The sequence below is a fragment of the Tachypleus tridentatus genome, chromosome 3, assembly GCF_004210375.1.
Source record: "Tachypleus tridentatus isolate NWPU-2018 chromosome 3, ASM421037v1, whole genome shotgun sequence".
Classification (NCBI taxonomy): domain Eukaryota; kingdom Metazoa; phylum Arthropoda; class Merostomata; order Xiphosura; family Limulidae; genus Tachypleus; species Tachypleus tridentatus.
In genome coordinates, this window is record NC_134827.1 from 10,595,018 (window position 1) to 10,716,913 (window position 121,896).

The 121,896-nt window shown below is 32.3% G+C and overlaps 3 protein-coding genes and 1 long non-coding RNA gene across 7 annotated transcripts; 3 read left to right on the top strand and 1 right to left on the bottom strand.

Annotated features, from left to right (window-relative positions):
* Positions 1–19,420: 19,420 nt before the first annotated feature.
* LOC143246345 (uncharacterized) lies at positions 19,421–91,765 on the bottom strand. Its single transcript, XR_013025920.1, has 3 exons — positions 89,468–91,765; positions 76,735–76,852; positions 19,421–19,709 (listed from the first exon to the last, which is right to left on the bottom strand). It is a non-coding gene; the product is annotated as an uncharacterized LOC143246345 (long non-coding RNA).
* Positions 21,350–45,067, top strand: LOC143246343 (nostrin-like). 4 transcript variants are annotated; one of them, XM_076492903.1, is made up of 10 exons: positions 21,350–21,431; positions 23,050–23,224; positions 24,372–24,596; positions 26,935–27,054; positions 32,083–32,191; positions 34,967–35,055; positions 38,173–38,301; positions 39,756–39,897; positions 41,884–42,021; positions 42,433–45,067. In XM_076492903.1, exons 2-10 carry the CDS (start codon positions 23,108–23,110, stop codon positions 42,534–42,536), a joined length of 1,173 nt encoding a protein of 390 aa, XP_076349018.1. In that variant the 5' UTR covers positions 21,350–21,431; positions 23,050–23,107; the 3' UTR covers positions 42,537–45,067. The 4 variants fall into 4 exon arrangements, with proteins under 4 accessions (XP_076349018.1, XP_076349020.1, XP_076349019.1 ...); XM_076492905.1 differs by lacking the exon at positions 38,173–38,301; XM_076492904.1 differs by lacking the exon at positions 26,935–27,054.
* On the top strand, positions 86,529–107,479 carry LOC143246342 (growth/differentiation factor 8-like). The gene is made up of 4 exons (XM_076492902.1): positions 86,529–87,276; positions 95,800–95,990; positions 98,850–99,035; positions 103,849–107,479. The coding sequence occupies exons 1-4, from the start codon at positions 86,724–86,726 to the stop codon at positions 104,233–104,235; spliced, it is 1,317 nt and encodes a 438-aa protein (XP_076349017.1). The 5' UTR covers positions 86,529–86,723; the 3' UTR covers positions 104,236–107,479.
* Positions 107,480–112,992: 5,513 nt separating this feature from the next.
* LOC143246340 ((3R)-3-hydroxyacyl-CoA dehydrogenase-like) lies at positions 112,993–120,859 on the top strand. Its single transcript, XM_076492899.1, has 2 exons — positions 112,993–113,339; positions 119,526–120,859. Exons 1-2 carry the CDS (start codon positions 113,174–113,176, stop codon positions 120,122–120,124), a joined length of 765 nt encoding a protein of 254 aa, XP_076349014.1. The 5' UTR covers positions 112,993–113,173; the 3' UTR covers positions 120,125–120,859.
* The last annotated feature ends 1,037 nt before the right edge of the window (positions 120,860–121,896 follow it).

Sequence of the window (121,896 nt, forward strand, 5' to 3'; positions counted from 1 at the left end):
ATACTAATTAATAATCTAACATCCAACTGCTACGCCCCATACAATCCCATACCAGTTTATACTCTCGTTCCTAAGTCATGTGTCTGGCAATGGTCAGTTGCAAACTCTCTTTGATAACCTGAAGATGTCCTAGGAAGGTCTAAACGTTGTTCTCTGCTTATCAATAAAAGTCTTAATACCCATACCAGCCGTTCTGATATACATTTAAAAGTGACTATCAATTCTGCTATACATTAATAAAGAGTAGTTCAAGAGTCGACGGTTGGTGGTGTTGACTATCTAACCTCCCTGTAGTTTATCACTTTAAAATTATTCAGGGATAGCGCAGATAGCCCTCGAATAATTTTGTACGAAGTTAAACAAACAAACAGAGAATGTAGAATTAGCTACCATATGCCTAGCAGAAAAATTAGTTTCGAAGGAAATATGTTCATATTAACCTAAATGTGGTCTTGTATATTGTTTATAATAAGAATTTCATTGAAAGTCAATCTTTGAATTAATAACTTGATTTTTTTGTAGATTTTGCTCCATTTATTAGAGAAATATATAATTATCACGTAATTTTGTAATAAACTGATTTGCTGCTAATGTGTGCTTTTCGGAATTTTTGTCTGATATAATTAACTTACAGAGTTTATGGATATTTTGTTTCACTTTCCGAGCTATCAAAACTTATGCCTTTTTCTCGAAGATTATATACATTTCCCCGTGCATTTTATTTAAAACACTAGTAAGAAAGCCTGTCAAAAATGTCGGGAAACCATTGTTGATTGATTAACCAAAATTATGGAATTTAAATAAAACGAATTTGCTTCTACCTCCAAAATAAACCTATTCCTTACTTATTTCATCAGTCTCGAATTAATTTTTCAGCACCCCATTTTTATAAAAACTATTCAGAAAAATGAAATGTTATTGTGAACGAAAGTACATTTAAGCTCTGAAAGAGGCTTAAATCTTATCACTGTATTTGAGGTCAGGAAGTAGAAAGCACAGTGTGGAAATTTTGATGCAAACTTTCAAGTCCTTTGACTGTGCAAAATACAAAACATATTTGGTAATAATAATAATTTATTTTTTCTTATGTTTTAAAACTAAGTAGCTAATCTATGTGTTAAAATACCAAAATAATATTTGATAAAACTGTTTAAACGCTAATTTTATATCATTCATCGTACCCCGCTGGTACAGTGGTAAGTCTCATGACTTACAGTACTAAAATGTGGGGTTCGATTCCTCTTGGTGAAGTTAGCAGATAGCTTGATCTGGCGTTGCTATCAGAAACACCCCTACACAATATCACGATTTATAATGTAAAGTAAAAATATACTTAACAAATTACAGTATTTTAACTAATTTGCATAAGGTTTGAAGGGAAAAGAGGAATTTCAAAAGCATTCTTCTACGTATGAATGTATCAACATTTTGAAATATGGAATACAGTGGCACGTAAATGCACATACAGTGGCTACTATGTCTTTTGGATTTAATAGTAAGAATATAGATCAATTTGATGGGTTTGTTGATTCGCTGCTGACGAACAACATGTATTATCGTACAGAAACATTGATACAGTAAACTTTGTAAAATGCTACTTTTTTACTCTTTTAATAAATCTGCTGTTATGCAATCATGTTTCACATCCTATTTATTTTTTATCATTCAAACTGGATATAACCAAAAATTTCAAAGTATTTGCCAGAGCACTGGATCACCATTTGTAATGGAACTTTTGTCAATAATGCGCATACATGCGAGATAAGCGAAATATCCACCCGCTTTCTCGTAAGTTACGTGTGTTAAGCATTATATTTAAGTACGGTTTAACCCTTAAACGGCGGCCATCATCAACTGATGGCTCTACTTACAATATTTCCGCTGTTTAACAGTTAAATGTCGACGTTTGGCATTTAAGTAATAACTTTTTAAGGCATTATTTTACGTATATAAATTGAGTTTTATACGATATTTTGACTTTCATCGTACAGTCTATTTAAGTGCTGATGAGTTCTAGTATTGAACGAAAGTACTTTTAGACAGCGACTTGTGAGAGACAAAAACAGTTTCGTTCAAAAACTGGAGAATTGAGTTTGTCCATTCCTGACATCGCTTGCAATTTTGTTTTCTCAGTTACAACTTTACTTGTAATTTAAATTCAGAAATTAATTAAATATCGAGGTGTCAAATTTGTGATGTTTGCCAAGAAGGTTGACACACAGCTTTCTTTCTTAACACAAATATATTTTAATATACAAACAATAATATAATTTGTATTAATAATTAGTACAAATAGTTATTAAGAATAGTGATTTATATAAAAAAGTTTTACAAACTTACAAACAGTATTGAGCCTTCTATCTGATCCAGAACTTGATATCCTGTCGAATGTTCACGATTAGTGAATTAATTTCGAGTTGATATCAATATAATACTTAACGGGAGCTAGTTAGCTTTTTACTTATCACAAGTTAGTAATTTTGTAGCTGAAGTTATATAATGTATTCGTAAAAATACTAAAGTCCGATATTTATCCAATAAAGTTAAACAGTTTGCAATGTTCGAAACCTATAAACATTCTTGGTCAAATATCTGAAGCTCTCGATTAATCACAACTATAGCGTTAATCACAACTATAGCTTCCGAGATTTATAGTATACCAACTGTAGCAAATAACAATATATATTGTTTCTTTGCGCATTGCATTGGCTATCTTTTATAGGCGTGAGGCAAATTTCTAGAAATTTCAGCTTGCACAACAATACGCTAATACTTTCGTACAACATATACTGCTAATTCTTACACTCGAGAATTTTCTACAGTTTTAGTGAATGAGCGGAAATTTCGCAATACACATTCAACAACATCAGTTACAACCATTTCTAAATATATATTTTGCTGAAACAAAGAAGGTATTAATATATAATAGTAAATTCGTCACAATATATTTATCTATCTATCTATTAGGCTTCTTTTTCTTAGCTGTTTATAATAAAAGTTAAAACATTGCAAAAGTGCACGGACAGTTAAACATTGTTTATTCAGCTAAGCAAAACCTAAACACGTTTTAACTTTATTATATGATCCTGATTTTACTTTATTCCTATTTCTGCTTCATATGTGCCAGTAGTAACTTTAAGGACTAACAATGCGAAATTTCACGAGGTGCACAGAACGCGTAAATTCCATTATGTAGTTTTTAGTTAAAGCAAACAAATGAACGAATTCATATCGCTTTGATTTGAACAACAAACTGATTGACGTTATACCAACCAATGAGTACTTTAATTTTTTTCAAGCTGAACGAAACCAATCAGGTAAGTAGATACTTGGAATAAGAGTCGTTTCATGACCGCTACTTTAGCAAATTTGCTTAATCTGCCTAGTAACAATAAATTGGCAGTGGCTTGGGCAAATATTTGAGAAAGAATTTGGTATTATCTTTTATCTGGAGACATGCACTGTCTGAAGACCTGTAAGCTCAACCACCATTGTATATATCATAAACCAACCTGCCAAACGAGCCCTGGTATAATGAGAAATGAGCTGCCGGCATTATTATAGCAGATATTTTGTGGTTAACATATTATATATTTTGTTCTTTACTTTCACACATAATTTCTCACAATTTGCTTATAACTGTCACATAAACTTCACATCACCGAATAGCTGATCAAGAAACTTAAAAGTGTGTGTTTTTCTTATAGCAAAGCCACACTGGGTTATCTGCTGAGCCTACCGATGGGAATTGAACCCCTGATTTTAGCGTTGTAAATCCGAAAACTTACTGCTGTACCAACGGGGTACAGCCAAAAAGTAAACGATCCAATAATACTACTTTTTTTAAAACAATTATTAGTTTTTAGAGAGGTTTCTTATTTACAATATAATTTAAGTATAATTATAGATTTAATGTTCTATTTGTGTACTTTCTGTGGTTTGTCAAAAACTTCTTTGTCTTAGTTTGTTCTTTTATTGAGCATTTTACAAATATTAGAACACTTCTATTATTCATAGTTTAGTAACAAGTGACTGAATTAAGGTAATTTAATGTTCGTGTGACTGGAAATGAAACATGGGGAAGGTTGGGCTTATTTTCTGACTAAAATGTAGCACCCTTTATCTGATATGTTATTTATTACACATCTCTGAAGCATAATGGATAAATTAAGATGATTGTGGAAAACAAAAAATACATCTACAGTTAACCAGTTTTTATAACAGGATATTTAGGTAATATTACTGCAATTTTTTTGTTTTTAATTGCTTAGTATTAATTGTTTCATTTAGTGAAGTTAATTTTGTTTGTATGCTTGATTTCATTAAAAAAAAACACTATCGTTTATATCAGTTTTAATCCAATCTTTCATTTTCAACTGTCACGCTATTGTCAGTTGCAAGTTAGTGTTTTGAATTTGACATATGAATCATGTGATCGAAGATAGCTCAAAGACGGTTTCTTACTGCATCTGAGAATTTTTTTTACTAGGTTCGACGGAAAAGCTCGAGCGATGTTTCAGTAATACAAGCCTTGTTTCCAGTTCGCTGAGGTATTATTCAATAAGCACTGAACTTTATACAGAGTTAACCTGAATAATTCGATCGTTATACTCCGCCTTTCTCCGACAAGCCAAAAAGCATACACTGTGGAAAACCGCTTATCAACACATTAGATATAAGTGCTGAAAACGAGTCAAACCGGAATAAGTAGTCTTAATGTTTTGTAGGGAAAATCGCGGGAAGTCGTACCTAGATTTGTCTTTCCATTTCTTGTTGGTAAGACTGTGAAAGTATCTTTGTATAATATAGATGTGACTACCACTGTAAGCTTATTTTAGAAGTTAAACTAATATTTTCTATCTATCTCACTCTCTCTCTCTATACATATATATATTGTTGTTTTTGCTTAACCGAACATTGACAACAGATTTTGTAATTGTGTAAACTCTTGTTTTGTGTTTTTCATTGATCACCTATCAATGATAAGATAATAAAGCGATTTTTCATTAATAAATTATTTTCTTTTTTAAAATGTGTAATGTTTAAGCTCTTGCAAAATGATTATAATAAGATTGAGGGCACCCAGTTATTCGAATTAACGTAGTATACATCTCGTATAAACCTGTTGTAGTGTTAATCACCTATGTATACAAAATTGAAATATTTGTTTTATTGTCGTACTAATAAGTGTATGTTTTGAAAACTATGCTCACTTTTACTGTTATATTTAATTCCTCTTCATGTTACTATTTATATTTGTGTAAACTGATTTTAAGATATTGATACGAAACCGGAAATACGGGAGTTTAAGTTTCTAAACTATAATATATGTACAAGGTGAATCAATATTGTGAGCTTACTCTGTTGTGGAAGCAGGATAGACTTGACGTTAATTAGTTCTTACGATAAGTAAGTACTTTTTATATTTCAGTTTCACCAAGTTTCACTTGGTTTCCTTTGTCAACTATTATTGTTAATGTTAACGAAAAGAATCTACGATGTTGTATTAAGTATGTAATACTAATATTAGTAATAGTACAGATTAATAAAAAATATTACTTATTGATTTCGTTGAAATTTAACCCGTGAGTTTTAACTGAGGTTTATTGTACAATATAGTTTACGGGTTTTGTGGTATTGTATCTTACCGATTAGTCTGAACTGCTACAACTGTACAATATAGCATAATTAATATCATATTATTGGTAACTAGTGTTGCAATTTGGCTGGATCTTCAAATAATCTCATACTTGAATTTTGGATTTAGAGGCTACAGTCCCACAAAAATCCATGACATGGAACTGAAAGTTTGGCTTTGAGACTGGACTGACTGAGCTGCTTAGTGCAACTGTAAATTAGACCTATTTAGAAAGCTTATTATCATGGAATCTTTCAAAGACACATTTTGGGTGAGTGACATAAATTGAAACCAATAATGATGTAAATGCTATTATTTTACTTTCAGTTTGATTTCTTCAGGCACTATGCCATATGCCTAGCATTTCAATGTTCATTCACACTGTTGACCACTGTACAACTTCTTCAAACTTTTAAGATATTGGCAAATTAATGGAACAATCACAATAAAATGTTTATTATATATGACTTGAATTATTTTAAAATAGAAATATAAGTAGATTTTCAATTAACTGTAACAGAGGAAGTACATCAGTACATGTGTCTAATTTACAAAGGAGTTAGGAGTGTCTTATTATCATATATAATTGGTTTCTAAGCTACTTTTTAGTATTTATATCTATATATCTTTTTATTGTTCCTATTTTTGAAGGTCTTATTGACTGTGAGAGATTTTAATCCTTGTACAAATTGGTAGAACAGATTGAACTTCTTTTTGCTGTAATGTTTGGGCATAGGAGTGATTGCTTTAGACTTTGTGCTGATAGAGCATCAACTTCAAAACACTGGTGTAGGCTGGAATCTCTTCACTTAAGGTTTTGTGCATGAACAGCAGTAGCAGAAAGTCTTCATATTTGCATTGTTAAAATCAGAGGTTCAATTCTCCTCTGTGAACACAGTTGATAATTCAATGTGGCTTTGCTATATGAAAAACATAGCAGACTTGTTAACAAAGTGAATTACAGGTGATGTTTTATGCTAAATCAAACTTTTTGTATACCTGCTTGTCTTGGTGACTGACCTTGTTCCTGCATATGTGAATGTGTTGTCACTTGAAAAATACTTGGATGGTGTTTTCTTGATGGACCAAACATTGCATGTATTGTTTGAGTGTGGGAATTATTATAATGGTAATGATAGGAAGTGATCTGTTTGGGACATGTGCCAGTGTTATTCAGATGATGGAGTGTTGTTTTCAAATCACTATTGTAAGCTAAGAATCCTTTGTACACATTCCAGTCATGGCAGATTTCTGAAGATTCTCTTTTTTTTTTTTTTGTGAAGCTACAGTGCTTTTTGAAAAATATCACTATATTTGTATTTAATGTATCTTTTACAAGTTTTGAACTTACATCTACACATTCTTCTGTCCTCAGAATACAGTTCAAAGAATCTAGCTTTTTTATTCTGTCAATCACTAAATAATATTGTAAACTTCAATATTTTTGTTTATAGCACTAATGACAACAGAGCTAGAATTTTTGTGTAGTGTAGATCACTCAAATACTGGTGATTCTAGGATTAGTGCCTCTGTTTTATCTTAAAATCAGATGTAAAGTGTAAAATTGTCTTACCTTTGATTGTAAAATGATTTTAGAAAAATATTAGAAATTGTGAAAATGGTTGCAAGGCTGATATAAAAGCAAATTTTACTGAAGTTTGATAAATTCTTACAGGTTCAACCAAATCATTTAGAAAATGCATTCCTTACAGAAACTTTTGTCCAATCAAAAGCACACATTTTGAAAGCAATTATTAGTTAAAATTCTTGAAAATTTTTGTATTTATTAGTGAATAAAGTTATTGTCATGTTTCAAAGAAATATTATCAAAGTGTCTTTGTATAAAATATCAGATTTGAATTGAAGGTGTTTAACCAAAGCAGTATGCTTGCAAATATTTTGAAGAAGAAAATTATTAATGATATTGGTTGGACTTTTAGCATTTCATACAGATAACAGGTGGCTCTTTGGTCTTTTGGTGCTTTCCTTGCACACCCATCCTGGAGAAAATAAATATTTAACAGCTTTCAGATCTAAGAAGAATCTTTATTTAACTGAGTATCCCTGTTCATCATAATTGTTTCCTGTCTGATCTCAGAATTAGTCTTCCCAAAATTTGGAGCGAAAATATTATTATTTTTTTCATTCTCAAGCCTTAACTGTACAATGGTCATTTGTTCCTATGTGCTTCCACTTCTTTGGCTATATCCATACTGAATATAAATCTGTACATATTTAATATAAATCTAGGTGTTTCCATAGTGGTTTCCCTACATTTAATGGAAAAAACTATCTTGAAAGTAACCAAGAACCTTTAACCCTTGTTATTTGGTGCTAAAGTATCACAGTAAGTATGCCTAGAAATAAAATCCTCCATGGCAAAACTTCATTAGATGCTACCTGTTTGATCTCATTACAGATTCTATCATTAAGTTTATAAATCTGACCATGTGTATGGTCTGTGAACAGTACCTATTGAAAGTTTTTGCCATTATATCCACTAATAGACCAATACTGATTCAATACCATTGTTATCCTCTTTAATATCCTTCATTTGAACAGGTAGTTCATGCCTCTCATATAAAACCACACATCCTCCTGTTTTTTAATACTCTTTTAAAGACCTATAACTTTCCATTTCAAATAAATCTAATTACATCTTTTGAAGTTCTTATTCCAGGCTGTCAGAATTCAGTGTTCCTTATTCATTACATTTTTACCCAAAGCAGTTAGGGCTACTCACGTTTTTATTCATTCCCATTAGAACATAGGTTACACTGAAACTTCTAGATATTGCTCCAGTGACCACTGAAGGACTTTGCTATCACACCATTTTTCAACATGCAGTATCTTCCCTGGATGGAAGTTATTAACCATTTGAGAAAAATAAATGAACAAAGGTGAATAGAACAACTTTGGTGTGAATATTTTTTCTCAACCATGTATTATGTGAAACTTAGACGTGTGTAGAATAAATGATAAGTTCAAACTAAATATTGTAATATTACAAGAAGACAAAACTACATGGTATATCCCATACCACACACGTATAGATGGGAATCCCGTCTTCAGTGTGATTGAAGAAAACTATTTTTCATAGTGGTAATCTACTATACACTCCAAATAAAAGTCTGGAGATACAGCTTTTGAGTGAATTATTTATATTTTGTTTAATTTTATCACAACGTTTTGACCACTCATATGACCATTATTAGGTAGTTGTCCCTCTCACAAGGTTAATAGAACTGCTCAATTTAATATATGTAATTTATTGCCTATGAACAGTGATTGCATCAATTAATGACATGTAATCAATTGATAGTATGATTTAAATTAATCAATAAGAAATATTGTTTTTGATTATTTCTGTTTTCAGTTATTTCAGCAATTGATTAACCAAAGTTATGATTTCTGATTACTTCTATTTTCAGTTACTCCAATAATTCAAATAATCAAAACATTGCAGTTATGTTTGTTGTCGTTAAGAATAAAGCTATATAATAGGCAATTTGTGTTTTGCTTAACTTTAGCCAAACAATTTTTTTCTTCAAGTTTGTTCAGCTTTGGTAATTTGAGAGCCTCGGGTTTAGTTCCTATTACCACCAAATTTACTTGCTACTGGTACTAATTGTGTGCAGCTGACTAGAGGGTAGGCAACTGTCTGGTAGCATCTACAGCCAACATTTTTTTACTTCAATGGCTGCATATAGAGAGAGCAACTTTTATTTTTGCTTGTTTGAGAAACATTGTACTAATCAATTAATGAGGTTATAAGTTAATTATTTAGTAAATAAAGGGCCATAAGAAGAGGTAAGGTAAGTCAGGACATGGCCTGATCACTTATCTCATGACTACAACTTGTATAATAAAACTTGCTTCATGCAATTCAGTACATTATGTTGTGTGTATGCAATATTAAATTTTGAAAGCTTTCTGGATGGATATTCCTCCAGGTTATTTCTAGAAATGGTATGCTTTGCATGCCAGTAGTATGTTTTTCACTGAAAAATTGCTTTCTACTGCAATGAAATACTACTATCTTTCTGACTGCAAAGGCTATTCATTTCAACCCATTCAGTAGTAAATGAAATCTGAATGTTTCCATAAACAAGTTAGCAAAAGCTGTTCAAATACACCTGTCACACTACAGTACATGTAATTTCTACCAAAATTACTAATCATTTTGTGGGCAGATTAAATGTGGATAATCATTCACTTTTTAACTTTTACATATGAAGGAAAGTTAAAATATTTGAAAATGGATGACAAAAAGACAGATTTGGTGACAATTCTACAAGCTGTGTTATTGAAATTAAATTTTATGACATAGTAAGACACCTTTGTATTTAAATGCAGATCAGTCGGTCTGTTCATTAAATTTTCTAAACTAAAAAGAAACCTGAAAAACAATTTTTACATCTTACTTATCTAATTCCTTCCCTGCTATTATGTGATCATGTCTCTTTTATCCAAATCAACAACACAATGCATACAAATTCCAGCATGCATCAATTTGTTATAGAATTAAAAAAGGAAAAATTCTTGTAATATAGGACAGGTAGAGGTTTGTGTATGAACGTACAAAATATTCCATATCTGTCTTTTACCAGACTCAGTTTTTATATCAGAGTTTAGTAATTTGCTTTGGTGGAAGCAAATTTGTATGAGTTTTGCATCAGTATTTCATGAAATGGCCAGCAGTCTGTACTTAACTAGATGTCCTGATCATTGCAATTGTAAACAATTATGTAGCATCTATCTAAATATGTCATAAAATGATCAATTTGTACATTAACTGATCTGTAATTGTAATAATTGCAACATGAATTACGGTGGTAAAAGTTCAATGTTTAATGATCATACTAATTGCAAATAATATGAATATTTAGTGCCCCCAAAATGGTCTAGAATCAGAAGGCATATAAAAAGGTTTCATGTAGCTCACATTTTATAACTGGCATGCATATTGGAAATTGTGCCATATGTATATTTGCATGCATAGTTCTAGATTTAGCATATCATAATATATTAGGATGCTAAGAGATTTGGCCTGACTGTGTTCCTGTGCCTAGGATTCTTGGATAACACAGTTTTTTGAGATTATGCTCTTTGCCAGTGAAATTGAAAACCCAAGAAGGTAACTTTCATTCTCAATGCACAGTATATATTTATACACACATACTTACTACATTAAGCACTTAGAATATATTATCATACAGACTGTAATAGCATAATACAGATGTGATAGACTCCGATATTTTTGGCTTTTATTAATATTGAATATTATTGAGCTTGCAGATAATGAGTAAAGTGTAAATGAATTTTTAGACCCCATTTTTTAGATGTGCAACAACTAAATTTCTGTGAATAGCTTTTCAAGAAGATTAACGTTGTTGTAATGTGATGAGATTTAACATAATAAATAACCACTAAAAATTTTAAATATCTTTGGATAACAGACTACTGTGAATTTTTATTCAGTGTATAAGTTGTACATTTGCAAAGAAACTATGTTTCAGTAATAATTTTAATTGATTTAAAAGTCAAGATATTAACTAGTTTGGGCAGAAAACTTAAGAAGTGTTAAAATAACAGAATGAGAAAAAATTATTGCAAGTTTAATAATGTTTAGGAGTTTAATAAGAAATACATTGATTTCTAGGGACCGAATGGATTTGACGAATTGAGGAAGTTGATGAAACAAGGAGAAGATTTTTGTAAAGAGATTGCATCTGTTATAAATGAAAGGTGATTTTTTTATAGAAGTAGGAAAAATGAATTAAATGTAACTATTAAAATACATATAATAAATGTATATGTAATGTTATAAACATATTTGTATGATACGAGATTCTGAGTAATTTTAAGTCCCATATGTGATATATAAACAGTATGAATCCAGAGTTTTGTAAGTTGCCAAAAATTTATTAATACACTATCATAAAGTTAGGATAAAACAGAAACATAGGTATAGAATGTTGATCTCAAATAATACAGATGTAGATATGATATCTTCTGCAAATTAACAGTTCTATATCTTCCTGGAAGTTGGATCTGTTATTACATGTTGTTAATCACTCATCTTTCAAGAGGACAGAAAAATTCAAGTGTATCTACCAGTTAACATAGGAAATAAAAGAAAAACAGATTATTGTAAGGCTAGTATGTGTATCAAAGTTTAGATCTGAAGCAATATATAGTTTATTTTATAGAAACTCAAACATATTAGTTGATATTAGAATTACATTATTTCAGAAGAGGATAGTAGGCGATACAGTTAATGTAGATGTTATTGTTGTGGTATTCTCAACTAAATCACTATACCAACCTGATAAATGATCTTTAGAATTCAGTAGTTTAAATAAAAACAAGTTGAATGTTTGTATGTATGTATGTATGTATGTATACGTGTGTGTGTATTATCTAGTGAACTTTTTTTCTGTTGTGTTTATGTAAGTTTTTGCATTGCACTAGGTACTTTTATTTTATACCTAGTGCTTTTTTAGGTTTTTTAGTCAAACAGTTTTGAATTACAAAACAGTACACAAAATAACTTAAATATTTCATTTTTTTGACTTTACCTGAAGGGTCCTAACATTCACATTGTAAGACTAGTTTTAACCTTACTGTACATTTAGCTGTCATTAGCTTTAATAACTGCTTGATAATCCAAGAAGAAGAACCTTTAAAATAATAAAAAAAAAAGAATCAAAACATACTTTTGATTTCATAACAGCCTTCAAAATCACTGTAATTTTATAGAGTCAGTTTTTGGACCTGGATAGCTAGCTTTCATCCTTTTGAAACATGTTTGAATCTTCATGGTTCACATCCAACAATGATTGATAAACAAAACCATTATAATACAAGTTTTTTTTTTTTACTAATTATGAAATTTGAAGTGCTGGGTTAATTAGTAACTTTTTCTTCATAGTAAATACATGTTGTATCTTTTTTAAACTAGTAAGGAAGGAAGCAATACATTTATATGTCCATTAGTATCCTATGACCTGACTCTTGTCTTACAAGAGCAGTAACTAAATATATGTGCATTTATACATAAATATTTGCAAGAGTTTCCTGGGAAAACCCCACAGATTCCTGACTGATTTTTTGTGTTCAAATTAACTTTTAAAACTTCCTTAAAATAGGTAGTTTGTGTTAACCCTTAAGCTAAGTAGATATGTTAACATTATAAAACAACAGTTATTGCTTTTCCAGGTAAAGTGCTCATGTTGCATTCATAATATATGTTATATGACACTAAAACCTTCAAGTCAATCAAAAATTGTCAAGTGATTAGTCACTCTATTTACTCTTTATTATTTTTACAGAGAAACTATTGTTGCTTAGATAATTATTATTTATGAACTTCTAATTGACATTGTATTGTTTTAACTGTCTTCTCAATATTATGAGCAAAAGCAAATAATTATTAAAAAACAAAAAGTTAGACATGTATGTCTTGTAAATGAGGTGCATATTTATGTGTGAGGTTATATGTATATATGTGTATAAATACGTGGTATGTAGATGTAAATGTCATGTTTGCATTTAAAATATGACTTTTAAGATTATTTCATTATCTTCATATTTTCTCTCTCTCATTATCAGTTTCATAAAGTGATATAATTACTTTGTTTCTCTTTGTGAAATGCACAATGAAACTATTACTGTGAAATAATTAGATTTTAGTTGCTTACTTTTATTTTTGTAATTAAAAAATAAATTACTTTTATTGTGATTCAAGTTAATACCTAAATTGAAGTTTAGAGTGCACTAGGACTATTGGTTTGTATAATTCTATAAAAAGGTGAAAAATTAACAGAATTCTAGATGTATAGAAAATACCTACGAGGTGATAAAATTACTGTAAAATTCATGAATGTGAGATGTGATCTAAGAATGTTTATCCTGCTAATACTTATATAAAATAGTGTTTATCATAGATAAACTGAACTCCAATTTATATGAAAAAATAAACTCCAACCATAAAACTATAGATACTTTCCAGTTTTGCTCTGGATATACCATACTTAATTACTTTTGAAAACAAATATGCATAGTACTGTATGTATTCTAGCTTATTCCAGCTTTCTGAATGTAAACAGTATTGCAGTACTTGTATAGGTAGCTTTGCATGTATATAGGACATTGGCTGGTTGGCATTACTTTGAGTTAAACTTGTGAGTTGTTAGCTTGATGTGATGCGTGCAATAACAATGAGGAAAGTTAACTGTTTTTGTTTTATTTTTTGTTATAATACCCAGGAAATATAGCCTTGAGAAATGGAGCAACAGTTTTCCTTAAATACTTGTTCAACAACTTTTACTTTACAGTCAAAATAAGTTCTTGTGTCCTAATTAACTTCTCAGATACTTAATAATTATTATATACAGTTTTGATGATTAAGTCCATTTTATCTTGGTAGTATTTAGAGAAGTTGTAACATAAATAGCATGATTGTATGATACTGCTTATGTTTTAGATCACTTAATAGTTGTATCATCATATTTTAACTCTTTGGCTAAATTGTACACTATCTTTGTGTTTTTAGATGCTTTAATTAAACTTCTAAGCACGCACACAACTACCAATACTATGCTGTTGTTGTAACCTGTTAAACAATATTAGTGCATGAGACAACATGCAGAAATCTTAAGTGTATGATGCTTTATATTAATGATGATAGAAATTAGGATTGTATATTACTGTTTTTTGTGTGGTTGTGGTAATAATAAAACAAATAATTAACAACATTTTTATTGTTCTTTATATAGGTTAACATAACCTAGAAACTTTCAAAACAGAAAATTTTGTAAAAAACTTCAACGTTATTTGTTGAACAATCTTGAATTAAATGGTGGAAGACACAATTCATTTTAGTTTCTGTAGCTGTGTTTTAAACAGGTTTGAGAACAAATTATTAAACTGTGAAACATAAGGTTGTTATCCTACATATAGAACCTGTTCTTAGACTGAATAAGTGATGCAGATAGTTATCTGTATACATGAGACACGTACCAGCAGCAAGAGTGCACAGAGTTGAACCTAACTTATAAATGTTTTTTTTTCAAACATTTGTTTAGGCAGTATGATTAATTGGCAGACATAAACATTTAATTACATACACGTGTGTGTGTGTGTGTGTGTCTGTGTCTTTGTGTTATTTTACTATATGTTATTAGTAGTGTCATGAGAGGTAAGTTTTTGTGAGTGCAAATTACTTGTAGGATATCATTAAATCTACAAGTTAGAAGCTTTGCATGTTCATGCTTCTATAACAAATGTGCATGTTTATTCCTAGTAAAGTCATTTATGGGTGAACTCACTGGAACATTTTGTTAAATTACCTTCATTTTTGTAGTTTACTTTCATACAAAAAAACTTTAATGTTCTGAAACTTGCACATGTGTAATGTATTTCATCTTTTGAGAAACTGGTAATTCCGACACACAGATTGTTTAAAAAGATTAACTAATCTGAATTATATATTGCTACAACAAATAAGAATGCAGACATGCATAAGACATACTCTTCTCCATAAATAAGAGCATTATGTTGTGCTTTTTGATATCCAAGTAGTATGGTAAATAGTAAGTACAGTGAAGTAATTAATAAAACTCAATCCTTTCAGGTTGTGTGACTTCAAGAATATACTTTTATTTATTACTGTACATGAAATTTTCACCAATAAATCACATAGCAGATAAATGTACAATAAAAATAGTGCACAATGCACTGTTATTGCAAGCACTTTATTTTGTATATAATAGTTGATTATGTATGTGTGTGTGTGTGTGTGTGTGTGTGTGTGTGTGAGTGTATGCATATATATGAGAAAACATCATTTAGGGTGTTGCACTACTCACTCATAGCTTAACTTTAAAGTTCATTACATATAACTTCTAAAATATCACATTTATAGGGTATCACTGATTAATCTTACCATTAATTGTATAGAAAAAAAATATCAAGCCCAAATGCTTAGAACACTGTTTTCTTGCATCCACAATAAAATTTCATTGAAATAAGAAGAAACATTTGTTTTCTGAACAGTATAATTTTTGACTATTGACTGAATATTGGATAAATTTTTATTTCATAACTAAATTAAGTTAAAACTAATTAAAGGGCTTGTACTGCAAACAATAATTTAAAAACCCACAATATTTGCCAAAATGTTAGCTTGTACATAATGTTTACACACTTTTCAAATAATGGTAATTCTTGAGAGTTAATTATGTAAAGTTTTGTGTTATTTGAAGGAAGGGATGATCGAACTTACTATTAGATGCATTTAAGAAAGTAATTGTAAAACACATAGTAAAATATCCAAAAACTTGAAACAGTAATGCTTGTTTAGATATTATTTCTTAAGCATACAATATAATGTATGATAACAGTATACATATTATAACTTTTCTTCCTTCCAAGTAAATCTTACACATTATTATAACTGAGGGAATTAAGCATTATGGGTGTGTATGGCTTTCAAGAAAACAAAAGGCTCTTAATTGGGTGTGGAAGCCCTGAATTTAACACTTTAGATAATTATTTATTCAAAAACATCAGAAATTAAATTTTCTTTAACATGTTGGGTCCCAAACCTATTTTACCATTACTTTCCAGGTTCCCACTTGTCATTTTACAATTACTTTTTTAGGAAGGGTGTATATGTAGCTGTTGTATCTCAACCGATGAGTGGCCCTTTAAAAAAAAAGAGAAAAAGAACATGACTCACCAGTGGGTTGTGTGGGAGCGCATGTGTTAAATTAAACCATTTTAATTTTTCCATCAATTTTTTTATTACCAAAATTCTAGTTCTGTAAGTTTGTCTGTAAAAAAACCCATCTAGTCCCAGAGGCCAGTGGTGTATTTTTAATCTGTCATGCAGGAATTGTATTAATAAAAAATGTCAATATATTTTTGATAACACAAATGCTGGTAAAAGTATTCTTAGGTTTGAATTATATGTACTATAATTAAATTCTTAATTCAGGAAGTCTAAAACAGCTGTATGCAGTTAAATTTATAAACCATTTTTGCATTTTACTGAACTGTTATATAACAAATCTTGTGGAGTGATGGAGGAAGTGCATTATATTTAATCAAAACTGTATTAAGTTTATGCTTGACTGTCCATGTTATCAACATCACTGGTGTACTTTTGATATTTGTAATCTAATGATTGGACAAGAGAAATTAAAATCCCAGTTTTGATTTTGAATACCAACTGAGAATGTGTCCAATTTCTATGTCTTCATGTTTTTTTATAGGATTGCTATATTGCTACAAACTGTTTGAGCAAATGTATGTGCATGTGAATTCATGTCTTTTTAAAATGATCATTATTTTATTACATATAATACCAATTTTTTTTGGAAGTTATCTGCTGGTAACCTAAGGGTGAAAATACTTGCTTTAATGTTATAGGTTGTTTTTTGTTTTTTGTTTACTTCTGTACGTTTCTTTGGAAGTTTAATCACTAAAATACCACTTTGTGCTCAAGAAAGAGAAGGAGAATTCACTTGTTCTCTGTATGAGTATTGTATGTTAAATAAATGTTTGTTGATTACAGGCTGAACGTGGCAGAATTGTTGAGTTGCAAAAGCAAGTTTTCTCTCAATGTGCCATCGCTGGTGAGATTGGGCATAGTAAAACTGCTGTTGCAAATTTCTTAAAAGACCCTGAGGGATACGGAACAAGAATTTCAAGTGGTCAACCCAAGAAATTTTTTGCCAGTATTGAGCAGGAGGATTCGATGGGTTGTTCGGCAAGACGCCAGCCAATCATCAAACCAGATTAAAGTCATTACGGACGCAGAATGCAGCTCAATAACAATAAGACGGCATCTACGAGAGAAAGGCTTTAAAAACCGTAAACGTCTTCAAAGGCCACGCCTCCTTCCACACCACGAAACTAGTCGGTTAAACTTTGCTGAAAAGCACCAAACATGGGACGTAAAAAGTGGACAAAGGTTTTGTTCTCTAATGAGAAAAATTTAACCTGGATTGTCCAGATGACTCCCACGTTACTAGCACAATAAGGATATCCCACTGGAGACATTTTCTACACGACACAGTGGAGGAGGTTCCATCATGATCTGGGGTGCTTTCTCCTTCCATGGAACAATGGATCTTCAGGTTATACATGGGCATCAAACAGCAGCTGGCTACATTGGCATGTTGGAGAGAGCATCCTTATTGATTGAAGGCCCTTGCTTGTGTGGAAATGACTGGATCTTTCAGCAGGACAATGCTGCAATCCACAATGCCAGCAGGACAAAGGACTTTTTCATGGTGAATAACATGATTCTTTTGGACCATCTATCGTGTTTGCACGAACTGAACCCCATTGAAAATGTTTATGGGTGGATGGCAAGGGAAGTCAATAGAAATGGACGTCAGTTCCAAACAGTGCATGACCTTCGTGAAGCCATCTTCACCACATGGAATATCATTCTAGCCATCCTTCTGCAAACGCTTATATCGTCCATGCCAAAGCGAATATTTGCAATTATTCACAATGACGGCCATGCAACTCACTACTGAGACCTGTTGTTGGGCATTTTTACCCTGTTTAGGACTTCTTTTTCGTATGGTCTTAAACTTTTGACCAGCTAGTATTTAGACTAATTTTATAGTGTTCACCTTTTCCCTACTAAATGCTATAACATTTTTTTATTTTTATTTTCCGTTTTCTTATTTTCATCTTTCGAAACTCTACTCAAATAATTGGTTGAGCCTAACAACACAAAATGCATATTTTTTCTTTATGTTCATTGGCCTTAAGATTTTGGCCAGCAATGTATATTGAACAAAACTGTTTGGAATGGGTAGATTCCATTCTTTATCAGAAATAAATAGTCAATTGTACTCTGTCTTCTATAAAATTAATGTCTGAGTAATATGTTTTAGAAGAGTAAAAAAATCAACTTATGCAGATATGGGCGTGAAATGTTACTTGATTTAAATATGCATTTTTGCTTTGTAGAAAATAAATACAAAATAATTTGTTTTAAGATTTATAATAGCTGTTAACAATAAAACCACAAACTGTTAAACAGTTCTTTTCTGTTTTACTTTTGTAGGTGTGAATTAGAGTACCAGTATGCTAAAAATCTAGGAAAACTTGCTAGCAAGGTTGCTAAAGCTTCGAAAGAAGCATTTGGGTAGGTTTGCTCTATTTAAAGAATTGGTTATGCATGTGAATAATTAGTTAGTAATATACGTTTAAATCAGAAACAAATCCTCTTTTTTATCAGTATTTACTATTTCATTACGCCTCCCATTTCATTCACTTGAGGAAAGATTGAAATGAATTGTTGATTGACTCCATTTGATAGCCACCTATGGTTTTGATTAGTTTTTTATTTTTGTAAATGTCTATTGACAAACCATAAATTAAAGCCGAGCAGTATCTTTGTATTCAATTCTAATTGGTTTCTGCTATTACACTAAAACTCAAAATGTAGTTACTTAATCATTAATTGATAAGTTAAACTGAAAAACAGCTTAGATACACTTATTTACTTTAAGTGTAATTTCATTGTTTTGGTGAAAAATTCCGTAACAATAATAAAAGATTAAAGCATGTGATAAAAAACTTGTTTAAAAACTGAGTTTCTAGAAAAGAAAATTGTGTCCAAAATGCTTCTGTATAGGCACACATTTCAATAAAATATCCCTAGTTTTTTATGTTTATTTTTACTTTTTATTGAAATATACATGAAAATTACCTTAGTAAATTTCTTTTTAATTTTCTTTAACTGTGCAGTTTCACACACACATGGTGCTGAAATATAACATAACATAAAATTTATGGACAACAAAGAGTCTCTTGGTCTACCTAGACCATCCATTGCATTCACTAAAATAAACCTTGAAATAGATATAAAACATTCAAAACCAGCTTTTATCATTAAAATGTTTATCAAGCCTTCCTTTTAGTTCTTTTAAACCTACTGGAACCCCTTTCAAAGGCCAGTCATCTTGTTAGAAAAATAAAACTTAGGTGAAGACGAGTCCTGTCCTGCCAGAATTTTTCGCTCTTTGTCCTGTCATTCTTGCTATTAAGTATTATAAACATTTATGCATTAAAACTATCAAATTCGTTAATAATCTTAAACACCTTAATCAAATATCCTTTACTTCTTTTTTTTCCTAATTAGAAAATAATTTCAGATATCTTAAATTGTCTTTTATATGACAATCTGTTCACCCTTGATTCATTCTAGCAGCATTCTTCACAGTTCTTTCTATTTATTCATTTACACCATAATGGGAATAGTAATTTGGACTTGCTCATTATTTATTTTTTTATTATTTAACAGTTGCAAACACTATGGATTAAGAATAGTTTAATAATTACTAATAAAGAACATTAAGACAAAAAAGTATGTCTTTTAAGTGTAATTCTTAAAAATGGTGAATAGTTAATTATTTCTTTCAATATTATATTACATTATTAACTATTAAACAGAACTTCAAATCTGGCTTCTTATTTTTGTTTTACAAATAGTCTATAGCAATATTAGACATTGAACAACTGTTATCAGAATGTTTTTTTTGATCATATGGACTCAAGTTATTGAACATTTTTTTTCCATGTAGTGGACAGAATTTATATTGCACTGAACAATGAATCAAGAAATGCAAAAGCTGTAAATAAATGCAACCTCTAAAATCCATCATTCAGTTCATTAAATTTCTTTATCTGTATTGCAGTATTTTGTTCTTATTAACTTACTGGATTATTCAGTTAATGAATTATGTCAGTATAATGTACTATTATTAAAAGGCTGTCTGAAGATGAGTAAAATAGATTACAATTTATTTGATTTGTGTACATAGTTTGTTTTTCTATGGTTTAGTCAGTTATATGCATGAATTTTATAGGACAATGGCACGAGCATGGCAAGGAGTTGCTGTGGCCATGGAGCATGAAGCAGAACTCCACAAGTATGCTTTTTTGTTGTTAATAATATTCCTATTCTTTTATTTTCAAAAAGTTATTGCACATTGCTGCTTTTTACTTCAATGTTTATTAAGAAATTTATAAGCTATCCTAATTACAATAATTTTGTAATTGGTATTCTCAAAAATACTGACTTGTATATGTATGGAATTTGCAATAAAGAATTTTTCTTTAAACTTTTCAGTGAGTTTCTATAGTTTTATATTGGCAACTATATTCTTTTGAATACTATTATATGCTTTTTTGTGCTACAGTTTTTTTTCTCATGCATAATTATGATAACACTGTTTTTATAATTTAATATCCTTGGGACAATGTTTTTACAATAACTTGAACATAAGAGGACAACTTTATATACAGTAATGAAAACAAAGACTAAATTAGGATGAAAACTTAGCTCATCACACTATAACATTGTATGTAATGCAGTTTCTAATGATGTAATAAATCTTAGTGTGAGTTATCAGTACAGTCCAATAATACTCCTTTCATACACCTAGACAAGAAGTATTATTAAAAATTATCTAAATACCATTGTTTTCTCTTATTAATAATTATTAGGCTCTTCTAAAATGTGCAAAATATAAATATTTGTCTGTTATTCTGTCACAGTTTAAATTTGACAAAAATTCTTAATTTTTTTATACAAAAAACTTCATCCTTGTAAAATGGATATTGTTCATAGTTCTAAAGTTTCTATAAACCAAATTTTACATTAGTTTTTGTTTTAAGGAATGTATCATCTGGGTTGCAAGAAGATGTTGTTAAACCATTGAAAGCTTCAATTGAAGGTGAACATAAAACAAGAAAGCAGGTAAAAATATTCTTATATTATCACTCAACTTCATACACACATTAGCTATTTTTCTCTTAAAATCATGTTTTCTGCCTGAGAAATATGCATGTCACCAACCTTGTGGAAATATCTAAAATTCATGTTTATTGTTTAAATATAGTTTGTTCCTTATTAACACTTAACTCAAATCCTATGATATTTTGACTTTATTATTCCTTAAATTGGCCACATACAGTATATCATATGGATCTAATTCATTTCTCCTTCACTTATACCACATAGACTGTAAGGTTTAGCTGTAGTTACCTACTCTTTAGCATGTGCAATAGTGTTGTGTCTCATCTTAGTTAATCACTCTTTCACATGTACAATTAAAAGTTGAGGATTGGTTGTACTTACTAGTTTCTTACTATGTAAACATAGACATTAATGTTTCATTACATTTAGTTGCTTTTTAGCATTTCATTCTGCTTGATTAGTCCTTAGCATGTATAGAAGATTATTGACTTTTTCACTTGCACACGTGAAACATGATGCTTAATTTTGATTAATTATTCCTTGCTCTGTACATACCCATGTTACTGTGTAGTTTTAATTTTTACTTTTTAACATGTGCACATAGAAAATAATGTTTTGATTACAATTCAGTACTCCTTCACATGTAACTCATTAAAGATAATGTTCAGACATAGTTAATCACTGCTTAACATGTACACATAGAAGATTGTTATACATAGTTAACAACTCCTTATCATGTCCCTCTCAGAATATCATGTTTGGTCATGGTTCCTTTCTATATTCACATAACAGTTGATGTCTAGAAATAGTTACTCATTTTTTAACATGCATATTTGGATGTTAATGTTTAGGTTTCTTTTATTACTCTTTAACATATAAGACCCAGTATATGTTGTGTTTAATATTTTCTTACTTCTTATGTTGCTTAAGAAGTAAAGTTTCATTGTAATTAATTACTTGTTAACATTTACATGGTAGATAATGCTTTGATTTAGTTCCTTCCTTCTTCGCATGTATATTTAAATGCTCATGTTTAGTTCTATTTCATTACTCATTAACATGTATACATAAGAAATAATATTTTGATATTGTTTCTTCCTTAACTTCCAACACTTTAATTATGATGTAAACTTTATTTACTATTTCTTAAAGTGTCCACTTAATGAATAATGCTTTTGTAATAATTCTGTTTATTTACTCTATTTGTTCATATGGAAGATAATATTAGTTCCCCTCCCCTACTGATTGACATGTCACACGTGGATAATCATAATATATTTCATTATTTCTTAACATGTACACACTGTAGATAGTTTTGTCCTGTTTTATTACTCCTTTCCATGTCCACTTAGGCTATAAGGATTAGATCTGGTTCATTATTACTTCATGTACCATTAGAAGATAAGGTTTGTACACAATCATTTACTTCATACCATGCCACTAATAGTCAGTGTTTAGTTACGGCTGTTTAATTTGCTACATTCACTCGTAGTAGTTATTGTTTCGTCCTTTTTCTATTTCATTTAAATTATGTGTATTGATTTGTTTGAATGCAAGAGTGAAAAATAAATTGTGGTTTTTATACTTAACTTGTGTTTTAAAACAAATTATTCCATAGGCTGAATTGACTGTGGATCGAACATCAAAAACTCTTGCTGATTTTACGTATTGAAGAAATGAAGTCTCAAAAGCTGTCTTTTATTTGTACGAAAGAAACTGAGCGAATGAAGGATCAGAACTTAGAAAGTAGGAGTAGCAAAGGAAAAATTATCACAGATAAAGACATGAGTAAGGTGATAACCTTAAAATTAACAATAAAAAAAAAATGTAAATTCTAGTTCATAAAAGAAGTCTAGTAAAATTAGTTGAATATTCTTAACAAAAAAAGAAATTATTAAAAATTAACCATAATTGTATGTCATTGAAATATTTAAAAAATGTAAAATGTATGAAATAATAAGTAGTTATTGTATTAAATTGAGGTTGGAAATTTGGATAAACATTAGTATGTTGAAAAAAATATACACAAGAAATTATAAAATTAAATAAAAAATACTTAAGTTCTGTGATAGGAAACATAAAAAAGTTCAAAGGTTTCATATACCAGTGTGTAAATTTTTTCATTTAATCATATAAAGGTATTCAAAGTAAGAATTACCATTACTTAATTTTAGGGAATAAATTATACTTTTGGAAATTTTTACAAGATTTATAAAGCTTCAAATCTTCTTAATGAAGAAATAAACAAAATATACTATTTCCAGTCATTAGTTTATGTATGATGAGCTTTATCTTTGCTTTACAATTTTTATTCAATTAAAAATTTTATTGAAAAAATTAATTGGGATTGAAACAAAATTATGAATGTATTTATTGGAAAATTAGCGTGGCTTGATAAACAGGTACATTATGCTTATGCTTACAGACAAAGATTATCTGCTGTCATAATTTGAAACTGTTAACTAGAGAGAGAAGGCAACTGGCACCTGCCATCAACTTTTTTATTTACTTTTATTCTTCACGAACTGCTTACCAATGGAGGGAAGGCAACTGGTTTGTTGCATCCACTTTCAACTTTGTTTTCTGCTCTTATGTACCATGGATTGAGGAACACTTGCTCATTAGTCAAATTTGATTAATTAATGGAGTCATCAATTAGCAAATACCACTGTTTCCCAGCTTTACTTAAAAGGGAGGAAAAGGAACACAAAAATAACTACAGTGTTTTTTATGTTTCCTTTATTCAACCTCAGTTTCTTGTGTAAGTGGGTAAGACACTGGAGTTTTTTTCATTAGCATTACGGAAAATGGAATAAAAATGAGAGGTGTGTGCATGCATACATATATGAATATTTGGTATAGTGTCTTAACTGACTCGCTCTTCAAGAGGTCATGGCAATAACTGAACAAGCTTTCTTGTATTGCCATTTTTCATTGCAGTTGGAAGCTAAACGTAGAAAAGCAGAGGAAGCCATGGTAAAAGCTGATTATGACTACTACAATAACTGTATAAAAGCTGAGAGGGTACGACAGGAATGGGAATCGGCTGTTTTTCAAGCATGCACCCAGTTTCAAGAGATGGAAGAAAAGAAACTTGTCCATTTGCAGGAATTTGTTCAAAAGTATGCCAACCACCTCAGTGTGCTTGGACCTAAGATGGTTCAGGTATGTTACTTTAACATTTTGGAAGATTTTTTCTTAAGAATAAAGTATTTTTCTTATTGTCTTTAAAGTAGATTATGCATTGTTATGATTTAAATAAAAAAGTATTAAAAAAAAGTTTTCTGTCTGTAATGAGAGTGGATCTTTGTATTTTTTTTTGTAGTGAAATACCTCTGTTAAATAAACAAAGAAATATTTACAGTTTGAGAAAAAATTTTAAGAATTGTATATTATTTTTTGTTTTTATAAATACTTTTCCCATTGTTTTGTGGAAAGTTTCTAAACTTGAGAAATAAATCCATTTAGTTGTTCATATGCTGAGAAACATTTTTATACTAACAAACTTTGATTAATTTGTGTAGATGATGATCTGTTATACTTAATTAATTATATGCAGAATATGCACAGTGTATCTTTTATTATCTGGTAGTCATAGTTTAATAAAACCAAAATATTTAAATTTTTTTCATGATGAAAGACACCTATTATATTATCAGATGTGTGGTATAACAGCTTTGATAACAGTAGAACTAGAAATAAATTAATTAATGAAATGAAATGTTCTTAATAGTTCACTTTTTTTTCATTTAGTTCTTGTAATCATTAAACAATTCAAAATATCAACAAAGGCAAAAACAACATTACTGTTGCCAGACAAAAAACCCAACAAAAAGTGTTATTTTCTCATCAGAATTTCCTCTTACTTTTGGTTGTCATTTTACTTTGGTACTTTTATGTTTTTTAAAACCAAAGTCATCTGTTTGGATAATATTTCAACTTCCACATTTTGACATGGTCATATGTACTAATTTGTTAATAATACTTTGGATAAAAAAAATTTGATTATACCATCACATTTTTGCTACAAAAGTGAATGTAGACAATGTAGTTTTTTGCTAAAAATCTTAAAAAATACATTTCAGTTTTGATTTTCATACACTTGTTTATTAAGATAATAGTGGATCAATTAGTTTAAGTGATTTGTACAGCTTTCATATTAATATATCATATAGAATTATTTCTTTAGTGTTTACTTGAAACTTGGCTTGCCACGTTCTTACAGAAAAGGAACACTTTTGTGATGTGCCAGACAAAATATAATATAAAACTCTTGGCTAGCAACACTGTTTACAGCAAAAACAACTTTTCACTCATGCCAGATATGATATTGTTCTGCATTGTTTGTAGCAAAAAAAAAAAACTTTATGATGTCATACATGTATACATATCTGTCTACCAACCAACAAACCAGAAAAGAGATTTCTTAATTTAAACATTAATATCACTGTGAAGTGAAATGAAAAGTAAACAGTATGTACTGTCATGTGGTATATCACTTGAATTTGTTGCCAATTTTTTGTTGTACAAACATGCTTGTAATTCATTTACAACAAAATTAATGATCTTTCTATTCTTGAAATGTGTTTTGTAATCATTGTGCATTTTATTATGTAACTGGCTAAATATAAAATTCAAAATCTTGTTTGTTTCTTCATACTGTCAAAGCTAGACAGGTTTTTGTGGCATTTTCATTATGTTGAAATACATGTTGATGACTATTACAGGTTTAAGTCAAGAAATAAGCTATGTCATTTTATTTTGATGTCTAACAAAATAAGTAATTTTGTGTTAGCTATTTGTTTTAATAAACACTAAAATAATTAAATTTTATGACTTTGAATTTCTTCCTAGTCATGTAATAGTTCCATTTCTCAGATATGAATAATATATTTTATATATAGTATTACTGTCCAGTGGTTTATTTCCCAGTGGTAAGTCTGAAAGCTTATAAAGTTAAAAACTGTATTTAAATACCCATGGTTTGCACAACACAAATAGTTCATTGTGTAGCTTTGTGCTTAACAAGGAACAAACAAATGACTGTTTTATGTTCTGTGTCTCGGTCGCTATTTGCTGAAAGTTTCAGTTGTGCAAAATATTTTGGGGGACTGAATTTTGATTGGTTTATTTTTCAAACTTCTAGCCTTCTTTGGAAAAATTATTGGTAGATTGGGTGCGAGTAGATATCTTGGCAATAGACACAAGTTCTCTCACCAATCAGGTATTGACTTTCTTAAAGATAATGTTACTTGAAAATGGTTTTATTGCTTGGAGAAATACTTAATAACATATTAGGATCACTTATTTTTTATGCTTTTGAATAAAATCATCTGTTTTTGCAATGTCAGGTTAGAAATAAGTCATTCATGACAAAATATCTAGAAATTACCAGTTATAAAACATATAATGTGTTTTAGTTTATACTTTTCACTGTATTTTCAATTTAAAATTTTTCTGGCTTGAATAACATTGCATATTTTATGTATTTTGTACTTTATAGGATTATGACAAATTAAGCGAAGTTGTGTCTAAGCTTGATGTAGAAGGAGATATTCAGTGTGAAATAAAATCTAGACAAACAGGGCCTAACTGTCCTGAGCAACGTCTTCCAGATTTTTATGTGAGTATTTTTCATTTGAAATGGGTCTCATTTTTTCAAATTTAAATGTTGTGTAACAAATGATATGTAGAATAAAGCACTGATTTCAGTAAATAGAATATGATTGATATGTGAGAATAATAAAGCACTTTAGAATGTGTAATATAGGAGTTAGTGTTTTTAAATATATAACATGAATATTTTATAATCATTAGTTTACCTTGATATTTTAGTAGCTCTTGGTTTAATGCATGATTCTGCAGAACTTGAGTATAAAACTTTTCATTGGAGATTTAGAAGGAAATTACTTTATTTCATCCAATAGAATACATTAGAGGAAACAATTATATATTTCAGAAATTTTGCCTAATTACTAAGATCAAATAGTACAGTTTAAAATTGTAACAGTAATAACAGATATGATTATCAGAATCATTCGTATGTGGGGTTTTAAGAAAAAAATAAGATTTTCTTTTAAAACATTTGAACTTCCTAGGATGTACTGAAGTGGTACAAAACATTGTCAATATGATTTGTTGAAAGGTCTGAGATATATTTATTGTTATAGTAACTGCACCACAACTGTTATTGCTTAAGTGTTGTAAAGGGCACAGTGAATTGCGCTAAACCTTTTTGTTCATTACATTTGGCACTTAAATGACAATAGCTCTTACAGTTAATTTTATGGTAAATAACAAATTTAATTTTAACACAAACAAATGTTTTTATATACATTTTTACAAGAACAAAGGTTATAAGATGAGAATTTTGCTAAAAATAGCGGGTAAAAACTGTTTACTATGGAAGTAGTTTCACTTCTGATGAAAGTACAATAAGATACATCTGTAGAAGTAAACATTTTTCCACACCTTTATATTTTTATTGTATGTGTATGGAATCCCACATAGGAATTCTTCTGCAGTTTTGTTCTTTTTAATGTGAATGACCATCTTTAAGTAACTTCAGTCTTCATAATGTTATTTATCATTTTGAGATGTGATAAATATTAAAAAGTGATATTGTTTAGAGATGTTGCTGGCTATTTTGTCATAAAATCTAATATTTGTGTTAAGGTTTTATGATTCACCTTCACCCTTCTATTTTGTGATGTAGATCTACAACAAGAAAAAGGAAGTCGTTAAACTAATTTTTAACTTATTTTATATATCCTTCATGTTAATCTGTTTAAAGTGTGCTTTACACAGTAGAGCAAACTGAATGGTTATGCATTAGAAATTGTTATTAGACAAATTGAGACACTTTTCTAGTTATGTTACTGATTATGTTTTGTTACAATATTGCTTACTAAATGGTTTTATATATGACTCACACTGAAGTAATGTTAATGAAATATCATTCATTCATGGCAAATGAATACAGTTATGTTGTATATCATGCCAAATGTTGCTATAGAAGGAGAAGGAACTTATCAGGTCCATGTACTAGTGAACTAAAAAAAGCAAGAAGAATTCCTTCTCTTTGTACCTATTACCATAAATAGTACTATTCTCAGAGTTTGTATGAATTTTGGAAATTCTAAGAACTTATGAGTGAAAGAAAAAAAGTTATATAAAAATATGTCAATCTCGCATATCCAATGCCAACAAACAATAGGTCCTTATGCTCTATACCGTCAGGGCTCTCATCAGGTCAGCTGGAATGCAACAGACATAGTAGTGGTTGAGATGCTACTTGTCAGATTTAATGGACAACAACTGCTATGATATGAACTTTATTAAGGTGGTAAAGTGTAATTTTTACCAATTACAAATCAGATTTATAGCATAGGTAAATAACACAAAATCATTTATTCTTCTAACATTAGTAATTTATTATTATTATCATTTAATTTTGCTTCAATTACATTTACTCATTATTCAAAAGAACTGAGAGTGTAGCAGCCTGATTCACACCAGTAACAGTTAGACTAGCTTGTGAGTTTGCCAATATATATATATATATATATAATACCAAGAACTTACAAGTGAGAGTAAAAAACAAAGTATAATAACATATCAACTGAACTATATCTACAATATCAAATGCTAACTTTGCTAATGTCAGACTGGCTAGAATATGATATGCACAGTTGAGATGCTATTTGTTTCAATATTCACAATAACACAATAAACTCATGAAATTTAATGTTACAAGCTTTTTAAATTCCATTCTATAAATTTGTTTTTTTAATTCTGTAAACTTAATGTTGTTTTAAGACCGAAATAAGTTGCATATTAAAGCAGTATGACTAAGTAGATTACATGTAGTGTGCATGCTAGGCATAAGCTGCCTAAACACTGCAGCGAACAAATGTAGTTTGTAATTGATGTAGCTCTCATATTTTGCCCATATACAAAGTTGTAAGATTTTGGCCCCCCTCCCAAAAGTCATAAGTTTAAACAATATCTCAAATTGCACATGCAATTGAAACAAGTTCTTATAGTTTACGCTTAAAGTTGTAGTGATAGAAATACCATGAACTAATATGTGCATAATGCCAAGTGTTTGCACGTCTCTCATGTTACTGCACCAGATGCATTTAAGTGGTGTATACTGTTTTCATTTATGAAAAAAAACAATACTCGATTATATACAACACATGGCAATTAGCTCAGTAGGCAGTCCATTTATCCATCAATTGAAGACTATGAAGCATATAATGTAGGGTACTGGTGCATAGGAAAGTCTATTGATGAAAAAAATATAATTCTTTTAGTACCAGTACATTCAACTGGCTGAAGAGACTTTTAAGTTGAGAAAATATCTATGAATAATAATATAGAAAGAAAATAAAAAAAACAATTCTCTAAAATATAGGTGTGTAAATGATTGAATATTGGCAAATAAATCTGAAAACTATTTTGTATTAAATTTAACATGTTTAAATTTACTTAACCTGACTAGCATCAATTAGAATTCACCTCTAAGGTTATGTAATAGATGGCAGACATAATCATCTTGGATTGACTTTACATAAGTTACAAATAAATGTTTATCCGCAGATTTTGCAGTCGTGGGTTGAGCACACGAACAATCATCTCAGGGATTTTATGTTTGGAATAAAGATGTTCATTTGGAGACAGATTATCATATTATAAAACAAATTTAATTGGGTATATTAAAATACTTGATTGAGACTATTTTGAAATAACTCTACACCAAAATTACTAATTTTTTCATTCTGGATAACTAACTGCTCATTAACACTATGAAACAAAATTTTTACTTTTTCTTGTTCCTAGGCAGAAAATGTTATTTCCCAATTGCTTGTGCCTAAAGTAAATGGAAAAGACCTATTTTTCTCTTCAAACTTTGCTTTTGTGACCTGAGAGCATATAATGAACACATGATGGGAGACTATATTTGGGGGCTGATACATCAAAGTGATTAATATTACAGTCGCAAATCTCGAAAAACTACTCACTTCTAAACATTTTTGTTCATTTTTGTATAACTTTAGTATAAATACATGTAAATCTTGATTCATATGTTGTTTTATTCAGATCTTATGTAAATGAAAATGTGAAAATTTGCCTGTCTTCACATAGAAAATAGGTTAATTTCTAAATTTCATTATCCAGGACACAGAAGCAAAATTTAAAGGGAATAATGGCCATTTTCTGTACTTTTACAACATAAGCAATTAAGAAATAACGCATACTATCTAGGAACAAAATTTGTGTTACATAGTGTAATCAAAACTTCTGTAAGATTCATCAACATTGAAACTACAGTAATTAAATTATCAGCTAGGTCAATATGAAATATTTTTTTAGATACAATTATACTTTTGCAGTTCTGTTAATATCTGCTTCAGGACTCAAATCATGCCATTTTGTACTATTTAATTAGGATAATTGCAATTTAGCATGAAATTCATATTGCTCAATTCTGCACATGATTCTTTTGACCAGATTTATATTTTTGGGGTCTTTTATCAAACCATTACTGCTTGTTGCCTTGGTTGTACGAAACAAATTCCTGCCACTTATTCATCAATATGGGCATAGATATGCAAATTACAAACTCCAAATGTATGACTACAAACTGATTAACTTCAGTCCTTTTACGTATATTTTTTTCCTTTGTTGATTCGCATCAGGGTTCCGTTACTCTTTTTTTTTTTTTTCAAAAAAACGTTACTTTTCCTAACTCTGGTGCTCAGTATCATAAACATTCATTATCTTCTGTAATGAAATTGCATCATTTTTAGAGGTAGTAAGAACTGCTAACTTCTATTTCTTATATTATGGTCTGGAATGTATTTCCAAGTAACTTGTGCACTTTACTCTGCATAATGTATAATATCTATTATACATTCACTGTTATGTTGTTTTTCATTCTTGACACACACTTACATCCACAGGTATACATGAAAATTCCATTTCCAAAACTTTCTAGCATTCCTAACTTAGCGAATGCTTTGTTTATCTGTTGCCATTTCTAATTTTAAACTACTGCCACTGTAGGACAGGCAATGAGCCTGTAGTATCCACTGTCAATTCTTTGGCAACTTTTTCTAATTATTAATAAAATTGATTGTCACATTATAACTGAAAGGGTGCATACCTGGCACCAAACCTATTTAATATCATACCTTACTTTGTATGTGGGATACAAAGTTCAGTTGGTTTATATCTGTTTTAGAATGTTACATTACTTCATGTTTAAATAAATTATTTTCCATGATTTTATTGTAAAATTCCTTTAAATTAAAAAAATATCTAGGTAAAAGAAAATAGTTGTATTTTTGGGCACATATTTTTACAACACACACACACACACACACACACACACACACACACACACACACACACACATCTGAAAAGCTGAAATAATGTATTAAATGTATGACTAAAATATACCAAATTTCCAAAAAGCAATCTTGCTTAACAATCAACTAATCTTTTTGTTGTAGTCTTATGGTAGTTCAGCAAGTCAGAGGATGATAATGCTAAAAGTTTCATTTTAATACCTGCAGTGGCCAGAATACAAATAGCTCATTATGCAGCTTTGTGCTTAACAACAGAGAATTAATTTATTCTGCAGGCAGAAGACATGAGCAACCTCATGAATAAAGACAGAAGAAAAGAGTCTTTACAAAAATTCTTTAATATGCTGAAGCGTGATACAGAGTTAGAAAGAAAAGGAAAAGAAGGTAAGGAAAAGATGTATTACAGCTGAACATTTATTTAATACTGGAAACAAAAACCAAGTTAGTTGAAGTATTCATTTCAAATCCCTCAACTTATAGTTTAATATATTTTTACAATTAAGTTCCTTCCAAACTCAGTGCTCAAAATCATTAACCCTCCATTTAAGCCCTTTGCCCTTGCTCTTTGTTTCACCTATCCCTTAAGGATCATTTCCTTCTGCTCTAGGTCTGTGGGCAGTGTCAGCCAGATCTATTCATTATCAATATTATACACACAGCACTACCAAACCTTCTCCTTTATTTGGATTATTTCTTCCTTCTCAAGACCTTGGTGGCATGTGAGGGTAACTCCTCCTTTTTGCCCAGTTCCCTTCCCTCTATTTCTGATTCCTACTTTTGTCCTGATCTGGGTAGACTTCTGTGCTTGATGCATGCATTTCATTGTTATATTGCCTCCAGGGGTTCCTGTTCCCATCTCTTTATCTCGTGGCAACCCTCTTCCTTTACCCTTACCAATTAGGTTTGTTGTTTAATCCAGTTAGCTTATTCCTCTTTGCCCACTTCCCAACATCCTGTGTTCCACGTTAACTCCCATCAGATCTGACACCTCACCATTATTCTTGCTTCTGGTCTTTGTCAGCCTTTAGAGGAGATTCTGCAGTCTAGCATGTGGACCACCACTGAGATGTTCATCTCCCATTACTTACATCATGTTGAGGTTTCTGCTTCCTCAGGGTATCATTTGCCACCTCTGGCTATACTTCAGACTTTGGTCAGGCTATGACACTGGCTTAGACTTTATTAATGCTTTCTTTTCTTTCAGGAGCCCTTGCTTCAAATTTCATCTCTTGGATCCCATGTGGCAATTAGTGCCTGACCGGGTATTCTTTACATACACAAACAAATGTGCACTATACATCATGTTAATTTGTGTCCTTTTTATGTGGTTCTTCACACTCACCTTTGCCATGGGGTGTTTTCTTAGGATCACTGGATGGTCAATAACCTTATATTTGCTTCATAAGTAAGCCTGTCTTGGACTGTACTACCCATTGACAGCATGGGTAAGGTTGACAGGGATAGATTCCCATTCCTGCCATGCCTGGTATGGTCTGCTTTTCAGAATAGGATTTTGTGATCACCTATTGTACTTTCTTGGGTGTAGCCATTCCTCTGGAGTCTCCCATACTCATTTTCCCCTTTTATTCCAGCAAAGTATGGGAGTCCTTACCACTTACCAGTTGTTGGGGCAATTGACAATGGAGGGATCCTACTAGATGGGCTCGACATAGATGGCTATAACCATTCATTTCAGAATAGATCAATGGTATTCTGGTGTGGTCGAAGATGTACCATCTTCTGGATTAAGTGACAAAAACCATGGAATGAGAAGTCTTTATGCACTTCACTCATTTTATTATGTGCCCTTATCCTACTCTTGCATGGATGTTAGTACCCTGTGGGTTGGTTTTGGATATCTTATGAATCAATCATTAAATAAGTCCTCACATAGGTTTGGGATTGTCCATCTTTCTCCCTCAATTCTTCTTTCAGGGTTGTGTGTTATGGATATTTCCATGTGGGATGTTTCTGTTCTGGGCACTCCCTCATTCTCTCTTGCAATGGAGCTATTATTAACCTTTGGACTTTTCAGGCCAATTTTAATGGTTATGGGAGTTAATTGCATGTGATAGATTTCCCTCAGATACCAGATAACACATTCCCATCTTTTTGGCTCAATGCTAATCCTGTTTAATGTCCTGGAGGCAGTGTTTTTCTCACATCTATGATTTTATGGTTTGAGATGAAGCTGGTATGATCTTCATCCTGCTATCTTATGAATGTTGATACCCAGCAAGGTGGTTTTGCATGTAGTTGACTTATCAAGTATTGTCTGCCACTCCTTACCCATCCTACACCCATGGTTCCAAGATGGTCATGGCAAAAAGATACCAGGTTCAGAAGTGGTGCAGTGTGCCTTCTCCAATCATCTGATTTGTTTCTCTCCTCTAAAGAAGTATCTTTAGATGCTTTTGGAGTCCCCACTCCTTTTCAGTGTGGGATTATAGGTAATCTTGTGAGTGTACAGAAGTACCATATTATAAGTTATAATTTTCCTATTCTGAAAATGTATTTCTGATGAGTACTTCCCTCTACTTGCATTTCCCACCCTTCTCCCAACAGTCTTCCAGTACTTCCAACTTTTGCTAAACTTCAGAGTAATGGTTCATTAGTGACACATAGAGGGAGACACGTGCATCATGTGATAATGGTATTCTTCTATTAGTGGAGAGATTATGCATGATAAATTGTATGAGAGACATATTGGAAACTGTGATTCCAGTATGGGGCATGGAAGGCTTGTGGCATGTGTTATAAAGAAAGTTCACATATAGAGGGCAGCACAAAATGGGAAAAGCTAATCTTGTGAGAAGAGGGAAGTAACTATCAGAAATACATTTTCAGTATAGGAAAATTAAAACTAACTAATGTAACAATAAGCGATAGACTGGTAAATGTTAAAACACTGGTGAACAAGAATAGAAACTCGAGCTGTAAGCATAAAGCATGTAAATAATTTATATAATCTAGCTTTAGCAGTGTTGAAAATAATTTTTGAAATTTTAAGTTCTTAATGTCAAGTTTTTTTCCACATGAGTAAAGCAATATGTAAAAAATCTTTAATCACAAAGTTTTGATCCAACTGAAAAAAAAAGGCCTTAAACCTTCATTTAGTGTAGTCATATTTTCTGTTAATATAATAAATTATCCTCACAGGAGTTGAACATCTAGCAAGAGTGTTTCATGAGACACCAAATTTTGGTAATGCAGATGCTCAACAAGAAGTGACTGAGAAATTGTATCATGTAAGTAATGTTTATCTTTGCGATTAATTTATTTTAGCTTGAAGAATTTTTTGTACAGGTTGATGGGAAAATTTATCTCACTTGGACTAAACTTTGGTAAGGAATGTAAAAAGCACAGCCTGTTATTTCATTTCATACACAATAAGACTTCATTTATCAAAGTTTAACTTTGATCAATAAAATATAAATGACTTAAGGAAATTGTGTGTTTCTGCATGTATATAAAACAAATTTAAGGCTAAAACGTATTGCTTTAACTCTGTTGTGACTGATGATTATCATTAAATGTACACCTGCTTATCACATTTTAAAATTTTAAAATAAAAAGTATTACAAACCCCATTTCAACAGTATTAATTCAAAAATAATTTAAAATTGATATTTTATCACTTTGTAACATGTATTCAGTGTAATTTGTATTAAACGTGAAACAACTGTTCAAAGTTGTGCTTGGTTAGTCATTGTTTTCAGATCACGTGTTGGCATCATAAGAGAGTGGAAATAGAGCTATAATAATAATAAAACCAGTTACATTCTCAGCATATGAGAATTTTAGATTTTTTTGCACATCCTACAGCATACTTTTGTATTTTCTAAAACAAAACTATAAAGTGCATGTTTTATGAGTAAGACTTTTTGGAGCAATGCAAGAACTAACAATATTGTGTGGTTGAGTGGCAGGAATTAGCTTCTGCAAAATGAACAGTAGAATTTAGTGATATATTTACAAATCATGGAAACAAATCACAAATCTGGGAATTAGTTTATAGTTTATATTGACGTTCTTAGTTTGTTAAAATGTTTTTGTACTAAGTTAAGTCTGTTTGAAAGTTATGAAAATTTTCTTCTATGAAAGAAGTTGGAGAATGACAAAGTATTATAATGACTCGTATCATTATTTATTTAATATTGTAAAATTGAAGTATCTACAATAAGTTGTTTTGGTTGAATATCAATCTTTGTCATGTTTAATAGCCTAAACAATCACCAGCATCTAATTATTAATTAGTGATGTTTTTAATTATAAGATACTAAATACTAATTAGTTTTTATCATGCATTTCAGGTGATATTCTGCTACTGTCTTCAGAAAAGTCCAGAGAGGGACTGTTGTCTGTGTTGGTTGAGGCTAACATTTGATCGTGGTTTTTCTGAAAGCCTGTTTGTTTTATCTACTTGACTGGGGTAGGAGTCTCCCTCATTATAAACTGAATTAACTAACTGTTTGAATGTTTTTCAACAAGGATATCCATGTTTTACTGACATCTGTACTAGAGAATTTCAAACCCTAATGGAGGAGATTCCAATCGAGTGGGTAATGCACCAGACTTCCATTGAGAAGACTTGGGATTGAATATTGGCCTCTATCAGTAAAGAAAATAGTCCTTTGTAAGACTTTCCTGAAGAATGCAAAAGATTAGCAGCCAAAAATAGGATTAAAACTAGTAACTAATTAGTGCCTGGTAATTTGAAAATGTCACCAATTAATAATCACAGTTAGATAATTGTACTGGCTACAACAGATGCCATTTGCTAAATTGTTTATGTTTAAATAATGCACTTAAATAAAAGGTTTTATTAAAAAAAGAAACTGTGTTACATATAAATTGTTTTGAAACAAAAACATTGTTACCTAGCCTGATGAAGACACTTATGACACCATTTTGAAAAGTCAAGTCCTTAGATCATAGATTTATATTTGTCAGGTTTTTAACCATATTTTTGTTATTCATACTCAAAAATAGTAACTTCTAAGTAACAAGTACTAAAATATGTAATTGGTAATTAATATAATATTTTTACATAATCATTTGCAATTTTCAGTATAAAATATAATTGGTAGGATCATAAAAACAATTATTAATTTTGCATTTTCAAGGACATTTCTTACAGGTTTTACACAAATAGTACTTTGTTTATTCTTTTCCAGAACTTATGTATTCTGTAAACAATTTTGAACATTATTTATATTTCTTTTACAACTTACATAAGCCTAGAGATAAGTACCTTTTCTTCCTTTATTTATCTTTAAAAATTTTCCAGTTCCATAAATATATAACAATTGCAATACACTTTGATATCATATTGTATCTACAGATACTGATATAGTGTTTAACCTTTTTTATTCTAAGCCATTAGTATTTACAGATACCCTCCAGGTCTTATAACTTTAATGGTTATCAACATTTAACATTCCAAAGAATCATCTTTATCGTTAGTTGAAAGAAGAAAAAAATTACTAAGGAAAAGAGTTGTAATACTACTTTATATGACTAGACCTTAACAATAAAGTGCAATAATGTGGCTTTTTAATCATGGCATAGCAGCTCGCACAATGGCTTCACTTTTTGATGTAGAAACTTTTAGCTAATACCTCCATCATCTCTTGACTGGTTTAAGATCTAATTACACTTTTGGATTCGGGAGGTCAAACCCTTTTCGACTGATATATTTGACCGTTCTCCTCAAAGTCTTGTGGATTAATTTATTCTTATCTTACCCAAAATAATTTTAATTTGGGGACGAAGAGTCTGATGATTAACGAAATCAAATCTGATACATGTGTTCTCTACATTTGGTTATTGCTAGTGCATAAAAATGTAGCTAATAAAAATGAAAAGAAGGTCTTGTAGATTAATTTACTCTAATCCTACTCTAAAGAATTTCAAATGCTGCAGCTACTGAGTATTCCCTTTTGTTTTTCAATGGCATTAAACAGTTTGGTAACACAGCTTTAGACCTTAAATTTAGTAATCAGAAATTCTCATTTTTCATTGATATGTTTTTAATTTTTTCCAAAATGCTGTATAGTTTTCACCCTACAGGCTGTACCCTGTCATACTTAAAATGTTATTAGGAAGAACTAATAATTACAATAAAACTGTATTACAGTATCCTATTATTCATAGTAAGTTTTTGTTTCGTTAAATTATAAAATGCATTTACTTATTTTTGCAAATTTGCTGTAATAATATTAGATTTACTTATTATCATAATAGTTAATAGAGAAGACATTTTATTATTGCTAAATGGTTACTGAAGGGTCTGCTCAACTGCCCATTGCAGGTCTTTTGTATAATAATTTAATTCTCAAGTTATTGTTTTATTCATTGTGCAGCTTCGTGCAATGTTGGCTTTCTTTGAAGCTTCTCTCCATAAAGTGGAATGTGCCCTTACTAACCTGGATGAGAACAGTAAACCAACTCACCCATTAACTGCACATATAGACCAGTACAGAGACAAACAGGTTTTTTGTTTTTTATATATCTACAATAAATGTTTTGTATGTTAATAACAGATACATTAGTGTTAAAATCTGGTTACCAATAACTGACTAAACATTAAGAATAATCTATTTTAGAAGTTGGCTAAAGATATTTTTTTTAAATATCTTTTCCTAACAAATTTCAAATCCTTCTGGAAGAAACAACAACAATATAATACAATGATAAGACACAGAAATAGACCTTCTAAAAACATCAACTAATAAATAAATCTATGGCATTTAATTAGAGTAAGAGAAAAAAAACTTTATGAATTTTAATCCCATAACAACTGTTTGTTTCTACAATAGATGATATACTTATCAAATTCTTATGATATCAATTAAAGATGGTGTTTTTTTTATTTAAAAAACTGTTGAATTAACACTAACAAATTAAGGCCTGATATTTTACATTTGTATGTTTTCTTCACCACTTAATTTCTACTAAAGCAGAATACTTTTATAAATCAGGATTTCATGAGAAAACTAATGGAGAGAGAAAATGGAAAACAAGAGGCTCACAAATATTTTGTTTTTGTACAAGTTAACCAAAAACAATGTATTTAGCAGGAAACAGGTATAACTATTATATGCAAAAACGGCTTGTTTGGGTTGAGAAAATATTTTACGGAGAAGAGCGAACAACATTTTGACCTTCTTCGGTCATCGTCAGGTTCACAAAGAAAGAAAGAGGTGACTGTGTGAACCTGACGATGACCGAAGAAGGTCGAAACGTTGTTCGCTCTTCTACGTAAAATATTTTCTCAACCCAAACAAGCCGTTTTTGCATATATATTTCTCTACAAGTGGGTTTTCTCGACATCACTTATGTTCGCTCTTCTACGTAAAATATTTTCTCAACCCAAACAAGCCGTTTTTGCATATATATTTCTCTACAAGTGGGTTTTCTCGACATCACTGAGGTATAACTATTGTTACTTTCTGCAGTGGCAAGGTTTCTTCCAGTGCATCAGGTGTATATTTTACTCACTAAAAGTATGTGAAGTAAAACAATATGGGTGTTTTTTATAATTGTTTTAATGTTAGGTTAGAAAACTGTTTGAAATTTGTCAATTTTATTGGCTGCAATAATAATGTTTTGGAAGAATTGTATTTTTTTGTGGCTCCTTGTGGAAGTAAACTTATCAGAAGATTACAAAATAAAATTGTCACAGTATTATAAAAAAGCTGTGTACGTACAGTTGACTTTGACAGTTTTTTCAGGCTCACAGCTTTATATAACTTTTTCCATTGAACAATATAAACAGAAAAGAAAGTTTTATTTTGAATTACTAGATTATTAAATCTCATCTGTTAGACTGATGGATCTCACTGTAAAATAACTATTAATATAACAAATGCTAAAAAACTTGGTCTAATAACTTGCAAATGCATATGGGGCTATGAATTATTTTGTTTCTTTTTTATTATCACAGGGTATAATTCATTCAGTGTTAAAGCTACCAGATGTAGGAAGAACTCAGCTTTTTAGTAATGACTGGTCTGAAAATGATGATTTAGCAGAAACAGACAGAGGTTCAGGTGATGGGATATCTTTACCACAAAGTGATTGTGATGGTAAGTGTAACATTTTCACAAGTGTCATAGTTCTGAGTCTACAATATTTGTATTTGCATATTTTTTATGCTTTCTATTCTTTCACCATTGCTCATCAGATGTGATGAAAAATTGCTTCTGATTTAGTCCTACCAAAGAAGACTTAGCATTAAAGTAAACAATAAACCAATTGCCACAGAACAGAAGCTTATTAAAAGAAACTGTTAAACTATGAAACTGTCAATAAAAGCTGTGATTAGTACCATAGTGAGATAATAATGGTAGTATTTCAAATCTTGTTTTTGTAAAGAAGCTAGTATAAAAAGTACAAGTTTTAAACCCAGCTGTGTAATAATGCATAAATCTATTTTGAAAATATGAACCTCATTGTACATGTATATTTTAAGACTGAATTGTTGTCACTTCATAAACATTTACTGGACACAGACTGATGTATGTTACCTAACCATCAAGATTTCCTTAAATAACTTCTCATGCATATCAAATTCAGTGGAATTTTATAAAACAGTTCCAGGTCATTATTGATGTATTTGCAACTTAAATATTGCTAAATTTTGTATGTACTTATGTTGAGAAGGTAACAAGTACAACATTATTATCAGGCCTTTATAATTGGCACTTAGTCCATTTATATTTAAAAGTCAGTTTGGAGTTTGAAAATTTTATTCATTTGTTTTATTTGTTATTATAAATTACATTTATACACAAAATAGACAGCCATCAGGTCACAAACATAAATTGTAAACAAGTTTTTATACATGTTCAGTTAAATAGTAAGCTACTTTAGCAGTGTATGACTTATTCATTGTATCCATGACATTTGATTCAATTGTAATGTTTTAAAATGTAAAATTAAAGTTACAAAATGGAACAGATAACTTTTCTCTTAATCTATGTACCATAATTGTTTGCCATGTACTGCATGTATGTATGTGTTACAGTAGCTAACAATGAACTATATTTTTTCAAATATTTTTGCAAACCTTTAAAGCTTTTGATACAAATGATAATTTAGAGAGGATATTCAACAAATAAAAAATACGTTACAAAGTTTAACTCACTTTTTAAGCTTACATCTACTGATGGTAAAAATCAAGACTTGCAAATTATTTGTTGGATCATTACATTGAAAACTGATTAATGTTAAACAATTTCAGTCTATTCTTACTTAAAACCCAGTTCAAAGACTAGAATATTCTTGAACAATTTGAAAGAGAGTATAATGTATATCTGTATAGGAATGTAGGGACAAGCTCCGAAAAATTAGGTTTAGGTATAGGTGATGCTGCTGTTCTAATACTGTGATCTTGTTACTTGTGATGCCTGTTTGAATCCACAGCTGATAACAAATTTAATGGTTTATCATTTTGTACATTTTCCTATTAGCTCAGTCATTCAGAAATGATTTATAATAAAGCTTTTAGCTTAATTTTCTTAAACTGTATTTTTAAAACAAACCAAGAATAATGACTTCTATGAGCCTTTATTTGTTGTTTCTTATTAAAAAACAAATTTTTCTTTTTGGTACCATTTTTGTTCTTCCTGGTCAATTTTGATTCATGAAATTAAATATAAGTACAAATTTGACAATTTTAAACATTGTTTTGTTTTTGGAATAAAGAAAGAGGTGTATTCATAAAAAAATGTTTTTGTAATGTAACTGTTTGTGAAATAGGTGATGTTGCACAGTGCACTTGAATTCATCTCTTGATGGCTCAGTGATAAGCAAGTACCTTTGATGGGCAGAGCATGGATAACCCATAATGTAGCACCATACTTACTAACAACAATAAACAAAAAAAAGCATTTGCAATAGATTGTTTGCAAGATATTAGTTTGATTTCCAATAATTATTGTCTAACAGATCTGGCCAGGTTTATCTACAATACTTTATACACTAGCTCAAGTGGGAAATAACAAAGTATAATGGAAAAAAACTGTACTTAATGTAAAGAAAAATTGCCAACAATTTTCTTTTCATCATAGAAGCTGCCTTCAATCATGTTTCCGAAATTTATGTCAACATTCAGACTCTACAACTTATCGACAGTGAACCTGTGGGAGAATGCCAAGCGTTATACCCCTATCAGGCTAAACTAGAAGATGAACTTACAATTTTTACAGGTAGGAAATAGTTTAGTGTAGATTCCAATAATTCAGAAGATATTCTGCTTGGCTATTTCACTGTAAAGTTACTTTGACTTTAAATTCTAATAGAATTTTGTTATTGTCAGTAATGTTTTGCTAAAAAGTGGTGAAACATTTATAATGATAATAATTTTGAGTTAAATGAAAGAAATAAAAATAAAATTATTGTGATGAGGTTTCTTTCTACACTAACATATTTTGCATTATCTTTATACCATAAAATGTCAGAATATTGCATAAAGTTGAATAGGCATTTCATGTTTTAACTTTCAGTTGATTAAATTGTTCAACTGTTAGTGCAATCGTTTTTACAGTCTTTAAGTTTATTGAATTAAGTAGATGAAATTTACTGACAAGCACTAATGTAAATGGTTTTCTGGGTTACAGGTGACATAATAAAAATTCTTAAGAAGTGTGACACAAACTGGTGGAAAGGAGAACTAAATGGTACAATAGGTCTTTTTCCATCAACCTATGTGGAAGAATTATAGAAGAGTCTGTGATTAACTGTGTGATATATAACATACAATTTTTTTTTTCAATAGAAGGACTTATGAATCTCAGAATGAAAAATGAATAATTTTTCTTGCATGGTATTTAAAAATAAGTTTTACATTTTTATATCTTAGTGAATTTGTTAAATTATGTTTAAATATTTTTTAAGCTTGATTTCAATAATGAGAATGGGAGTTCAAAAACTATCTGAAAGGAATGACATATTTAAAAAGAAATTTTCTATGGATAATATACATTTTTAATTGTTTGAACCAGACAACATATATTATTACTACTTTCATCAACCATTGAAGCTTTTACTATGATAATATAGACATAGTGTTTGAAAATGTGTTTGCTAGTGGTTAACGTTTTGTGGCAGCTGGTTTACATGTTTCTTCTACTAAATGTTACAAGTAACAGTTAAATTAATTTCTAATAAAGTTTGTGCATTGGTGCAGACATATTTTTTATATAAACCTTGACAGTGTAGGTTCATATAAACTAAATATTTGAGTAAGCATTTTGATTTGCTGACAAGACATAAGAAGTTGCATTCACTGTTAAATATGTTCCAATACAACCAGGATACATGCTATACCCCTGGTTCAGCAGCAGATGAGGTTAATATACTTTGCCTTCCAAAAAATGTACAGTTTGAAACACATAAACCAAAGTTTTTTCCGTCAGATTTTATAGCATGTACTTGATATTGAGAAATATCAACATTTTTCTTCAGTACTATAGGTAGTAGATGAAAGAAAGTATTAACCAGATCTCTTGTTATATTCTCATATGTTTTATCATGCTCATGCCTTTCATTACTGAGTGAATTGACTGGATCATATTTGACAAAATGTAGCCAGTCAGTGATATATAGAATCATTCAAGCATGTGATTAACTACACCTAATATGAAGACTCCCAGTAAAAGTGCCTTAAATGCCAAAAGTTTAATGTTTTGAGTGTGAATGTTACACAAACATCTAAATAGCGATGTGCATTTCAAGAAGGTTGGTTGGTGGTTACAGCAACACCAAGTAATGTGATTACAGAGAACTTGTCATACTCAAGGGAGAGAAAATGAGAGGAATAGAGGATTGGATTGAACAGAAGAATGACATTAATGTAAGCTTTCATACTTTATTACTTTGTTACAAGTAATCACATATACTAATATAGTAATTTTCAGTTGAACACTATTTGATTCCATATTTATATTGGCAAAGGACATATTTAAAATGATTTGTGAGAAGAAAAAACCAGGATGAATTTTGTTGTATGTGTGCATGTGTGAGAGCACAGTAAGAAGAAATTGATAATTTTAACGAGTGGCAGAATAAGTATTAGTTATATTCCAATTACTTAACCAGAATTTACTTGTATGATCTTCCAGATCTCTTGTTATTCTACTGATGTATCTGTTTTTGTTTAATCATGTATAAAATATATAGCCAATGTTTGGATATGTAATGTCACCTATCTAAACATGTGTTTTTAGAGAAAGATATTTCTTGTAAGTTATAAAACTGAGACTTATGACAGTAGTGGTCATAAGTGTAATTTGCTAGTAGACGTATGGTGACATTTGAGCAATAGCTCTTAATCATATAATAATCAGTGATGTACACTTGATTTCTAAGTAAATTTTTCTAAGCTATTTATGCATCAAACTGCTTGTGTGTCCATAACATTGTTTGGCTGCAAAGTTTTAATAATATAAGATTCATATATATATATAAAAAAGGTATAAAAAATATTGACAGTATTACATTTAGCCTCAATAATTAGTGGTAGGCTTTCTGCATATTTAACATAGAAAATTTGTGATTTCACCTAATTATTTTTGTGATTCTTTAAAGTGAGAATTGTGACAGGAAAAAAAGGTATATATTTGTACTTATATAATAAAATCTATCTATATTTGAATAAATATTTCATAACATGAAAATTGTGTATTAATCTATATGGTTATTATGATACATAGTTGCAGTGGTATAAATCTTATAACATTTAATTAGATATTATTCTTAAGCTACTGAAAATCTGTAACATCTGGAAACCACCAGCAACTTTACATAAATTAATGGAGATAAGTTCCTGTTATTAAGTGAAAAACTAGTGTAATTATAATTATGTGCATTTTAATAATATAAACCTTTTTTACAATAGATCAACAGTCAGTGCTGTGGAAGATATAAAAATTTACTGCATAGTAACTAACATGGAAATGATGTGATATTCCTAGCAAACAAATTTGATATTTAGATATGTGAAATAAGCCACTGATACTGTATAAATATATTAAAAAAAGTATTACCAAAACATAAAGTTAAATTATGCTATTTGTAATTTTTTTTTCTCTTGATCATATATGTTGGGTAATATCACCAAGAAGCCAATTTTACTGTTTCTCCATTTGTGATTGAATGTAATCAATGTTGTATTTATGTCATAGCAATTTAAAATATATAATTGTATAGGATGGTTATCCTGATACTTAAAATAAAGAATAATAATACATTGTAGAGTGTCAAGCTTAGCCCAGTGGTTAGTATGCTTGGATTGTGATTCAAATTATTCATAGCTCACTGCTTGTTGCTGCAAAAGTGTATTCAGCACTTTGTGGCTCTGGATGTGCTGTAGGAGTGATTGTCAAACCCCTTCATTCAGTCATAATAGTAGTCCAAGAATTGGTTGTGGATGCTGTTGACCACTTGCTTTCTCTCTAGTGTATCAATCCAAAATAAGGTATAGCTATATGCAAATAGCTCTTGCTGTAGCTTTCTAAGAAAGTTATGGATATTATAGTAAAGAACAGAGGTAAAAATAAAAATAACAAAAAATGTGTGTGTGTGTATGTAATGAGTTATGTTGGAAAAATGGATTGATAATACTAAGAGGATATTAATTAAATAACATTAGTAAAATTGTGAAACATGACTGAAATGTAACTCTTTGGACATTTAAGCTGGGCATGGCCTAGCAATTACTATATCAAAACTGTTAATCCAATGGTTTGTGGTTTGAATCCCAATGCTGCAAAAATGAGCTCTGGATGTATGTGTGCTATAGGAGTGATAGGCAAATCCTACTAAACAAGAGTTAGCAACTGGTGCTGTTGGCTGACCGGCTTCCTTCTATTCTATCAGTTCAAAAGTGGGAAAGACTGCATTCAGATAATCCTTGTGTAGCAGTAGAGAAGGCTCAAGATAAGAAATAATTTTTAATATAAATTCTAAAAATAATGAAACTTTAGTGAACAAAGTGTTGTAACTTATAAACATAATATAAATAATGATAATAATTCTTTTTTAATTAAAATTAATTGCTATTAATAAGAGACATGTTGAAATATCAGTAATGTTTGTTATAATATAGCTGCTTCACTGTGAGTACTGTTAGAAGTATAAACATTGAAATTCATATTAAAGTTGTGTGTTATTCAGGTACATTGATGCCCAGCAAAAAAAAAAACATGTCAAAAGTTCTAGTGAAATGTATTTTAGGACAACTAAAGAAAGAATAAATTGAATAAAGGCAGTAGTTAAAGAAACAAAGGCAAATGTAGTTTTAAATACAGAATATTTTATTAGCAAACATAGTATTCTATTACCAAAACTATCCAGATGTTTTCTTCTATACTGCTCAGACCTGGCATGGCCAGGTGATTAATGCATTTGACTCATAATCTGAGAGTTGTGGGCTGAAATTCCTATCACACTAAACATATTTGCCATTTCAGCGCGCTGGGGGCATTATATTATGATGTTCAATCCACACTATTCGTTGGTAAGAGTACCGCAAGAGTTCATGTTGGTGTAGTGATGACTAGCTGCCTTCCCTCTAGTCTTACAGTGCTAAATGAGAAACTGCTAGTGCAGCTAGCTCTTGAGTAGCTTTGCTCAAAATTTAAACAAACAAATAAACTATACTGCTTGATTGTAAGTAGAACAAGACCATAAGTGAAGGGAAAATTCAAGAGCAAGAGACAGTACTGTTTTGTTTATTTGTTTGAAGACCAGGGATCCTGAATTGTGATGAAGAAATCCATATTCCTTAGTAAAATGCTATTTAGGGCCTGGCATGGCCTAGCGCGCTAAGGCGTGCGCTTCGTAATCTGAGGGTTGCGGGTTCACGCCCGAGTCGCGCCAAACATGCTCGCCCTCCCAGCCGTGGGGGCGTTATAATGTTATGGTCAATCCCACTATTCGTTGGTAAAAGAGTAGCCCAAGAGTTGGCAGTGGGTGGTGATGACTAGCTGCCTTCCCTCTAGTCTTACACTGCTAAATTAGGGACGGCTAGCACAGATAGCCCTCGAGTAGCTTTGTGCGAAATTCCAAAAAACCAAACCAAACCAAAATGCTATTTTCATGTATAAAATGTTATACAAATTTATCTAGTGTCACTGTGTCATCATAAGGACAAATAAGGTAGTAGGTTATATTTCAGTATAATGTTTACACACTTAGATCAGTATGAAGTGATAATGTCTATTAAATCAAGTGTGTATTTTTCAACAATGTTGTGAAAAAAAAAATAACGTTCTTGTAGTTATTATCATTTGTATTCACAAGAACCATAGGTTTTTTTTTTATACGTGCATAAAAGCATATAAAGATACATTTAGATAAAAGCCAGTAAACTGACATTAAATGTTAGTTGAAAATATCAAATTGGGCTTCTGAATTTTAGTTTGTCTTTGATTGATAATAGTAGAAAAGCCAAGACTATTTCGTTATAAAACGTTAATGTCAAATATGACAACGTAACTTTATAATCTTCCAAAACGTTGGTTATATTTCTTTGTAGATTTTTATTAATGCATAAACGTAAAAGCACACAAATGTTTGACTAAAATCTGTTTGAGGACTTACGGACCATAGACTTACAGAATTGCACGTTGGTAGGATAAGTAGAATGAAAAAAAAAAACAGTATAGCATACTAGGACTGAACAAGAGGGGATCCTCAATAGCAGCTAAAAATGCTAATTTGTTCGCTGTTATAAGTCTTCCTAAGGTTTTTTTTGTTTTTTTTAGAATAAGTGATAATCAAATCTCTTAATTGTTCAGGATCTGACGATAAGTGTAGTTGGCTAGATTCCTAACTTTCTTTTCTCACTGGTGTGTCTGTAGGTATATGACGCTAGAAACCGGGTTTTGTTAGCCGTAGGTGGACAGAGCATATATAGCACTTGTGTATCTTTGTTCCTTAACTACAAACGAGCACTCTTTTACTGCTCTTTGTGGCACAATACTTAGTCTAAAGGCTTTTAATGCTACAAACCGAATTTCGATACCCATTGTAGGCATAGTTACTTTGTGTTAAGCTAAACTAGCACCTTTAGTATCCAATTTTAAATATACGGTTTTCCCTCTATTTAGAGTAACCCGTGCACTATTTGTTCTATCATACTATACTGTGTATCCTGTTTCATGGCTATTTGTTATCTCTTTATTATATCTTACGGCTATTCAACACGATTGCTTTCTTCTATGCTCTCAGCCAAGCTATTTACGTGAAAGACCAACTATCCTTTCTTTTGAAATATTCTGGGTCATGTAATTTTTATCCAATAAATATAAAAATTGATATTTGAAGTTTTGAATAAATAGCTTATATTGTATCTTCGCACTTAGTGTAAAGGTCATCCATATCTCATTCATTGCTGACTGGGGGAGAGTGCTCACTCTTGTGCTATGAAATAGTACTCCTGGGCACGCGGGTTGTCATGTGTTCCCAAATGAATACAGAGCATGTATTAAAACTTTAATTGGAATAAAGTACAGAACAACATTTCGACCTTCTTAGGTCATCCTCAGGTTAAGATGGCCCAAGAAGGTCGAAACGTTGTTCTTTATTTTAATTAAAGTTTTAATAATCATACCAGTTGTCTTGAGAATACAAAGACAACTAAGATAGAAGAGCCATAAAATCTCCGAGAGTTTTACAGAAAAAAAACTTTGTCACACGCAACAGATGAACTTTCACTTACAGCAAGACCTTGAAATTATCTCGTCATCAAGAGTTTCGTAAGTATAGGGAGAAACTGCATGGAAATTAAAAAAAAAAAGTTACTTAAACATAAAATTATTGTTAGTTTCAGTTATTAAACTAGTTTATATATGCATATTTAGAAGCCTACTAATTTGTTAAAAAGTAAGAATTTCATCACCCAGCTGTTACATGTGGGTTACATCTCTTCAAGAATAAATCCTTCTTGGTTATGTTGCGTATTGTTGCTTGCGGCACATTGATGGTTATTGTAACTATTCTTTGTGCTCTTAGATTCTCATTTGTTGAAAATACTTTGCTTTTTGGTTTGGTTTGTTTGCAATTTCACTCAAAGCTACACGACCCACAGCTAAGGAACAACTTGTTTGCAGGTCTGGGTGATCCTGGACCCTTTAGTTGATTTGTTTCTTTGCGTTCCAAAACCGTTACGTACGAAAAAATATTTTCGTATTGGATATTTTAAATATCTGATCTGTTTGTTTTGAATTTCGCGTAAAGCTAAACGAGGGGCGATCTGCGCTAGCCATCTCTAATTTGGTAGTGTAAGACTAGACAGAAAGCAGCTGACAATCATCACCCACCGCCAACACTTGGGCTACTCTGTTACCAACAGATAGTGGGATTAACCGCACATTATAATGTACTCATGGCTGAAAGGGCGAGCATGTTTGGTGTGATGGGGATTCAAACTCCAGACTCTCCGGGTGTCCTAATCACGTGGTCATAATGGGCCATTTCTGATCTGAATGCGTTTTTATAATCTGAGTATATAAATATTTTGTTTTGTAAAGGAGCATCACACATCCTTCCCAAATGCAATCAGTTTTCAGTGGTATACGACATGCACTGTAAAGATAATTTCAGTACATTGTACTGATAAATTTTGTTCCTTCACGACTTTAAATCAGGTGTTATCACGTGACTCAATGTTTTGCGTGTTGAAAATTGTTTTAATATAACTTACTCATCTCCCATTTTTGAAAAGTATATTTTGCTAAATGGATGTACTATTTTTTAATAAGCCTTATAGATTGACAATGTGTATGTTACGCCTTTTTCTAGTGGTATAACTTTTGTTTTTTGTATTAAAATCTCACTATTTATGCTATGAAGAACAGGTTGAATTTTTTATATTGTTTTTATACATTATTGTTTTTTACATATTATTAGTTTTGGATAAGAACAATATATATACACTTTTATAGTAACATTTATAAAATGTCTAGATATAAAAGTAGAATTGTTTCCAAAATCATGAGTTGTATAAATGTTGAAACTGTCTGAATAAAATTATTTGTCAATAGATGTCTTAGTTGTCATGAACTCTGATAAAGGGTGAGTCTAGATTTCGGATAATTTGTTTATCTGTATGTGTGTGTTTTTACTTTCTTATAGCAAAGTCACATTGGGCTATCTGCTAAGTCAGCCGAGGGGAATCGAACCCCCTGATTTTATTTGTTTAAAGTTAAGCACGAATCTACATAATGAATGGTGTCTGTGCTGCCTACCACGTGTATTGAAAACCACTTTCTAACGTTGTAAGTCCGCAGGCATACCGTTATGCCACTAGGGAACGATTTTGGATAAGAAAATATTTACTGCTTTTAGTACTTGGTAAACATTTTTATGCTTGTTAAAACCCGTGTAATTTAAGATTTTACACCATTTTCAAGGCTTTTAAAAATATCAATTTTTAAATGAAAAGCTTTTTATATTTGTCCTGTAGGAGACATTTTACTATTTCTGGCATTTAAATCTTGAAAAATAGGCTATATCAACTTAACAGTTTCCAAGTGAGCTGAAAAGTTAACCTACTAGTGCTTGATAGTAAGATATGCGTAGTAACTAAAAACACCACATAGTAAATTCCACTATTCTATTACAGTAGCCCAAGAGTGGGCGATAAATGCAGTTGATAAACTGCGTTCCTGTCTGTAGTACTCGTCAAGCTATGTGTGAATTTTTAAAATAAAATTTTTATGATGTATATTTAAAGTGAAATATGTAAACTGGAAAAAAAAATTATACTATGTGGCTACGGAATCAATTGACAGCTTAATGATTTTATGTGTATGAATAATTTGTAGGCTTAAAATCAACAATATTCTACAATGGGATAAAATTTTGGAAAATTATATTTTAGACTATGAAATATACAGCTGGAATAATAATTCACCGAAATACTAATCTAGTGTTGAAATAAACCATATCCAGTCCTTACTATGATGTTGATGTTGTGTTTATTTGTCCAGTAAAAATTAAAATAAACAATAATTAAGAGACCGGAAAACACTTGAAACTATACACCTGATGTACAGCGCAAACAAAGCTATAAAAGAATCGCTTTTCGTACAATTTCATATTGGTTGTATAGTATTAATTAATCGTTTCATTTTAAACGTAAAATAAAATCATGTACGAACGTGTTTACTATAATTTCCTTGGCCAGGTGGTTAAGGCACTCGACTCGTAAGCTGAGGGTTGCGGGTTCAACCCCTCTCACACCAAACATGCTTGCCCTTTCAGCCGTGGGGGGTGTTATTATGTGACAGTCAATCCTACTTTTCGTTGATAAAAGAGTAACCCAAGAGTTGGCGGTGGGTGGTGATGACTAGTTCCCTTCCCTTTAGTCTTAGTCTGCTAAATTAGGGACGGCTAGCGCAGATAGCCCTCGAGTAGCTTTGCGCGAAATTCAAAACAAAACAAACCAATTACTATAATTACTGAAAAAGCCAGTAAAATGTAAATTCGTGTGTCTCACTCATGATGAAATGGAACAACTGAAATCAGAGTCACGTGAAAGTTAACCTTTAACCTTTTTTTAATTTTTAAAGTATGTTTTATGTTTGGAGGTTTTTAGATGGTCAGTATAAGCCGGGAATTTGGTTATAGCTATGAAAACCTAGTATACTGATCCTTTGGTGATAATAGAACTTTTCGGACAAATTTATGTAAGTATAGTAGTAATATCTGTACTACTGTTTGGAAATTCACCAAATTTGTTATGAAGGTTTACTGGGTCCATAGGGAAATACATACAGATTTTCAGTTTTACTTTTTGTAGTTTTTATTGGCATTTCGTTACCACTACTTTTCTCCCTCTTCACCACACTTTTGGCATGAAAGTTTGTTGAGTTCATGGGGAGATATATGCAAATTTGCTGTTTCACATTTTGCGTTTTACAATTTTTATGGGAGTTTTTTACAACTACGTATAATGGAAGTAACTTTTCATGTCTTAAGATAACCTTCCGTTAATCGTGAATTTATATGACTTCTGTTGAGAGGGTGGGTACTCCAGCTAGTTTGTTAAATATAATTGTAGATATTTATGACCGCTTCTAGTACTAATAACAACTACGTATTTTAAACACTGGGCTAATGTATCACATCTTCTATATTAAAATAATAGGAAAACAAGTACCAATCTTTTGTTATAAACTATTGTGTTTTTTACAGTTGCAGTACGATTCATTTTATGTACCGTTGGTAATTTCTGGTATTTTATTAACAGTATGAAATAGTACATGTATTGAGCATTTTTGAGATTCTAATTTTTAGGGATATAAAGTTTTTGTTTTGTACTTCTTAGTACTAAAAAAACACGCATTGTTTTGCTATCGTTATTCCAATCATATAAATTTAAATGTTACACGTTTTAAACTAAGAGGTTGGTGACCTTACGGAGACACACATTGTCATCTTTCTCCGTATTTGTTAGTAACTGGCTATATTACATAGACAGATTTATACAAGGGTTATCTGAAAGTATCCGTCTCTGATTTTGTACTGTTAGACTAAAAGGAAAACAGCTGGTTAACAATACCTATCGCCATTGCCTATTTCTTTTCTTTTGTCTTTACCAAACAATGGGATTTTGTTTTCCATTTTATAGAGTACCCGCGGACCCAAAGTATGTAGCAACGGGATGCAAACTATGAACCTTCAGATTCTGAGTACAGATATGGCCACATACTCTTTACACTGTTACTATTGTAAAAATGTCATTAAATTGTAAAAATAATAGAACTAAAGTCTTTAAAAATGAAACATCGGACATTAGTAAATTATACGTGTATCAACACAGAGAGAAAAGAGATGAAGGAACAGTTTGTATTGATGTTCTATAAACATTGAATATTGGTTGAAGTAAAGATTGTTGCTTTGCTTCAAATATACTGCAGTTTAAAAATACGCAGCTAACTGAATGTTCCGAGAAAATATATGAAGAAAACAAACACGAGCGCTTACGTCAGAGATTCCTGCACTTTGAATGATTCTATTTAAACATCACGATACTTTAGTGTTTGTGTTTCTTTGCAGTTAAGCATAAATATTCAAAAAGGGCTATTTGTGCTGCGCACACCACTGTTATTGAAACCCGGTTTCTAACTGTGTAAGCCCACGGACACACCTCTGTGCCACTGGAGGGCTACTGTAGTGTAAAGAGAGTTTCAGAAGTGAAAATAGCAAAATGTTAGTTGTAACACAAAACTTACGCTTTCTATGTAAGATAACAGATAAATATTGTAAGACATTTTATAGTTCTTTGAAAGATTCTCTTACCATTTCAGTAGAAAGAATTGCGCTGTTCAAATCAGTTTTTCCAACTGTAGAATGATGATTTTCAAATTATTTTATTCTCGCTGTCTCTTTGCTTGAGGAAAGATTGTTTTATTTTTCATCGAGCAAAAATACACTTAAACATATATCGAAACGTTGTTAGTTGGTTTTTTTTATTTGATTTTCCTTTTGGATATTTTTGTGATATATTAGAAAAGTTCAAGGTATTAATAAGAATTTTTGAACACCATTAATAGTTTCATTCTCACGTTGTAATTTAAAGCAGTTAATATAACAGTATTTTATATCTTCATAAGGTGATTTATGCTAATTGAAATTACCTAACCGAATTATCAGAATTTATGTTTTTATTAATCAGAAGTCCACGGAGTTCTTAGTTTTAAATAAATGTATATATATCTAATTGAAGAGAATAAAATTCACGTGTTTTGTATAGTTTCAATTGAAGAATATGGAAAGTAGCTCAAAACTAATTTTTTTTATTCAGCTTTTAATGCGTGCTGCATTCGTTTCTTTGTTTTCGAGGTAGAGTGCCATAATGTTTCCATTAATTGAATGTTTCTTTAGGTGTATAAAATACGTTATTTTACGTGGTTGAATGTTTTTAATTGCATTACACTCAAACTCTCAATAGGAAATGGAAATCTATGTTTGCCAGCTACGAATTCTAACAAATAATGTCAAAAGGTTTATCAGCCGAACGTTCACAGTCTTAATTTTAAAAAAAAAATGCGATTGGGGCAGTTGTGTGAACAGCTAACTAAGACGTAAAGATTGAAAAAAGGGTAAAATATTTCATGAAAAATCACTTTCTGCTTATTAACACATTCACTGCAGCATTGAACGGCACTAGGGTAATATTAATAATTTCTGATGACAAGAATCCCACTTGAAGTAAAAATGTATCTGAAAACGGCTGGTATGGATATTAACATTTTTACTAATAAAGCAGAGAACAACGTTTCAACCTTCTCAGGTCATCTTCAGGTTAACAAAGAGAGAGTTTAATAACACTAACACAAATTTTCCTGGATAGTATGTGTTATTTCGTAATTGCTTATGTTGTAAAAGTACAGAAATGGCCATTATTCCCTTCAAACTTTGCTTTTGTGACCTGGATAATGAAATTTAGAAATTAACCTATTTTCTATGTAAAAACGGGCAAATTTGCACATTTTCATTTACATAAGGTGTGAATAAAACAACATATGAATCAAGATTTACATGTATTTGTAATAAAGTTATACAAAAATGTTTAGAAGTGAGTAGTTTATCGAAATTTGTGACTGTAATGTAAGTCACTTTCATGTATCAGCCCCCAAATATAGTTTCCCATCACGTTTTGTTATACGCTTCCAGGTCACAAAAGCAAAGTTTGAAGAGAAAAATAGGTATTTGCCATTTACTTTAGGCATAAGCAATTGGAAAATAACAATTTTTGCCCAGGAACAAGAAAAAGTAAAAATCTTGTTCCTTAGTGTAATTCCTACCCAAGCCTCATTCAAGGAGCAATTACAGTATTCTAAACTTTAGGAAAATATTGTACTTGCTGTTCGTATTTTGTCGTTTATATCTGTCGGAATAGTAGGTTGTGCTTGATGTTTTGTTTAACGTAACTTATGCTATTACTGGTTGTATAGTTATATTTCGTAGCCCAATGAAACGCATGTGTATAGTGAATCATACAACCAAATTCATTCGCTTTCCTAACAACAGTACCGGCCAGGTGGGTTAAGGCGTGCGGATCGTAATCTGAGGGTTGCGGGTTCGCATCCCTGTTGCATCAGATATGCGCGCCTTTTCAGCCGTGTTCAGGTTTGATATTAGGATGCTATTTTTGAATTGTATTTAATTTTAGTGAAATTATAATTTATTATTCGATAGATTTCTGCCCTCAGTGGCTCAGCGGTATGTCTGCGGACTTACAACGGTAAAACCGGGTTTCGTTACCCGTGGTGGGCAGAGCACAGATAGCCCATTGTGTAGCTTTGTGCTTAATTCAAAACAACAACAACTTGATAGATTTTTCCTTTCCTTACTAAACTTGAAGGTAACCTGTCAAATAAAGTGCTTTATAACAATTTACGTTTTAGATTAACAATATACCATTCTTATGCATAACGTGTACATACACGCACTCTTATATATATAAATATATTATCATTAAATTTTCATCAAATAAAGCTACCTAATCCAGTATTTAATGTGCTGTCTTAACTAAGTGCATGCAGTGATAATATAATGATTAGAATGCAATGATTCATCAGTTGGGTTTCACATACATAATCTACGTGGCTTTCAAATACCAAAAGTAGGCGTTATCGATGAAGTGGGTTTTGTTAAAAGCTATATTTGTGAATAAAAAGTAATACATAAATAGTTTAAGCTTAACACAAACACATAAAAGTAATTCGAATTCCATCAAATCGCCCTTGGATCTCTTGATCAATAAAACATAAGGAGTAATGGTGCTGAAAATCTCTTTTAAAATAACATCTTCCAAGCAGTACTGTATGATATATAAATGGTCCCAACCGCATACTGTAAATCTTTTAGCTTTTTAAATTATTAGAAAAGGATGAGCTGGGAGTTTTATTTTCCTAATTTTTTATGACCTTGAAATAATATTCGTTTTATGCGGGCTGGAGTGTGCAAATTAAGAGCCTAAAGCATGACATAAATAGAAACTATTATGGCAGAAACGCACTAAACAATTCTAGCCCAGATTAATTTACTCTTCCAAAAACTACAACAACAGTTTCGTGGCTTTCCAAGAGATTCTATAAAAGGTGTTTACTAAGGTGTCGAGTGAAAATCTCATTGCAGTGTCTGTCATTATTACCTATTATCGTGAATGTTCAGATTATCTTACTATACATAGTTGTATGAATCGAAAATTACAGCTTGAACCGCTCGTTACGTTATATGAAAAATAATAATGTGTTTTGGTTATACGTTATCTCTATTTTCCAGAATGGGTAGAAAACATATGGTGATGGGTGCATTATTTTTGACTGGAGTCACAGTTCTTTACAGTTTTTGTAATTTTTCAGTTTCTCATTGTGCAGCGATTGTATTATCGTGTTTAGGAAAGTTCCAACCAAATTTTAATTATTCAAGGTACACCTTAGTCTTGAATGTTACAATTCTTATAAATAAACTGTGATAATAATTATATTTCCTTACTACCATTTGCATAGTGTAATCTATTTTAGTAATAATCTTTTATAAATTTTGCGATAATAGTTTTATAGGCTACATAAGCCAGATATTCACTCCCAATAATTAATAAAATATAATTACTAAAATAAATTACACTATGTAACACACATTTTGTTCTTGGATGGTATGTATTATTTCTTAATTGCTTATGTTGTAAAAGTACAGAAAATGGCCATTATTCCCTTCAAACTTTGCTTTTGTGACCTGGATAATGTAATTTAGAAATTAACCTATTTTCTATGTGAAAACGGGCAAATTTTCACATTTTTATTAACATAAGGTCTGAATAAAACAGCATATGAATCAAGATTTACATGTATTTATGCTAAAGTTATACAAAAATGAACAAAAATGTTTAGAAGCGAGTAGTTTTTCGAGATTTGCAACTGTAATGTAAATCACTTTCACATATCAGCCCCCAAATATAGTCTCCCATCATGTGTTCATTATACGCTCCCAGGTCACAAAAGCAAAGTTTGAAGAGAAAAATAGTTCTTTTCCATTTACTTTAGGCATAAGCAATTGGGAAATAACACTTTCTGCCCAGAAACAAGAAAAAGTAAAAATTTTGTTACATAGTGTTAATGAGCAGTTAGTTATCCAGAATGAAAAAATTAGTAATTTTGGTGTAGAGTTATTTCAAAATAGTCTCAATTAAGTATTTTAATATACCCAATTAAATTTATTTTATAATATGATAATCTGTCTCCAAATGAACATCTTTATTACAAACATAAAATCCCTGAGATGATTGTTTATGTGCTCAATCCACGACTGCAAAATCTGCGGATAAACATTTATTTGTAACTTATGTAAAGTCAATCCAAGATGATTATGTCTGCCATCTATTACATAACCTTAGAGGTGAATTCTAATTGATGCTAGTCAGGTTAAGTAAATTTAAACATACATCTATGAAAAAAAAAAAAAATGTTAATATGCCAGGCCACTACCAGCTTGGCAGAATATGCATACATTTGAATTAATAAATGTTATGTGTGGATAAAGCAAGAAACCCAGATAAGGTTCGTTTTGGAGATTTTAGCAAAGTGAATGGAAATAAAGTGTTTCAAGTAATGATTTATAACACTATCTGTATTGTATTTGTCCAAACAAACTTAAAATGACATGTAAGAGTTGTTTGTTTAGGTTGTGTTTCACATTCATTATTTTCTCTTTAAAACAAGTCCTTTTTTATTTTCTTTCATTTATTTATTTTTCATCTTTTTATGTTTATCTTTTTCTTATTATTATTTTAACTTGGGAGAGCAGTCACCTTCCCACAATTGTGGGACGTTGTGAGCTTGAATACACACATTTCGCTCTCATAATTTCTAAATTTCTAATCTTCTTTTCTGAGACTAGCGAATTGGATATTAAGACTGACAGATAGTGTATCCCCACCGCAATGGGGGTCCTACTTCTCAGTCACCTCCAAGCCTAGGATATATTTTATAATCCCACGTTGTAACTTGTACCCTAGGATCGTTTTGAAAATATGCAACGTATTTTGTTTAATTTTAATGTGTTTTGTTTATGGCTTAAAATTTATGGTTATAATATAATTAATCAGAGGCTGATATTTGCTGTTTTTGATGCATTCCTTCCTCATGATTTTGTTTACTCATTTGGATGTAATTATTTAAGTTAACTATATATGTATTGACACATTAATACAAACTTTGTGCATTACACAGAAGTGAATTAAAAATGCAAACAAAACAAATACATATATTTTTCGATCTATTGTGAGACCGAAAATTTAGATAATTAAACAGTTCGATAAATAGATGACTTTTGTTCAACAGTCATATCAACACTTAAAGAACTAGAATTTTATATAAACTTTTTTTTTTCAAATAAGTTTTGAATGAAGGATTTTTATGTATTTGAGCCATCTGTTTAAAGACAACGTTTCGATATGTTAGCACGGGTCTTCATCAGATTATCTACTGGTCAAATAACTAGAAGGGGGAATAGCGATTGTTATCCTTCTTGGTGTATTGAGATCAGGTACAGTTCACGATCGAAGGTAGCCACAAAATAAAACTGGGTAACTGGTATTGTGCTTAAATGGTCAGGACCAGGGGGAAGAATAGAACATATCTTTATTCCATGATATCTCGAGGCTTTACAAACTTTGTTACCCTTTAGATGCTCACGAGTTGTGTTTTCCTAGTAAGTCTTCTGTGTTGATGTGCCTCAACAGAAATTACTCATTGCACATGATAGCTTCTACTAGCAACCTAATGGATGATCTTTGCCCTTCCTTAATTTCTAGCTTAGCTAATTAAGCATTCTGAGATAATAAAAGGACAGGCAGACTCAACCAAATATTCAATTTTTTTTATTTTTGTCTGTGTGGCCAGTTGTAGTACAAATATTAGTTTTTCTTATTCTTTAAATAACCTTCAACTTTATACAAAAGGAAAAACAAATTAGTCTTTAAATAATAGCTTACTCGAATTAACTTTGTAATGTGAAACTGAACAACTGTGGAGCTTTGGTCTCCCCTTAGTAGATTTTTAATTAGTTAATTATTTTTAGTACATAAACAATAAAGATTTTCATAGTTTTGTTTTTAAAAACGTGATTTTCGCTCGAGACTGGAACATTTTTCAATTCTGTACCTAATTCGAAAATGACTTTGAATTTGTAAATATTTACAATGACAACATATCGAATGTTATATTAAACTAGTAGGTTCTCTTTTTACTGAGATGGACACTTTGATGTTCAACAGATAAGAACTACAGTGGAGCGCCGTTAAGCCGCGGTATTTGGGGGGTCAACCTGCTTAACCGCGGCTTAAACCTTTGTGACTGAAAAGCCGAAGTCACCAACAGCTCCGCCGAGGAGCCTCATCCGGGCCATTGCGTGATCATTATAATATTAATGTATAGACTATTCAGATACAATTGACAAGTGCCGTTTTAACACAAACAACCAATGCATTGCGATGGTTCGCTTTTCCCCTTTTTAATAAATAAAATATACAACACAATTTTGATTAAGATTTATTAATGAATATAAAGATTACAATAAAAATAAACCTTTTTATTCTAAAATTTCGTCTTTCCGTGTTACATGCGGGCCGCCATTGCTGTTCTTGTCTTTCTTCATGGCTAAAGTTCTATCTGGCAAAATTCTATAGTAAAGACCTGTTTCTTCTGCGTTATAGATCTGCTCCTCAACAAGTTGCTGTTCTTCAATGAATTCTTGGAACTTAGGGATGAACTCTTCTGCTGCTACAGTGTCTGTTGACTTGATCTCGCCGTTGATTTTTACTTGCAATATGCCGTGTCGCTGCTTCCACCTTCTTAACCAACCACTTGAAACAGTAAACTCTGGATCTGCATTAGAGCCATGAAGTTCTTTGTGTAGTTTCTCTGCTTGTGCTTGAATAACTGGTCCAGATATGGGAATTACATTGTTTCTGGCTTCACAAAATGCATTGAATGTTGCCTTGTCTAACTCAGGATCTTGTGCTGTTCTAGCTCTCTTGCGTTTCAAACCACCCTCATCAAGTTCATCAAGAAATGCTCTTAATTTATTCTCATCTTTAATCCACCCACGCAATGTAGACTCAGGTATGCCTAACTCTCTACTAACTTTAGTGCGAGTTTCGTCGTTTTGTATTCTTTCTATGACATTCAGCTTTTGCTGAACGTCATACGATGCATGTTTACGTTTGGTACTCATGGGGTAGGAATTTGTCAATATGATATGCTCACTATTAATTCAGAAACTGAAGTGATTTCTATTGGGTTTGTGGCCAGTATTTATACAATTCCATAAAAATATCGGATTATCGAATTAAAAATAATACTTTAATTATTGATCACTTTTTTCACGGATTTACCGCGGATTAACTTTAATGTGTGAAGAGGTGTGATTCAGTAACAATGGCGCCCTCCATAAAGCTGACATAGAGAGCGAATAAGGTTGATTAACGGTCGATTTCTATTGTAATATATTTTATTTATTTCCCAAATTAAAGCAAATCCTTGTTAAATATTCCCTTGAAGTTATAAAGCCAGGATTAAATTCGTAAGCCGCGTTTTCACACGTTCTTAAATTAGCGGTGAGGCGCGATAATCCTCGCTCACATCGCTCACAAGACTTGCTACAGCGGCTTAAGCGATTTCGCGGTTTACTGGTCCGCGGCTTAATGGCGCTCCACTGTATTTCTTAATATGATATGAATTGTAAACTAAATAAAGCAATGTGGACTCACTTATTCTCCAAAACACAAGTAATGATTCTATAAACCTATTGTACAAATTAAAATAACCTAATCATAATTATAATAGACACACATACAGATAAAGAGTATAGCATTGTTTATATTGCATCTTGGAGACTTGAAACGTTACTACATGAATGTTATTCGAACTTTTTCATTACTGTTTTAAACGTCTAATAGAAAATAATATAAATTCCAGAGTATGTAAAAAAGTAGCTTTTCAAGTCTTTCTTTCATACTTCTGAGCTGAAACTTGTAACGAAATAACTATTAGAAATACGATAGAAACATCAGTAGCCGAAAGTGATATTTATTTGCCCAATGATTTTTTTGTTTCACCAACAAAATCGTTTTAATCAAAAGAAGTTTCCAGTCGTTTATTTATCTCAATAGTAAAATTCCATCTGCTTCAAATAAATTCTGACACTTGTGAAATAAAATGATTTTGTGAACCACGCCAAATTCTTTAGCATTAAAAAGTGCAACATCAAAGAGGACTTGTATTCATATTTTTTACATTCCCTTCGAGGAAAGGATAACTTTTTGGCAATATTATTATATGATGTAGATCCAAAGAATGACAACAATTCAGATAAGGAAGTTTCCAATGTTCTAGATAGAAGCTGAAACCTTCAACTCTGAAATCACGCTTGAAATAATATTAAAAACTGGAGAGTGAATACTATAGCTACAAGTGACAAACCTTTGTCTGACCCAAAAAGGCATTGAAATGAAGTTGTGTTCATCTCCGGATATTGTTAGCAAAATAATGAACAAGGATTTGAGATTTACGAAGACGCACAAGCCAAAGTTTCATGAGATCCCTGTCAAATCAATGGTTATTTCCTTGAGAAAATGGCTGAAGAAATTAGAATCACAGCAATCCCATTCCACCGCAAACATGCCAATAGAGTTTTGTACCTATAGTTGTCTTAAGTGTAATTTTAGGAGAGATGTCATGTACAGTGCAAGTTCTGGAAATTGTGGTAAAAACATTGTGCGTGATCGTACCATGAAACTGAACATAACCGAAACTGAAGGAAGTTATTTCAACGGCAACAGAGATTATAGAACATTATTCTGATCAAGTGTGATTAGCTCTTGACTTCTAAACTCATACTATTCATAAGTCATTAAAAACGTATGTTGAATAAAATGGTTATAGTCCACTGTATTATGACATTGCACAACTGTCAAAACAAACAATGGAAAATTTGTAAATTATTTTTTGGAACATGTAGAAATCCTTTAGAAGTTTCATTCTGCCACTTTCAGTTTTGTGATCCTTGGCAGTTTTATTTGGTATACTTGTTTTCAGAGAACTCAGTAACTTACACTTGAAAACTTGTAATTTTTCTTTATGATTGAAAGATATCTTACATTTTTGTTATGTTTTATTCTGCGTTAATAATAAACTATTATAAATATATAAAGTTTTAACTTTGGTTTGAGTGATAAAATTTTATGTTTGATAATAATTTAAAATATATATGTTTACAATCAACAATGAAATCCATAAAGTTATATTGTAATGCGTATGGACTCTTACACTGTTTTAGGAGACCTTGTTTTTGTTTGTTTTATATTGCTTTAGTGATTTTAGATAGTCAAAATGTTGTAGTGGTTCTAGGAACTGCTATCTCTGGAATCTAGCATAACTAAGGGAAATATAGTAAAAGGACTTCGCCGTCTTCTGGGTGGTGCAGTTGATGTGACATGGCAGTGAGTGGCCATCAGAACGTATACTTACACATATTAACTCTTCATTGCAGTTATATAACGGATTATGAGGATGATTTTTTTCGTATCATTTCTATGAAACATTTAGCCACAGGACTAAAATAATTGTGCAATTCATACTAGTATTGTTATTTTTGGATTGAAATACTAAACGATCTGGACAATTCCTAGATCGGTGAACATCAGATAATCTATCGTACCATGGCTAACCTACGTTCATGGTCTTATGAGTTATATCCACATCAGAATATGAAAACGTTATACAAATGTTGCATAATTTAGTGATTGTCTAGAGTAAATTAAGGGAAATTAATGCACCAAACTTTTGTTTTAACACTTCGATAGATTGGTTTTGATGCCAATAGGTGACTCTCAGAGACAGCGTGGAATAATTACGGTCAGTAGTTAATTATCTTACCAAGTGGGCTAAGATTTATACCATTTCTGTCATCATAACTTTAGTAGTGATGGAAATTATGGTTTAGCGGTTAATCATCTGCTTTGAGGTTCTCCAAGTTTCGTTTGTTTCGAATTTCGCGCAAAGCTACACGAGGATTATCTGCGCTAGCCGTTCCTAATTTAGTAGTGTAAGACTAGAGGGAAGGCAGCTAGTCAGCACCACCCACTGCCAACTCTTGGGCTACTCTTTTACCAACGAACAGTGGGATTGATCGTAACATTATAAGTCCCCACACGGCTGAAAGGGCGAGCATGTTTAGTGTGAAAAGGATTCGAACCCGTGACCCTCGGATTACGAGTCTAGTGCCTTATCCACCTGGCCATTCCAGACCAGGTTCTCAAAAAAATACATAGTGAACATGGTAGAAAACAAACTGTGTATAGTAGGCTTGAAATTTACTGTCATCTCCAATTGCAAATGCTTAACTGAGAAGCCATGATGCTTGTTGTCATTGAGCTTCAATGTTCACAGGAATGAAGACTGGTTGTGAAATGATGGTGAACAAATACAAGTTTACATGTTATTACCTGAGAAATGTTATTAAATGATGGATGAAGGGTATAAAAAGATGGTGAATGGGAAACACGTCGTTGTCTGATCACTAATGTGTATTTTTCATCCATAGATATGAGACTTCAGTGTAGTCAGTGTAGATGCGACTCGGCATCTGAGGGTCGCGTATTCGCGCCCGAGTCGCGCCAAAACATGCTCGCCCTCCCAGCCGTTGGGGCGTTATAACGTGACGGTCAATCCCACTATTCGTTGGTAAAAGAGTAGCCCAAGAGTTGGCGGTGGGTGGTAATGACTAGCTGCCTTCCCTCTAGTCTTACACTGCGAAATTAGGGATGGCTAGCACAGATAGCCCTCGAGTTGCTTTGTGCGAAATTCCAAAACAAACAAACAAAGACCAGCGAAATACAAGTTAAACACGATGTTATGCTTGGTTCTACTATAACGACAACTTGTCGCCAGATCGTAAGAAGAAACAGAAATAATAAATTTCAGTGTTACATAATTATTACATTTCTCATCATTTATGGAAATTAACGAAATACAGACGCCAAGGATATTAACCGAGAAAGAAAATATGTTTATGTTATATCCAAAAATGAAGAAAATATTCGTATTAGAAAGCCTGGAATAGTTCTCTTATAAGAGGTGTTTACAGAAATAGGAACGTTGTATCTAATCGTTATACAAATATGTTTTAGGACATCGTGACTCATGAAACTTTCAAACAAATCTTAAATATATGGAATTACAGCTACAAAATCTGATCTGATTTAATAATACCCAAGCAAACAGAAAATGTTTTTTTAAAGAAAACCATTATAAAAATAAACGAAAAATTTACTCCGAGATCTTTTGCAAGATATTTTAGGCTTTGCACGTGGACATACCATGTATAACACATGCACTAAATTTACAAAATTCTTCAAGACAAATTTTTGTAAGTAAGTATTACATACAGAGAAAGGCTCCCGAAAATTGATAACTGGTTAAAACTGGATAAAGATTTACAGAATTTTGATAGGTGTGATGGTAACACACATACACATCTTATTAATTGTTTGATTAAGATTTAAAATTTTTCTATAGGTATGATGGTGACACACACACATCTTATTAACTGTTTGATTAAGATTTACAAAATTTCTATAAATGTGATGGTGACACACACACGTCTTAGTAATTACAAAACATCTGCTTATTGAAGTCATTTTATGTATCTACAGTCTTGATCCTTATGGCTTAGAAGTAAGATTGAGGCTTATATGCTAACACTATGGGTTCAATTCGTGCGGTGGGCAGGTATTGCAGTTTTACATTTAAGCACGAAGAAGTGTCTATAATCAGTCTTGTTGAAAACGTTTATGCAGAAAGTTTAGTGTAATTCTGTAAATGCTTCTTGAGACCTATTTGAACATGTAATATGGGGAAACAAAATGGATATTTTCAGTGGATACATTAAAAGAGGTTATTTACTTTTAATTTAGTCTTCTACAGTATTACACTCAAAGTGGCCGAATCCTCTGACACAAAGCTCTCTACCAAAACAGTTTTATCATAATTATAAAGACAAACATTCAGTTCTTAGCTCTTTCGTGGCGATTAAAGAAGATTATTTCAAAACAGGTATTAAATATTTCTCTTCTTTAAAACAAAATTATAATTTTAGAATTATTGTCATTTTGAGAAATAATATCAATGACTTGTCTGTGTAAATTAAAAAGATCTGAAAACACATCAATGACTCGTCTGTGTAAATTCAATAGATCTGAGGGTAGTGACAATGAAAATTTTGTAAATAAATTATGCACAAGAACAAGGAAGAGATCCTTCACAATATCTTTCTTAACTCTCCAAAACCGGCCCGGCATGGCCTAGCGCGTAAGGCGGGCGACTCAAGGGGTAATCCGTAGGACGCCGGTCGCGACGTTATGTCGCGCCCCGTCGCGCTAAACATGCTCGCCCTCCCAGCCGTGGGGGTGTATAATGTGACGGTCAATCCCACTATTCGTTGGTAAAAGAGTAGCCCAAGAGTTGGCGGTGGGTGGTGTTGACTAGCTTCCTTCCCTCTAGTCTTAAACTGCTAAATTAGGGACGGCTAGCGCAGATAGCTCTCGTGTAGCTTTGCGCGAAATTCAAAAACAATAAAACAAATTGTCTCTTGCAGATTGGATCACTGTAAACAGAGCCAATACTCCATCGAGGTGAAACTTATATTTCAAGTTATAACTTCCAGTTACACACACATAGATGAATAAAAGACTAAAAGAAGCCACAAAAATGAGCTTGAAGAAATTATGTATTCTTACTGATATATTAAGGTCAGGGGCGTAGATCCTGGGGGGGATGGAGGGTATACATTCCCCCTTCATTTTAGATGGGGGGTATGGTGCATACAATCATCCCCCCTACAGTTTGGTCTGTTGAATTGTTTTATTGCATCACAGGCTTACAAATTGTGTGTTTGTTCTTGTGATTCTCGTGTTCTTACCAATCGAATTACATAATTAGGCCTAGATGTAGGGTTTTTCAGTAGCCGAAATGTACATCTTTAATATAGGCGTGCTTCTAAGCTTTTCGATCTAAGCGATTGTTTGTAAGTATCAGTCAGTAGGCCTAAGTATACATGCAAGTATCGTGGCAACAAGATTACTCTGTTATTGCATGTTTACAGCTTTCATGTTCACGTAATCAGAGATTACCAATTTGCAAATTGAACAGTCCATATAAGTGGTTGCAAAAACCATCCCCCATCGGTTGTAAACAATCTACGCCCCTGCTTAAGGTCCTGCATAACATGCCAAAAAATACAAAAATACTATTCATAGCAGTGGAGTTTAAAGTATATGAGGATTTGTTATCTCATTTATTTTATACAAATAATTTGGTCAAACATTTTGTTACTTAATTCTATTTCTATTAATCAATTTCATTAAGAAATTAATGTTGTAAGAAATTAATGCTGTAAGAAATTAATGTTGTCAAAAATTAATGTTATAAGAAATTAATGCTGTAAAGTTTCAACATATTTTATAAGAAAAACGTCTTATGAATATTTTATAAGAAACATAACTGAAAGAAAATTGATTATTATAATAAAAACATTATTGTTTGGAACACCATAGAAAGTAATGATAATAAAAATGTCTAACACGTAACATTTTAACGTAATTTCAGTTACTTTTTCGAAAACTTTAATTGTTAAGGTTTGTGATGACGATATCTCTCATCACTGGTTAAACTTTAACTAATAGTTTTATGCTCAGAATATTTAAACTCATGCAACTACGCTATTAAGTTTAAATTTAAATGTGTTGTTACATATTTATGTGTACACTTTTCATTTTAAAAGTGTGTTATATAACGTCACACACACAAAAAACAGGCTGTGTAAAGATAGTTTAGTAGCAAATTACAACACGTGTGCGCCCTCTAATTGTTCTCTTTTTCATTCTTCTTAATTCGGTTTAATACATGAAGAACACACATCACTTGATTTTGGACGTAGTGGAAAAATCTTAATTTTGGAAATTATATTTTATACTAACTAATTTTTAAGCTAACTTTGAGAAAAAAAAATAGCAGACTAAATTATTTTTCGCTAATACATCATAGTATTGAGAATTTCCAAAATATTGCAAAACATTTGGATTGAAAGGACCCACAACTAAATATGAAAACCTCATACCAAAGAGTCTTGGAGCCCTTAACTTTTAGGGTTATTTTTAATAAAATTGTACAATTTTAATGTTATTAATATATATATATTGCTTTAAAAAGTATATTATTATTCATTTATAATATGAATTCAACGTTATTACATAATACGAAAATTAGTCATTCCCAAAGCAAAACCGATTGTTGGATTGTACACACTTCAATCTCAATGGGTTAAGCATAATTTATGTTTCTACATTTTCATAAATAATAAAACCACAATCACAAACTATTAGTCGTATGAGCTAATGTTAATTAAATATTTATGAAAAATACAAGCTAGTCTGTCTTATAAATGCTGAGATTGCTAACTCACATAGATGAAATTTTAATCGTCCAAAGTTTACATATCTACGAGGTCTGTTCAAAAAATACGCGGACTGACGTCATAAAACAAAATGTACTTTATTTAGAAGTTACAGGTCTGGGACCCCTTCAAAGTACTCTCCTCCCCAACGCACACACTTATCCCAACGGTGTTTCCACTTGTTGAAACAGTCCTGGTACGCTTCTTTTGTAATGTCCTCCAGCTCCTTCGTCGCATTTGTCTTAATCTCGGGAATCGTCTCAAATCTTCTTCCTTTCAAGGGTCTTTTGAGTTTGGGGAACAAGAAAAAATCGCAAGGAGCAAGGTCAGGTGAGTAGGGGGGGTGAGGAAGAACAGTGATCGAGTGCTTGGTCCAAAACTCACGAGTTCTGAGGCACAAATTTCGCAGCAACGCGGTGCATCTTCAATTTTTTCGGTCAAAATCTCGTAACAAGATCCAACTGATATCCCACACTCTTCAGCAAGCTCTCTGACAGTCAGACGTCGATTTGCCCGCACCAGGGTGTTAATTTTGTCGACGTGTGGGTTGTCAGTTGACGTGGAAGGACGTCCAGGACGCTCATCATCTTCAATGGACTGTCGACCATCCTTAAAACGTTCATGTCACTTGAAACATGCGTAAGCTTCACAGCAACATCACCGTAAGCCGTGTTAAGCATAGCAAAAGTTTCAGTCGCAGATTTTCCAAGTTTAATACAAAATTTCACAGTAAGTCGTTGTTCCTTCAGGTCATTCATTCTGAAATCCGCCAAACGAAAAAATCGCACTTCACTTAAAACCGCGTAGCTAATACACAAATGAAGATATCTGCAATCGGGAAATGGCGTCGTAATCAACTGATCTGTGCGAACCTAGCGACACCAAGCTGATTCCCCTGGAACCAACTGGAGCCGCGCAATTCAAACAGTCCGCGTATTTTTTGAACAGCCCTCGTATTTTATATGTAGGGTGTTCTAGGGAGATTGTTGTAGCTTTTGCTTCTCTGATACAGATTAAAGACTTGTTGAGAACAAGCCATTTATGGTTACCAAAGGGGGTTTGTTAGTAAAATACTTTGAAATTTTGAAATTTCATGTAATCAAATATAAGAAATAGTGTACAATTAAATGTTCTTCAAAGAAATTTTAATTTAAATATCTACATAATTTTAATGTGATATTTAATAAAAATTATTACAACAATTTTCTGTCGTATTTAATTATCTAAACTGATACTTGCAATTTTGGTAAACATATTTTTTAGCACAACGGCAAGTCTGCAGGCTTACGATGCTATAAACCAGGTTTCGATACCCGTGGTGAGCATAGCACAGGTAGTCCATTGTGCAACTTTATGATGAACAGCAACCAAACGAAACGTGTTTGTTTGTTTGTTTGTTTCAGGTTTTCCTGCATACTGATCCAAAGGCTATTTAACCAATGTCATCCCTAATTTTGAAATGAGAGACTGGATTATAAGCAGCTAGTTAGCGCGACTCACTGTCGACTCTTGCCTGATTCAATAAATGGATTTGATACTCACTTTTAAAGTATGCACACAGCTCTAAAATGCATACTGCATTTTGCGGAATTGGATTGTGATTCATAAATGCTCAAATTAACAGCCTGTGTATGCTAAAAATTAGGCCATGCTCGGCTATCCCGGTGAAATAATACACCACTGATTAACCCGCTATTTGATTAAATGTAATTATAGAAAGTGACTAAACTACCCTTCCAGATAATTACAAACAACGGTTTCTAAAATAATTATAAACAACGATTGAACGCATCTTCAAGCTATTTTAGACACATATATAAAAACGATTAAACTAATTTTACAACTGGTTCGAATATTACTGTGAAAACAGTTAAGCGTTCCAGCTGTTTTAGGTTATAAAAAATCCCGACAAATTTGCTACCAAACTGTTTCGGATATAAATTTGTTTAGCCCAACTTTTTCTGTATTTAGTGGGTCGAACGTGACCAGCTGGTTAAAGTGCTACACTGGGATTCTGACGGTTCATGGTTCTTGTCCCGCCACCTGATAATCACACTCCACATTCGGGAACCGTGACGATTAAATTCTACAACACAATTAAATTAGTTCAAAAGTTTCCAGTGGCTGCTGTTCATTAACTGTTTTCTCTGTCACGTAGAATATCCGAAACATACACTTTATTTAACAATATTAACCGAAACGTCGTATGTAGAAAAAAAGAGACCAATTAGAAAGTTTTGTATGCGTTTGGTAATTTTCATACTTTTTTTTTAAAAATCAGGCACAAATTATATATTCAATTCTTTTTTTTCACCAAACTAGCTTTCTTTCTTCCTCTTTGGGATTTAACCTATCATTTAAGAAAGTAGGACCAGTATTAGTTGTCGACCTGAGTGTGAATTTGTGAAATACCACAAAATAGTATCTGATATTTAAGTTGTGGATACATTATAAGCTTTAATTCAATTCCTTAATGTGAGTGGTCAATGGTAGGGTGCTGAATGTCTGTTTTCCCTCTGGACAGAAGTTTCAAATTACGGGAAGACGATCTTACAAATATAAAGCTTTATATATAAAACTGTAAAATGAGATTAGACTAAATTTCAAATGTTTTAGAGATACGTTATAAGCGCTTTATTATACACTTATTTATCAAAAGTAACGTGAAAGCTGGTTTCCGTCAGTTGAAGGGCAAGTCAGTGAGTTTATGATGCTAAAAATGGGGTGTTAATACAGGGTTGGCAAATCACTTCGTGTAGCTTCGTGCTTCACAACAAACAAATGTACAACTTACCTACACAGTACAGTAGATAAATACTTTTTAAACCCAAACGTTTTATGATTCAAAATGGTTTAAGATTATAATGGTGCCCATTTGTATTGCACGTTAGTTGTCTTTAAATAATATATATACTGTGTAATTATTTGATTTCCAGTGAGTAAAATTTATGCAGACCTACCAATTCTATTAAAACGTACAAGAGTAAAACAAAACACCAAAGAGTTAGATCGTTTTCGATGAGTATTTTTTTTTCATCGGGAGCCAAACCTCTTCCTGCTACGAATGAAGAAGACTTTTTTTTTTCAATAGCTTCGAGCTTAATAATTACTTTAAATCTTAAATAATCATTTATCTGTGATTCACGACAAGTTCGAAAATTCACTTAGAGATATTCAACCATATGTACAACTGGCTGAAACTAGGAACAAACAAACAAAAAAATCAGAGATGTTCGCTCCTCACCCCTTCAGTGGTACAGTGATATATCTGCGGTCTTACAGCGCTAGAATCTGAATTTCGATGCTTGTAATGGGCGGACCAGAGATAGCTTATTCTGCAGTTTTTCGCTTAATTATAAACAAACAAAAAGAACAGAGACATTCATTTTTTTCTGTAGTGAGTCATTTAAAAGACTAAACTGATTTGTAAATTATTTAAACCATATTAATATAGATCCTAAATCTTTTGATAGACGAGTATATTCACGACTCTAAAAATTAGCAATGACGATTAAAATTTTAAAAATCTCCTTCAAAACATTTTAGCAAAACCATCAGTGCAAATAAAAATAAAAATTATACAATTATTTGCTGCATTTGATTAAATTTTCTCTTCATTTCAAATGAATCTCATTTTACGTAGGCGTACAGTGTTCGTCTCGAGGTCAGATTTCAGAATGTGCACGCGAGGTTATTGAAATTAGAGGGCATTACTCATCCAAGTGTAACCTTATATCTGATATGTAAGGTGCTGAAATGATGGCACACGACCGTAACCAAATATCTGACACAATCCTATACTGCTTGACGCCGTTATGACCAAGATTAAATACATCACGTGAGTAGTAGGACCTTCAACAACAAAATAAATAAACATTCGTTTCGTCCTGGCCATCTGGCAACATAACGATGCGTAATAGATGATACGTAGATAAGAACCATCTAAAAATATTTTACTGAGCTATAGGTTGTACTAATCTCAGTTCTGATAGTGCACTAAAGAAAGGGGTTGACGTAACTTTTGGCTATACTTGGTTTCTAAGTGTTCGTCAGGGAGGCGCCAGACGATATCACACCGTATTCAGGTTTCGGGCTCTGGTTTTGGTTATTTAAATTAGTTAACGTTTCTCCAGTAAGTAAAAGTACTCTGCAAACAAAAATTAAATTTACGTTGATGGCTGTTTGGATAATGACTGAGATACGGTAATAAGAAAATTAAACGATACTCTATAGCTTTGTCATAGAGCTAAAAAAAAAGCGAATAAAATAAAGCAGGTCTTAATATTTTTGACATTGCTGGAAATACGGTATGAGCGTTCTAGTTCAAAATGTTCTAGTAATAAGTGAGGTTTAATACAGATGGAAAATTAAGTAGACTGGTACAGTTTTTCGTCAGTCAGTTAGAATTTTGTCTTTAAAGAAACACGAGTTAATACGAACAATAATTTAATATTTTTAATTGCTATGTAAAATTCGGAAATCTCAATATTTGCTCCTTTTTGCGTTAAATATTCCATAACATGTTGAAAAATCTAAATTCGACAAATCTGAATTAGTCAAAATTTTAAAGCGCGGGAGTTACACATTTAAAGGAGTGTAGAGACTGGGCCCGGTATGGCTAGGTGGTTAAGGCACTCGACTCGTAATCCGAGGGTCGCTGGTTCGAATTTCCGTCACAGCAAACATGCTCGCCCTTTCAGCCGTGAGGGCGTAATAATGTGACGATCAATTCCACTATTTTTTGTAAAAGAGTAGTCCAAGGGTTGGCGGGGAATGGTGATAACTAGCTGCTTTCCTCTAGTCTTGCACTACTAAATTAGGGACGGCTAGCGCAGATGGTTCTCGTGTAGCTTTGTGCGAAATTCAAAACAAACCAAACAAGCTGCAAAGACACCACATTACGTGTTCAATTATAAAAGTTGTGAATTCTTTCATGTTCCCAAAACTAAGGATACTTCATTTTTAGTTTTGAAAATGTAAGTTGTTACTGTAATTTTAATTTACGTGTAAAATTATGATTATTTTTAATTTGATTCATGCGTGGACCTAATGTACAATGTGCTCGGACTGTGGATTCAAGAGTCTTTATAGTTCATGTTCCATTGCTAATAAAACGAACTTCGTCCTTTGCACAATCAGACAACAATTACAAAAGAGTGGCGGTGAATGCTGTTGACTGTAATTATCTTTCCTCTTGCTTATCAGTTCAAAATTAGGGATAGCTAAGCGTGGATATCCGTTTAGTACAACTTGTAAATACAAAACAAAATTCCGAATTTAAGATACGAAGTTATTGCATGCCAAACAAATTAAATTGTTCAAATATTGCGATTTCCTTAAACGAATTTATATTATTTTGGTTGAAGTATCTATTTCTAAACTAGTGAAATAGTAGATTTGTTTTAGATGACTATGTTAGCGTGTGTATTTTCAACCCATTTTAGCATAAAAGTATGACCTGTATGCTTTTAGAAATATCCGTTAATTTCAGAGGTTTGTTTTTATTATTTGCTTTTATTTTTCAAGTTTAAAATCGGAGAAGTCAGAGGGATTACCTTTAGAAACAGGACACATGTCGTTAATGAGCAACAAACTTGTTAACTTCAAATATAGAAATGATTGAGAGAGTGGAAATTGGGAAACATCTGTCTGCAAGTTATCAATGCTCCATTAGGTTCAATGTTTTGCTGCATGTGGAGATAAGGAATAATGATATTCTGGTTACAAGTTTCCAAAAAACAAATTTTGAAGGGATATGACAACAATTATCTGTTGTAACTTTGGCAGCAGGGTTATCTGGAGACACTGATCAGACGTGGAAAATATTTAAAGATAATATTTTTAAATATTCAAGGTAAACATATTCCTTATAGAAAGAAAGAGGTAGTTGAAAATAAAATCCAGGTAGGCTCACAAGGACTTTAAGACATAAAATGAAAGAAATTCATTATAAATTTAAGAAGTTTAAATATTTGACTAGCATGACAGGAGATACAGAAGATCAGAAAAAAATGAGAAATTTGATTAGAATGTAAAAAGAAACCTATGAGAAAAGGTTGTCTTAAAATGTAAAAATTAACAGTGGGGATATCTTGTAATACATTAAGGATAAATGAAATGTTAGAATGAGAGTAGGAAATTTGATGGATGATAAAGCAAGGCTAGATTCTGATGATTATGAGGTGACTGGGTTATTAAATTTTGCTTTTTATTTGTTTTTTACTAACGAAGATTTTTCTTTTTTTACATTAATGACATATATGAAGGAATAGTGAATAAATTAATTAAATGTGCTGATGATATCAAGGTCTTGGGTGTTAATAGTTGTGAAAAGGATGCTACTGATTTATAAAAGGATTAAGAAATTTATTAAGTTGGGCAAGTTATTGGCAGATGAGTTTTAATTATAATAAATGTAAAATAATGTACGTGGGTTATGATAATTGAAATTATAAGTGTAATTCGTATGAGAATAACCTTAACTGTGTCAGTGAAAGAAAGGGATCTTGTTGTGATGGTTGGTCAGTCTGTAAAGTCGTCCAAGCAGTGTGCTGGGAGAGCAAATGGGATTTTAGGTTGTATCTAGAAAAAATACTGTTCCATAGCTGCTTTTCGTCTAGTTTATCATTTTAAAATTAGGGACGTCTATGAACATATAACTGTTATGCAGTTTGCGCAAAATTATGAAAGAAGTAAACAAACAGATGTCAGATACAATAATTCATAAAATAATTTAATCATACAGGTTATCCTCAACACCACAGAGCTTAGAGAAACGTATTGTGTGATTCTTACATAGGGATGATATTTATTAGATAGATCGTCAAAGTTTTGTGTAACTGCATTACTCAATACTTCAAAACAGATAGGTGTAATTAGTAGGAAACGTTACGTAATTTGAGTTAAAGGCTTTGTGCTGGTTAACACTTTGTCGTAGCTGATCTTCTTCAACAGTTAGTAGTTAGTTATGTAATAAAACGTATTTTACGCCTTCTAAATATTTGTTATTAATCAAATGAACCTGAAAAACATAAGTAGGATTTCTTCTAGAACGTAATGACTCATTTTTATATATAAATGTGTCTGCATTATGTGTTGAACTTACCCCATTTTTACATAATCCTTCACCTGTATAATATTTTGTACAATATTTAGTTCCTTTATTAACGTTCTAAACTGCGTTCTTAGTATTTGAGTGCAGGTATAACATTGATTAGGCATCAGAAGCCCACCAAACAGACAAACAGAAGACACCAATAATGTAAAAGTGGTTTTAAAGTTATAGATGACTGGCAAGCAGTAGGGCTTTCTTATTATTATTTCTCTTAACTGTGCATATTTTATGTTTCCTCTGACATACGTTGTGTACGTGCCGAGATAATGTCACGAAATTTCCCGTTACTAATCTCGTTTCAAAACTTGGAATGTTTTCGTGTTTGTGTTTGTAAGGTTTTTATGACTGTGGAGGAAAGATTCATACGATGTGATCTGCGAAGCTTTAGTTTATCTTGTTTTGTTGTTATGTTAAGTTTTCCTCTTCTAATTATACGTCAAAAATACTGAAAGAAATTTGAATTAGATGAACCACAGCTTTCGTGGAAATGTCGGTTTCATAAGTGGTGTTAATGTAAAGTGTGAATTTTGGTTTTATGTTATCTTTCGTGTTTTATTTATGCTTCAAAAATACCAAACAAAATTAAAACCGCGGCTTACGAGGAAATATTAGTTTCGTGAGTGATATTAATATAATGAAATATCTTTGGTTTATGTGTTACCCTTCGTCTTTAATTATGCTTTAAAAATACCTAAAAGCAGACAAACCACGGTTTCCGAAGAAATAATGGTTCCATGGTTTGTTCTGAATTTCGCGCAAAGCTACACGAGGGCTATCTGAGCTGGCCGTCCCTAATTTAGCATTGTAAGGCTAGAGGGAAGGCAGCTAGTCATCACCACCCACTGCCAACTCTTGGGCTACTCTTTTACCAACGAATAGTGGGATTGGCCGTCACATTAATATGCTCCCAAAGCTGAAAGGGCGAACGTGTTTGGCGTGACGGGGATTCGAACCCGCGACACTCGGATTACGAATCGGGTGCCTCAACCATCTGGCCATACTGGGCAAAGATTTATTGAATGGTATTACAGTTTCTGTATTAAAGTATGGTTTTACCTTCTCATTAAGAAGTTGAAGTATTATTGTTCTCTTACTCCGTTTCTAGGATTCTAAGTTACTAACTGTAAGGAAAACAACCAGCCAGAATCACCCGCCGCCAAAAGATGAGGTACCCTTGAAAGAGAATGATGTTAGGAGTCGCTAGTGAGGCAATTTTTGACAAATTAGACTACTACTTATTCAACTACAGTAAAATCCACGGTTCGATTCCTTGCGGTGGACAGAGCACGGATAGCCGACTATGTAGCTTTGCACTAAAACAAAGACAACAGCAGAGTGGTTTTACTGTAATAAATTCATAGCCTGTAAATTTGCATTATTACTAACAGCGATAAATTTTGATCACTTCTGGTTTTTTTATTCTCCAGAGGTAATATTGATTCAGTAATGTCTTCTGTAGCCTATACTATTGTAACATATAGCGTATTCTGTTTCAAAATACACAACATGAGTACCTATGAGAAAATTATTCAACACACACACAAATATATATTGATAAAATAGAGAAGTGACTATTTGACAGAGTTTTAGTCCAGCAGACTTATGTGACCATGTATAATGAGTAAATTACTTTAAACTAAAAATTAATTCACATGAAGATTTCTCGTGTTTCATGCAGTGATAATCTGAAGTGACGCAAGGCGAATGATGACTAGTAATAGAACACGTTTAGAGGCCATGAACTGAACTCTACGTCTTTTAAAGTTGGAGCTTGAAGTTATTACGTTTATGACTCACTGCGTGGGTGCAACATCCACAAGCGACAAGATATTAAGCATTATTTATGTATATATAAACTATTTAGAACATTAGAATATTAGCATGCAAATTTGATTCAAATTCCTTGTCAGTATACTTATGGACTGGCAAATTTTATACAATAAATAATTAGAGTTTGCCTTGTATAATAATTTCCGTACTTTCAGACGGAATGTAAAACCAGGTTTTCTATCTCACAATAACTTCTGTTGATTTTTAAAGGAGTTAGAAATCTGGAGATCAACTTAACTTTAAATCCAGCAACGAGCTCCTAAACAACTCACGGAGCAAATGATGGAGTGCAAATTATGAATTATACACATGAAAGAACACTCTACGACTAAAAGATCGTTATTGTAAAGCTGGTACAGATTAAAAGCGGATTTGAAATTAATGAACGTTAATAAACTTCTAGTGATACCTTAAAAACGTGAAATTTGGTTGAAGAAGTTATGCTTACAACTAAAATACCTGTCAAGTCTCTTTGTCTGCAGCTCCAATGGACGTTTGTCTTCAATCTGTTTAAGCGTGTACTCACTTTTTCTACACATGATGGTATGTCACTGCACACAGAAATCCTGAAAAGCAACTAATAATTCTGAAATAAGTCCTGAAATTACTACAGTTTATTACAAATACTTTATTTAATAAAATTCGGGTATTTTTTCTGTTGTACTGTCAGATAAACCAGTTTGTTAATATTTATTATTAAGAGGATTGAAAAAACTGATCAAAATGGCAAAATAGCATACACAAGAAACTAGTCCTAATATGAATATTAGAGTCATTCATTTTTGTAGCAATATGATTTTATATCAACAAAACTTCAAATTTCACTTTTCATTCAAACAAGTATTATTTATAAACTATTCTCCATATTATTAAAGTCATTAAATAGAATGTATCAAAATTGTCTCAGTTATATTACAAAAAGAAGAGGTTGTCGGTGCACAAACTGCACGTGATATTAATTTTTACTCTTTTAAACTTTTTCTGCATATGAGCGTCTAACTCAAGAGCACGTGGTAGCACATTTTTTCCCTTTTTAACCCCTAACAACACTCAATGGTTGCTTTTTAAAATTGATGATGCTAATGCATTTCGTTTATCTGTTTTTACTTACTTAATATCGTTCAATAAGCGTTAATCTACAATATTGCAAAATTGAAGAGAAAACGTTTTTATTAGTTTCAGAATCGTGTACATTTTACACTCTGGAAATGGTGCACTTTGAAAGTTCTTGTCATTTAGCATTTAAAAATAAATGGTTATATAAATCCCCTGGAAAGTCTTCAAAGACCACTTGGGGGGCCTTTATGCAGCCATTATTTAGATTCATAATATAGAGTTTGTTTGTTTTTTGAATTTCGCGCAGGGCTACACGAGGGCTATCTGCGCTAGCCGTCCCTAATTTAGTAGTGTAAGACAAGAGAGAAGGCAGCTAGTCATCAACACTCACTGCCAACTCTTTTACCAACGAATAGTGGGAATGAACGTCACTTATAACGCCCCAACGCTGAAAGAGCAAGCATGTTTGGTGCGACAGGGATTCGAACCCGCGCCCTTCAGGTTACGAGTCGAACGCCTTAACACACCTGGCCATACCAGGCCGGTACCATAATATAGAGACTATACTTGAAATGAATATCAATGTAAAGTTTTCTTTGGCCATATATGTGTGTGTGTTTTGAGGCTATCTGGTAAGTCCACCGAAGGAAATCGAACCCCTGATTTTAGCGTTGTAAATCCGTAGACTTACCGCTGTTCCAGAGAGGAAATTGTCCATATATGAGAATGATTAATCCCGTCATAGTACTTGATGTATCACTACAAAAATATAACCCACTTTTCTTAGAGAAATATTCAGATTTTAGAGTAACGATAATGGTTTCTTAAATAAAGAATTTGAAAACCAATATGTACAACTAATTAGATCTAGAACATCCACTCCAATTTTAAAACAGTCATTGTTTTAGTAAACTGCACACAATAACTACTGCTTATTTGAGTTCTGTCAGCAGTTTTGTCTATAATTATAAAAAAAGATATAGATCTTAGTTTTTCAGTGAATATATCACTAAAGTATGGCGCAAGACATTGTCTAAAGCAACTGATTACTTTTTACTTACCCAGTGTACTGGCTTATGGGACATAACTTCAGTAAGACGTTCCAGTTTGTTTACAATGGAAAATTAAAATCAATTTTCTATTACAAATATAAGAAAGTAGGCTTCCTCTTAAAACACCTTGCTTTCATCACTTTCATGTCAACATGAAACAAAATTTAACATACTTCTTAATTGTCCTTGCTCTTTCAATTTTTTCTGTACTTGGGTAATTTTTTGGTTTGTATTTACATTTCTTAAGGTTATTTTTGCATCCAAATGCAATATCAGTGTTACATAAATCGTAAAAGATGGTCTCGTTGACTCTTGGTGGTTTTAACGATGAAGCTTCCAATGAATTTTTTATAAGATTGAGTCTACTTTACGTTTTCTACGTTTTTAGCTCCCCAGCGGTTCAACAATAAGTTTGCATACGTACATGCTTAAAATTAGGTTTCAGTGTCCATGATGGGCAGAACACAGATAATCCATTGTGTAGCTCTGTACAACCAAACCATCTTTCCTTCTTTAATTACTTTACAGCTACACTAAATGGTAAAAGTTTTATAATCAACTTGAAAACAAAATCATTTGCAAACATTTTACATTTCACTGAGACAGGAAAAATCAAAATTATAAATTTTATTTACTTAAATACGAGTTTAGTGTTTGAACTTCATAACAGAAAATTTTTATTAGTTTATTTGTGTAAACTTTTCACAGATTTCTTTATAAAAGAGTTTAAAACATGATCAAAATACACCCAAAAATGTTTTGTTAAGTTTGTAAACATCTGTATTTATATACACATATATATAATATTGTTACTTTTTATATTGTATTGGCCTTGGGTACTTCATGTTCAGGGTTGCCCAACAATTCTCTCAAAATCTTCCTACTTGTCATTTTCAGCTGTTTTCAGCAATTTTTACCTCAAGAAAATGTGTATGATGTTTAAGAATGAGGATTAGAAAAACATAATTATCGTTTGTTTGTTTTTATAAACTATTATTAGGAATATTTTAGATGTATATGAAATAAAAGTGAATAAACAAAATTATCAATGCAAAACTGTTGAATACACTTATGAAACTGCAAGCAGCAATAACCAAACACAGAAACTCTATGAACAAAGAAAGTATTTTAAATATAAAAAAATAAAAGAAATGTTTCACAAGAAAGTGTCTGAAAGTTCACAACCGAAAATACTACACAGATTATTTTTATTCTAAGAACAAAATAGCACAAGAGTAAAACGGAGATGACATAACGTCATCTGTGTGGTTCTGATATGGTTAATATACTGCTAATGTGGGCCTTGGGGTCAAAACTAACACTTGTACGATTGATCACTATTAAAATAAAGGGTAAATTATTACAATATCTCTAAAAATCTAATTACATATAACATGAAAGTTCATTGTTTTATCTGAATAGCTTCACTTAAAAAAAATTTTCTTTACACTTTCTTCATGAAACTTTTACCCCCCTTTAAGACTAGAGGGAAGACAGCTAGTCATCATCACCCACAACTAACTCTTGGACTACTTTTTTACCAATGCATAGTGAAATTGACCATATATTGTAACTTCCCCACGGCTGAAAGGGCGAAAATGTTTGATGTTACGTGGACCAGAACCAACGACCCTCAGATTACTAGTTGACCATCTGGCCATGCCGGGCCTGCATAGTGGTAAAAGACTGGTCTTGTACTACTCGCCCTGATGATGCCACAATAGTGAAACGTCGTTTCAAATATATTTTTTAAATTACTATCATCGTTATACTGTTAATGTCAAATTTCTTAATTTCCGCTCGATTAGTAACGTCACACAATTTTTCAAAATCTTGAGTGACTATTGCTCCGCAAGACCAATTCGGTTAAACTGTAATAAAGAATAACTTAACACATTTAATAAAAAATGTTTTACTTTGTGTGACAATGTCAGACAGACCCCCCTTCGTCAGACAGTAAGTTCTTTGCTACACAGAAACTAGGCTAGGAGAGGATAGTTCAAGAGTTATAACATACAGATGTTTTAATTACCCATGTTTTACATGGAGCACGTCAACAAAAGTACGATTTGAAAACAACTTTATTGAGCATTTCCTAACATTAAAATGAATTTTTTTTATGGCGTGAACGCCTTTCCTAACTGGTAAAGTATGATTATAATTAATCACAGTTCTCATTAAGCATTATTACTGGGCCTAAAATATTGTTAATACTAAATTCTTTATTCTCTTACTTAAATTTTTTTTAAGAAGTGTATCTAATAGTATTTCAACCATACTCTGCCTTCCATATTCACTGCTAAACAGGCGTTTCACTCAATGCATAAATCATCAGGATGTCAGGGTCATAAGAAACAGTTATAAACGGAACAATATTTATATTAACAATTTGTTAAAACAAAGTCCATTATGGTGCAAACACATTTTCGTACTTGGTAAAGCATGGCTATAACTAATTATATACTTGTTCTATGACATAAAAATTAGGCCTTCTATACATATTTATATGAACAATACATTCTCTATTTAGCTCCTTAAGGTTTTTCAAGAATACCAGGAATGTATATTAGTATTTCAACAACACTGTGTCTGTCATATGCATTGTTGACGATGCGTTTCGCTCATTTCAAAGCTCATCTGGGAAACAAACAAAAAAACAGTAGTGACTGAACATTTGCTTGTAAAACTAATTTGTTACAATAATCAGTATTGTGCAACGATAACACTTCATACCTTTCTTTTGTATTCTGTAAGTCACTGCCCAAAAAGCTTCGTCTTTAGTAACAGGATATTGGACAATAAATAAATTTAAAACAATGTGTTAAAAACACATTTCCAATTAAACTGTTCTTATAAACAATCTAGGCTTATTGGTTTTCTAACATTTCACTGTCTTTCGAAGCAATTCTTAAATATCTTATACTGCGTGTATAAATAAAGTTTTATAGAATTGTTTGCTCTTCATCGTACAGCCTAACTAATAAATTCTGGTATCAAAGAATGTCTTATTAGACAATGATTTCTGGGACGCAAAAGGTGGATCTGCAATCACCTTGTTTTTATAAGAATAAAGTTTATATTTAGACGTGTTATCTTTCGTAATCTCTTAACACTCTGTTCACATGACTCGACCTTGTTTCTCGTTGTCGTGAATTTGTTTCATATTGTTTAATGAGAGTAATAACAAGTGTGAATAATCAAACTAACAGCTGGTGACGTGAATCACTTGATACAGCAGCAGGACGTGTAAAAAAGAGAAGACACTAGCAGATTACAATACGTGCATCATACATTATATAACATACGAGATACAGTAAATATTAAGTTAGCCAGAAAAGCCTGTCAAGATTAAGCAGACCGATGCTAAGAAATATGGTCCCTACTGTTGAGGACGCTCGACTTGGAACCTGATAGCTGTGGGTTCAAATCTCTATCCCTCCCAAGTAATTAAATCTGAATATTCATTGTAACATGTATATTGTACTCCTATAACATTTGGTGGCACTGTTATAAAATAATACGGAATTCTCAATAGGCTCTAGAAATTATTTTAGGCAGGATTAGAGTAAATTTATTTATAGTATTAGCTGTATTTTTGTGCACCAGTAATACCAAATATGAGGTGCACGTATATCTTATCAATTGTAGCAGTCATCAGAATCTCAGCCAGCCTGTCCTCAACTTGAAATTAATTAAAGCACGATTAAAATAAATTAATCTCTGATACTTTGGGCATGGTAAATACATAAATCGAAATGGTTTGACCTCTTGAGTCCAAAACTGTAACTGGATCTCAAATCGGTCAAGTGATGACGTAGCTATGAGCTAAAAGTTTGTACCTGGTAAAAAGCAACAAGAAAAAAATAAACTCAGATCCGTTCTATGAGCAACTATGTCGCAGCTAAAAATATATAAATAAAAAAGAAACATTAGATTTACTGTGTTCAGTGCTGTTGTTTGATAATGTGCGAAACATTACTTAAGGACTTACTTGCCCGACATTGCTTAGGTGGTCATAGCGCTTGATTCGCAATATGAAAGTCTCGGGTTCGAAACTCTCTCCAACCAAACGTGCTCACACTTTCAGCCGTGGGTGTGTTTTAATGTGACGATTGTTTTCACTATTAGTTGGTGAAAGAGTAGCACAAGAGTTGGCCGTGAGTGGTGATGACTAGCTGCCTTCCCTAACAAACAAAAAGTTAGACGTAATTACGTTACTGTAAGTTTTCCGTAGGAGAGCTAGGAATAGTCTATAAACTTCATTCATATACAACATTTTTTTACAATCATTTGGTGAACATTCCATTGACGTTTTTTGTGTGATTTAGTATTACACAAAATAAAAGTTTCGCTTAGCTACTCAAAACGTAACTTTCAAATAAAGAAATCATTAAAATTATTAATTTTTCGATTTTGTCTCTTTTTAACATGTTATTTTGTACCTATCAAAATGCTCTCGCCATAAATACTTACCATATTTTTCTACCTATATCAGTTGTTGAAACTTTCATTGTTACATATCACTAATAACTTTACACCATTAAACAATAATATAATAAAGATCAATAGTTGTTTATTCGTTTCGTAACTACAAAGCTAACACAATGAACTATGTGCGCTCTGCCCGTCGCAGGCATCGAAACCCAAATTTTAAAGCTACAAACTATCAAACTTATCACTGAGTCACCGAAAAGCAAATTAATTTCTCTGATGTAAAAACTGATGTATAAAATATATTAACATAGAAATGCCGGAAGTATCCCACTCTCTACAAACCTTTAAAATTAAGAAAAACAGCTGAAGTTGGATAGAAAAATATATAATTATAAAATAACACTGCTCTTAAATGATATATATTATCTCAATCGAATTTTAGCTGTTTTTTATTTTACAATGTTAATAGATATTGTGAGCTTTAACTAAGAAATAAAAACCTGTAAAATCTGTCAATTGTTTCTGACAGTATTAAAGAATAAGACTTTCTGGGGCTTAACTACAAACAATTGGTTTGTATGTGTGGACTAGAAAATAGTTGAGTAAAATACACCCTGGGAGAATTGTTAAAATATGAAACTACACATGGCCTTAACCACCTGGCCATGTCGGGTCATTTTATATCTGTTAATATAATTTACATATTAACAAGAAACTTTGTGCAATTCCTCATGGAATTTTTAAAGCTTATTTAGTTTGTAGATATAAATATTTGTCAAAAAAACTTTTAAAAGTTAGGCGTCCCTAATTTAGCAATGAAGACTAGAAAGAAGGCAACTAGGCATCACCACCCATAGCCAACGCTTGAGCTACTCTTGAACCAACGAATAGTGGGATTGACCGTCACTTTATAACGTCCCCACGGCTGAAAGAGCGAGCATAAAGCCAGGTGCTTTAACCACCTGGCTATATCTAGCCTTCTCAAGTAACACGAAATATTTCGCTAAATCGTCATTGACGTTGCAATGTTGTTTATGGCTGATTTTGTTTTTCGAAGAACAAATTGCAATGACAGCAATCTGAATGACCGTTATTTAAAAATCTGCCTTAAATCTTTATGTGGTAGGAGGTTCTCAGTCTGAATGTTTCATGTATTGGGAGTAAGGAGGAAGCTTGATGTTGAAAGAACTGAGGCGCTCTTTTAAACATTCGTGGCTCTGTAAAACACATTGCGATGTTTCGAACGTAACAGAATTATATTTTATTATGAATGTTTACATCGAACTCGATTATTTTCCAATTTCACTTAATAATTAGCTATTGCACTTCTGCGAAATATCGTGATACTTTAATACCACGTCTCCAAAAAATATTCTGGTTTCTCCAGTAATATTTCGTCTTTCTTTTCAAAATCGCTTCTTTTGTAAATGAGTTAATTGACGGGAAAAGAATTCATTGATTAGGTAAATGTTTAATGAACATTTCTTCTAAGAAATATGGTCTTAAAAAGTATCTACAGAACTATTAATATTGTGAAGTTATAACAACAGCACTGCTACTTCCAGTACTAAAATCAGTTGTATCACACTAGAGATCCAAAATTTAATTAGTGGACAAGACATATAAATGTAATATACACACTAATTACTCATGACAAGTATCAATAATGTGATTGCATACATTAAAATTACACTTACTGATCTATGTTTTAGCGTCATTGCTTTAAAATTTGTTAACATCACATTATACATTCGTGTAAAATAAGACGCCGTCTTAGCAGCTATGTACACTATGATGAAATATCAACATCTAAATGTTGTTTCTCTCCATCAAATATATTAATCATAATTTGTATAATTTGAATATAGAAAATACGATATTCACAACTCTTATTAAGACGAAAGACCTGAACTTATAGTAACTCTAAGTCAAATAAATAATTACAATTAGCTTGATTACTAAATTTTCTGCTTACACTTTTCATACATCAATTTTGCAAATTAACAGTTTAAAAATATAAATTTTAATTTAGTGTCCTGTTACCGAATAGCCTTGTTGACGGAGTCCCATTACAGATAGTTTTACTTTAGGGGAAGGTTTGAATAGTTGTTCAGTGTATCCTGTTACAGAATACGTTTGTTTTACATTAGAATAATGTTGAATTACTGTCCAACATTGTGTTACTTCTTGTATCTTTGTTTCTATTTATCTGTGACAAAGTTGAATATTAATTTGAAATAAAAATACGCGTGTAAGATAAAAATATATCCAATTACGAGGTAAATGAGTCATAAATAATATAGCTGTGTATAAATTTCACACTGAATACAATAAAATGTCTTGAAAGAATGTATACAATGCAGGTATTTGATAAAAATGTATAATAAAGTAGTCTTGTCTAAAAAAAAGCGTAAATGCAATACACAAAGTGAAACTTCAAACAACAATTCTGTAGAGATTCTAATTGTAAAATTTATTTTATTTTCCAAATAAGTTCATTAACGTGAGTTAACAGTTCCGTTAAAGCTTCTATGCATCAACCTAACTTTGACAATTTGCACTGCTGGAAATAAATGTTTGCTAAAACCTTTATACTTAGTAAAACACATATTACTTAAAAATCAAAGTAGGTTGAACCACTTTGACCCAAATATATAGGACTCTAAAAATAACAAACAAACATTATTACGCAGAGTTGTGTCACATAGAAAGAGATACATTCATAAAATTGTAAAGTATATACAGTAATATTTAGAAAAATAATACACACACATATATGAACACAAGCATAAAAATATCTGACTAGTTATGAATCATTTAAGAAAAAAATTATATTTTTAAATAACATATTATGTACAATGGAATAATGGGAAAAATTATGTTTTACATATGTAAGTGTCAAGAAAATCAACAACTTTTACATATGCCTTTAGAAGAAGACGGGTACTAAAAACACATACCAATAGCTTATAACATTGTATGTAAAATAAATCTATTTTTACTGGAATTCGGTGTCAATAATAAGTGTTAAAACGTAACGTCTAACATTATTACATCCGAATCGAAAAATAAAGTGTGAGACACAATTAAAATAAATACAAACATATTGTAAAAGTGTAAAGCTAAATTACCGAGTTCTTTAAAGTAACTAATCATATGAGCTACGAGTTTTATTAAATTATAAGACGCTTTAATAAACGTCTTATTGCAGTTTAATTTTTTGTAAAGAAAGATATATTTCATCACTGAAAACAAATAATGCAATTTAAATGGATTTATTTTACCATTTTTGTTATAATTAGTAGTTTAGGAATATTTAGTTACATCGATTACTGATTTGTTGATTGGCTCATTGATTTTTATTATCTGCAGGTTCTCAGCTGTAATGTTGTCAGTCTTCTGTATTACTTAAAAATATTTGTTAAATTTGATACTGACATCGTATATTAAATGATCAACTGTTCTACGTTGACAACTAGACATTCAAAACATGTGTGAAAAGATGTAGGAGACCAAAAAGACCCAAACATTTCATGGTCATTCTTGATAATCAACTATGCCTCCCATTCTTATTAATTCATCATTCAGTGACCAATATGAAGCAAGGTATTCATTCTGTAACCAGCCCATTGGTGCTTTCTACGAGGGAAGGTGGACACCAGTAGGAACGTTGCCACTGCAAAAATGTAATTAAGCAGTGAAATAAAAGACATCTTATCTGTTTTTCTAACCCCTTTACTACATGATCTAAACTTATAAAGGGACAACACACTCCAAGTAGCCTTATGAATTATAGTTTGCTATCAGTGGCAGTATATTCAATTATTTCTTTTTCGTTTTACTAAACATACGGTAAAAAGACCTTACTGAAATAAATATATAGATCAGCATTAGCATGTCGTTATCTCGAGACAACATTGCCCTTTATCCTCCTTGCAAAATTTTGGTGTTATTAATGTGTTTAGTTATTGTAATTTGCATATCAGGAATGTTATCGTTGACAGAAGAGACCCTGAAAGAACAAGAGAACGACAAAGGAAAGTTTCTAGAGATGTCTAATTTGACAGTACAAGATTTAATGGATTCTTTGTTTCAACAACAAGAAAAGCCCGAACAACAACCCAGAAATCCTGCACGCGATTCCGTGGAAGAAGCAGTATTGACTGTTGTAAATGGATCACGGAAATGCCATAAATGTTTACTGATGGAACAGGAAAAAGAAAAACGACTTGACATCATAAAAGCCCAGATTCTTAATAAACTTGGGATGAATCGACCTCCAAACGTCACTCGGAGAAATCAGCAGAATATACCTCCCCTCATAAACCTCATTAGGTCGAAGGTGCAGAGTGATTTATCCCACTTCCAATATGAACAGTCCCAGTCGAACGAGCACGAAAAGGACACAGCAACTCCGGACCTGGCGTTTGCTTTTGCAACCAGTGATCGTGAGTACTAATATTGATAAACATTTATATCGTATTATATCTATATAGTATGAAATATAGCGAAACAACAGTAAAAACGCTAAATAAGCTCATTACTTTACATTTTTTGCAATATTTTATGAGGAACTTTAAGTAACACGTCAGTTTATACCAATGGCTTAAACCTGAAGCATTTATTTTGTTAAACTAATTTAGCCATCTTGCGAATATAGCTTAACCACGAAGGAAAGTCTATTATTACATTAGTTTTAGTTGTTCTCTCTTAGACTGTAATGTAATGAGCCCACCATATACGTATACAGAAGTAGTACCCACACATACACAGAATAATTTTGCTAATAATAATGTAATTTCATGTAAAACCCATCACCAGAAATATAATTAATTATTAAACACTCTTCCTGTAAAAGTAATGAAACTCTTTAATTGTTTTAATATTACTCAAACAATAGTTCAAAAAATTCAAACACCAGTGTATTTCTTACTTCCCATTGGTTGATATTGTGTTGTTATTAGTCAAAGTATAACATGAATGATAGCAATCGAAAAATAGAGTTTGTCAGATTTACAGCTATCTTTCATATCTATTGTAACTATATAAAAACACATAATGAGCATTTATGTCTGAAATAAATATGGAGGGAAAAGTCAAATCACTGGCTGACTGAAAAACGATATGAAATATTAACGAATATTTATTTTTCAGAAACTGAGTTGAAATTAGTGTATCTTAGGTCTGAAATTAAAATTATATCACATTTGTTTTTCTCTGATATTACGTTCTTATATGATCAGGATTTTATAATTTCTTAAGTTCAAAAGTTTTTATGCCATTGCCTGCTTATCCGCTCATACATGTGATAGTTATATTTAAAAAACGTAGGAAGATATTTCAACTTATTTGGATTAGATATATGACAGAAATATCCTATGCTTTGACAAACAACGAAAAAGTAAAAACAACTAACTTGTAAAAACTAAGCTATTACATAAACAGCATTCTTGTGAGCAATATGAGAAGATACAAATTGTATCGATATGAATACCAGGACAAAGATTTATTTAAATGTAAAAACGCAGTGTGGAGTATAATTTTTTGTTATATTCAAGAGACCAGCAAGACATAAACTATATCTAGTCCGTCTTGATGTGTTATGTTTCTGTGGTTTCTTTTTCTTTTCTCTCTCTCTTTTTTTTTTATATAAAGAAGATCGTTTAAGTATAAACGCAACGTTCCACATAGTCTAAGTTGACTGCGTGACCTAGTTCTTAGCGAGTGTAGACTACGAATTTTAGATTACGTTGTTCATGTCCCGTTTCTGAAAAGTCGTGCTCCGCTCATTCGTGTCACCGATGCACTAGCAGTGGCTAGTCGCCTTCCATGTTAACATGTATGTTTGTAATTAGCTATGGCTATGCATGGATAGTCTTTTGTGTAGTTTTAGGTAAAAATTCTAAATAAAAGAGCAAACAAACATAAAACGTTTTCCCCATAAGAATAAACCGATACAACTGCAAGTTTTGTATTTATTGACAAAATAGTTGCATCATCATCAACGGAAGTGGTTAATTTCAAAACAGGTCTAATCGTATTTATGTAGGTCTTTTTTACTTACTGGACTTCGGTTATTTAGATACTGTCATTATTTGTTTTGGTAATCGATGGGAAATTTCCAACTGATAATCATGTACGAACTTTCAACGTGATTCTCTAGTCTCAAAATGTATATTAACAAGCACTTTCTTAGTAGAACTAAGCCATATCTTACAATAAAAGGGATTATATGTTCGAACTTATTGACATATATGACTACTTACTTGATTGTTTTTATCTTTTCATTTTCATTATATCTACAACCATATTTTCTACAACAATGAATATTCATCTTAACAGGGTCGTGTTTTAGAAACGCAGTTATTTCTAATGAAAATCTAATTCGATTTATCATTTAAATGACAATCAACGTATGTTTTTAAGGTCATACACAAAATATTTAACGGCACTAAACTTACTAGAATATTATCATAATTCATCTTAAGAAGTTATTGCTGAGAGGGATTTTCTTAACATCCCTGAGTCAGAGATTCACGTCAGTCTTTCCAATCAAGAAGTTTTGGCCAGGTGATGTATCTTTGGCCTATCCGCTTTCTTATTTCACGCCATCTACATCTGTAAAGGCAGGTTACTTACCTTTTAAGGTTTGTCCCTATATCCCTAACTCTCTCCAGCGTTTTCAGAGCCAGCAGTTTGGTCACTCTACGTTCTCATGTCATGGCTTTTTGTGCTGTGCCTGTTGTAATGGCAAAGACCTTGAGACAGATTTATGTGACTACGAGCTTCACTGCATCAGCTGTGAAGTCTGCATGCCTTCCTATTCCCATTCTTGTCCCAAGTGGAAAGAGTTACAGTACTTGACAACTTTTAATAACATATTCTCTCATGAGGCATGGAAACTGTTGTCTTCCACTCCATCAAAGACATCTGCTGCCCCCCTCCATTTTGCCACCTTGGTGGGTGTGCAGACTCACTTTTTCGTGACTTCTGAAGAGTTTTTTATCATGTTGTCTTCAGAGGGAGTTGAAAGGTCCACGTCAGCTCCTGTCTTTGTTCCAACCTCCGCTTCTGGTCTCTCGCCATTGGTCTCATGGTGCAAAACTATTACATGGTCGCGCCCACAGTTGATTGACTCACCATTTTCTGACCATTTGACCTTGAGCAGAATCCATGGTAATCGGCAGGTTTCTCGTCTAAAGAAAAATTGTGTGGTCGTAAACCAAAAAACTCTTTGCCCTCATCCCCTACTAAATAATTGTCAAACCTTATATTCCAACCTGGAAGATATTAAGGCCTGAATGATTCATACCATCCAGTCTCTGTATCTTTACAGAAAGCTTTCCTCCTCCATCCTCCTCATGCCATCATTCTTCAGTAGTATTTTACAGAAAATACAGGTTGTGTGATAGTCGAATCCATGGTGGTGTGGCTTCACTGGTCATTCATATCTGTGCCACTAGCCACCCCACTTGAGGCTGTAGCAATTCATCTCTCATTGGATCATACCATAACTATTTATTTCTTTCCCCTATCTCCAGTAAAGACGTACACTCAGTCGGACCTTGATGTTCTTTTAGATCATTTGCCATTTCCTACTCTCCTCTTGGGTGATTTTAATGGACATAGTCCCTTTTGGGTCAGTACCAACATTGGTGGAAGGAGCCGTTCCCTAGAGTGTATGCTTTTAGATCAGAGCCTCTCTCTCTATTCAATAGTGATTGTTTTTACCCACTTTCATGCACCCAGTGAGTCTTTTACTGCTACAGATCTATCTGTTCAACCTCACTCTATTCTATTTTTTTCTTGAAATGCGGATAGTGACACATGGCAGCAATCATTTTCCCATCGTCTTATGGGAAACTTGCAGTGGTCAATGCCTCCCGACCTGTATGCAAAAGTGGAAATTTGACCGGGCTGACTGGTTCTCTTTCATCACTCTCTTAAAACTTGACCCTGCCATCGTTTGTCTGCCATATATTAAAGACTGTATGGTAGCAGTGACTGACTGTATAGTCATTCCTGTAACCTCGACACATTTTCCATGGTGGAGTCATGGCTGCCAGAAGGCATAAAAGGATGAAAAACAAGCGTGGGATACCTTCTGACAGTATATCTCTCTTTCTAATTGCATAGTTTATCAGTGGGGTATACCCACACTCGGCATTGTTGTATGCTAAAGTTCTACTTTAGGAAACTTTTGGCACTTAGTTTGCTAGACCCCATTTACTGTCAGGGCTCTTTCTGCATTGGGGCATACCACACTTTGCTTGTTCACAGTTTGTACTCCATGTTCCATGAAACACCTCTCCATCTTCAACGTTTGCAACTCTCCATGCAATACTTTGTTAAACTACATTCCTTGCCAAAGCACCCCACCTGGGATCGTGTTTTCCGCCATGGGTGGGCTGCTCTGTTCAGTAAAAGACAGTCCATTATTCCACCTTTTGGCCTCTGTATCTGGGCTCATATCAACGACTTGGGTCTGGTATGGGACGACGTTTCCAAGTCTAGTATTAGCCCATTCCTCCATGGCATGTTACCATTCCCATGCGTGATCTTTCTCTGAGTCACCTAAAGAAGGAGGATACTCCAGACTGGAAGTACTGCCTTCTCTTTGCCAAACATCTCTCTAACCATCCATCCGTCAATTATAATATGGATAGTTCAAAGTTAGGTGCCTCTGTGGACTTTTTCATGGTTTGTTATGGCTCTATGGTTCCACACACACTCCCATTTACGTTTTCTGTGTTCACTGCAGAGTTGTATGCCATCAATCGCGCCATGTAGTAGCTAACCAATACTTTGACTATTCTGTTTACACAGACTATCTTAGCTATCTATAGGTCCTGTAATTGCTTCGCGTGACATCTCACCCAGTTCTTCTTGATATTTTGCAGTGCCTGACCTAGTTTTCTTTCTCATCTATTCGTATCCGGATTTTCTAGATAGCAGGCCACGTCGCTGACATTGTAGTAAATTCTGTCTTCTCAAGTGCCATTATGTTTGAATGTGTTCCATATGTAAACTATGGTTCTGTTACCAAGATTCGGCGTCAGGCCAATTGGCAACAGGCTTCGGGTGAAGACCATTCTAACAAGTTTTGTCAGATCAAATATACGATTGCTCCTTGGACGTCTAGTTTTGCAGGGGTTCCAAGGAGGAAGTTGTCTTAACAAGGCTTCGCCTAGGTTACTGTTTTTAAATCATCATTTTCTTTTATTCGGCGCTGTTAATACTCAAGTAACACTAGCCTACATTTTACTGTCGTGCCATCTTTATGATCGTAAGTGGCGGCACCATTTTAAACATGTTTACCCTCAAAATTTACTATCGACTTTGGACAGTGACACAGTCTGTCTTGGCTATGTTTTTACCTCTTTATGGGCCATTGACCTTTATAATTTTGCTTAGGTTTTACCTTTCTTTGAAATTTTAACAACAACAACACAAAAAAATAAACACGTCCCATATACTAGAGTGTACCGTTTTCAACTTGCTTACTTTTACCTATTGTATATTTCGTGATGACGAGAAAACCCACTTGTATAGAAAATTTTATATTTTTAAAAGCAGCTGGTATGGGTAGAGAAAACACTAGTAGAGGAGCGAACAATGTTTCGACCAAACGCAAAATTAGAGAAGCCTTTCTTATACAACAACTCAAGCCCAAAATAAACCAATAAAAGGAACACCTTTATACCTATATTAATAAATATATCCAACATCTAAGCACGCCCTCTACATTCCTACACTCAGTTACACTACTGCCTTCAAACATGTGGTGAGTTTCCGGTCAGTAATCCTTTTTTTCTTTTTGTGAACCTGACAATGACCGAAGAAAGTCGAAACGTTTTTCGATCCTCTACTTGTGCTTTCTCTAACAATACCAGCCGTTTCTAAATATATAATTTTCTACTGTATATTTGTTATTATATTTTTCTTTTTCATTCATTTTTAACATTTTTTCATACAATCGTTTTTCTTCAAAACGGAACGAAACCTTATTTTTTCAACTGAGTGTTCGTTCATTTACCAATTGTTTGGCTCAAATCGTCCCGTTGCTTTGTGCCATTAAACGTCAAACACCAACCAACTAACTTAAGATAAGGAGTCAAAGACTGAACACAATACTCCAAATGTTTCTAATCAGCGATCTGTACAATGAAATTATAACCTCTTTAAACTTACTTTTAATATTTCTGTAGATACAACCTAAAAATCCTATATTCCCTACCAGCACACTACTTGGAGGGTTTTACACACTGATCAACCATCACACCAAGATCCCTTTCTTTCATGACACTGTCAAGGTTATTCTCATTCAAATTATACTTATAACTCAAGTCATGATAACCCATGTGCATTATCTTACATTTATTATAATTAATACCCATCTGCCATTTATTTCTCAACTCACTAAACGATTTAAACTCTTTTGTAACGCAGCAGTATCGTATTCATAACTAGCACTACTCAAGACCTTAATGTCATCAGCATGTGTTACGACTTTATTAACAATTCTTTCAACTATGTAAGTTTAAAAAAAAACAAAGGTCCTCAAACTGAACCCTGGTGTAGCCCATTTGTAGCATTAATCAGTTTAACTGAGTCCTATTTATAACAACCCTCTGCTTTCTTCCATTTGATCATTCTGCTATCCAATTAACTAACACATTCCCACACATATAGACAAAAACGTGATAAATCTTTCAATCGAAAAAAAACTGTAGTTTTCAAGTGTTCAAGTGTAAGTCAACTCAAATTTATGAAAACGAGTATACCAAATAAACCTGTCCAGCGTCACAAAACTGAAAGTAACAGGATGAAATCACCAAGGGATTTGTATATGTTCCCAAAAACAATTTACAAAATTGCCATTGTTTATTTTGAGAGTTGTATAAAGTCCTAATATAGTGGACTATAACCATTTTATTCAATATATGTTTTTAATAACTTATGACTGATCTGAATTTAGAAAACAAGAGTTAACCACACTTTACCAGAATGATGTTATAAAATCCGTGCTATTTTTGGAATAACTTCCTCCAATTAGGTTATGCCCTTTGGTGGTATGATCACGTACAATTATTCTTCCATAATTTCCGGACGTTTAAAGAAAATTTTCACAGAAAACCATAAGCACAAAAGATTATTAGAGCTGCACTATGTATACGGTGGAATGGAATTTCTATGATTCCAGTTTCTTCAGTCGTCTCTCTCATGGAAACAACCGATGATTTGGTTGGAATCTTGTGAAACTTTGGCTCGTGTGTCTTTGTCAAATTTAAATTCTTGTTCATTACTTTGCTAATAATAACCGGAGATGTACACAATTTCATTTTAATGCTTTTTTAGTCATACAGGAGATTCTCATTGCCTCCATTTTTTCCAGTTCATAGCATTATTCCTGATGAGCTTGAATTTTGACTTTGGAGGTCGTTTCTGGCATATTCTCTTTTTCTTGTTGAAGGCTTCAGCTTTCATGTAGAACATTGGAAACTTCCTTACCTGAATTTTTGTCATACTTTGGATCAATATCATTTAACAATATCTCCAATATCTTTCTTCGAAAGAAATCTAAATTATGATATATGTATATGATAAATACAAGCCCATAAATTTGGATCAACATACTGTATACTTACTTGAACAATAATACTTTTAAATAAAACAAGTTTCCCATCTTTTATATATGTTTGAATAATAATACTTTTAAACAACACAAACTTCCCATCTTTTATATATCTCTATAGTAAAGTTTTATCTGTTTCTAATAAATTTAGACAGTTGTAACCCCCCCACCGGCACATTAGTATGTCTTCAGACTCACACCGCTAGAAACAAGGTTTAGATACCCGTGGTGGGCAGAGCACAGATAGCCCATTGAGTAGCTTTGTGCTTAATTCTAAACAAACCAACAAAACTCAATAGTAAAATGTATTAAAATAATTCAAACACTTAAGATCCTTATGAAACGACACATGGTTATTTAAAACAACATAACATAATACGAGGAAGAAGTTAAACGATACTTTATTTAAGAAATTTGAAAGATTACAGAACATTTCTGTAGATACATCATTTTATACTTTTTCCTTTCTTTGTGTAACAAGCAACGTCTCTGTGAAATATATGTTATTCTATCATAAATAAAACGTAAGACTTCTTGAGTCTAGTATTTACTTTGGATCATACGTTTAATATTTTAAATACACTTTATTACATTTCAAATAAAAGGAAAACTTTATATGAATTAAAATAAGCTCTTCTCTACTTTCATTTTGTTTGTCTAAGCATAAGCTGTAGTTAAATAAGTGTATAACTTTGATTTATTTAGAGAAATATAAAATAAGAAAGCGGCCCGGCATGGCCAGGTGGTCAGGGCATTCTAATACCTGTCACTCCAAACATGCTCCCCCTTTCAGCGTTATTATGTGCGGTCAACTATTTGTTGGTAAAAGAGTAGCCCAAGAGTTGGCGGTTGATGGTGATGACTAGCTGTTTTCCCTATAGTCTTACACTGCTAAATTGGGGACGACTTTGCACGAAATTAAGAAGGAAGAATTGAGCTTTGAAGATAAATATTCTGTATTTCATGTATTGAAACAATCTTTCATTATTAGAAACGTGTGCAGACTCTAGAACAAATAGATGTGTTCTTATTGAATCTTTCAACTTCTTATTCAAAAAATATTGTTACTTTTTCATGTCTCTTTCTGTGCTGCCAGAACCTTTATTAGACCTAAATGAATTTTCTTTATAAGTAATTTCTTGTACAATTTACTGATAAACACTGGGATTTCCTTAGGCACAAGAATTGCTAGTAAAGACTCAAATGGCTATTAGAAGAGAAAAACTAAAACTGTTTTTACTAAGTGGTATTGAAAGATTTGTGAACATAGAAAAACACTCTTTATAACAGATATTAACTCTGTATTCTTAACATATGTCCTCTACGTTCTTAACAGCGTTCGATTATCTTCACATACCAGCAGAGAATGTGCTACACTTTATTATTCCTGACAAAGTCATGAACTCTCAACTCAGAAAGGTTCATCTTTGGGTCCATATGAAACACCTCGAGAATTATAAAAAGGGTGGTATTACTGTTCACATAAATCAAGTAGTCCAAGATATTGAATCTTATAGACTGTTAGAGGTAAGTCAGTTCATTAAGATAAGTTTTAGAAACCTTAAGAAGTTTTCAAAATATTCAGAAGACAGCCCAAAGTAAAATTTTAATATAGCTGTGTATCACACTTGATTTATACATGCTGTACGTAATCAACTAGTGTAAGAAATAAAAAGGCATCTTCATAAATATTATTAGTGAATATCGTTTAGTGTGAAAAAATTGTTTAAAATTTATGTATTAATTATTATGTCTTCAATGACGTCATACTTCGATCAGAAATAAAAGTATAATGAAGAAACATAACAAGATCTTTTAAACAACATAGTATTATACAAATCAAAAGTATACAAATGCGGCGAACGTTAGAAGCTACCCACACAATGCTCAAGTTTGTCCTACAAATAGTTATTTTAAATCTGGTGACACCTTGTACAAACACAAACAAAACGTAGCAATGGATAATAGAGCAGAAGTCACATTTGATGTAACATTCATGACTACAGAAACTAAAGTCCTTGACATATATAGACCAAAAAATAGGTTAAGCACTAGCAGTGCGGTACAGACACATCGATGACATATTTGGCATATGGAATCGTGGAAAAGAAACACTGCAGTAGTTTTACTACGTCCTAAATAACTTTTATCCATCAGTCAAGTTCACACTAAAAATTATTCATCGCAGATATATACTTAACATTCTTGGACGTAGCCCTAAAAATTCAAAAGAGACAAATACGAAGCTGTCCATATATAACAAAGGATGCAAAAATTCAATATTTCTCCGATACAAATCACACCACCCAAAACGAGTCAAAACGGAAATAATCAGAGAAAAATTAAAATTAATAAATCGAAACTAATCCACGATAAATGCCTTTCAAACAGCTCGAAATGACTTTAAAACACTATTATTACGAAACGAATATCCCGAATATTACATTGACAGTGTTTTCAACTCGTGAAAAAGAGAAAACATTATACCAGCACGAGACTCCAAAACAGAAAAAAAACACATACGAAAACGCCCACAATAAACATTCCTTTCTTAAACAATACAAGCACAACCAATATTCGTGAAGCCGTTTTAACAGTTTCAACTGACAATCAACATAACGCTAACACCAGGTGAAACATTGAATGAGCTATTATTTTGCTCTTCATTCTCCCAAAGAAAATGTGCCAAAATAGCTATGCCAGAGGAAATGGAGCAAAACAAATGTTCCATCTCGAAAAAATGTAGTTACCAAATCATTTATTATAAAGTGAAGGTGCATGTGTAGGAGAAACCGGAAGATCTTTGCACATATGCATCTCATGATATATCAGCGTGTTATATACGTATGACCAATACAAGACCGTTCCAGCAGAATACTTTCGATACAAGCATGGAACCCCAAACACAGAAATTCAAGAGTCATTTAAAGCTTCTGTACTACAAGTAAAAGTTAAGAGAAAAATATGAGGAAGTTACAACCCTTTAACAAAATAAAAAAGGAACAGAGACAGCAGGATGCACATGTAACTAAACTGCTATGATTTCATACAAAAACAAAAAACGATAAACAATGAATGCGAAACTCGACATGAAGAAACGACTCCTGTATGTTATTTTAAACTTGTTTGGACCAATACAATAAAGATGGTGTTATATATAAATATATTTACTTAATAATTACATGAAAATCTTTGCTATTGTTCACTTTGCTAACATCACCTCAACGAACTTTATCAGAGTTTCTTGCTTTATTAACACATAACGTTCATTAATTCAAAGTGTTTGCATATTCTGCCAGGCCTGTATTAGCCTAGTAATCAGCGTGTGGGGCTGCTGTCAGAGTTCGAGCTGTGATGCTGTTGAATAGTCTCTGCGCTTTCATTTGAGGGTGCGTTATAAAAATGATAGTTAAATCATATATTCAAGTTAAATAGCTGGACAAAGTGTTGGCATCGAGCGCGTGTTGCTGGTTGGATGCCTTTCTTCTGGACAGTACTTCAAAATTAGCCAAGGCTATACGTGAATCATAAATATCTCCGACCTAGTGGGCATAACACGGATTTGTTGTTAAAGCACAAATCTTTACAGCAGGTTATATACATATCGCGCCCACCACGAGTATTGAGATCTTGGCGTTTAGTAGTGTCCTAAGCCTTTAGACTTGCTGCTAAGCCACCGGATGGCGCTTGCATGCGGTGAGGCTAAGATTGAAAATTCTTTAATCCATGCAACATCACATATCTTTACTGAAGCTTCAAATCAAGTATTTGTTTATCGTGAATTTTGCATTTTACTAAACACACAGGCTTACGTCACTTTTCAAATAATAAATCTTAGTTCCTTTTCATACGTTTTACAATAGTGTTTGTTTTTATTTACTATTAGATTTAATGAAAAACAATAAGTGAATTCAAGTGTGTGTATATGTTTTCCTTACAGCAAAGCTACATCAGGCTATCTGCTGAGCTCACGATGAGAATCTAACCCCTGATTTTTAGCGTTGTAAATCCGTAGACTTACCGCTGTACTGGCAGGGGGTGTTAATTCAAGTTAAAATGTTCACAAAATGTGTTAAGAGACTGCAAATGGAAATGTAAGCATACGCATACCAGTCATTTGCTTTCAAGTATGTCGTTAGTGTATTTTTCTCTGTATACTTTGTGCCTTTCCAGTAACACAATAGTATATCGGTGGACTTAATACACAAAAAACAGTGATGAACAGGACTCAACCCCTTGTGTAAATTTGTGCTTAACTTCAAACAAACTTGTTCTTAGAATTTAATTTAGTGTTTGTTTCTTGTATGTTTGATCATATCTAAAAAAATCTATTTAGTATTTGATACCTCAATAAGTAAAGTAATGTAATCTCTCATATTTCTATAGTTTATGGTTAAAAATATCAACCTGAGAAGACACCGCGGGGATTGGATCAAACTTAATATTCATAAAGTTGTTTCCCATTGGATACACCATCCTAAAGAAAATCTTGGGTTGGTTGTTGAAATTGATGACAACATGGGCAACATCTTTCCTATTACCAATTCATCTTGGATCGATAATGAGGCTCACGTAAGTGTTTTATTGTGCTGTAAGCTCAGAATAGTATGTTAGATAATATATCAAAACATATTCCAGTATGTTATATAATATATCAAGACATATTCCACAATAAATTTCATAACTGATGTGGTTTTTGTTTACTTTTTCATATTTTCCTAACACCCATAGGGTTGATTACGTTATATTAAAAGAGTTTTGACATGCAATTCAACAAGTTTCACAACCAATCCCAAGTCGTGGTGAAACAGAATGAAACAAAAATTACATATTAACATTGTTTGTCGTAACGTAGTGTGATGCTACTGAAAATTGATAGCTTGTGGAAAGGGTGTGTAACAATCTTATTCGATACAAACTATTCTTACACACATACACACAAACACATCATAGAGATAAGTTCAGGTCGAGGATTTATAATTTCCAAGACGAAGATATCACTTGAACGTTCTCACATCTGAAAACAAGAAAATATGAATCAATGTAGGTGACTAGGACTACTCAGAAAATGACCTGCAACAAGTCCTATCCCAGTCATGGTAAGAAAAGTGCAGCGTCTTTTAACATGTTAACATAAATATTTGTGGCAAAAGCCATTCACGACAATAGGTTGTAGGTGCACTACGATGAGGTTTCCAGTGATTTAACCATCGTATACTTCAAACTTCTAGAAAGTGAAATGAGTATTTTATTGTTTTATATGAAGGTTACCGCTTATATTCTAATCTGTATTTCCCATCACTAAATGACTCATGTAAAGCTAGCAGAGAGAAGAAGGTGCATTTTGAACATAATAGTTTTATGACGAGGGTTTTGGTAATAAAAACTACGATACAGGGTTGTTAATAAGATACCTCGTAATCAGATACGGCATGACTGCAGCGATGACGAGACAGCAAAATGGTTTTAATATAACGTTTATTTAACCTTATGTAAATAGGCCAACAGAAACATTCTAACATATTCATCTACTCGTATAAAGTTTCCTGAGAATAATAGTTCAAAGTCATATTGTTTTGTGTATTTGTTAGCTGTTCAAATAATCTGTGGAATCTTTAAAACCAGCGCAAATCAGCTACAATTTTTTAATGACAAAAATGTACAAACCTTCTTCGTGCTAATGTGTTCTTAATGTAGAAGATGTTTATGAACTACTCAAGAAATTAATAAGAAAATTACCATTATCACAAAGTTGCTCCGCGGACGACCCAGTAAGATATTAAGGACCACACTCTGAGGACGTGTTTCTTGAAACAAGGGATCCAAACCTTTCTTAGCACTAGGCCCATCAGTACATTTTACATTTTGACTGAGGTCCACATCTGTAGCGATATTTTACCCCCAAGATATCAAGCTCAACATGCTCGAATTTACGTTTAATTACAGTACTGTGCAAATGTTTTACAAGAAAATATTTTATTGTTTTTTCCCGTTTATGAGGCATATCCTTTGATGCCATTGCAAAATATAAATTTCAGCACCATGTTAATACTTCACTGATCCCTGTTGACAATTGAATGAGCCAGTTTAAGAATACTTAGTGTTTAGAATTTTCATTTACTTATACCAAAGGCATGTCATAAGGATTCTACTTGAATGTACAAACTGATCAAATCTAGGGTTTGAAATAATTGTCATGGTATCACATACAGTGATACTAACTATATAGCGTATGATACGAGTATATGCTAGAAGATATAAACTTAATAGCACTCTACTAATGAATCTCGATAAAAACAGTGTTTAATACTATATATTGAGGTTTGTTGTCATGCCCAAGAAATGCGTAGAAAATTGTCAGTAGAGCAGAAAATTCGTATAAAGGTTTTACGTGATGCTGGTTGACCTTTGCGACAAATTGCTTTACACTAGAAATGCTTTTTAAATACTGTCAAGTACGTCCTATATCGTGACACCAAGATAGGTAAATATGAAAATAGGAAAGGAAGAGACAGAACACCTGAACTTAATGATACTAATGTTTCGTATCTTCGTTTATCCAACCTTCGGGACAAAAGTAAGACTGTCACTGACCTCAAGCATGAGATAAGCGATTATGTATCAAATGATAGAAAAGTGTGCAGACCTACAGTATCAAGAAGACTCAATAAGAATGGAATATTTGGTTGTAGCAGGAAAAAACTTTTACTTCGATCTTCAAATGTTGTACAAAATTCTATTGATGATTGGACTTTTGATTATTTGACGGACGAATATAAGTTTGTAATATTTAGTTCAAAGCCTAGATTGTACATCCAGCGGAAGAAAAGTCAAAGATATTTACCTCAATGCATAGCACCTATCATGTAGCAGAGGGGAGGCAGTGTGATGGTTTAGAGGTATTTTCCTGATGAAGTAACAGGAGGTATTTGTAAAATATGTGGAATAATAGACAAGTGCAATTACCATCAGATACTGAACTGTCATGGTATACCCATTGGAATTCGTGTTATTGATAAAGGATTATACTGCCAATAAAATAATGATTTTAAACACTCACCCAGCTCATGTAGAAATTACTTACCTAAGAAAGAAGCTGCTGGAGTCATCATTCAATTGATGTAATAGCCCCCACTGAACCCCTATTTCAACCCAATTAAGCAGATATGTAAGTTGATAGATCAAAAACTTGACAAATCAAAAGTTACTTCCAAAGAAACTTTATGGTAGTGTATCGTAAACATTTGGAGTAAAGTCCTAAAGGACACTGTGATTAAATATGTTGTAAAAATGCCTGAAAAACTGTCTGCATTTATCAAAGCAAAAGGAGGCACACAAAATATTAATTGTCTGCTGAACTCAAGCATTTTCACTGAGCATCTGTTGTATTGAATATGAAGATTAACAAAAGTTTGATGTTTCACCTGTAATTTACTTTTCATTGTTCTTTAAAAGAAGCCTCGAATATAATTTTTGACTTTGTCTTAACACTTTTTCATATTACTGTATATTTCTTACTCATGTCTATGTTAAGATTGTAGAAAAACTAAACAACCGTCATGCATGGCTTCAGTTCCTGGATCTCTATAAATTTGTTTGTTTGTTTTGGAATTTCGCACAAAGCTACTCGAGGGCTATCTGTGCTAGCCGTCCCTAATTTTGCAGTGTAAGACTAGAGGGAAGGCAGCTAGTCATCACCACCCACCGCCAACTCTTGGGCTACTCTTTTACCAACGAAAAGTGGGATTGACCGTCACATAATAAAGCCCCCACGGCTGGGAGGGCGAGCATGTTTTGGCGCGACTCGGGCGCGAACCCGCGACCCTCAGATTACGAAGTGCACGCCTTAACGCGCTAGGCCATGCCAGGCCCTCTATAAAATAAGTCAAAATTTATCACTGCAGTATTATTAAGCAATAGTTACTACTTTTACAGATATTCTCAATATGAATAATAAAAACAACTACGTATGTTTAGCTCATTTTTCCGATTTCTTGGCCTCCAACTTTGCCACTCATCACAATAAGTATATACTGGTGTGTGTTTACAACTCAAGACGCTCAATGAAAGGTTAGATGTTTGTTCACGAATATAAGAAAAATTAGTTTAAATACCTATCGAACCAACGTATCCTTCTTAGAACAACATTTCATTTTGGCTTAGTTTAAATTTCATGCCTTTATTAAAATGGTAAGCAATAATCATTGCAATTGCGGTTGCTTCTCATGATTTATAGATTTTTATTAATACGGGTGCAGTTGTTCAGTTCGCTTACAACAATGTCTTCGCCTCCAAACATTCAATGGATGAATAACATACAAGACTTCTGTCAAGACGACCCAAGGTTGAGTGCTACTCAACACAAAAAGTAGTCCTTCTCGAGAATTTCATGAACGTAGAAACAGATCATCAGCCGAAACATAGGATAAAACTAGTTACTAACGAGTATCTAATTCTTAACACGTTGCTAATTAATAATTGGACTTAGGTGACCTTGTAAGCTACTAACAATGGCACAACCTTACCAAGTGAAAGAAAAGGTGTATTTACTGAAACCAACTTGTAGAATTCATACACATGTATGAGTTTGTTGTATTTAACTTTTGCTTTTCATCAGTATTGTTGTTAAAAGCTGTACTATTATTGTATTAGGTCATTCAAATTTCGGACTTTATTAGAGAAATTAACAAAGAAATATTCAGTTTACTGTTCCCAAATCTCTTGCTTTAATAAATTAAAATTTTAATGAGAGTTTGATTCAATGTAGTTAACCCCTGTGAATCTCTTCTACGTAAGTAAAACACTCAATTAGTTTATATAGTGGACACCGGATGCCTCTCAAGATGTTTCCAACAGTTTACAGTTCTACTTATTGTGTTAAAATTATGTAGTTCGTAGAATAATAATGAGTTTTTGTTTCAAAGTTTTTGTGTTAATATATCAATTTTTTTTGTATTTGGAAGTACTTGGTCTGGTTTTAATATAACTGGTGGAGACGTAGGGCTGTACATTTCTCTCTACTTATTTGTGATAAGTATATGGAGATTAATCGTTGGATATGCCCAAAAGTGTTACGTGTTTGTAGTTCAACGGTTTGGTCTAAGTCTTAGAGTGACTACTGACAATTTAAGAGCCTCCAGTGTTTTGAGGGTGTGTGTTTGCTTTATATTTAATACTGTAACCTGTAATGGTTACAAAAGGTGAGTGAAGAAAAAAATAAATAAAATAAAAATTAAACTTGACACATTGTAATTTTCTGAAACGACTGACTTTTTGTGCTACTTTATTCAAGTTAATTTATAACATTTAGTGCGGGAATAAAAGAAACGACTCTTCGTGATTTTATGTAAAAAATTATTGAAACGTAAAAACATTTATTTTTCAGAGGCCTTTTATAGAGATTGAAATGAAGAAACCTCTGACGATTCGATCCAAACGAAACATAGACGGTCTTGAATGCGACCTAAATTCCAATGAGATCAGATGTTGTCGTTACCCTCTCACAGTGGACTTTATTGAGTTTGAATGGGACTGGATTATAGCCCCACGAAGATACGAAGCCAATTACTGCAGCGGAGAATGTCCGTTCGTATTTTTACAGCGATATCCTCACACCCATATAGTTCAACAAGTCGACCCAAACGGATCTATCAGCCCATGCTGTGCACCATCCGAGGTGTCTACCATAAGTATGTTGTACTACGAAGACAATAGTCACATTATTTTGGGATATTTGCCAGGAATGTTGGTAAAACGATGCGGTTGCTCGTAGTTAGGAATCAAACAAATCTGAACGCTTCATTAGTAATTGCCATTAACTAATAGTCGTCCATTTACTGATGTACCCCGAAAACTAATGAGTGATATTTAGTGTGTCTAAGGTTTTATTCATCACTACTTTGAGTCACTCGGTGGTTGAGCAGTAAGTATGTAGGCTTAAGACTCTAAAACTACGGTTTCAATACCAGTGATGGGCAGAGCACAGATAGCTCGTTATGCAACTTTCTGTTTAAAGCAGTCAATCAACCAACCATTACTTTGTTTGATTTCTTCTCGTCACAGCTCTAAGTGAAAAATTAAATCTTATCCATTGACCATTTACTCGTGTGTGTTTTTGCATACGAGTAGAATCCAAACCAGAGTGTTTTATAGAGAAGTACCATACTTAAGATATTAATAAAATATATTTTATGTAAAACATTGATGCACGCAATGCATATGGAATTTATAGAAAGAATGTTTGGTTGTTTTACTTGAGCACAAAGCAAGACAATGAGCTATCTGTGCTGTGCTCCCTACGGGTATCGAAACTCGGATTCTAATATTATACGACGTCCAAATACTTACCGCTGTATCACTGGGGGAGGGAGAATAAAAAGAAAGATAAAGATGAATTTATTTTAGATGTTATAAATATGACCTAAATAAAGCATATTTTTATGAATCAACTACCTTTATGTTCAAATACCTTTTTTAAATAGTAGATTTGTAATTTTAAAATGTTTGGATCGTATGTTCTTGGATTAATCATACAGAACAAAGTTTTGTTAAATGAATGTTGTTTTTTATTAAAAATATAAAGATAATAATATATTTGGAAACAAATGACATCTTTAATATTTTAATTAAGTCAAACGTATTTTTTCGATGTTATAGATCTAGATTGTAAAGACAAAGAATACGGGAACTTAATTAATTAATTTGTGTGCGTGTTATTAATTACCTTGCTATCATTTACATCAGCCATAAAGTGCTATTCCAATCGTGCTATTGATTTTAACTGTATAGGTAAAAACAACGGTTTTTAAAACAACTCCTGTACACTCAAACTTGATTAATAAATAAATAATTAGGGTTAAATAGAAAAGAAGAACTGATGAAGTCGTTCAGATTTTTAACAATCTATATCTTCATTCTTTGTTTACTTTTAAATTTTCTGTAAATTCTCACATAAACTACGAAATGTTTGTGTCACAAAACTCACTACGCTTTTCACACAAAACTCAAGAATTGAAAGTCTCATTTATTTACAATTACAAAGAATGATGAAAATTACGATTATTACTGAAACGTTAAGGAAGTTACTTATCACAATTTATCAAGAAAATCAGGGCAATTTTTTATATATTAGGTTTTCACTTTGTTTGTATTTATAACAAGCCACACTAAGCAATTTGCTGCGTCCACTGCGGGAAGTTGAATCCTGGATTTTAGCGTTTTAAGTCTGTAGATATACCGCTGTCCAACTTCGAGATTCAAATTTAATTTTTAATTAATTGTCATTCGAAAATTCTGGGCTGTATTATTATTGTATAGGATAGTATAGTGCGTTAAGTAATTTGCCGTAATAAGAATAAGCGATGTGTGTGATTTTCTTATAGCAAAGCTACATCAGGCCATCTGCTGAGTCCACCGAGGGGAATCAGCCCCCTGATTTTAGAGTTGTAAATCCAGCGGGGGACAATAAGAATTAGAAAGAGCATCATATTTTATATCCCATGACAGAATCAGTTAATTAACAACCGCTTAATTTATACTGTGAATCTGATTATTGTGAACTGATAATGCCTGAAATTGTTTTCCTTCTTTTCTGAAAGAAATTCCTCATCAAACTAAGTTTTTACGATTATTACTCCTTTTGTATTCATGCTGACAGAAGAAACTCAAGTTGACAAAAAAAAAAAAGTTAACAAGGGATTTTGTGAAACCTACCCACACACAGATGCTAGCTCTCACAATCAGGTGTTCGACAGTCAGAGTTTCAGTTTTTATTTTGTGTTAATAAGGGAAACGAAATTACCTTCCGTTTTCTCTCAATTCGAGTGCGGAATGAAAGCGTAAATGATAGTTAAAGAACGGAAAAAAATCTCTAACTTCTACAGTTTCAGGTTACGATTAGACAGTCGCCACGTACATAACACTATAGGCTAATTTTTTTGTTTCAAAGGTACTTTTACTTTTTAGAATATTGGGATCGAGCTCAATTGTACCTTTCTGCCATTATATTCACAAATAAATCCGGCTGGTGACCAAAATCGTCTGAAGAGCATAATGTAAAGACTGTAGATATTGCTTTAGCTAGAAAAGTAATGATCAAACGCTAAAAGTGTCGTTGTGAAATAACCGACTTCCTGAAGAAAATTAATTTATTTTCTTTTTTTAACATCTGTAATATTTCAACACATATGTATCTAAATATTCTGTTTATTGGCTCAAAATATTCCTGAAATGATACATGATATAGCAATTGTTTGTAGAATTCAAAAATTTGAACATTATTTTAACCACTACTATTGTATCCCAGTCGCTCTGGTTAGCACTGGTATTGGTTCGAATGCCTCGTCGACATTGGATATATCATCTTTATTTTCGATAACACGTTCACAGAACTGCTACGAACACTACATTTTTATCTTAAGTAAGAAGCCGGTCACAGTTTAGTGATAATCTTAACGTTTCTATGATATTTTTATGATTGTATGTTTGTCCGCATGCGAGTTTTTTTTTTTTTTTTACATTTTGATCTCGATTTAAATGTAAATCGACAGATGTTCATAAGAACTCATTATTAAATAAAGACACATTATTTCAATGTTGAATAATTTACAAAACATCGAAAACTGTGATATATTTGACTAACATTGTGTTATATTAAATGTGTCCCTAATGATGCAACACAGTTACTGTTTAATTACACATGAAGGTTTAAGCCTTTCGTTGAAATATTTATTTTTATTTTTACAAGTGTTCTTTTACTTCTTGAAATTTCCTATATGCAAAAAAGCTAAAATAAATTTCTTTAATGTCTGAAGTTTGCAAGTAGTTCGCTATTGCAAGTTTGATGAGATATCAAAATATTAGACGGCTTTGCTTAAATCATAAATGGCAGTTACTATGTATTTTACCATTAATATTTGGAGAGTTATGAAAAAGATATGTATTCAAATGTTGAGGTACGTATATCTTTTGAATCAATGATCTTTCTACTGTTATTAAATAAAACAAATAAAGTTTAACTGTTTGTGGGTGAGCGTTATTATTTTTGCTTCAGCACAAAACTACACAAAAGATGTTGTTTTTTGAATTTCGCGCAAAGCTACTCGAGGGCTATCTGCGCTAGCCGTCCCTAATTTAGCAGTGTAAGACTAAAGGGAAGGCAGCTAGTCATCACCACCCACCGCGAAATCTTGGGCTACTCTTTTACCAACGAATAGTGGGATTGATCGTCACATTATAACGCCCCCACGGCTGAAATGGCGAGCATGTTTGGTGCGACGGGGATGCGAACCCGCGATCTTCAGATTACTAGTCGCTCGCCTTAACCCGCCTGGCCATGCCGGGCCTACAAAATAGATTTTCGCTTTTTTAGTAATGTAAAGCCATAATCTTACCGCTATCTTGGAGGAGGCCCGGCATAGCCAGATGGATAAGGAACTCGACTCGTAGTTTCAGCGTCGCGGGTTCGAGTCTCCTTCACCCCCCACACGCTTGCCCTTTTAGCCGTAGGGGCATTGTAATGTGACGATTACTCCCACTATTCGTTGGTAAAAGAGTAGTCCAAGAGTTGGCGGTGGGTGGTGATGACTAACTTCCTTCCCTCTACTCTTACATTGCAAAATTAGAGACGGCCAGCGCAGATAGCCCTCTTAGAGCTTTTCGCGAAATTCCAAACAAATCCATAGGAGGATTGTTGGTTTATTTAAAACCTAAAACCATACTGAGAGTTTCATATTTTTATCTTTTTTTTTACTTCACAAAAAGTATCTTAAGTTTTATGATGAAATGATTAAATCTAGTAATCCGAAGTTGTGTTATCTCGAACACTAAGTTCAAGAAAGATCCAGTTCAGTCTACACTTTGATTAGCATGTATTATTGGGTTATAGTAGTTTCGAAGAATTCCACTCTTTATCAGTAACTATAAACACAAGTTAACCAAAGAGAGATTAGATGGATCTATATCACAGTGAAAGGTATGAAAACTACATTCGAGATTACACAATTTCGGAATACTAAGTTTATTTTTTAAATCTCCTATTGCGTGATTACCTATCCAGTGCATAGATTTTCCCCACAATAGCTTAAAAGCACATTCACATCAACAATATGTGTTACTTTTCATTATGATATAGGTCCAGTTTAGCTCTTTTTGGTTAACTCATAATGCGAAAACTGAATTTCCTAAAACTTACTATTTGTTTAAGATAATTTTTCATACATGTTTTTTTATAAATTAAATTTCATACTGTTTTTTTTCTATAAATTAAATAACACAACACATCTTTTTAAATCTGTCACCAGGTGTCACCTTTATTTTACTTAAACACGTTGTCTTAAATATACATCCAGGTGTGGAGGACAAAAAATTAGCCACTCTTGAAAATGTTAATTTGTTTATTATTTCATTAGATAACAGCAAAATATCTAAAACTGTATGTTTTTAAAACAACATCGACGAGACCTGTTCAAGTATGATTTCAAATGCTAATTTTAACACTGGCTCTCGTAAATAACTGAACTTTTCATTATTTTAATTACATATTCTCATAAAAAGTGTTGTACACCTGCTTAGTTTCTGAGATCTTCTCATTCCAATTAGTTTATAAAATAGCATTATAAATATCACTCATTAGATTAACCACTATTCCCAGGTTTCCCTGAAAAAGTAAGGTGCACCTTTCGAAAGCGCTCATGTTATAGAGTTTTTATTCATTTCTATCAAGACTTCTTGAAGCGATGTGTTTTGGCCTGGCATGGCCAGGTGGTTAAGGCACTTGGCTTGTAATCCGAGGGTCACGGTTTTAAATCCTCGTCACACCAAATATGATCGCCCTTTCAACCGTGTGGCGTTATAATGTGATGGTCAATCCCACCATTCGTTGGTAAAAGAGGAGCTCAAGAGTTGGCGGTGGGTGGTGGTGACTAGCTGTCTTCTCTCTAGTTTTACACTGCAAAATTAGGGACGGCTAGCAAAGATAGCCCTCGTGTAGTTTTGCGCGAAATTCAAAAGAAACCAAACCTGTGTGTATTTTCTAACATCATGAATGGTTAACTGGTGTTCAGAGTTGCTGACGGGGAGTGGAATTCTCCGAAACTAGTATAATCTAATAACACACGTTGATCAAAAGTTAGACTGAGCTAGAACTTACCCTTCTACGTGAAATAATTTCGGAATATTACGTTTATTAATTATATCTTCTATTGTGCAGTTATATAATGTAACGATCTTAATAATGGCCAATGACATCTTTCCTTCACTTCACCTATTCACTGTATGAGTTTTTCATAGTGACTACGAAACATGTTTATATCAACAGTATGTTTTATGACTTGTTTTGTTTTTAAGCTCTAACTCCGGTGGTCAGTGTGCCAGACTATGGATATAAAGGTTTCGTTTTCGCTCCTCGTTAATCGCGAAAGAAACAAAATCGCGTTCTGTAGTTGGTAGCTGTGGGAGCCTTATAAGGATGATGCTTGATTCCCACTAGTCAGAGAAGAACAGCCCAGGTGTTTGCCGTCTTCTCTTCAATCCATAAGATATAAATTAAGGACAATGTGCGCACATAACCTTTTGGGTGCTTTGTGCGGACATCCAAAAATGAATTAATTTTAACTTAATATGTGCGATAAAACCTAATTTGTCTCTCCTTAATTGAAGTCTTTATACTTATACCACAGATTAATGCATGACAAACTTTCACCACATAATTATGAAATGACTATAATATTTCCCCCTAATGTCTGCCTGATAGCTTTGATGTTGATAACGTAACAGTTGAAAGTTGGAGCAAAACTTCTTAAAATTACCAAATTGAGTGAAATTGAATGAGTCTGACAACTTAAGAGAGAAATGTTCCGTTGGCAATGGATCAGGTAATGTGTCAGAAAAATATAGTCCAGTAACAAAGCACCAGGTAACTTGACAAGGAAGTATTGTCCATTAGCAAATAAGCAGGTGAAACCTATGTAGTTTCATCTAATCAAATAAAACGTGTAAAAAGAAAAAAAAACATATAAATCCCGAGCTTCTTAGCCCCAAGCATGAACTTATGTTTTACGTTAGTCACCTCACCTTAGTTACAAAGATATGCAAACTCATGTTATGAGCGCCTGTAGCTGTTGCTCGTTTCACTGAAAATAAATAGATTTGCTTGCTAATTACATTTTAGATGATGTTGTGAGCACATCAGATGATCTATAATTAGCATGCAAATTTCCTTTCTACCTAAAAGCAGCAAAAGGTAATGACTTACATGAACACCTCACGGTGTCCAAAAAAATAATTACGAAAACAATCATTTATTCTATATTACTTTTTCGACTAAAGGAGTGGGTTTGTTTGTTTGTTTTGGAATTTCGCACAAAGCTACTCGAGGGCTATCTGTGCTAGCCATCCTTAATTTAGCAGTGTAAGACTAGAGGGAAGGCAGCTAGTCATCACCACCCACCGCCAACTCTTGGGCTACTCTTTTACCAACGAAAAGTGGGATTGACCGTCACGTTATAACGCCTCCACGGCTGGGAGGGCGAGCATGTTTGGCGCGACTCACCCGCGCCCCTCAGATTACGAAGCGCACGCCTTAACGCGCTAGGCCATGCCAGGCCCTAAAGGAGTGGGAAACAACCGTATAGAACGTTTCCTTATTACAGTGTTTAGCCACTCATCCTTGTATAATTGCAATAAACTGTGAACAACTTTCTGTTCACGTAACATATATTCAAAGAGTTCTTTACAAAGACTATTTTTGTTCATCAGCGTAAAGAAAGAAGAGTAAAATTGATGTAACTTAAATAATTCATACCTTTTAAATCCATCAAACAATTTGCATCAAAATCACTCACTACACTATGGTATCATAGGCGCGTTATAAGAGTGAAAACCAAATTCCAATATGTAATTACAGTATAGAAAGAGTTGATGAGAAATGTTGCGAAACAATCAGTGCAAAATTACGAACAACTAGAAGAAATAACCTTTGTGTAGCTTTGCTGAAATATCTTAAACAAACCATAATTAATACTTAACCAACTGAAACATAACCATGTGTCTGTATTTTGCTTCGCAAAAATATCTACGCTCTGATGCTATGGCTCAAAATAACTCCAATTTACCAAAAAAATATCCTTCAGTATCCCCAATTACTTCTACATCTACCCTAAAGGAGGTCTTTACCCGAGAACCAATTAATCCACAGCACTTGAACACGTGTGTTCCTTTGATTTCACTAGCTTGTCAGTGGAGGTATAAATACAGTTTGAAAGATAATAGCTCTAGGATCTAGAATGGAGCTAGGAACACAAAATCCGATGCCTTGTTTGATTTCAACAATTTATTCCACCATGATGCCTAGGCGATCTTTGGGTTGTATTTCAGCCCCGTCTCGTACTCATATAATAGGTCCTTACCTGAACTAAACCATAACGTTCTCTTATACTTAACGGACTTACAACGCTAAAATGGTAGGATTGATTCTTCCCTCGGTGGAAAAAATGCAGAGATCTAAACATGCGAGTTTGCATTAAAATAAATAACTTTAGTAATAACGTCACTAGGATCTCAATGGAGCCAGGAAAATAAAATTCAGAGTCGAGTTCAGTGACTGTGAACCTATTCCTATATTCCATTATGCTTGAGTGACCTTGCTGAAGCGTTTTAGTCCCCCTTTTTGGGACTACACCATATAGATAAGGTCACTTCTGAACCATCCCAAGCCTGTCTGTCAATTTTGATCCTGCTTGCTCCAAAGGTTTGTGAAGAGTTTGTGGACATCCACACAAATCTAAAAACGCATAGTATAAATAGGTGTATAATATTTCTAGGGTATTTCACAAATTTCTTCTTCACTTCATTCCTCAAATATGTTTTTTAAAACTCGTCTACGTACGAGTGAATATGACATAACGTATAACGTACAATTTAATTGTTTGAAGGTAAATACAAAGATTCACAACAAGTTATTTATGTTCTTTCCACCACCGGTACCAAAACTCAGTCTCTTGGGTTTTAAGTGTGCAGACAATCCTCTGTGCCACTGGAGTGTTATAACGAACAGCAAATCATTTTGTTCTTTAGGGATATTCACGAGAGAGAAAAAAAAATCCCACCTTTCATTTTTAATAAAACAATAGATTTTGAACTTTAACATTTGGATATTTTATATGATTTCTAGGATCTTAGTGAGTTTTTTCTTCATAAGAAAAGGGCGAAGCAACCGCTGTTCCAAACATTCTGTCATATTTGCACAAATGGTATTGTTATTTATCTTTCTTGTTTATTTTTATTGGTTTTAATTGTCTTATTAATAAATAGATTCCTGACATTTGTGTGTGTGTGATTGCTTATAGCAAAGGCACATCAGGCTATCTACTAAATTTGCTTAGAGGAATCGAACCCCTCACTTTAGCGTTATACTATACTAACCGCTGTAGTAGCGGGAGACACCTGGCATTGGTAAACGCGTGTCAGTGATAAGAAGAAACTTATAAATTTTATTTATTTGCTTTTAAAATTTCGGAACGTAAATTGAGCTGTTTTTAGATAATGTATAGGGGGCACATTAGTAGACAAATTACTCTGTTATTTGTGAAAATTGTTATTCATAACAAGTAAGAGGTTGGCTTTGATTTAATGCTTAATAATTAAATTTCAATCAGGTGGGAGACGTTTGTGCTGTTTTGTTTGAAACGAAGCTCAATCTTTGCCGAGAAAATATGGCTGTACCTTATTTACTCGTTGGTCGTTTAGCTCTTGTAACAGGAGGTGGAAGTGGTATCGGCAGAGCTGTTTGTCAGGCTTTAGCTCGTGAGGGTGCAACAGTTGTAGTAGCGGATAGAAATGAAAATGCAGCAAAATCAACTTTAGATACTCTTCTTCAAGGTGAATAGCATACACTTAATTTCCGATGCGTATTACCAAAATTTTGTTTTCAAGAACACTTTTACTGTTTGGGCAGGCGAGAGAAACTAAACTAAATTATATATACATACAGTGGTGGTTTCAAAAAAATTAACATCTTCATTTTGTAAATAAATTTAAACTGTAAGACACAGAGCCTTAGAAGTTAATGTGTCTGCAAACATCGCTCCTCACCTATCTCAGTCTTCTTCTTATTATTTATGCAAATGTGCTTATTATAATGACCATTTTTCAATGGGTTACAAGAGGGCTTATCTCATCTAGGATACAGCAGTTCCTATCACCACTTCTAATTTCCAGAAATCATCATTTTCTTATGTTAAGCATTGATCTCCAACACATTTAACTCTTCTTAAACTTCTTCAAGGTTTAACATTACAACTTCTAAGTTTATCATACATGAAAATAAATTATTTTGTAGGCTAACCCTTTGTTAGTAAAGGAAAACTACTGTAACTCAAGTTAACCTGTGTTTTAGTATTGTACATCATAAACTATAGTCCACTAGTGTTACAATTTATATATATATATACATCATCAGAATTTATTTCCAAAGTCAGAGCTATCAACATTCATGCATTGATCCTGAGGCTCAAGCATCTGGGCTTATTTTCATGCTAACATATATTAATAAAATAAAGTATAACTAAGAGCTTTCCAATGTGCATTGTGGTTTGTTGACCAGCAGGATCAAAGTCAAATTTAGCATCATATTGATCCAGAAATTGTATTATCTTATTTGAATGAATAAAACATTTTCTGGGGAGCATGCCTCTAGACACCCTGAGAAGGCAACCACTTACAGCACTTTACCATGTGCCAAAGTTGTTGTCTTTTAGGAGTCACACTTACACAGTTTCCTAAAGTTTAGCAACTCTGCAAACTACTAACATTCTGAAAATCTACTCATTTGTCCCCAGCAGTTTGACAAAAACATGTCAAGAGGTTTCATCCTGTTCTCATTGTTAAACCCTCTTAACATGGAAATGTCCATGATAGCCTTTCTCTGAACTTGTCTCACTTCCTTTTTTAAAAAATAAGTTGACAAGAACTGAAACTAACATTCCAAATGTGGTCTAAGCCAGAGTTACCTGTTGACTTCCTTTGACTTGTAGTTGTACGTATTTCTATGTATACAACCAAAGATTCTGTTTATAATATTAACTAACATACTTTATTTATAACACATTAAGAACTTTACAACAGCTCATGTTTTGCTTTTTCATTATAATGTAACATACAGTGAGGGACCATTTGATCCTTCAAAGTTTTCACCTCCATCCTCTAGAAAATTAAATTTGCCCTTAATTGTCAAGAAATATGATTTTCATAATAAAAACTCAAATTACTGGCATTCACTACTACTGATAGCATCTCATTCCATGAGTGAAACAGCCTGTTAGAAAAATAAAATTATCTTTACTGGAGCCTAGTTTTTCTTTTCCAAATCTTTAAACTTTCATTTTGTTGTCTTCTGCCATTGAAATACAGAAGAGGCCTTTTGTCATAATATTCTATGGATCATCAGGATAATCTTCAATAAATTACCACTTAATCATCAGGATAATCTTCAATAAAATTACCACTTAATCTATCCATATAAGATAACTCTTCTGTTTTCAGAATTATCCATCTGCCCTTGGCTACTGTTGAGATAGGGCTTTCCACAACCATTCATTTACCTTCCAAGTTATACTACAACTTTTAAACTAAAAACAGCACCAGATGGTGGTCAGAAGAAAATATTTAGTCTTCCTTTATCTGTCACATGAAGCATTTGTGCAGTAAACCCTCCATTGTATATTTCTTCCTTTCTCTTTCATAGGTTTCAGAGTGTCTAAAGCTCTAAGCAATTAAAAAGAATGAACATACTGGTAAAAAGAAAATGTTCCTTTTGTTTATATACATTTTTTCCATTTCATAAATCTTAAAATTACTTCATATTTGGCATGCATACCAGATAACCATGTTTTTATTTTATGTAATTGTTTTTCAGGTCTAAGCAACTAAGAAATATTTTAAACCTATTTATAGCTTAAAAAGCCAGTTAAGTTATAGCAATTTTTGGAAAATTCTATTCCAATGCCTGATTTTTATGTTTATTATGCATGTGCAAATAGTACATGAATATTTATTTCAATAATTAAAATCATGAAAACAAGGGGTGGCTTAGTTTCATGCTTCTCTAAGTACAAATAACATATAAGGCACATTTTTTGCTCAACAAGTTGACTGTGTACCCAATTCTGTGTTTACTGTGTTTGTCAGAGATGGTGGTTAAAATACAAGTAATAAAATAAAGAGAAAATATCTGTAGAGATTAACAGTAGAAACTGTAAAGAAGAAAAAACATATCTTTTTATTTCACATTTTTCAACTTTTCCCCTCAATGTACATTTATGATTCCTCTATAGTTATTACTGAGATAGAGAGAGTAACAGATAATATAGTTTTGTCCAAAAAGCAAAACTTTTGATATTCATTTACAAGGTGCTAGAGGTTATGTAGATGAAGTGTGAAAAACTTTAAGATAAAAGATATTTTATTCTTAACATGAAAATCATCTTGCACTTAAGTTTACTCAGTAAAGGTTTTGGAAATTTGCAGACAATTCATTAGTGGAAATATTTGATTAAAACTCTGGTTTTACTTATACATAAGATCAGTAAAGTTTAACAACTACTTGCCAACATTCATGGAGATATGTATACTGAATTGTACTAAAAATGTCACTATGTATAACCTCATCTGTAAGGGGGTTAGTCCAGATGGACTTATCCTGTTGACATGAGGCTATTTGGGTCAGTGTTACTTCATGGTGGTTTTGAGATGAATTAAAAGCCAAATTGAATGTGCATTCATTTTTGCAACTTGGTAATTATATGATGAAATGTAATTTGAATTTGCTCTATTTATGAGCTCATTTACTGTTTAAGCTAACATAGAACTTTAGCCTTTTTTTATTTAGTTATTTTTGGATGGATTCACTGAATTCTTTATTTTCAACAGCATAAAAAAACATGATGTAGTACACAGATTAATAAAAGTAACACATATTTAATTTTATGGTGTTTTTTGCTTGATCTTAGGCAGAGAAAACATTGAACTGTAAAGACACTTTTCACTATAGTATTAAACAAACTAAAATAATTAAATTGGTTAAACCCATGAAAATAGGTGACTTGAGGCAACATGAGTCACAGTTGTTTCATGATATATGAGCTAAAAGTTTATACTTGAAAAAAAAACTGAGCCTTTCTATAATCCACTATGCTGCAGCTCAAAATTTAGTTGTTTTTTTTTAAATCATCATTTTTCTCCTATAGTGGTAACTTCCAGTGCTGTTATTAGCACTTTACCCCATTAATTCATTACCCTGTTAAAAAAATATGAAAGTGCCTTAACTCAAGCCTGGTCTGTCTCTTACAAATTTTGAACTTGTGTCATTTCATTCTGTTATAAAATTTCACTAGAAAATGTGTATTTAGTTGTTGAATCTGCCTAAACAACATATTATTTTTGTGAGACAATTACATGTTTATGTGGAAATGATAGAAGGGTTTGAACAATTTTTTTTTCTCTTTCTTGACATTTTGTGAATTATTTTAAGGAGAAGATAAATGGGTGTAATAATTTCATTACATGTTTCATTTGAACATGCATAACTCTGGTGATTATCAAGAAAAAATGTCTAAGACACAATTCATTAGCAAAAAGGTGTAAACTGTTGCTATTGAAATAAACTTTTATTTACCATAAAATCCAGAAAGATTACAAATAACTGTTTTATAAGCATGCTAGATGACTACCCATCACATGGTGGTGAATGATGATTAATTTTTCTTATGAAAATTAAATTAAAGTAAATGTTTTATGAACATTTTTTTAAATATTAATTATATTATAGTAACAGTAAATCTGTGAAGAATGTTATACTTTTTCTAGTATTTCATGGAAACAAAATTTCTCAATATATTTGATGATCTCCCAAAAATGGTCTTTGACTAGAATATTGGCTGATGTATATTGTTGTGTCCATATTTTTATTGGGATAAACCTCATAAATTGAAGCATGCAAAAAAATGGTTCTTGAAAAATATTTTTACATGGTTAGTTACCTGAACCTGAAGTTTGTTATTGTTTTGGCAAAAGCAGTGAATTGTGGGGTGACTGGTAAATGCATAAAGATATGACTTTTCTTAAAATGTGGTTAGGTATTTTAAAACTAAATATTTAAAAATCTCTTACTTAATGTGAGAAACATTAATACTAATGTAATATAGCACCATCTACTGGGTTAAAATATGTTTTCAACACATACCTTCACAGGTGTTTGTTATGTAATATGGTATCATCCTTAATTTAATCTATAATCAGAGATGCCAACCATTACGATTTGAGCCTAATCAGTACAATTTTGGTGTATACATTACGACTATATGCTCATACAGACAAATATTATGACTTGTTGCAACTCTCAAATTATTATATATTATATAAGTCAATACAATAAAGTGATAAATTGTTCCCCCAGGGCTTGAAAGGGGTGAAAAGAAAATTTCTAGTGAGATACAAATAAATTTTGATAATAAATAAAAGACATAGTTGAAATGGCTACTTGCAATAATCATGTTTTTGTTTGAAATAATAAAAATATTTGTATCTTCGATGTCTACTAATAGTTTGAGTGTGGTGCTTCTCCATACTGGGTATGTGGGGGAATCCATAGTTATGTCATCAGTGCTTGTTAACCAATCAGCACTCGAGTAGATGGGTATTTCTCGTTTTCTAAGCAGCATAGAAGCACCAATGCAATCGTTCACAAGATGGAAAAAAAGAGGCCTCATTCACCAGATTGTCTTGTTTCAGGCAAATCTAAAAGGACTAAAACTGTGAATGAAAAATTTAGGAAAGAGTATAGTGTAAAATATCCAGTCATTGCATCAAAAGTCAGTGACAGTCTTGTGTTTTGTACAGTTTGTCACATTGATTTTTCTTTGGCGCATGGTGGGATATACGATTATTCCAGACATATAAAATCGGCATCTCACCAACAAAAGGCTGAGGCAAAGACAAAAACAATGCAGATAATGACAGTTATGAGTGAGAATTCAGAATATGAAACCGTAAATGCAGAAGTGATGCTCACGCAATTCATAATTGCTCATAATTTACCCCTAGCTGTAGCCTATCATGCAGGACATCTATTCATAAAAATTTTCCCAGACTCTGATATAGCGAAAAAATATGGCTGTGCTAGAACCAAAACTACAGCCATTGTACAAATGTTGGGATGTGAAGATGACAAAATGATTTCAAGCATACTTACTAACAGTGTTTACAGTTTAGTCACAGATGGATCCACATATGTGGATGACTCAAAACTGTATCCAGTGGTTGTACGATATCTGTACAGGTTCTGTCTACAATCATTACGCTCAGTCATTTGAAATAGTTGGCATCTCTGTATAATTATCTTAATATTTTAATATAGTTTTCCAAATGTGATGATAATAAATTGAAAAATAAATATCATGATATAAAAAATAACAATCTCATCTCCATTGGGGTATGAATGTGAGGCTTCCACATCATAGTTGAGCACTTTTTTGTCTGTATTAATCCACTCTCGTAGAGGGCATATAAACAAAAATTCTTCAAAGATACAAGACATCTCATGAAAATGACTGTACATATAACCAATGTGACACTCAATCATTGTAATTGAAAGTTAACAAATCTCTGACATAAACTGTCATGTTATTGTGTTTTTTCTTAATGTTGCAACATCTTACTGTGAATATAATGAGTTAATTTTAAGTTATGTTAAAAAATCCTGACTTATCTATGAACTGAACTAGAGACTCTGCTTGAAATAAACCACTGACCCAATTTGAAGGTTGCCAACAGAGAGTCAAGCATTACAGAGAGGTGCTTTTACTATGTATTTTGTACAGTTATTTTCTGTTACACAGCCATGCATTACTTGTTTATTAGTACATATCGAATATACATTACCAGAATATGTTTTTATAACTGTTTGTCAGAAATTGTCACATTTGCTACAGGAGATCCTAGTTTCTGTTTGTGATCACAGAATCATAAAAGTGTTTTTCTTAATGCAAGTTTCATTATTTTCTATTTCAGTCAATCAAAACAAACATGCAGTGAAGTTCGTGGATGTCAGCCAGTCTCAAAGTGTGCATTATTTATTTTCATCAATTAGCCAGCAGTTATCTCAGGTACCTGACATCGTGGTCAATAGTGCAGGGATTACTCAAGATGCTATGCTAAATGATTTGACAGAACAAATGTTTGATGATGTGCTAACTGTCAATTTGAAAGGTACCTTTCTTGTCATTCAAGCTGCATGTAAGCTGATGGTATCAGAAAACATAAAAGATGGATCATTGGTTAATGTATCCAGCATCGTTGGAAAGGTTGGAAACATTGGTCAGTGTAATTATGCAGCATCTAAAGCTGGTGTTGTTGGATTAACTAAGGCTGTTGCCAAAGAAGTTGCAAAGCATGGAATCAGGTGTAATGCAGTAATGCCAGGCTTTATTGATACTCCTATGGTTGGTACTGTACCAGAAAAGGTAATGGAATATTTTAAGAAGCAAACACCATTAGCAAGACAAGGAAAACCTGAAGATGTTGCAGAAGCCTGCTTGTTTCTAGCTTCTCCTAAAAGTAGTTACATAACAGGTGAAGTAATAGAAGTCACTGGGGGTCTTTTTATGTAGGATATTTTCCAAAACAATTAATTTCACAGTATTTTAGTCACATATTGTAATCCACGTTAATGATTAGGCTATATTGTGTAACTCAGACAGAATGAGTATTAGTTCTTTCAAAAAAGACAAATTGTTCTTCAGTAAGTTAGAATGTGTTGAAAGTTAGTTGACTGTTTTTTTTTGTCAGCTGTTTTTTAGTACCATATATCCTTGAATTGTTTAGTTCACAATTTTGAAGTTACTGAAATATATTTGATAATTTGACTGTATACACACATTTACCTATTAAATTTTGCTAATGTTATGAAATGTAATAGAAAATGGAGATTAAGACTGACAGATGGTGTATCCCAATGACAGTGTGGGTCCTACTTCTGCAGTCACCTCAAAAACCTAAGGTATATTTTACATCTCACATTACAGCTTGTACCCTGGGGATCCTTTTGATTTTTGTTTGAGCTTGTTTAATATTTATTAGAAAATGTCATTAGTCAAAGGTTTGGATTTGCTGTTTTTTTAATGCAGTCCTTCCTTTTTTATTTTACTCAACTGTTGATTATTAATATTATATATATATATAATATACATAAAATTATTATAGAAAAACCATCTGTATAATTCAACTTGTTCAAACAAATGTCATTGTATTTGTTTCAGAATGATAAATTATATTTTTTATAATAAGTATCATGACTAAAGTTATATTTTGGTGTAACTAATACTTATATTAAAGATTTGAGTCTATTTTGTGTGTGTGTGTGTGTTGTTTGTTGAAGGTATCAATGGTTTTGTCTCTTTTGTTGATATTGTCTGACATTATCTGCATGGTGAGTTGAGTATAATTTTTCTAGAAATACTAATCAACAGGCTTCCAGAGAGACAGCAGTAAGTCTTTGGATTTACAATGCCAAAATCAAAGGTTTGATTTCCCTCAGTGGACATAGCAGAATAACCCAATGTTGCTTTGCTATAAGAAAACACACATCTTCAGTTTAACTTATATTTGAAGGTAATTAAATTAATAATGTAGTGTACATAATCATGCAAACCATTTCAGAAGTTCATAACTCTTAAGAGAAATAGTTTTGTTTAATTTTTTTTTTATAATATGCATCTGGACTTCTCAAATTTATATCTACATATGTTACCCTAAATATTCAAGTTGCTACATCCTCCTTACTCTTCCACCACTTCTACTATATTAATAAATGTTAACTTACAGTTCTGATATGATGCAAACCTCCTCTCAGTAATAGCTTTTCTTCTTATGTGCTGCCTTCTATGTGTGCCATTTTTGCTTGCCACTAACCTTAAGGCTGCCACATAACTTCATGTATTGATATGAAGTAAAGCTGCATTTATAACATGCAAATGAGCATGCAACACGTCTTCCTAGCACAGCTGACTTCCACTATACTGGAAATCATTCTCTTACCAGTTTTACATTCACTAGTGCTGTAGTGAAATTTTTTGCTTTTTGTTTAGATCCTTCAACAACTGATTCTCTATACTTGTTTGGCTCTATACTCTTAGCAAAGGATATTTTAGCCTTAGTTTGCTGAGAGTTAGTCTTACATGTATCATGTAGCATCTCTTGAGCTACAGTCAAATCCCCCATTCCTTAGGTAATATGTTCCTGAGGACAAAGACTTTGACATTTTTCTTTCATTTCTTGCTTTTGTGGCTCCTTCTTAATCTACTCCTGTGGACCATCATCTTCAGTCTTTCTTGACATGTATCTTAATTTTTTTACCTTTCCCATTGTTGTGTGGTTTCCTGTA

What these genes read in the sequence shown, in the direction of transcription:
- LOC143246340 (XM_076492899.1), top strand. Translation starts at nt 113,174, where the DNA reads ATGGCTGTACCTTATTTACTCGTTGGTCGTTTAGCTCTTGTAACAGGA. An exon ending in TTTAGATACTCTTCTTCAAG is followed by an intron (nt 113,340 to 119,525) that starts GTGAATAGCATA and finishes TTTCTATTTCAG; the next exon opens with TCAATCAAAACAAACATGCA.
- LOC143246342 (XM_076492902.1), top strand. Translation starts at nt 86,724, where the DNA reads ATGTCGTTATCTCGAGACAACATTGCCCTTTATCCTCCTTGCAAAATT. An exon ending in AATCTTATAGACTGTTAGAG is followed by an intron (nt 95,991 to 98,849) that starts GTAAGTCAGTTC and finishes ATATTTCTATAG; the next exon opens with TTTATGGTTAAAAATATCAA. An exon ending in GGATCGATAATGAGGCTCAC is followed by an intron (nt 99,036 to 103,848) that starts GTAAGTGTTTTA and finishes TTTATTTTTCAG; the next exon opens with AGGCCTTTTATAGAGATTGA.
- LOC143246343 (XM_076492903.1), top strand. Translation starts at nt 23,108, where the DNA reads ATGAAGTCTCAAAAGCTGTCTTTTATTTGTACGAAAGAAACTGAGCGA. An exon ending in TTGGACCTAAGATGGTTCAG is followed by an intron (nt 24,597 to 26,934) that starts GTATGTTACTTT and finishes TGTACTTTATAG; the next exon opens with GATTATGACAAATTAAGCGA. An exon ending in TGAACTTACAATTTTTACAG is followed by an intron (nt 42,022 to 42,432) that starts GTAGGAAATAGT and finishes TCTGGGTTACAG; the next exon opens with GTGACATAATAAAAATTCTT.